At 41.1% G+C, this 125,801-nt stretch overlaps 2 protein-coding genes across 21 annotated transcripts in view; one reads left to right on the forward strand and one right to left on the reverse strand.

The window, feature by feature from the left end:
- Positions 1–3,060, forward strand: part of AMN (amnion associated transmembrane protein) — a 21,526-nt gene extending 18,466 nt beyond the window's left edge. For all 4 annotated transcript variants that reach the window (XM_085580787.1, XM_085580789.1, XM_085580790.1 and 1 more), the window contains 3 exons: positions 164–338; positions 2,415–2,517; positions 2,769–3,060. In XM_085580787.1, the coding sequence (XP_085436913.1) occupies positions 164–338; positions 2,415–2,517; positions 2,769–2,864 (374 nt within the window). In that variant the 3' untranslated portion in view covers positions 2,865–3,060. The remainder of the gene's footprint in view (positions 1–163; positions 339–2,414; positions 2,518–2,768) is intronic.
- Positions 3,061–8,767: 5,707 nt separating this feature from the next.
- Positions 8,768–99,622, reverse strand: CDC42BPB (CDC42 binding protein kinase beta). 17 transcript variants are annotated; one of them, XM_021541356.4, is made up of 39 exons: positions 99,196–99,622; positions 70,803–70,894; positions 58,571–58,654; positions 54,916–55,011; positions 50,453–50,601; positions 48,449–48,542; positions 46,941–47,141; positions 45,818–46,066; positions 44,778–44,857; positions 43,642–43,808; positions 43,429–43,548; positions 41,473–41,606; positions 39,523–39,765; positions 37,846–37,956; positions 37,152–37,396; positions 36,866–36,971; positions 36,227–36,351; positions 35,359–35,464; positions 33,599–33,747; positions 32,859–32,953; positions 32,692–32,771; positions 31,209–31,259; positions 30,040–30,129; positions 29,526–29,600; positions 29,051–29,156; positions 26,529–26,665; positions 25,800–25,939; positions 24,185–24,266; positions 20,812–21,028; positions 20,360–20,422; positions 17,525–18,121; positions 14,538–14,635; positions 14,344–14,428; positions 14,077–14,197; positions 13,868–13,985; positions 12,921–12,959; positions 12,683–12,791; positions 12,521–12,591; positions 8,768–10,500 (listed from the first exon to the last, which is right to left on the reverse strand). In XM_021541356.4, exons 1-39 carry the CDS (start codon positions 99,371–99,373, stop codon positions 10,369–10,371), a joined length of 5,235 nt encoding a protein of 1,744 aa, XP_021397031.3. In that variant the 5' UTR covers positions 99,374–99,622; the 3' UTR covers positions 8,768–10,368. The 17 variants fall into 17 exon arrangements, with proteins under 17 accessions (XP_021397031.3, XP_085436898.1, XP_085436897.1 ...); XM_085580772.1 differs by having other exon boundaries at positions 14,077–14,194; positions 29,526–29,615; XM_085580771.1 differs by having other exon boundaries at positions 29,526–29,615.
- Positions 99,623–125,801: the final 26,179 nt, after the last annotated feature.

Genomic DNA, 125,801 nt, shown 5'->3' on the forward strand with positions numbered 1-125,801 from the left:
GCTTGTCCCCATTGAGTTCATCCATCCAGGTGTGAATCCCATCCTTGTTCCCAGGGAAGGGTGATCAACCAGGCAAGCAGGACCAGACCCAGCTGAAGGCTCCCTCTGCCATGGGTGTGGGGATGAGTTGCCCTGTACAATCCTCATTCCTATTTCTTCCCAGGTGAAGCTCTTGGCATTTCAAGTGGCAAAATGGAAGTAGCCACTGGCAGCACTGCCAGTGGGCAAGTGGGGAGCCACCCAGTGAGCAGGATCACAGCAGGGACAGTCATGGGGCTACTCTTCAGTCTCCTGTTCCTTGGAGGGATCTTCTTTCTCTACAGAAAGGGAAAGCTGAGGTAAGGATGGGCTTCTGCCAGCAGCAGATATTCAGGCTGCCTCTGCTTGGGAGCAGCTGCCAGCCCAGGCTGTCCTTCCAGCCTGGCACACAGGGGCACACGCTGTTGCCCATAGCTCCCACAGAGAGAGGCATGGCCTGGCAGCCTGCTACCCCCAACACTGCTGTTCGTAGAACCACAACATGGTTTGGGTTGCAAGGACTTCAGAGATAATCTAGTTCCAACCCCCTGCCATAGCCACCTTCTACTAGACCAGGTTTCTCAGAGCCCCAGCCACCCTGGCCTTGAACACTTTCAGGGATGGAGCATCCACAGCTTCTCTGGGCAGCCTGTGCCAGTGCCTCACCACCTTCACAGTAAAGAATTTGTTCCCAATATCTAATCTAAACCTGCCCTGTGTCAGTTTAAAACTTGTTCTTGCTCCTCATGGTTTGCTGGAGGTGAGGTGGCTGAAAGGCACTTCTGTACTCTTGGGCTGTTGATTTATTCTCCTCCATGGGCAGGAGGAGCTGCCTTTTGGCAGGGTGCATTGTGCTGGGGTGGGAGCAGGGCTGCTGCAGCCTGGCTGGGGCTCTGCACAGCCTAGTCATAGTGCTTGGTGACATCTCCTGTTCCTTGGCACCATTAGTTTGCAGCCCTGCTGGGGAGGGGAGGACTGAACCTGCCAGCATGTCAATAGAAATGCATCAAAATAATGCAAAATACTTGTCCCACAGTTTCATAACCATTAAAGGGAGAGAGAGCATCCAAGAGCAAGTGCATTGCATTCTGATGCATTGCTTGTTCACACAGCATAGAGTATGGAGTGCAGGTCCCAGGGGAAGGCTGGAGGGTGCACCTGACTACACCACAGCTGGGAAGTAGTCAGAAATACCTCTTCTTCATCACCATTTTCTCTCCCAGCTTGGATATGGGGCCTGGCAGTGATTAGGGCATCCTAGCAGTGCCCATGGGGCACCCACCTCTGCTGCTCCCACATGCACCCACCTTCTCGTGGAGGGTTTTGCAGGGTGTACTGGCTGCCTGCTGAGACACTGTGGGCTGTCTCACTTACCCTGCTGTGGGCAAGTGGAGGTGACTTCACACACTTGATAACCAGGGGCCAGGAATTGCTTCAATTTGCATGTGCAAAGTGCACCTGTGTTTGCCAGGGGTGCTGAGCTCCCGGTGCTGGGCTGCCGTGACACAGGCTCACCAGTCAAGCTGTTTGTTCCCTCCCACCTCTCCCACTGGGATTTTGTCACCATGCAGCAGTGGCCCTGGCCAGGAACACTTGCCCTGCTGCTCGACACGTGCTGACATTATATTTCCTAGCAGTAAACCCATGCCTTCATTTAATTTCTAAATAAAACTCCCAGACCCATAATGCTACTTGATGATTTATCTTTCACTGATGCTTCTTTGGATGCTGGACAGGCCTTTGAAACCAGTTCTGTCAGCAGCAGCAGGGGGGAATTTTGTGAAGCTACAGGAGACAGAACTGACCTCGAGCCCAGGGCCTGTCCCACTCATGCTGCAGGTCTCCCTTATTTCCACTGAAAGGGGCCTGGCACAGCTTCCCTCAGAGCTCCTGAGGTGATGTGCATGGACCTGCTGCTGAGCCCACCTGCAGCATGTGCCCAGTGCAGGGGAGTCCTCAGGGACTGAGACCGTTAGGATAAAAGTAATGAAGAAAATAATGCAAGTAGTGATGGTGAGTAAGATGGAAAAATGATAATGTGATAAAAGTAATGATAAAAGTAATACTTGTTGAGATTACAGTGGGAACAGGTGTCAGCTCTGTTGCAATTCATTTAGGCCACAGGGAAGGAATGATTGCTCCTAAGTGAAGCCTGTGCTAGAGTCCTCTGCAAACTCCTCCCTCAAGAATGCAGGTCCCAGATCTCCAGTCCTAATGATTTCTGCTGGATTCAGCTGCCTTTCCCTGGGAAAGGGTACAAATACACCATTTCAATAACAGCCTGACATTTTCCCCGTGTGTATTTTCCCCATCCACATCTCAAGGACACTGGGTTTCAGCTGGGGGAGCTGCAGGGAGGGGAGGGATGTGGATGGTGATGCCCAGCTCTTCCCCAGGATTCCTGCCCTGCGCCGGCACCAGCCCTGGCAGAGGATGGAGGACCCAGTGTCCCCTGCACCAGCCAGTGACAAAGGCTTTGACAACCCCATGTTCAGCGTGGTGAGTCACCCTGCCAAGGACACTGGGGTGCTCAGGGCATGGGCAGGGGCTGCTGGGTGCTGTGACACTCTTGAAAGCCTCTTAGGGTTACCCTGAGAGGGGCCCTGCTTTCCCCGGGCCAGGAGGGGTCTGTGGGACATTCCCGTTCTCCCTCAGCCTCTCGGCTGCTGCAGGGACTCAGCCCTGGGTGGGTTTTGCCAAGGGTTTTGCTTCTCTTCCCCATTGGTTGTTTTTCCTCCTTGCTGTTGCAGGAACCTCCAGATGCTGACCTTGGAGAGGAGACACCCAAAGATCTCCAGGTTTTCTACCTCAACCCTCTGTACGATGCAAGCGAGACAGAGACCTGATGGTGTGGACTCATGCTGGGGGCAGACACCACTCCCTTGGGGACATCACTGCCTCTCCAGCCCTCACAGCCCCTCACAGTCCTTAACATCACTCCTGGTGGGATTTAAGCCAGAAGCAGATCCCACCTGAATAAAAGTGTCTGTGCAGTGAAGGAAACCATAGCAAACCTTCACTGTTGGGACTCAGTCACATGGACATGGCCTCCCTGGTGTTACTTCTGGGTTTTAAACTGTATTTTGCAGGTGTCAGTTCTTTTTATATAGTTCAGCATTGAGATTTGGGTCTCAGTATCCAAAGAAGTTGGATACTTCTCAGTGCTTTAGCCTGCAGTGTGCTGAATTTTCCCCAGGGCACACAGCAGGTTGAAGGATGCATCCCTGGATGCATGACAGAAATCCAGTGCTCAAACACATTTTAGAATATGACCCAGAGCCTTCAGGGCCTGGACCCATTAGTGGGAAGGTTGTTTTGCTTTCCAGCAGCATGCTCAGTGATGGGGATCTCTGCTCAGGGTCCCCATTCCTCCTCTCACTCCTGCCCACTGGGCGCTGGTGCAATGCAGTCCTGATTAAACAATTCCCTCCCCAGGGAAGCTTCTGGAGCTTGCTCCTTCCTCTGTGCCTGGACTAATAGGTAGGAGACCCTCTTGGACCTTTGGGGATTTATTCTGTTTATTCTCAAGGTGAGAAAGTCTTCTCATGGTAGAAGGGGAAGGAAGCTTGATGCCAGGGTCCCCAGGGAGGGATGCCTGCAGGAACTGAGGGCTGGGGACAGTCACAGCAGCCCATGTCTGATGAGGGTTGGGACAGTGGCACTGAGGGGCCTCGTTAGTGCTGGCCTGTGTCAAACACCATCATCTGCCCACAATGTCAGGCAGTGCATCTTTATGGAGCAGGGCAGATGGGTGAGGTGGAAATTATGGATATGTATGCAAATAGATGCAAATTTACACTCTTCTGAGTATTCAGTAGGGCTTGTTGGCGTATTCCATAAGGAAGCAGCTATTTTAAGTTTATAATATTTTGTTCTAGTCTCTGGAAGACATAATCCCTTCTCAAAGGGCTGGGAATTCATCATTAGGTGCATCAGAGCCCTGACAAAAGTTAAAAGGCAGCATGTGGTGGTGGGACAAGCCCTGTCCTCTGGAAACAGGCAGGACAAAAGCACAAGGCAAGCAGGGAACAAGGCCACTCTGAGCTCCTGGGTGCTGCGGTGAATTTGTAAATGGGGCAGAGCCTGGAGGAGTCCTGTGCTCAGGGCACACACCCCTTGGGATTTCACCTCTCCTGAGGGGGCTCCTCTATCAGTACTGGAATGAAAAGCAGCTTGCCTGGGCAGAGTCTCTGCTGCCTCTGTCAGGCACTTGTTGCTGGGTGAAACAGTCACTGGCCAAAAAGCAGAGGAAGCCATCAGCCTCCAGCAGCTGACATGGGGAATACCCAATCCCCACCATCCCATGGTCCTACAACCAGTTCATCACTGTGGGGAGCAGTGACCCAGGGACAGTTCCCAAAAACTCACCTCACAACACACAGTCACTCCCTGTGGCACGAGCCCAAGGTAGATCCCCAGCCCAAGCCCTCCTGCTGACCCCACCATGGCCAGGGCTCGGTGCAGCTCAGCAGCCCTGGTGTTATCATGGTGCCTGTGAGAGCAGCCACATCCTCCACCTGCTACAGCCCTCCTTTCTGCCCCTGGGGGTCTTTTTGTGTTCTCTTCCCCTTTCACATCAGTTCATTGCAGGTGACTGTGTTTCCTCCAGCCCACAAGCCTTCAATACACACACAGAGGAATTTTCTTTCTGGGGCCAATGCAGTGGTGCACACTGGAGGCCACTGCACCAAGCAGACCATGACACCAGCACTGCCCACACAAGGAAAGGGCTCAAGGGTGACCCCCAGGGAGTCCCCATCTCAGGGTGAATTTTTTCCCTCCCTGGCTATTTTTGGGCCTCACTCATTAAGAGTGTGAATTGTGATGTGAGGACTGGATCTTGATGGCTGCATCCCCACAACACGTGCAGAAGGGGAAAGGCAAGAGAGTCTCGTGGCTGCAGGCTGAGGGAGAGAAGAGACAACCCATTGGCAGCAGGACCATTGCACAGGAGGGTGTCAGGATGGTGCAGCTCCCCTGCAAGCAGCTGAGGACATCAGCTTTGTGTCCTGTCTGGTGACACAGGGATTTGAGGGTGAACCATGGGCAGGCATGTGCTTGTGGAGTCAGACACCATCCTGGGACACATCACTGACACAGAGGGAGGCAGACCACCCCATGGCAGGAATCTCTACCTGGTCACCCCTACGTGTATTAGTTTGCTGTTGGTGAAGCTTCATTTTTAAAATGCATTAGCACCTCGAGGTCACTTACAATAGAGGCTTTAATTAATGCAGAGATCAATTTTTGTCAGTGCACGAGCAGAGCACAGTCTGTACTTTTCCTTCAGGAGCCACGTCCGCTCGCTCGTACAGAACGTGCCGCAGGGATGGGGGAGCTCTGCAGAAACAAAATGAAGCACCAGAGTCAGTTTGTGATGCCGGGGGACCAAGAGCTGCTGGAAAAACAGCTGTATCCGTGATTGTATCCGTGATTGTATCCATGACTGCTGCACACAGACGCACAAAGCCCATGGTGCAGGCAGGGCAGAGCAAAGGCGTTTGGTACGTGTCTCCTGGGATCCTGCCTAAACAAGGAATTTAATTCACAGACATCCTTGGTAAGCAGCACATTAGATGGGTGGTTTATGTCACTGAGGCTGTGCACGCAGGTCTGGGCACCTGATGGCTTTGTTTTGCTTCTGGTCCTGAGTGTCAGGGGTCCCCCACTGTGGCAGACTAATTCAAAATGCATTAGTGTTAATGGCAAGATCTCAGGAGTCGTTGCTTCCTAGGGTGTCAAAAGAAAAAGCAACCTGCACACTATTAATGGACACCAACTCGCAGCACAGTGCCTTCCCTTTGCATGATACAGCCACTCGGAGAAGTTGTGCAAACCCAGATTGTGGCCGAGTCCTCAAAATATCCCTGAGCCTGAGGACAGATTTGGCTCAGTGCATTAATTTTTTTTCTGTCTCTTTCAGCAGGAGGTAGCGTGGCGGGAGGGCTTTGGGCAGCGCCTGGTCTCACCGGGGTGCAGGAGCTGGCCAGGGCGCTGCGGGGCGGCCGCTCTGGCCTGGCCATCAGCACGCAGGGCTCCGCACTGCTCGTCCTCGCGGGACTGCGGAGCAGGGACTGCGCAACAAACAGCAAAGCAGGCGAGGCTGAAAAAAATCGGAGGGTTTTATCCATGAGGAAGCATCAATAAACCTGCATGAACCTGTGCAGTCAGATGACAAAAAAGTGCTGCAGCTTATTGGGGAGCAGGGAAAATATTTGCTGCAAGGACAGGGAAGGGGCTGATTCCTTAGTCCATGTTCCTCCTCTGGCTGGAGCACAGCACTGCAGCTCCCGCTGGCTGAGCACGTCCTGCTGTCTTTGCTCCTGTCCTCAGCTAACCCTGCCGGCAGCGCTGGCCTGAGCATCAGGCACCGCTGGGACCTGCTCTTGCCAGCGTTTGGCTTTCCTGGGCATCCCACACCAGGCCTGCAGCTGATGTCTCGTCATCACCCCCTGTCCCCAAACACACGTTTAGGACATCTTGCAAGCACTGAGATCGTGCTGGCACTGTGCCTTCCCTCCTGACGTGGTCCTGTGCCCATGGAACCCCCTCCCCTCAAGCAGAGCCCCTCCAGCCCCACGTGCTGCCCTGCCAGCACCGAGCCCAGGACAGGAGAGCAGCTCTGTCCCCGCAGGAAGGGGCTGCCCTGCGCTGGGTGAGGGTGGCATGAGCTCCCCCTGTTAAGGGGAAGCTGAGAGCGGAGCCACATTTACAGGGGTGCAAGAAGGCAGAAGGCGGGCCAGAGCTGCTGCCACAGCATTGGAAGGCAAGGGTTGGGCAGCTGAACGCTGATTTTTGGGTTGTCCTCCTCCCCTCTGCCTGCCAGAGCCATTTCATCCAGAGCAGATGGTGCAAACTGGAACACAAGATGCTCCAGTAGCCTGGCATGCAAGAATGCCATGTTCCTATTTGTTTTGAAATAAGTTAAACTCAGCAAGACAAGGGTTTTGGTCATGATACAACACCTTCCATTCACTAACACTTTGCTAACTGCACCTCAAGGTGCAGTTTAGTCCCCACAGTCATCTCTTCCCTCAAACACTTTCCTGCTTCTCAGTGCTTTAGGCTGCCAGTGCCAGCTCTCAAGGTTTTCACACATCTGCTTTCTCTCAGGGACGCCAATCTGGCACTGTGCAGAACAAGGGTGCCTGCAGCACCTCCAGCATTTCCACACTGAAGTGCCCTCCCTGTGGCTTAACTGTGTCAAGCACTTACCCTGCAAAGTTAAAACCAGCTTTTATACACCCCCCCCTCCAATCTCCAGCAGACTGTACCTATTTGGGAAGCTGTTTATCCTCAGCACACCTGTTCTGTAGAAAGAGATGGTGGCAGATAAATTTAGTTCTTGGGTGGCAAGGGATACTATGATGTATTCCAAAATATTCAGCTTTTTGGGGAAAATATCTGTGCTAGAAGTGACTAATTGTTCCAGTGAGTGGTACACCCCACTCCAGCTTCAGGACCTGATGTCATACCTCTGTGAAAATGAAATGAGGAGAGAAACAGGCAGACACCAAATTACCCTCATTCCTTGCACAGCTCAAATCCTCACTTTCAGTCATAGACTGGTAGCCTCCAGGGATAAGAAAGTGCATTGTCAGAGAATCATTTCACCTGAATTTCTGCATTTTTCCTGAGGGCTCAAGAGGACTCTTTAGGTAACTAGTCAAAATCCGTAGGGGGAAAGATGAACTGCAAAGGGCTGCGGTGGATCACTTGGGAAAGAATTCTGCTTGGCCAGACTTAAACAGGAAAAAAAAAAAGAATAATGTATTCATATGAGCAATTAATTAATTTTTCTAGAAACGTTCTCCTGCTTAAATTATAACCAAGCCCTGGAACTGCTGAGTGCTATGATTTAATGCCCATAATTAAAGACTGTTGTCATCCCAAGCCCTCACTGTGCAGAGAAAAATCAGTTCAAGAGCAGGAGAAATGTTTTTTAAAAGTCAAAGGCTGATTAGCATGAATACTTGTGAGAAGGCTTCCAGCACACAGCCCTCAAATCTCCTGTCAGCTATCACCATCCCCAGGGCAGTGTGGGTGCACTTTCCCAAGCCAACTCATCCCAGTCTGCCCAGGTAGGTTTGGTCAGGCAAGGATCAGCAGGGTCCAAAACCCAGCTCAGCCTTTCCTGTGAAGGGCGAGACAAACAAGAAGCAGTTCAGGAATACCTGGCACTCCACAAGGGATGAGGGATGCTGACCTAGGACACCCTAGAGGAGATGTTGGCACTGTCTAGCCACTGTGGGCTCTATGGTGCTCAAATACCAGAGCATGAGGAGAGCTGTAAAAAAAAATACCCCTACATGAGGGACTGCACCATTCACACACCAATCCTTGAAATGTTCCTAAGCCTTTCCTTGGGAGTACTGCTTTGACAAGTGAAATATATTTTATTGTTTTATGATACTTAAGATGCATGAATAGACCCTGCAGCCTTCTTACCATGCTTCAGCTGTAAGTAACGAGTCATATAAATCATTTAAAAAGGAATTAATAGGGCCAGTAAATCAAAACAAACCGAGGGCACAAAATTTCAGTGCTGTATTCCACCAAAAGGACTTCCATGGCTCCTGAATACTCCTTCATGTTCAGAAATACGCACCTCTCTTGCAGTGCTTGGGTATGGAGCTCCAAGATACCTTCAGTTTATGTCAAATGTCCATGTGAACAAAGGGCATTTATCATGAGACTGAAGCAAGTGTCAATGGTAGATTGTTTTCAGATGTCAAGACAGACGACTATAAACTTTAAAACCTCCCTCTTCTGTTTTATTGACATGTAAATTGTTCAAAAATGTTCTCACAATTCAATAATTACAAAGACTTAGACTTACATTAAAAAAGTAAAAACCAGAAAACCCCCAAAGCAGTAGTGTCCAGCTCTAACTGAGCCCCTTTATCAAGAATCTGAGAAAAAGAGCAAGTACTGTCGAACACTTAACGTAACAGGATTAAATGTTGACTAGAACACTCAGTTTAAACTAAAGATAAGTGCACGTCCTATACAGTGTTTCAGAAAAGAACTTAGCCATTGGTATATCATTAGCCCATTTAAACGGAATTTTAAATAAGTGACATCCAACTGTCATAAAATTGGCACAGAAGGCACACTAGTGTGACAATGACAAACTGGATATGCCAGCCACTGAATTAATTACAAGCTTTTAATGAAACATGGTCACAAATCTTTGAGTACTAAATGTATAATACATGGAAGCATGAGATTAAATATACACGCAAAACATCACCGCACATGGGCCATTGCAAAATATACAGGAGTGTGTTGTGCATTTTCTACATGATCAATACTTGATTAATAATCATGGGGTCTTCATGCAGGTGAGGATACAATTAATGAGAAAGCAGCACCCCCAGTTACACATCCTTCACGTTCCACTTTGGTAACCAATGAACAGACTGATGTTTTAGTGCGATACAGTCCCTCGGGTCAAGCAGACTCTGAGGGCAATGTGTCCACAAGAAGGCTTGCTAGCTAAACAGCATAGTGTGTCCTTACACCAAAAACCCAGGAGAAACAACTTCTCAGGAGGAGAAGGGCAGGAATGAGGAGTACAATTTTTTTCACAGCAGTATTTTAAAAGCCCTGACTAATGACTGATGAGGACTAAAAGCAGGGAATGGTAAAGAGATAACTGTCAGTAGTCCTATGTACAAGACTAAAAAGTTGGTAGAAAGATAGAAATACAGTTATGCAGCTGTATATGTAATGGCTAAATGAATTAAAAGGCCACAAAACTATAACCAGCTTTTCTTTGACTTCCTGGTGATTCTACTGATGTTGGAAACTACCTACAGCTTCCTACCATTCTCCTTAAGATTTAGGAAAAAAACAGTTACAGGAAAAAGGGAAAAGTGTATTCATCTGAGGATGTAACTAGGCCTGCTCACATTTCCTATTTAGAAGTCCAAATTCTGTCTAAAAGGATTTCCTGCTAATCAGACATTACATCATTCTATAGAAAAATAATATTCCTGATATTGTAGCAACATTATCAGTAACTCTATTTCTCTTTCACCATAAGAATAAGACTATTTACTGGTGGCCTTAAATGCTCCTATGCAATAAAACTGTATCACAGCTGTGCAGAAAGGAATCAACCGTAACCGAGCAGTGAACAATTCTGCATAAAAAGCTCAACCGCTATTAGTAAAGAATTTTCTTCATTTCCATAGTTTGTATCTACAATCTGGATATATAATTATTCTTGTACAACCCTAGAGAGTCTGTGTCAGTCTTGGCACTAGCATCTGAGACGGCTTTGCCCTGCTGTTGAACACCAAGGAGTAGTGGGTGACAGGAGGTGGAATGGCGAGGGCGGTGGCGTTACGCATCACAAGTCGACTGGTCCAGTCCATCTAGTGTAAGCTGATTCCTATGAGGAGAGTTGGGACTTGGGGGACCACTTGGATTTGAGCTGTTAGATGGAGTAGAGTGTTTGGTGGAGTCTGAATCAGGCTGTTAATGAGAAACATTAAATAATTATGTTTACTTGAAGTGAATTCTTTACACTCAAAAGCTTTCAAAGGCACTCAAAAATGAGGGTGAGCAACATCGACAAAGCAGTGTGCATTAGATTAATTCCATAGTTAAACATTCAAGCAATTACTTCCATTACCATCAACAGGCTCTAGTGCAGTCCCAAAGGTGACCTTCTGACACAACTGGAATTATGGTAAAGTATGTGGAAATTGCTACATCTCTGGCTCCTCTCCTTTAGCCATTGCAAAGCTTTCCTGATGGAATGCATCTATTTGTTCACAATTTATCAGCCTGCAATTTTTATAGTCCAGGAGTAGCTTTATCTGCCCATGTAAACATAAAAACTATGGTCAAATCATCTTCAGTTTGGTGAGGAGGAATGAAACAAGCATTATGAACTGTTTAAAAAACAGCAACAAGCCTGTGATGTGCCTGACAAATGAGTGAAGGCTGCCAAGAATCTGGCTGGAGATCTGGAAACAGAATATACTTAGTGGGTATGTCCTACATCAATATCTAATCAAGACTATCCACAGTTATTTCCCCAGTATGAGATTACTTGTTGGATATTTGCCTTCACAGGCTGGTCTCACTTCCACAGGATGACTGGCCAGTTTCCCACTATTTTGGTGTATTATAATTCTGAACACTGCACAGATTCACAGCTAATGAAATACTGCACAAAAAAAAAAAAAAAAAAAAAAACACCAAACCTGTTACCACTGCAGCAAGTTGTGTTCAAGAAAGGGAAATATATACTTAGCAAATAGATTGAAAGGTAACATCCTTCAAGAATGCTATTCAGAAGATTTTGCATGGCTTGAACAAAAATAAGATAATCTACAACAAGATTATCCTAACATGATCCAGTTAATAAAGTCAAAAGCCATGGGGGAAATAGTATAAAGCCAAAAGGTGTTATTAGACCCTCTTTCCAGTTTCAAACTACTATTTTTTTAAGTTAAGCAAGTCATAAAAAATTGTAAGTGCTACCAAAAAGAGAAAACACTGTAAAAAATGCATTTTGAATCCCTCATTAGTCATGCCTACAAACAATTACTATTAGAGCACGGACTATAATGGAGTTTGGGAAGGGTGAGCAGAATAACTAACATAGTCCACCATAACCACCTTTGAAAACCAAGACTGTTTCAAAAATACTCATGTTTAGAGATCCCCACTTTTATGTGCTTTTAATGGCTAACTGAAGGTTACAAAGGAAATCAGACCACAGGAGCCATCACAACTCTGGACTTGGCATGTGCTAAGGCATCCAGCAAAAGTCTGGCTTCACTAAAACATGCTTTAAAATTCAGAGCATTATCTGGGCCTGCCATTTGGTACCAAAAAGCACTAAAAAATATCTTAATCAGGGACTTTACTTCCCAGGAATAATTTCTAACACTTTCCTTGCACAGACAGTGCTTTAGCAAAGCTTAGAAGAAAACACATGATAAATCACAGATACAAAAATCATGTATCTTCTCCACATTCAGGAACATCAGTTTTGTAGAGCCAGGGCATTTGGTGACTACAGGCACATACTCTTATTCTTGCTAAAAGCAGTTTTATGTATTAGAAATTTGATTCTTTCTCAAGTTACATGACAAAAAGTCTTCCTTAAGACAGCACAGAAAATTATCTAACTAGTCATATTACTTTGCTATTCTATGCTAATATCCCAGAGAACATTTTTAGGAACTTTGAGGACATTTCATCAATTAGTCAAATTTCCGTTGCCTATAAAGCTTAATCGAAGACATTACACTTCTTAAAATATCACCATAAGGAGATCTTCTCACAGCTTTGCTTTTGTGCTGGTATATCTAACTTGCAAGCATGTATTACATGCCGGGAAAAACACTTATGGAAAGAAAACATCTCCATAAACATCTCTAGGAAGTATTTCCTTGGGAATGTAATTTATTGGAAAAAGAAAGAGAACAATCTACGTCAGCAGGATATCGTCGGTCTCCGTGTACAGAAGCTGTTTTACCTCTTTGTCAAACTCCTGGTCAGGGTCGGACATGCTCCGGGAAGGCATGGCTGCTCCCACATCGCTGCCACCTGGAGAGAGAAAAGGACACAAGGCAGTTTACAGCTCCTGCTGGCATCACAGAGTACAGCTCAGAAGTGAGCAGCTTGCTCCCAGCCTTACTTGACGAGGGCCATGAGATGTAGGTTTTGTTTCTCTGCTGCTGCTGCTGCCGTGACAGGTTAGCTGAAGATGGACAGGATTTTTCATCCTGGGCAGGAGGTAGGACACTCTACAGTGTAAATGAAACACCTTGTTAGCCAGCAACAAAAGCTATCCAAGAAGAAGTTGTTACTCATGAAAACTTTACTGTGCTTTTGAAGCTATTACAACCCAGTGTTGGTAGAAAAACTGAACTTACTTGACCACATCCACATATTTTCAGTAACAGACACAAACCCTGAGAAAGACAGAGAAAGAACTAAGCCCCATAGCAGCCACTGAAACCTGTCAGCCAGCAAACCCTCTAAGAAGGGACAGGGACTGCACTAACAGCTCTGCTTTCCTTCTCCTCCTGCTGGAATGACAAATGCCTGACCCACATCTGGGCTATCTGAGAAGGACAAGAGAAAGCCTGACTAACAGCTCTAGCATGGAGGGTACATACAGATCATGTCTTCCTCTTGTAGATTTAACACTAAAATAGCTCATAAAATGCTGTATTAGTTAAATACAAAATAAAATTAATGCTATAAAGCACTGCAAGTCGCATGCATTTTAGTTCCCTCCACAGCATTAGTTTTTTACCCTTGTTATTGCTCTAGAATTGAAGTGCCACAAGCATACCATATTCCAGTTCCTAACAATTTGTAGCTACTCCTACCCTTGCTAGGGAAGCAGAGGAGGGACAGGAAGAGGAATAAAGCAGAAGGGAGCCTTGCAGTGAGGAATGGTCACTCTGGAGAGAGATTGCAGCAGAGACAGGGCTCATGTGATAGACGTGCTCAAAGCCTGTTGGGGGTGATACCAAGAGCAGAATGTTGAGAGGATGAGGGGAAAGGAAATTCATTCTGTTGTTTTAAGACAAACAAGAAAAAGGAAGGAGGAGAAACTGATTATATACAAAACTGCTAACAAGCTCCTGGCAATGATATCTGTCTTTCAGTGTCTCATTCATAAATCAGCTTCCAGTATTTCCTTGCACAGGATTTAGAAGCATTGCACAGCAGGAAGGTTCACCTTTCTCAAAAGGATTTAAAGAATAATTCAGTACAGGGATAATACTTGAGCCCATCCAGCTCATCTTCACAGCTTTCGTGAGCAAGAACAAATGCACATATGTATCCCTCCCTTATAAATGTATTTTACCAGTGGGAGGTCCATGAGGACCTGCATTCCATCTCCTGGTCCCATGTGAGCCACGTGGTTGAAATTTGTTGGGTTAGAAATCATCTTTGACCTTAGCTCAGGGTCTCTAAGCATTTCCCTAAAAAACAAGAGTGATTTTTACTATTAGCATTCCCAGTCTCTGCATGTCATCATGTATATTCAGATATTTTTTATAAATAAATTCTTACCGCCTTTGCTGTAACCGCTCTTCCTCAGGAACCTTAAATACAAATCTTCTTTTGCTCCTGGTTCGAAGCATTTGCTTCTTGCTATTGTCAGAGGTTTCTGGTACACTGAGGCCAGCTCCTGCTGTAACAGCACAAAGTCATTTCACACACAGAGGTACAGGCTGACCCAGACACATTCAACAGAAGTTTAATCTAGTGCAAAGGTAACATGGTGAAAATGAACCAGTTAGAATGAGTTCCACATTTCTACCCTTGTTCAGGACTCACCTGAAAACTTGTTCTTGAAATATATTAACCTTGGCGGCTCACAGTTAAGGAGGTTCAGTGTGCCATCCACGTTTAATGGTCTGATCTGTTTTGAGGAAGGAGACAGAATTACCTCAAGTCTAGCATACACTCTGAAGAAACACCTCATTTGAAAGTAACCCAATTAAGTTCAATATTCAAAGAAAATTACTTACCCTTCGCAGGCCAATAGTCTGGACCCATTCCATAGTGTTAACATCAAACACATCAACACCATACTCGCTATACACTGTTACATATGAAGAATTGCAACCTGCATTGATAGAAAACAAACAGAAAACCCTAATGTCATTTCAGTAGTGCAGAACTGACAAACATTTGAACAGATTTCAACAGTTACAAGTTTTCCACTATGTGCAAGATATATTTTAAAACACATGTTCAAAGCCCGAGTTTCAAATAGATTTTTTTGTGAGAATAGATTTGCTAATGACAACTACCAAAATTATGGAAATGTTTAAATTTGACTCTCAGTATTTTTTTAAACTTCACATTGCCATTTCATGAAATAGCAAAATGGCATCTGAAGTTTTCAGATGCATACAAATGCTAGGTGGTAGGAACTGAGCAGCTAGCTTTGCTATGGACTACTTCACTTCAGAAGAAGCAAACTTAACTACACATCTGCTGAGTACAGAGGAGATGAGAAAGCCACCATCTGTGAGCTGGATCATGAACTCATGATGCAGATCTGCTCTCAATTTCCTTCCTCTTTTGCTTACAATTTTCTACCTTTAGATATTCATGTATGGGTTACTTTCATCAAGTCAACAGAAAAATGTCACAGTGCTTAAAGCCCGTAACTCATTTTCTCTTTTCAACTTTTTTTTTTTTTAAGCATAAAAGGCATCAAGCAGACAAGTTTATTTTAGGTCAAATGAAAAGCAGAGATCTCTAGAGCTTTGTATCAACATGCTTCTGCTCATGTAAAGACTGTCTCCTGATGTAAAAAGCAGTTACTATAAACTTAAGGGACTTAATAGGGAGAAGATGCTTCAATGAACAAAATGAAAATAACCCAATAGGACACTAAACACATCACAGAATCTTCTTAGAAGAACTGAAGTACAGTTGTGGTGCTATTTTTTTAAGTTCATTAAAAGAATGCCTTGGACAGCTATCATAAAAATGTAACACAAAAGTGATTTATGGTCAAGCATCTATCACATGTGGTCTTAGTTGGCTTGGATGTTCAAAACAAGAGGGAGAACCGAACATCAGGCAGCAACACCACCTGTAGCCAAGGCTGGCACTTGCCAGTCAGAGCTGATGAGCTTGACCAGGTCTCAAGTGGTTCCCAGAGTCAGTGCCTGCCCATGCTCCAGCCTCCAGAGCAGCTGGCTCCAAGGCTTTGCAGCAGGCTGCACGGGAGCCACACAGCCCTAGGACAGCCAGGCTGGCTCAGCACAGGGCACAGCACCAGGCTGCTGTAGGGGCAACCCTGACGGGCCAGCCAGGGCTACAGCTGGGCTAGTGCTCACCCTGCCCTCTCCTGGGGCAAGGGCACTGAATGCCCCACACAAATTCTCTGTTTTAGCCCAAAACCTCTCTACAAGATGGTGTTTTACTACAGCAGAATCAGTTCCACTTTGTGGTCTTTCCTACGAAGACTGGCTGAGAGGGCTGGGGCTGTTCTCAGCCTGGAGAAGACTCTGGGGAGACTTCATAGCACCTCCCAGTACCTTTAAGAGGCTACAAGGGAGCTGGAAGGGGATTTTTTACAAGGGCATGGAGTGATACAACAGGAGAAATGACTTCAACCTGAGAATGGGTTTAGACTAGATATTAGAAAGAAATTCCTTATTGTGAGGGTGGTGAGGTACTGGTACAAGTTGCTCATGGAGATGTGGAAGTAGCTGCTCCATCCAGGCTAATGTTCAAGGTCAGGCTGGATGGAGCTTTGAGGAAATTGGTTTAGCAGAAGGTATCCCTGCCCATGGCAGGGGAGTTGGAACTAAGTGATCTTTAAGATCCCTTCCAATCAAACCATTCTGTAACTTTACAACCTCCAGGTGGGATAGTTAAACCCACCATCACTACTGACAGACACTAGGAGTGAGGAGGGAGGACAGGTCTAATGAAAAGGGAAATAATTCCGTTTCCTCTGACAGCAGAAAATGTTTCTGCTTCTACAAAAACAGCCCGAAGCACCACTCAGGACTGCACATACAAGAATGTTACAAAATAGTTTACAGCAAGAACACTTCTAATAATAACAGACAAAACCATTAACTAGCAATTTTAGTTTGCTGAAATGCAAAAAACTGTAAAGCTGATTAAGGAAAAGGAAACATTAGGTGTAGCTAATAATGTTTTAAAGTAAATTTGCCACTACATTGTTTCCTTGGGACTTTGCTTCAGACTTCTGTACAGAATTAGGTCAGAATAAAGTAAGCAAACAATTTCAGTTCAAATCAAATACAATTAAACACATTCCTATTAGGGCCTGGCCTGATCACCAATTCCTTGCTATACTACTTAAACAAAAAGCTATTTATTTTCTTCATTCATTCAAAAAATTTTAATTGCTATTTGAGCTTCAAATAGAAATACCAGATTTATCAACTGCCTTTGACTACTGAATATTGATAAATGCTCTGCATGTGCCTCTATTCTACCAAGGTGATAACCAGTGCTCCTGAAACAGACCTATACTATTTTTGGATACTGTCCCCCTAAAATTAAAACCAAAAGGAGAAATTTTTTATCTCTTATTTCTTTATGAATCTTTAGACTTGCAGTTACATTTCTTCTTCAACTTTCCATTGTACTTTGAGTACAGTACACAGAAGACACCCTACAAGCAACTGGATTTCTGCTCTCTAGGTGAACAAAAATCTTTATAGAATTTCACAGACAGGTAGTCTTGCACTGTCCTGCATCCAGGACTACTCTCTGTAAAAATTATTTTGCATTCCACTATTTATTCTTCTATGTTCTGTAGTAAGACAGAGCATTTCTTTCAGTATCCAGGATCTCCAAGTCCAAACCTATCACCAGGAAGAACCATGTATCTGTTAACTCATCAAAACTTAAACTCGATATTCAGAGACAAACTGAAGCAAAACTGAATACAATGCTGAGTATTTTTTGACAAATAAAGCAGCAACAGGGATATGGCAACAGAAAAACATATACATACTACAGGCAACAGGAGTTGCAGGCCACATTAGTTCCTGCATGCGTGACCTTCGACCTTGCGAATCGACGTAAACTCCCATATGGCTGAAGCAAAGCAGGTATTCCTCATTACTGAGCTCCACAGCACAAAGGGCATCAAAAGACTGCTGTGAGAGGAAGATAAGCGAGGGGTCATTAGGATTTACCAGGTTTATAGATTGTCCATCTCCCTGGATGGTCAACAGAGAGAACCCAGACTGGTAGCCAACACAGAGCTTGTCCTTGAACACTGTCATCCACTGTACAATTCCTGGAGCTAGAATTTCACTGAATTTTTTGTGGAAAGGTTTAGTTCTGTGAATTTCGTAGCAAAAAACCTGTCGTTTGACAGCCACAAACAAACAAGTAGAAGAAGTCTTCTTTAGTGTTCCAGTTGTAATCAATTGGCAGCCTTTAGTTTCTGCAAGCTTAATGTCAAAGTTCCCTTCTGACCCATCCAGAGAGGCCCAGGGGTAAAGGTGGACATGATGGTTCCGACCACAGATGAGGATGATGATTTTTTCTTTGGGAGCAAGCTCTATCTGGTACACCTTCTTGCAGTCAGCAGCTCGGACTATCACTGCAGAGGAAACAAGAGCTGCCATAAGTTAAACAGGAAAATCACCAGGCTCAGAAACACTGCAGTGCTCCATTGTGATGTCTGAAAATTAATCTAAACACAGACATGTACCAGGTGAGGAAGAGCACTTATTACACATGTTTGATTCTCTGCTATTAATTCTCAGAGCAAACAATGAAACAAGGCATTCCTGTAATCTTCTCTATTCATAAAAAAATCTCAACAACACTTTGTGGGAAAATGCTTCTTAACATGTAGGATAAACTGAGATATTCCTTTATATAATTGTATCTGTACCATCTGTACAGTGAAAGATGCTGCATCTTCAGGAGCGGGTTCCACCTCCAGGAAAACATCAGCATCTTCAGTAAATTTTGGAGGAAGACCAAATTAGCAGAATACACAGACAAGAAATAGAAAGTATTTAATCCTGAAAAGTGAGGAGACAAAATGCTGTACTGTTGGCAGATCTCTCAGCCAGGTACAAAAGCAGTACAGTAAGGGGGTGTAAAACACACATATGGAAAGGCAGAAAAATGCTCTCTGTGATGGGGAAAGAATGGAAAGGATGAGTAGGAATGGGCTTAGGCTGCAGGAAGAGAGGCTCAGACAGGCACCAGAAAAATCCTTTCAGAACAAGGACTAGTCAGGCTACCCATGGGGAGTTTTGCTATTTGCATTCTTTTAAAGCAGGGTTAGAGGCAGCTATGGGGGCTGGGTACAATGTGTGCTCTCTGGGGATCTTGGCTATAGAACTTTTAAGAATGTAGTGAGTATTTAATGGGGTACAAAAGAAGAGCAATTATAAACTAGGAAACTTAATAAGCATAAATCAATAAAATTAAATTGCAACTTTCATTTTTCTGCTAGCTGAATGCATTAAAAATATTTGTGAATTGTAGTTAAAAAAAGAGAATGCTTCATTGGAAATTCTTTGCGTTTTTTCAGTAACAGTTGAGTAATGTAGTCAAAGTTATCAAATACTTTAAACTTGGCAATAAGACTTTAGCTGTTTAAATCACAAAGTGCTGTTGTGGTGTATGTGAATAAATAGATGAAATGTCTGAAGAAATGCTCTATGAAATAACTGGCTTTGCCACAGAGAAATGGTTTCCTTCCTAGCTCCAACTCCAGCTTATTTGTCAAGAATTAAGCAATATTCTAACCAAAGACCTTTGCTATAAACAGTTGGCAGTTAATTAACACAAAAAATTACAAGTGCCATAAAATAAAAAACAGATTACGATTTATAAAAATGCTATTAACAAACAGAAGTGGCCACAGAAAACTCCTGCTAAACATCTCTTAACTTAAAACCAAAACTGATAATTAATTTTCACATTTACACATAACATGGTGATGCAGGTAATTGTTCCTTTAGGAAATGACCTTTCAAATTGAATTTACAGCTTTATTTTATGCAAGAATCTGTAATGGAATTCCTGGAATTATTTGCATCTCAAGTTATGTTTATATCTAACTACTTAAAGAATGATGACCACTGGACGTTTACTCAAAGGAATGGCATTCATTACTCCTAAAAAGAATTCAAAATATCTGCTGTCTCCATGTATAAAGCAGTTCCTACTGGAATTGGGCAATGTCTTATTCTAGAAGAATTTTCTTTTGACCCAAAACCACATCCGTGATATAATTCAATTTTGGAAGTCAAGTAAGTCTTTAAAAACCTATACTCACTCTTTATTTTACATTGAAATGCAAGCTTTAGCATGAGTAAAATCCAGCTTTCTAATAGCCACAAACTAATTTACAAAGAAAAAGGAATTGAGAAAATCACTGACTAGACTAACACCCCAAGATACTTTTGCTTTGGACACCATTGGTCTTCAAGAGAATGTGAGTGGCTGTCAAATTTCTGGAAGAAACAGACACAACATGGAGGCTTTAAAGGGAAGTCTACAAACTTTGTGTGTGCTGTGCACGCTCTGTGTACTGAAGCATTTTGATACCTGCTGTGGGAACACAGCTAAGGTGAGAATGTGTCAGAATATGCCCAGTAACTCATCCCTTTAATTTCAGCCAGTCATCTGAATGTAATGATAATGACCAAATTAGTGCTTATATCTCACATTCACTTTTCCTTCTCATCATTTAACTGAGTGCTTAATACTTACTATACAAGAAAGGCCGTTGTGCAACCTATATTACAGCAGCACTAAAAGTTATGGAGCTCATTATTTTGTATGTAATTACTGCATGCATTATGGCCTAACTTACCATCACGGGTCACCTCTATCACATACAGTCCTTCTTCTGAACCAATTGCTATTCTATCTCGATCTAAACCAAGAGGGAAAAAAAGGCCATTAATTCAGCTATGCTTGGTCTTATCTTCAAAACAGGCTGTTTGTTTTGAACAGCTGAAAAAATTTCTGCACTAACAGATTTTCACCAGCAAATCAATTTTGCTTGAGTTCACACAGTCTGTCAAAAGCATATTAAGTACCATATTGCTAAAACAACCTGCTGAACAACTCAACAATATCATTTTCTCCAAGTGGATGAAGAAACCTGAATATGAATGCAAGATTAGCATTTTTCGCCCATTATTAAATTCCTATGAAGGAATTCAGCTGAGGAATTAATTTCAAGATGTCAGTGCTCTCATTATAAAAGCCCATCTAAAAGTTCCAACCTTTATACACTGATAAAAGTTAAAACAAACATACCTACAATAGCAGCAGCTAAACTTGCTTTAATAAGAGGCAGTGTACTGTCATAGGCTTCTTGTGGAATATGCACAACCTGGTTCCTCAGCCTGTTTTTGAGCAGGATAGACTGCAACCCTTCTAGGATTCCAACCCACTTTCTCTTTTCATTCTCATTTTCTGTCAGGATCAGTAGAGAACAAGACTTTGAAGGCAAACCTAAGAGAGAAGCTGTCACCTTTAAAGAGAGAGAGACAGTGAAATTAGTTAGAGTAATAAAAGCTGTTTTTATCACACAGAACTGTGAATATAAACTACACTTTCTCATAACAATGTAATGATGTACTTAAGGGACATACACAACACAGTTAATACAGCCACAGTGCTTCAAAAAAATCGACCAAAAAACAACCACTGCAGAAGCCACAGTGGCTTTGCTTAGAAGTATTCATCCTTGCTTAAATATTCTGAATCCTAAAATATGGGCAGGGAATGCCACAATAATCAATGGATGGCACTAAAAGGCTCCTTCCTGCTCTGAACCATTGTTTGCCCTGATCCCTCCCTCCCACCCAACCACAACTTACTGAGAGTGACACACATGCTTTATGAGCCTGATTTAAACCCACAGGCATTGCTATCATCAGTTCTAGATTTTGATTTTGTTATCTAATTTTCCAAATATTTGTCCAGGGGAAGAGCACATCATATCTGCATTCAAAGCTCTGGAGGAAAGCAGTATTTGAGACTGAAGTACTGCATTCTCTCATGCCCCTGTGTTAAAAGAAAATCACTACGGCTTCACTTAATTTTCAGTTAAATCATCCCATAGATCTCAAAGGAGAATGTGTTCTAAGTAGAAAAACTATCCAGAAACTTCTGTTGCCTAAAGAATGTATGCAGTAATTTTTAATATTTTGGGTTTTTGTACTGCATGAAGAGACTAAAGCATTTATGTATCATGAGAACTATACTTTCAGCCACAAACAGGCCAACAGCTAGGATCAGCCCTTACTACAGACTCAAGCAACAGCAGTTAAACAGAAGAAAAGCAACAAAAGGTGTAAAAGTGCAAATCTGAAGGCTGCAACATGGAATATCAGACTTTAGCCTACATGCCATTATAAGACAATCATTGTAAGGATGGATGTTGTGGTAATGCAGCACACACACACACAATTCCTGGAAGAGTGAATGAAACAGTAACACTCATCTTGAAGATAAAATATATCTGAAAGTAAACTTGGGACAATAGGATGTCAAAGACAGAAGTTCAAAAGTAAGATAAAGGTGGAGGTGAAAGGAGGTAGGGAAAGAACTGAGTAGTCGCAACTGCTTGTAGCTCTTACTACCCTGCATAAAGGTTTGCTCCTGTCTAAACTGTAACTAAGCATTAATATTTTAAAGACAGATGGAGGCATAATGGATAATGTTTAGAAAACAAAACAAAACCAGATTCCAGCAATTATTTTCCCTTTGAAGTATATATTACTCCTCAATCTATTGAAGCAGGCAACTTAGATATAATAAAATGCAAGAAAAAAAACCAAGCAGTTAGTCATAATATACACTGAATTATTCATCATACAAAAATCCATTATCTGCTACAAAACTCAAGGCTTCTTGACTTGGACTGCTAAGCTGTGGGAGCACTCCACTACAGACAACTCTTACACTATTATTAGAAATGTGTATCAATGGTAGAACTTAAGACTGCAGTGTCTGAATGTCAGCATGACCTAACATCCAGCTTTAAAAACTAGTTACCAAGGAGAAATGTTTGAATCTGAGACAAATTCTTACTCTTCTTGAATTCATGGGGGGGGCAGAGGTGGGAACACTTTAGTGTTTGGCAGCATTCTTGTATTGTTTTCTGATGGTAGAATATCCAGAAGAAATGAAAATCTGTCTTTCGTAGGCCATCAATACCACCATGTGTTACGTGCAGTGACACATACAAAAGAAGGACCATATTTTTACACAGATGATATGAATTAACAGTTTAAACTGTTCTGTACAAGCAAGATGCAGATCTAGAACTAAATGAAATTGAGATGAGACTCTCCCAATCAGGTTTAGTGGCTTCCAGTTTTAGAAATTCCTGCTTTTGAAGGAGGACAAAGAACTGAGAAAATAGGTTTAACTCAGCATCTTCTCTGGTCCCCCACCTAAGTGGATATAGTCACACATCATGTTCATTCATAATTCCAGTTAATTCATCACATCTCTTTAGTAGGGGATAATCTGATCAAACCATGGAGGTATATCAAGCCACACAAGTATTTTTACACAGGGTTATTTGACAACAATTATTTTTATTATTTAGATGCCCTTTCAGTTAAAAACTGCAGGCAGAAATTAGAGCAGGAAGTCAGGCAGGCTGAACTGTATGGATCCCTTGTTCTTAAATGAATGAACCATCATTCTGCACAGCATATTTTTTCTCCTCAGAAGTCCTTTCCTGCAGTATTCCATGTTTGCTAATTTAAGAAGCAAGCAGGGAGATAGAAACTAAAAAACCCAAAAGCCAAAATACAAACAAGAGGAAATTTAAGGTAAAGGAGTAGTAAACCAAAGTATGAAAATTCATTGCAGAACATATTTTTACAAAAAAAAAAAAAAAAAAAGAAAAAAAAAAAAAGAAAAGCAGAGACACAGAGGCAGACAAGTAGTAAAGACAATTCCCAAGTAATATCCTGAAGGACCAAATGATAGGGAGTGCAACTGACTGACAGCTCTTTGCTTTCCATGTTTTCCTGACTTGATTCTAAATGGGTAAAGATCAGAGAAGCAGAAAACAGTGAGTTTCTGTATTCAAATGTAAGGGACTATAGATACTGGGTACTCATGTATTCTTTTCTAAATTTTAGAATTCCAGATTTAATATGATTCACACAAAATATAGGAATAAATTCCTTCTTGTTAAAAATGAAACAGAGCATTCATATAGAACATACACTAAAGGGGATATTATAGCTCAGTTAATTATTTTATTTTATTTTATTTTTCTTCTCCTATACTTAAATATGGAATCCAGGAAACTACATCAGTTTCAGAATATCGTGTTACAGCATTGGTTCCTAAAGCAAGAACCAACAGAATCTGGTAATACCAATGGATAAAGAGAGAAAATATACTGAATTATAATCAGGAAGATAAAAAAAATGACAAACTATATATATAATGAAGCAGCTAAAGAAGGAGAACTTCATTCTTTACATTTTAGTTATAAGAGGAGCACCATATTGCTTTTCTACATATATCGGCAGCCCTTGTAAATTCTTACACTTATACGTAACTTAATCAGCATTAGATATGGACAGCATTTGCCATTATCAAAACACAATACTGGTATTTAAGTGGTATTTTCTGGAAGAGTCATAGGTAGCCATACCCTGAATATACAAGGGATGTCTTTCCGAGTTGCGTGTATTACATCTGATGCTAGGACAGAGCTCACACAAAAATCTTCATCTCTAGTGAGAAAAGAGAACAGGAATATCACATACAAGCACATACACAGAATATTCAGCAAAATCTAATTGGTATCACCACTGTTTCAATAGGCTGCATCTCCTAACACCGCACAGAGGTCACAACTGCTTTGTTATGCTCTAACCATCCTTGACCCAAACAACTCACAAGCCTCAGTTATGTCTCTACAGCATCTGGTACGTGTATCTCAGTCCACCTGAAGTTAAGCGGGGTGGCTTTGTGTAGTTTTAGTGTCTAACCACACCTATTCTACAATTAGAAGCAAGAATATTGCTCTTCCAGCCCAGCAGACACATTAGAAATGAATAATTCATACCTCAATGTGTAGCAAGAGAGGGGCCTTTGGAAAAAAAGAAAAATCACATAAAAAGCTCTTGGCAACATAATTATAGTTCGTGGGTTTCAAATAAGGGTTTTCAAAACAGCTAGATTTTATTCTCTATTACAGTAAAATAAACAGACATCAGAACAACTTTTGCATTTTAGAGTGCTCCACCCCAGAGGGCTTGTCTCCACTAGCCTTTTTAAACTGAATTTGACCAAGTTGATCACCATAATTGCCAATTTTAGTGCAAAGATGACACTAATGTCTGAAACTTGCCCATGCTAGAATTCATAGCTGTGATGGTTAACATCTATTAAAAACATCTGAGAACCCTCAGATGACAGCCTCAAAGGGGCAGCCACAATAAGCAGATAAAGCATGGGACAGTTGGTATATGGTATCTGGCTGAGTTGCTTCAAGCAATGTGAATGCTGCTATTTGCAATACTTCACATTCCTGCTCCTGCTGCCAGCATGTCAGAGCTGACACTGACAGCTCCCAGTGAGTGTGAGAACAGCACAGCAGTACTGGTGTAACCCCACGGTACAGCTGTCTGGAAAAAATAAAAATCAAGGTGCTTGTGAATTGAACTTTATATTCAACACAGGTACAAAGGTGCTGTAACATTAAAAGGTATGCTTTCTTGGTATTTCCATAAATTGAAATAAAAGAACTTCCCTGGTTACTCTGATCAACATAAGTCTCTGATATTTGGTTCACTGGTTCAGATGGTTCCCCTTGAAGTAAAAACTCCTGTTCAAAGGCAGGGTCAGAGCCATTGTAGTGGAAATTAGTTGGTGCTTTTCTGCAGACTACTTCAATTTTTCTAACATTCTTGAACTTACTGGGTATGGGATGATCTGTGACTCGATGTTGAGGTCAGAGTGCATGGGAAAAGCAATCTAACTATATATACTTGCTTTTTACAGGTGCATATGGAATTCTAGGAAGAAGCATGCCAATGCTGTGAATACTGGTGATTGCAGTGTGAGTGACTGTAAAGTCACTTAAGTGATTTCTTGTTGAGCCAACTTGATCAGCCTAAACTCAGCTGAAGTTTATGTACTGAATACATGAATCTTCTTAGGCCAGAGCTCTCAAAATCTTAAAATTTCTTGTATACTAGGAACAAACACTCCTGTTAAGAAAAAAGTAGAGAGGATTTCTACTCTGCTGCATCAATACAAACCTGAGATCCAAGACTTGACTTGCCACAACTCCAGGCTGGGTGGATTTTCCTTCAGGCACATCATATAAAAACAGTTTACAGTCACAGACAACTGCATAAGCCCTCTGCCACCCCTTCTTAACTCCTGTAGGCTTTGGGACCTGCAGGTAAATAATTGATTGCTTATTACATATAAGCACATGTAGAAGACATAGAAAGCAGGACATTTAGAAAAGCTTATACTTAGATCAATGGAATTAGAGCACATTCTACTTGTCCTTCAAAACAGGATGAACAATATCAAGTAATCAAGCAATCATTTTTCCTCTTTTAAGTTCAACCATTCCTTGTTACAGCTTAAAAAATATCTTAAGATTTCTATAGAGATACTAGGTTTGGATACTCCACCAATGCCAAAGTAGTAGGATAGTTTAACTTTTGTATTATGCTTACATCAAAAATGACAGAAATTCTTTCTTAAACCATTCGTTTTTTTTCCCTGCTGCTTATGAACATTGTAGCTACTGGTCTACTGACCTTCAGCTCTTGTAGTAAAACCAAGTGTTTCTCCCACATCTAAAGCAACAAAGGTTAAATAAAATAAATAAAAAGTTACATAGATGGCACACAAAGCCTTAAGGCTTTAGCACTATTTAGGAAATGTGTTTAAACATACTTAGAGGTTCCAAGCTGTAGAGATGTAAGTGAGGTTAAGTATTCTTCTCTTGTCCAAGAAGAAAAGACTGTTACCTTGACATAGCCTTTGTAGGCTGTTCCTATTCCTCTTTGCACATCTACTCCAAGGGGCCTTTTGGCTTGTTCAGGGGGTATAGGGCAGACCTGAGGTGCACTATCCTTGCAGGAAACATGGCATGCAAATGAACACACTAAGTACAAAAGAGAAAATTCACAGTGAAATATGTGTATGAGGCAATCATAACAGGTGATTAACATAGTCTACACTCAGCAAGTTAATTAATCACACTGAAACTGGCAGTCAAATATTGCAATAGCTCACTATGCTGAAGGAGTGAACACACACATATTGTAAGAGACTCCCCAAAGTGCCTTTATTTCCTCTTTTTAGCCTATTACATACATAAAGGGCAGGAACTGAGTTCACATTTCAAGGAAAATTAGTTGGGCAGCCTTGCTGGTGTTAAGCACTAACTAACCCAGTCACAGAAGAGAAACAGTATTAATAAAGAAGGAATAAAAATTATAGGGTAGTGCTAATAGATGTTTAATTTGATCCACATATGCAAGAACACTGCAAAGACAAAGTAAAACTAGACTGATCAAAACCCAGAAAGGGTTAAACTATTAAACACAAGATATAGACATAAATAAAGCATAAATAAAGGAGAAACCAGGGACAAGGACTGAAATACTGCATGATGGAAGAGCCATATATACCTATTGCTGGGAGTTCCAGTAAGTTCAAATAAGGAGCAAACTAGCATTGCATGCTTTCTTAACATTTGCACCACTTTGTGCTGCACCAGCAAGGGACAGGCGTCTCTAGGTCTTGTCTACAGAGCACTTCACACAGAAGCAGTACACAGAAAAACCTCATCACACATGCTATTTCACATGAGACAGACTGCAAGAACTGTGGAACGAGTTAATGTGTTATATCAAGACATCTGACCCACAGCTTAGGGGTGAGATCCTTCCACTGAGATTTTGCTTTGTTTGTCCCAGCTATCCTGTTTCTACCAGCAGGCTTGGGAAGGGAGGAAGAGAGGGCCACAACACTCTGATCTGTCCTCTGTTTCCTCCTAACCATATTCTCAGAAGTGAGAATCTGGCAGATATCCTAGGTACATCTTGTTCTGTAATTATGAAGTTTCCAAGGATTCCAAAAAACCTGGAAACAGCTTGCTTCTGCTACAGCCACAGACAGGGCAAAAAACCTCCTCCTCATGATGCCTGAGGGAAGAGACATCAGAGGGGGCAGCCCAGATCAGGTTGCCTGGCTTGTTCTTTGAGCTCCTGTCTGCTCCCAGGAGGGCAGAGGTTATCAAATAGTCATACACACAAAGTACTGTAGGTGCTCCCCAAGATCAGGTAATAAATTCAGCTCTTTGAGGAGGCATCATGATTATTAGGGACTGTGGTTTCAAGGTACACCAGTTACAGAATAGGGAAAATCCACAGGATAGAATCAGTTCCAGTCTTTTGTCAGTGTAGCTGTATCCATAGTCTCCAGGATTAGAATGAGGAGGAACTGGGAAATGCAAGTGATTGAAAGGGGAACGTTTGGTGAAATTTTGGTCTGTTGGAGTCATCTCTATTTTTATATCAATGTGATTTAGTTCTTTTCTGTAGCAGTTAAGAACTGCTGTAGATGGGGCAAAATGGAAAACTAACGATGCAGAGCTTAATCAAAATACACAAGACAAAAGAAGAGTGAAGCCAATAGCTACACTAAAGGAAAAAGACAGTTTCAAGCTTGCAAGAAGAGATGCAAAACAAGAGCTCAGAACTGTCAGCAACAGGAGACAAAAGGCAGCCCCAGGGCAAGTGTTGGCAGTGATAGGTCTTCCTGGGGGAGAACTGCCACCAGAAGATCTGACAGGAAAAAAGCCCTGAAGGGTAGATGAGGCAGTCTATAAGTGATACTGAAGCAGTGGAGAGGCTGCCACTAGCAAGAACTAAGCTGGACACAGAAATAAAGTTATTTATACTGTAGTATGTATACTACATGGATTTGTGGCCTATTTAACTAAGCTCATGTGTCTAATCAATATATATTAAGTGTTTTCAAATGAAAATACCTCCACATACTTGAACATGAATTCAATAGTGATACATGCATCAGAGAAAGCACTTTAAATAAAACTACTGGACAGCAAGACAGGCTACAGGCCAAATAATAGAGCAAACAGTCCTCCCAACATATGGGGTTTATGACCAGAATAGCATAAAACACATAATCAGACTAATGTCACCAGATTATTCCTGCACTTTTCTCTAGTACAACAAAAGAAACCAGTCCTGTCTTCCCTACCTCCTCCCTTGCACTATAACAGCACTAATGGTAGTAGAATTAATTAACAATATGCAAGGAAACCATTATGCACATTCATTATGCATCATCATTCTTCTAAATAAACTTCAAGAATATGCTGTGATGCAATAGAAAGGAAAATCATCCAGTGGCACCCATCCCTCTCATTCCCTCCCCAAATAAATGGTTGTCTTAAAATACATTGGGATGCTTTTTTGAGGGGCTTGCTGAAAATGTACAAAAAGTTTCACCAACTCACCGTCACAGGCATAACCTTGTCGAACCAATCCCACCATAAGAGAGGTGCAATGGCTACACTGAGTGGGGCTTGTGAACGACTTGATACTGAGCTGGTGAGCTTTAGGCTGAAAGATACATTCAGGATAAAAAATAACTTCATTTTCTGGACTTAAGTAATGCAAGGACTTTCCTACACCACCCTCCAGTGTATCAGTGTGTACATCATGAAGCCTGCGCTTCTTCTATGTAAGTGCATCTTGTAGCAGGTGTTGCAAGACAACAGTAACAGTTTTATTTCCAACTCCAAAAGACACTCAAACCCAAAACTAAAACCATGTTTTGTCATACCCTCCAATAAAACAAAACCCACATTTGATTAAAAACAAAAACACACACATGACAAACCCAAACAGGACAAGAAAACACAGAGGGCTAATTTATAAATGATATTTTTTCCTTTGTTCTTTAGAATAAGGTTAGCACAGTCCCCCTACCTTTGGTACAGCTAGAGAAATGGACTGAATGGTGGGGGAAGGAGCAGCAGGCATCCTCTGAAGCCGAATTGGTTCCTGAATCACAAGAAACTGTAATTGAGCAAAATAAGGCTTCAAGAATTTGTTTCAAGATTGGGGCGGCAGAGCTTATTGTTCCGATTTCCTTTTTCCTTTCTTGAAAATTATCAAAAATTTAATCATCATAAACACTGCCATTCTGATTTAACAGAAACAGATTGTGTTTTAAAGCACTCACAGGAAAGCCTGCACACTAACAAACAAGCAGCAATACAGAAAACATGAAAATGAGGTACATCAACATACACACAGCCAGCGAAAAGGTTTCATTTGCAACTGTCCTCAAAGCAGGTGCAATTAACACTGAGACATTGCAAATATCCAGCATTCAATCCTGCTTCTTCATAATGAATGCTGCAGTATGTATTTATCATGAACAAGACAGAGAGGCTTTCTGGTGAATTACTCTTCAGGGTAAAATTAACGGGTCTCTTACTTCTTGTGGTTGCTCTGCAGTTACAACTGAAGTAGATGGTGAAACCTCTGACTTGGGACCCTGCATTTCCTGCTCACTAATAGAGCTGGTCTGCAAAAGGAACAGCAAACATGTTAGATTAGATACCACACATCTGATGAAGTCTCCTCATGTCAACAAAATGGAAACAAGACCTGGTGCTGATTTCTATATGAAGTACACATACATTTAACATCCACTCTGAGAAAAGATCCTTCCCCAAAACAAACCCTGACACCTGATGGAAAAGCTGGAAGTACTGAAATGCAAAATCTCATAGCAGACAGCATAAATGCTCTAACAGTTGTATTCTCCCAGCAAGGCTGTGTCTAATCTCTTGCTTGCAGGTATGGAATTATGTTTGAGTAGCTTGGCAATCATCCCTAAAATAGCTGATTTCTCATGGCAGCTTACTACACTAGGATTTTTCTAGCATACAGAAGCCAGAAAGTCTGCCACAAGAAAAAAATCTTAAAGTAGTAATACTCAATCTTTAAAAAAGTTGTTTAAGAATTATTGGCCTCTGTCATTAAAAGAATCATGTCTAATTAATCACAGTGTCTTATATTTCACTAATATTTAAAGCTAGCATCCATTACAAGCCATCTATTAATTTCACACTTAAATTAGCAACTACTAATTGCCAGCACAAGGGGGAAGTATGCTACAATTGCAGAGCTAAAGCAGCTGGGTGTGGAAGTAGGATTCTGTATTACTGTACTCTCAGGACATCATGAAAACTGTGATTAACGAACATGAGATTAGACTTCACATCAATGATGTAATTAGCACTAAAGGCAACAAGTAATGAATCACCCACTTCCCAGCCAGTTTAGACAGGAAGACTTCTCCAGTTAGCTCACTAAATTTATTCAGATACTTGCTATTTTTGTTTTGTTCAAAACTAATTGGAAGGGCTGGGCCATTTAAGATCAAATTGCATCATTATGTAATATGAACAATTTCAAAATACTGTGTAATTCAGCTTTAGTTATAGATATAGTCAAACTATAAGACAGTAAGCCTTGAAGAGGTTTAGTGGATTAAGTTACGGAGAAATTAAGGAAGAAAAATATCTAGTTTTAGAGGGCCATTCTTACTAAGACAGGTCACAACAAAATAAGGACACAAAACTACCAGCAAAAACTTACTTCTTCCCAAAAGGCTAGCAGAGAAGATGTAGACGAAGAAGAAACAGAATCCTTTGTTGTAACAGATATGAGGGATAAAAACGATCGCTTATCACCCACAGGAAAACTTCAGATAGAATATTAGTTGACTAGCTAAATAAAATTTTATATGGCCAAGTGAAACTCATTCAAACTAAATTAATCCCAAAGCAGATGATACAAAACATCTTTATAAGTAATTGTGGAAAAAAAAAGTTATTAAGCACAGTGTCAGCAATTTTAATGTAATTCATCAGAAAATGCCACCTGCATTTCCATAGAGAATATACATTTATTCCATGATCCATTGAATGGAACCTTATTTAGTTACGGACTTGATATTTTACATGTTACAGTTTTACATCTATCTGGTACTTTTAAAGCAATGTTTTAAAATGTCAAGATTAGTAGATAAAAGCTAGTATTGAGAAAGTAGCACATATCATGCTTCTCTCTCTTCCCTCCTTGTCACCCACAGAGTACATCTTCCTGCTTCACCAAAAAGGCAGCATAGCCATTTTGTGACTGGGAACAGCAAATACACAAACTGTATGAAAATATCACATCATGTCATAGACTTTTTTGTTTTTAGCAAATGTGGCATTTCAAAAACAAACAAAAAAAAATAAAAAAGAAAAATAAAAAAGAGAGTAGACATCTCAGATAGAAAATCTAACCAGACTGATAAGATTTTAAGCTGAGCCCCTTTAACTCCACTTCATAAACAGATTGTTACAGTTCAAGCCTTTGGTTTTATCCTAAACTGTCTATGCTTTGCAAAACAAAATTTTAAAAAACCCCAGAAAAATCTTCAAGGATCAAGAGTTCATGAAGTAAGGAAATGTGATTCAATGTTGCATTTAACAGCTGCTTCCTCGGGTAATGCACAAATCATTTAAAGTGAAACGCCTACTTGGAGCTGTGATTTGAATGATTAGTTTTCTAAGGATCACAGGGTGTGTCACGATAAACTTATTATACCAACATCTGTGAGTCCTCTGATTTTTTTCCCAGCTCCTTCTCCTCTAACCACTCCATTAAGATCTGGAGCCAACCATTTTAGAAATCTGTTTAAGCACTCCTTGAACTGTGTGAACACTTTCTTGTAATAATCAGCATCTTCCAACTGCAAAGCATTTAATTCCTTATTTGTAACAGGGTGTGCCAGCATTTCCAAAACCCTCTGAATATATTTCATTTAGCAAATGTTTGAGATTAATCTAACCAAAGGAGCTAGAATGGGAAATAATTAAAGTGAACTTCTGAGAATATTTGCCAGAGATGCCAGCTTCTCTACAAAATGCCAAGCAAACTGACAGCTAATGGGCATCCAATTCTGTGCCACGCTTATTTGGCTAATATGCAAGTATACCAATCTGCCATACAGTGACTAAGAGTTACTTTTACACTATAAAAATATAATTCAGTTATCTCAATTTTGTAGTTATTTTATGTAATAACTCACTCTGAAAGTCAAATCACGTGCAAGAGGAGAGGTGTTGAAATAGTCAAAAATGGAATCTTGAAAGTCTGGAAGTTTGAGACCTAAAACCAAAAGCAGAATAGGCTTAGCTAAAAGGCAACATCACAAGTTGTGTTAGAACTCTGTTAGAACATGGTAAATTTAATTACCTGAATCTGTTCTGTATTTTTCTTCCAATTTTTTCTTCAAACCTTCCACCTCTTCCAACAGTTCTCTGTTTTTTGCTTCTGATTCCTTTAATTTACTAAAAATAAAAAAATACGATCAAAATGTAATCTGAAATGTCTCAAAGGCAGGAATGCCAGCACACAAGGTTGTTAATTTCTGGTCCTACATCTCAGACTTTCAGAAAAAGCCTTTTCGTTTGTTTGGGATTTTTGGGGGGTTATGCTGGGTTTTTTTGAGGGGCATTAAGAGTTTTTTTAAGTGATTTTTAAAAAGGATTATTAATTTTACTTATCCCCTGAACAGACACCTCATTACTTGACTAGATATCTAAAACTGTACTTAAGAATTCTGCTATCACTGCAGGTATCTGCCAAACAAAATTATTGTAGTAGTACTTTGACTCTTAATTCCCAAGAACATGTCTAACTCTCCAGTTAGTTGAAGAAATGGTAGTGAATTTGCTTTGAATTTGCTCTTGTACCTTTTCTTTTTCTCAGATGCCCCGGATTTGTAACTTACTATAGCAGTGAAGTGTTTACTCGAAGAAATTTTTACAGTTCTCATGTGACTATGTAAGAAATGTGTTGTCTGTAGAATGGAACCCTTCTGACAGAGTCCAATATCCCAGGCACAAGGAGCCATTTTAAGGAAGTTGCTGCTATTCTAATCAGCAGTTTAGCTCTGCACATTAATCCCCAAACAGAACCAAAACCCTCATTACCTTTCAAAAGATATGCTTGCATCTTTAACTTTCCGTAGCTCTTCTTGAACTAGTTGTTTGGCACGAATTTCTGCATCAAGGGCTGACTGTAATTCCAGCCTTGCTGACATATCCAACTTCTGACTGCGTCGCACTTTCCAAAGTGGATCCTGTTGCAGTAAGTTACTGAGTATTATTATCAACTGTCTAAGGATATTTCTGTTCATGCCCAAAGACATAAATTAGCCTTCACACTGGTTCAGAGAATGCTCTTTTAATCAGTTATGGATAGCATACCTGCTGCATGAAAATTAGTCAATAGTCAGTCTTCATTATACAAAAATGAAGTAATGAGTAATTTTAATATTGGTTATACCATTAGCACAATATGCTGGAAATCAAAATGCTGGATCACTGGGCACAGAAGTTAGACAGAACCCACTGGAAATGAGTAGTTTTCACTGTCCAATCTAGAACTGAGTGTAAAACTTGCACAGTGACATAATGGACTTTCAAAGATGAGTTAGATGACATTTAATGTAACCATACCAACATAAAACATACCAAGAGCAGCAAAACCATGAGAAATAAAAAAGGAAGAAAGAATCTGGGTCTGGAGATGCCCAAGATACCTGGAACGTTTGCCTAAGCAAGTCTTATGCTTGCTAAGTAGGATATACTATATATGCTACCATGCATCTAGCATATGCTACCATACATACAACATATGCTATACTTCAGCATACACCATGCAATTCTTCCCTACCACCCCAAAAGCTAACATTCTGAGCTTTTCCAGACATTTTTCAGTGTGGACTACATTTCTGGTATTACCTAATGAATATCTCTCTAGTCATAGATGAACTTGCAAATAATAGTCATGAAAATTGAGAAGCACTTTTTAAGTTGAGAAGTAACTGCCTTAGAGCAGGTTCTGTAGATCTGTAGAAACTAGTTATAATATAAAGAACAGACAGTGTTCTTTATTCTGGCAGTAGCTAAGATAAAAATGCAAACTGCATTTGATCCAATCTTTCTTCCCATTAAACCTCTCAATATTGTAAAATAGTCTCCTGATGATGCAGACAAATGTCAGCTCACAGAAATAAAACTTTCTCTTGTTCTCTCAGATTCATAGGTTTGAAAGGGGTGAGTAATTTCTCATGTGCATAAACCAGCAGCAGATGGATTCTGGATGGCAGACTGGTGATTTGCATTAGTAGGGATGTGGGCTCCCATGCCAAGCTGCAAATGACTCTTCCTTTCCTTATGCAGGTGTTTTTCTCTTTGAAACCATACTCCTTTATGAGAGCTCTTCTATTAAATTTTGGGGAATTCATGTTACTACTGTATGGGAAAATTATGGCACAAAGGTCTCATTGTTCTGCATGTAAATAAAGCCACATGCTCTGTGTGTCCCTAGTTTCTATTGGCATAAGCCATATAGCATTTTTTCACAGATGAAAACTTACTCTGTTGTCTCATTGTAACAGCAATTATTCAATTGTGTGTAATATGGTAAGCTATATTTCTGTACTCCCCTTTGATGGTTTAAGTTATTGTTTCTTTTCTCCTCTATATTGTTTAATATCTGTAATGGCAGATATTAGTATGAAACAACTGCCCCCTGTAATGATCAAATTCTGATCAGATTACCTAGTTGGATTTGCAAGCAGTAGCTAAAAACTATAAAGCAGAGCAGAGGATTAATTATTTTTAAGTACAAAAATGTAGCTTCTCAGACATGCCCAGAACATCCTGAATGTTTCCTATTTCCTTACCAGTGTTCGTGACCCCAGACTGGAACTTCTCAATGATTCTAGTTCTTCTGTCATCTTGGAAGCTAATGCTTGGAGATAGCCACGAGCATCCTTCTCATCACTTACCCTGTTGTGCAATTACAAAAACCCGTAACTTAGCAGTTTCATGGCTCACAGCACCAAATACTGTACCACCAAATTATCAGAGGGTCTGCACTGGGTTTAGAGACATAACAGGAATGAACAGAGCAGGGAAAACTCTCCCAGCAACAGAAAACTGAATAAATCTCAAATTGCCTGCCTTAAATTTTTCTTTTATCTGATTTTCTTGATTGTGGCAGTTGCTACGGTAACTGAAACCTCCCTTTTTCCATTAGCAAGAGTTCTGCAGAGATTCGCTGCTATACAAAAATTATCTGCATATTACTTGCTCAATTTTTGTAAGGGCTACCTTCCAGTCCTTTTTGTTTGCACACTGAAATTCCTGTACACAGCTTGCTAAAACAGTGAATTATATAGCAGAGAAGAGTGGAAGTACTAAGTGCTTGTCTAGTACAGCTAGTTCTGTATATTCTATACGTTAGAGGTTCTGTATGCTAATGCTGACCTTTTAAATCATGACCAACTTCCTGAATGAATTTACCAAAATATTCCAAATTGGATGATTTAACAATCACTTGAGAGACTGAAGAAAGTTGACACCAAGACTCTGCTTTGTACTTGTTTCAGGGGCATCTGACAATTTTAACAAAATCAGCACTCAGAAGTACCATGCTTTTGCTGGACTCGACACAGACAAGGCCTAGCTATATGTTAAAAAAAAAAAAAAAGCCAAGCAGTATTTTAGAAGTTGAAAGTGGCCATATCTGCATCTCTAACCAGCACATACCACTGAATGATTTCTGCAATCTGAGCTTCCCAGTGAGCAACAGACTCCTTCTTTGCTGCTAGATCTTGGAGCTCATCTTCTAGCTGTCTGTTCTGTGCTGTTAGCTTGTCTACGAAGGAGCAGAGCTGAAACAAGAGATTAGTTTCACTTATGACTTAGGGCTCTTTCAGACTTTGTATACATGTGTATGCCCACACACCTTTAGAATCTGAACAAACAAGACCACCCTGGACTATTTGGATGGGCTTTCTTTTTGTGAAACTATCAGCTCACAGAAAATAATCTAAACCAAAGGAAAACAAAAAAGAAAGTGTAGAGGTCAGAGAGGAATAAGGTTTAACTGTAAACCACCAGGAAGGCAGGGAGTGTGTGTCAATGATTCCCTCTCTTTGCAATCCTAATGAAGAATCAAAAAGGGTGATGTCCTCTTAATTGTAGTAATCATTCCCCCAAAGAGCAGAGTAACAAGATGCTAAAGTTACTATGTAGCCAAATCTCTAATATTTATATGGCAAAAATTACGTTTTTAAAATTCAGATAGTGCCTGAGTATTCACAGATCCTGTTCTGATCAGTGAATAGACCACTTCAACATCAGAGACTAATGAAGTAAGAATTGTATGTTTCCTGAAATAATTACCCTCTCATTTTCTGTAGTAAGTTTTTTGTTATCTTCCAAAAGCATAGATCTTTCACGCTCATATTTCTCCTTCATTGTTCCTACTGCTTCCTCCATTTCACTGTGCCTAAAGAGAAGGGAAAGAAATAGAAACACTTAAACTGTCACATTGCTGAAGCCGTAGACTGGGATTTTTAAAAAGGAATAAACAGGGTGAAATACCAGCCTGCACAGGCACCCATGCAATGCAATACATACACACAACAAAAAGAAATCCATAGTGAGGGAAGCATACCCAAAAGCTTACCTCTCTCGCTTTGTTTTCTCTAATTTGTCCTTTAATATCATGATCTCTTTCTGGAGTGCAAGCTGATGGCTCTCTGAATCATGTACTTCCTTTTTTACATTTTTTACTTCCAAAACATGTGATGCTTCTCGTCGGACCAACTCCTCTTCATAAAATAAGATTTTCTTTTCCAGCTCAGACTTAACTTTGGAAAGCTCCTGCTGATGTTCCAGTGTGGCACCAGCTGCCCGGCCTCCCTGCTTCAACTGCAAAACAAGAGGAGAAGCCATCAGGGAGAAGCTATGGTCTTTATATTTTGAGTATGTTCTTAAAAGTCAGAATTGTCCAATTGGTGGCACTTTGGAAAAATTTTTATTTGGGCACTGATTTAAAAGGTGCCTGTCCTCAAGCATTATAAATGACTGCTCTGCTTACATGACCCAAATAAGGAGCTGAAATGGCTTGCAGAGGTAAAAAATTTGGATCACATTGGTTTACTAGCTTCTTAGAAATTATATAAACTGAACATTTTCAAGACATTAGTATCCAGCAATTAAAGGCTTTCAAGCAAAAAAGGCAAATAAATATGGATGGGTTAGGTCAGATTTCTAGTAATGCTGCAGTTTTTAAGTTTCCCACTGATATCAACAGTTGAGTAAGCCAAACTATTGCATCTTCTATGCCATGAGTAAATATTTGTCAAAAACCATGTAACCTTTAGAGCTTCCAGTTCATTTTCCAGTTGTTTGGAGAAAACCTCGCTGTGCTCACGGAGCTTGCGTTCTTTTGATGCTTCTGCTACAACTTCTTCAAGTTGGGCTTCCAGCTGTAACGAGTCATTTTAGGTCATTCAGCACAAGATAACACTATCTGGATCATTCATTTCCTTTCCTCCATACGGCCTAGCAGCAAGTTTTACTTATTTCTATTTTAAGTTGCACCACTATAACAACCATCTCAGAATGTCATGATAATTGTTTTGCCTTCAGTGATTCAGGCATCCATCTGTCACAAGCAGAGAACTATTATTTTATGACTCTTTGTACTGATGTGAACTACATCAAGCTCATTCAAGGATGACTGCACAGCTTCTATTACAGAAAAGAGAAGGAAATGGCACTAGGAAGACACTACAGCTGAGAAAGAGAAAAGCCTCCCACATTTACAGGTCAGCTCCATGCTTTAGTATATAAGTAAGGCAGCTTAAAAATATCAACCTTTAAAACAAATTACTGCAAAACACTTTAAATATGAACACCGAATATTTTTAGTTTGCAATTATGGAACAAAATAGGCTTGATCATCCATTTATTGACTTCAGAAAGCTTATCAGAAAGACCATTTAGATTTAGTGGCAACTAAGGCAACTGCTGGAATTCAAGCAGTACAGCACAGTTTCAAACCCTGACAGGAAAAGTGAGATTTGTTTTTCTGTGTTCAAATTAAACTATCAAAGTTGTTTTCAAAAGGAGTGTACTCAAAACTGTGGGACAAGAAAATGAACTTCTAGACTGTGCTCTGAATAGAATAGTGATAAAACTGTTATGAAAGGGAGCACAGGAATTTTTAAGAACAAAGACAGGAGATTTTTAATGCTCTGCAGGAAAGTATTTAAATGCATTAGCAACAACACTTGAATGCCTGCTGCACTCTGCTCTAGAGATGAGATGCCACAGCAATTCATCAATTTCTAGCTAACTATCACATCTTGTTCATGGAGAAAAGCCTTAGAAACTTCATCATCTACTACATTTTCATAGACTACTCTTCAATTTGCCAGAGGTTTTCTAGCAATGCTTATATGGCTCTTGGAACTTCTCTTCTACACTTCACCCCTCTAGAGAATACAGAAAATGTTGTGATTTTTCAGTGATTAAAACACTCCAGATGAAACACAGTTAATTTTTTCTTATGCTCTCTTCTGGTTATCTACTTAATCTCATGAAAAACTATAAATTTCCTAGAATATTAATTGGAAATTAACTTACTTAAAGATATTACAGATACTCTTCCAATGACATAACTATAGAAGAAGGAAAACCCCATATTTAGTTTTGTATCACTATTCCGCATTTCAGCTGAAGAGAAACATTCAGTTAAAAAAACAGTGAAGTCAGAATACTCCAACCTCAGAGCACATGAAGACATTCACTGAGCTTTATAGGTTTCAAGCTGACTGTGAGTCAAAACTCTACAAGAATCAAAACACCAGAACTAACAACCGGGGCATAGAGCAAGAATACTTTCCTCAAGATTCAAATCAGTCTGAGCACAAATAAAACCCCCACAAAAATCCCCAGAAGACGCTCCCAATTTTTCCATACAATCACATATGAGGTACAGGGTGAGCAGCAGCTGAAACACAGGAGTACAAACTATTTTATCAAGCTACCTCTTTTCTCATCTTCTCTGATTTTCGGACGTCCTGCCGCAGCGCGTCGATTCTCTGCATGCTCACTTCCAACTCCTCCTCTTTGTCGCGAAGCTGCCGGGACAGCTTCTGCTTCTGGGAGCGCAGGTCCCCCATCCTCTCGCTGAGCTCAGAGAACTCCTGCACTGCCAGCTTCCTTTGCTGGTGGGCATCCCTCAGCTCTTTGGACTGCATCTTTAATCTCTCCGAGGCTTCTACAAGTTGCTGGTTTAAAAAAATATATATATAATAAGAAAAGAGTAATTTGAACTCCATATATTCTTTCCAAGAAGAAAGAAACTTGGAAAACATAATAAAGTTGTTTTGACCACCTCATGTAACTACTAAAGATTTCTAATTCTTAATTTACACAATTGTTTAGCTAAGCAGCTGCAGTGACATATGAAGACAGCCATTACTTCTAGTGTGGCAGCTCCAAAGCTACCTTTGGTATCCCAGAAGTCTTTCTTATAAATGTGACTACACAAGGCCACCTCACTTCCAAATAACTTGATTTTAGATTACCACCATGTACCTGCACATTTGTAACCTTGTTTAAAGGAATGCTTCAGAAGAGAGGAGATTCAGGAGCAACATTAAATACATTGTACCAGCACTGAGGGGCTGCAGCAAATTTGAGATTTTTCAGAAGACTGAAAAAGATTCCTTAAAACAAATTATGAAACTCTTAATACTTAATTGAAAGTACGAAAACTATTTCCTTTACGGAAAGTAGTTCACAAAAATTAACAGGATTAAAATACAAATTGAATGTCTGACATAAAATCATTTGAGAGTGGGAGGAAAAAATAAGAAAAGGAGCAGAATGACACAACAAAATAAATATATATTGTACAAGGGAATTCTAAAAATTTCTGCCATTAGTAGGAGCATTGCAGGAAGATTAAATTCCCAAAAAGCATGTGCTCAGACCAGAAGCAGCATAGTCATACACTCTGCTACTCATACACTCTGGCAAATAATCCCTACAGTGGTTAACACACAGAAGAGAGACAGTTAAAGTCTAGTGTATAAACAGCCCAGAAATTCAGACCCAGGTACTACTTTTGGATCCATATGAATGCTCAGGAACAATATGGCTGGTAGACTTTTGCAAAACTAGTTATTCCAATACAGATAGCTTTCTTTACTATTATTGAAAGTGGTAGGTAGTATATGCAAATCCCTATTTACTTTACTACAAAATATATTGCCAACTTAAAACTGAAATACTGCTAAATTTTAGTAAGCAAACAAAGGGAAAATTTACACAGCAAATATATTCAATGATTGCATAAAAGTCATCATTAGCCTTAAGCAATAATTAACCTTTTGGTATAAAAAAGAGTAAGTGGGCTCTTTCAATGAGCCCTGCTAATTTCTGTGCAAACATCCTTTCCCCCTAAATAGACAGGTGTACCCCAAATGTCACCAGCAGGGCCTGGTGTCATGTAAACTGACCCATAGTCAAAAACTCTGTAATTCTGCCAGGGATACCAGCCAGGTATCTGCTGGGTCTGTTTCCTCCCTCATCATTCCCTGAAACTGGAAGAATAGAGGAGAACACTTGTGTTCCTGACCCCTTAACAAGTCATCCCAAGACTCTGAAGTCTCTCTTGATTGCCCTCAGGTTTCTACGGAAATAGTTAAGGATAATTAAACGGATTAATTAAAATCATTCTTTAGGTGTTTGTTTCACCTAGCAGAAAACAGTTGAAATAAGAAGCCCATCAACTTCCAAAAAATAGAAGTGCGATACTTTGGAAAGCTACTGTACTGCTGAACAGGTTCCCTAAGATCTCTACATAGTGTTAAAAAGCAGCATTTAAAACACTAAAATTGCAATCACAATGGAACTGTTCTAGAACTACTCTACACAACCATTTAAAACTACACAACCATTTAAAAAACTACCTATCTTTGGATCAGTACCTTGTGAAGGTCCTCCTTCTCTTGCCTCAGTACTCTGCACTGCTTTTCTAGTCCTTTCAGCTTGTGCATGGAGTCTTCATGTTCTTGTCGAAAAGCCACTGCATCTGCAAGCTGCGCTTCCAATTTGCTTATATCTGTAGATTAATACATATTAAAGGCAACAGGTCCCAAATTAACAACAATAAAACATACCACATCACTCATGCAAACCAGCATCACTTTGCTGGGAAAATCAGCTTCTTTCCTATTCCCACCATTTAAGACTGTTTAAAGTAACTCTGGGACATTGATAACTCAAAATAATTTTATTTTTCTCAGCCCCAAATATTGTGATCCCTAAGTGAAAAAGCCTTAGCACAATGTTTTGTTTTGTTTTTGAGGAACACAACTTCTAGCCCTAGAAAATCATAAAATAAACTTGAAGTGTTCCAATTCCAGTTCTAGTAATGTGTTTCCTAAATAGTTTTCCTTATGCAACAAAAAGGCAACAGTCATTACTGCATCCAGCAAGACAGGCAAGGACCATTCATTTTCTAGGTAAGAACTAATGAACAGCTTGGGAAAGAAATACCATCCTGCACAAGGTGACCCCGAGACCTGATTGACCATACTCCTGGCAGCTTCTTCTCACTTTACTTTCAAAGACAAATAAACAAATCTGATTTGAAATTATTTGTTTTAAGTGCAAAAAAAACAACATAGCCACCTTTATATACTCCTGCTCAGTCTTACCAATTCTAAAAAAATGAACTGCCATTCTCCATTTGGTTTTAATTATCACTTCTATTAAACAAATAAATATGAAATCTCACAGGGAATAACTGTCTCACTCAAATTCCAATGATATCTGTTGCAGAACAGGAAAATAGATCCAAGTATTCAGGATATAAGCAGTTATAATGTTTGAAGTATTGTTCCTTTCCCCACTTCAGAACAAATTTTCTCCCACCCTACATGAACCAATGCCAGTTCTTTTTAAATAAGAACACACTATTAGAATTTATATTTAACAGGACATCACTGGTAGAAGAACTAGATAAACCTGAACCCTTTGCAAAAGCAGAACATTAATCTAACTATTGTGACTCAAACCTAATTTCAGAATACACAAAAATAGCTTTTTTTGGGGAAGATAATCTGTGTAGGAGAACAGAGCTAATTTTTGCAGTACATACACCTACAAAAAGAATATATTGTCAAACGAAATTGGGAAAAGATATTCTAAAAAAATCAGCATCAGCAACTTAGCATCTGAACTCACACTATACAGGCCTCTATAAAATTCTCAGCCAAGTTATTAGGATTCAAAACTACCATTTTGCTTATCACTGATTCCCACTTAAAAATTAGGTGCTAACAGGAGGTTTGCATGGATAAACTAATAGCATTGTCAAGCAACAGATTTTCAGTGATATGGGTGAGTCAGTCTTCCCTCAGGACAGATGCCAGTATTTGTTTTTCTGCAATGCTCAGTGCTTCCTAATTAATGCATCACCAAACACAGAAACACAAAGGGAGCAGAAGCTCAGAAATATTTCAATGTGAACTACTATTACACATCCCCCATCTACTCCTTTATGTTACTAAAGAGCAGACTTCTATCTCCTGTCTCTTACACCTGCTTCCAAGTAAAACGTCTCTAACATAATACTCCTACCCAAATGCAGGAGTAAGACAACAAGATCTCCTGAGATTTTTAGGGAAACAAATGTCACACAAAATATTTAACTGAATCCATCCACACAATTCATCACAATCTGGACTTCTCATGCTAGTATGTGCTATCAAGCCAAGCAAGTGGAAGAATTAGTTAAGCACTCATCTGGAAAAAGCTGAAATGCCTCTTAATATTGAACAAGGCTTTAAAACCCTTTGTTTTTTAAATAGCTCAAGAACATTAATTCTACTTATTGCAAAATAAATTGCATTACTATAATTACCATGCCAGAGGCTTACCTGTTAATTTGTTCTTCAACCGTTCAATTTCTTCATTTAGTTTTTTAATCTCCTTATCACGGCTTGTATTTGCTGTAACACACACTGGACCTTGAAGGTTCTGCACTGTCTGTGTAGATTCTTAAAATCAAAAAAAAAAAAAAGGAAAATATTTTCAATAGAATATATTCCAATGAGCAGAACTAAGAAGCCAAACAAATATAAATCACTAACCTTGCAGTTTTCTGTTCAAATCCTGCTTTTCTTGCTCTAATTTCCGTATTTTCTTTTCATAGCCTTCTATTTGTGAAGTGTTCTTTAACTCTCGCTGTACATCCGTATCTTTGGTTACAGTTTCAGACTGTAGCACACTCTTTAAAGTGCCTCTGTCAGATAAAGAGCTGAAAAGAAACACATAAGTTAGGACATTTTAATAAATACTCACAGCAGTCTATAGCTGGGACATGCTGGGATTCCAGCAAATATGCACCTTAAATTTAGAAGTACAATTATTGCAGTAATTGTTACTGTAGAGACAATTCTCAGGGTAAAGTTATTATTCCCTAGCTACTGTGCATGCTGTAGAATTAAGATACCTGTATGCAGGACTTCAATGATGCAGATATACCTTGGCTTCACAAACTGCCTGAATGACTGAAAATGTTAACTCTCCCATGCCAAAGTTACAGGTACCTGGCAGAAATGGAAGCAGGTAAGTGTACCTGCACTGAGATAGCTGAGGGACAACCCCAAAAGTTTAGCTTAAAGCATGGCAAAGATGGATTTAAGTTAATTTTTCACATGATCTCACTGTGAAAAGGATGACATACATGTTTTGGGTTCATGGGGTAACAAACCCCAGCAAAGAGAAATAATGGAATAACAAACAGGTCAGAATACCCTAAGATCAGAGAAAAGCATTGTTTGAGAGATCTCTGAAGTCAGATGGAGGCCATTTCAAAGACATGCAAAGTGAGCCACTTTGTCCATGCTCAGAACCCTCTATGTTAACTTGGTCTATCAGCAGGACAGTGGAGCAATGAGATAATCCTGAACAGCTCCTGGCAGATGTCCAGTGTGGATAAGACTTGCTCTCAGCCTCTCAATGCAGGAGCTGCAATTGACACATCTAGTCCCTTAATTTTCTTTCATTTCAAATACATAAAGTATTTAATATAAAAGCACCTAATCTTGGCAAACAGGATCAAAATATGTTCAGACATTCGAGAAAAACAAACAAGGAATAAAATATTGTCTGCATGTACACCTATGGACATCAACCTTTCTATATGTTTATAAAAATGAGAATTCCCAGGAACTAGCTGCATTTGGGAAATAAGTTTCCTTTATAAAACATATCCTTTGCTTACCTGTCAGTTGTGTATGTAAACCCAACGAATGGCAAATGCAATCCAGAAAAGCCTGTATGAGAACTTGGTGGCACCACTTCCTGCATGAAAACAATGTGCATGAAAACCCAAGAAAGAACCCATACAGAGTGAAAGGCATTTCATTGAGCCTCAACAGCTAAAAGAGAGACAGCTAATGGAAAGATTTTTCTTAATACACCAACTGACAATTGGCAGTTATGCTCCACTGCCCCTGGACAAGCTTTATTTCAGATTAGGTCGCCTAATAGAATGACTTGAATTTCGGAGCCTCTTGAACTGGCACTTGAAAGGGCAGCATTTCAACAAGTTCAAAGCACAATGCAGCCAGTAAAAGGAAACCCAAAATTTCAAGTTCCTAATTAAAAGTGACCTGGCACCAAAATGCATGCTGTTAGTCTTACTGTTCTAGTTACTGTCAGACGTGTAATCGAAAAACATGCCAAAAGCTCTCCATTTCTTGGAATACAAACTGGTGAAAAAAAATACCACAAAAGCTCTCTACTTATCCTGAACCATTTGTAAACTACAAGAAACACAAATGGAGGAGTGCAACACCAATGTTCCCTACTTCAAGAAACAGCCTCCTGATTCTTAAGTCAGTGGAGAAGTAGCAGGATGAGTCCTCTCACTTGGACAGCTGTGCTTGCAATCTACACAGAGAATATATGTGTATTTGTAAAGACAGGGTTTTTTTTCATCTTTGAAAAAGCATAAATACAAATACCAGCTCCCTGTTAAGGTGAACTGAAAGGGCAACTAAGAGGCCTTTTTCCCTACCTAAGTATGTTTTAACTTTGACCATGTAACAGTAATGCGGTCTGGCAAGTGCTACCACTTAAAAAAGCAGCTCCTGATTTCTGATAACACAAAAAGCCAAGAGATGAAAAACTTGAATTTTTCACATTTGCAGTGACTTATTTTTCATCTCTTTATTTATTTTGAAGTAAGTTCTCACTACTACCTTGCGGTGCAGCAAGGATGCATACTTCCATTAGTAACATCTAAAAACAAAGACTCACTGGATTTCTTAGTACATCATCATCTACATCAAAGTTCGAGGTGTCAGAAGGACTGCTAACTTCTGGAATGTAAGGTGCCTCTAGGTTTCGGATGTTATCCCAATTAAGTCCTTCAAAAAATGCATGAGACTTAAAATCCTCTATTCCATTCTGTCCCAGTCTACGCTCCCTGCTGCAGATCAGTCGCTGAATAAGATCTTTTGCTTCTTCAGATACATCTGTAACATGGGATGGAAACTGAAATCGTTCCTAGAAAAGAAAACAAACAAAGAAATTTTTAGAGAAGGAATTAATTCCAAAACTTAAAACTGTAGTTACAAAAAAGTCATTAAACTACACCACTAAAACTCAAAATGAATAGTTAAATATTGTTCTAGTTACAGTGAGTAATGACAGAGCACAATTCAATACATTCAGTGACATACTTTTTGTCTTAAATTGGATTTCAAGTAAAAAATAATTTTTCAATTTCTTTAAAACATGTCTTTTTGATCTGTGATTACAATAACTGTGTTAGGAAAAACAAACTTTTTTTTTAAAGACATACCACGATTTTTGCACACTACACTATATTAAAGCTCATACAATAAAGATAGACTGGGTATTCTTAGTCAGAGGTCCACTCCTGGAGATGTACTCCTCAAGATTAAATTAATTTCAACTCTTAAAACCCCATGATGTTAGTCAATTCTTTATGTTGTCATATTTAAGAATGTATTTTTCTAATATATAGGTTAAATATCTGTTTTTCTTACCGAAATCTAATCTACATTTAGAAAATATTTCTATTATCATAAACAAAGATCTAAAAATTGTAATTGCCACTAACAACTGAAATGACTGTAGACTGAAGAAACTGGAGCAGATTTTAATTTTGATTTTGTGATGATTGCTTAGATTTTCCAACAAAAAAAACAGCATTTAGAGAAAAATTTCAATTTGTCAAAGAATTACATTTCTGCAGTTCAGAGAAGATAACATTCCTAATACCTGAACCAACATACCATCATGAATATAAAATACTACGAAACAGCAAACAACTACCATCTCTTCAATATCTTTAAGTGATAAGTTTCTCTGTAAACATAAGCTCAGAACACAAGAGATTTAATACAGCTCTTACTTCATGATTCATTATCTTCCCATAGGTTTCCACCAGTGACTCTGCATAGAAGGGTGTTTCACCATACAGCATTTCATACATGCAGACACCCAGTGACCACCAGTCACACTCTGGCCCATATTTTCCCATTCCATCTTCCATTGCTTGCAATATCTCAGGAGAGATGTAGTCAGGAGTACCCACTGCTACTGATGACTGTACCTTAAAAATAAGGCAAACATAATTCTCATAAGTTTCCAGTTTCTCTCAGCAACTGTTTTATTCAAACACTAGTATTTCTGACAGAGACTCCCCAACATGGTTCTGGAGAAGGAAGAGATTCATAAATTCACAGCAACATAACAAAGGAAATATTAAGAAAGTAACAAAGACTGCCAAGATTAAGTTCCATTCTACTGCTACATAAATGCAGTTGATATGTTTTATTCTGAACACAGTAGGAACCCAAAATAATCACAGATACTGTGAAAGCAGAAAGACAAAATATATTTTGCCTTTGTGGCTGTTTATATTTTTAAATTGCAATTTACTGCCCAGAAGTTGAAATGAAAAATGACTAAGTAGGGAGACCAGGTCCTACCCCTGAATTTTACAGTTCCATTTGAGGATTGTAGAACAAATTTCCTGGGTAAGTTTTATTATGTCAGAAATCAGTCAAATGTTTATTGCCTAATGTGCAACTGGATGTACTACAAGAAAAAGGTGAAGAGATTACTCTGTGCACAAGTAGTAGGAAAGCCCTGACCATCAGGGCAGACTAACCTCTAGGAATAGGTTCTCAATGGCTCTTTCATTTTACATTTTTTATGGTAAAGCTTTGACAGGCATTTTATGACTAAAGAACATCAACAAGACATAAGTTTGTGCCAAAACCAGTGAATGATGCTGCATGGCATACTTTGGCAGGACTGGCACCCCTGGAAGTGCCCTAAATGAGGCAAAACAAACAAAACCTGTCACAAGCACTTCAGCTTTTAGAGGTAAATCCAATCTGCTGCACAAGATGGCCAATTACCATCATGTTACTGCTCCATTTGTCAAAGGCATATAAAACAAACTGCTTATTAATTGCAGAATCAAGACAATAATTTAGGTTGGAAAATACCTTTAAGATCATTATGTCCAACTGTTAACTGAGCACTGACAAGTCCACCTGAATTGTGTGCCCAAGCACCACATCTGCACATCTTTTTGATACCTACAGGGATGGTGACTCACCCTAACCCCTTGGACTCAAATGGTCATTAGAAGAAAAAGTGAAAACCAAAAAAATATAGCAAAAGATAACTTAAAAAGTTAGAAGCCTGTAAAATAAGGAGATGAAGATTTCAAAACTGCATTTAAGTATGCTGAGTTATAAAGCACCCTCAATTTTTAGCGTGTCAGAAAGTTCACAGTCTATCACATCCCTGATGCACACACTGATGATGTCTAATCTCTTTAAAACCAGCAACTCACTTAGAATGTCCCACTATCAGCAACCCAAATAAATGTAGCTTCATACATACTGTGCCATCTTCACTCATTTTCAGACAGGACCCAAAGTCTGCCAGTCGTATGTGGCCATTCATATCCAAAAGAACATTATCAGGCTTTATGTCCCTGTTATAATAGATAGAAGTGAAAGGATTTAAACATAATCTCTACCCTGCTTGTACAGATTAATCTTGCATCAAAATAACATAGAATCTTACCCAATGATATAAACACTTTTTGGTACTATTTATGACTCTCTGCCCCTGACCAACCAGTTTTGTTGCACCATAAAATCTGTGTTTCTTTTCAAATGTGAAGTTTTCCAAATATCACTACATGTGTTGAAAAGCTTAAAAACCATACAACACCTTCAGTTTAATCTGAGACTAGAATTACTAGGAGTAAATAAAAATAAGGTGCTCTAATGCACCTTGCTACATAGATGTGGAAGCTGACAATGGCTGATTTTTAAGGTGCTGAATTCCAGTTTCACACTTGACATTTTTGAGAAAAATCATGACAGATTTAAAAAAGGTTCCTCATATGTGTAAAAAGCCTGACAGCTTGATACATTTTTCCAAAACAAACTTGAATTAACCTTTTTTAACCAAGGGCTAATGCTCTGAAATTAATTACTGAAATGTCACTAATACTGCTGCTTGTTAGCAGTATTAATACAAAATAATAAATGCTAATCTATGCCTGTCTACATAAATTGAAATGTGTATTTACTTGTGATAATACACAAAAATATGTGTTGAGAAAATTGGACTATGTCACTATGCTTCCCCAAAAAATAATCAGTAATTCTGCATTGTTAAACTCATTCCATACATTTCAGTTCCAGATATTGTCAACATTCTACAACCACAAGTCAAGCTCAGTAGTTGCAGGGGACTGTAAAAACTAATATACAACTATACACTAATTTGTTTTTTAAAGAGCACTGCTCACAGTGGCACTTGCAGCATGAGCCAATCTCTGCTTGGCATGCAGCTCTCACTTGCCTCAGGGACCAGTACTGTGGTTCAAAAAGGCTTAATGCCTCCTCTCTGAGCTCCACTGTCTCCTATCTGCAGCTAACAGGTCATATAAGCCCTTAAAAGGTCCTTGAAACCCTCTCCAGAGCAATCATGCCTCGTCCTAATCCATTTCACTTGCCAAGCAGTAATTTCTTGGGCATTGGCACACACCCTGTTCAAAGGGCATGTTTTGGCCACAGAGCCATACACTCCTATTGCCACAACAGACCAGCATTCAGCCCTGTGAAAAGATTCAGCTGCCCAGTAAGTCAGGCCACCTTCCTTGGAAATTGATGGTAATGGTGCCTCTGGTGAACTTCTCTGAGGCTGTAACATTTTTAAATCCCCAAATATTGTACACATTTACTCACAGGAGTTTTAGAGAGTTTAAACATCTCTTCAATTTTTAAAACAGCAATCAAAATGCAAGCAGAAGAGTTCAAAGCATCATAGCTGAGAATTCCATATGCTTTTTGACCTTTAACTGTACAGCTACTACCAACCACAAACTAGGTTTACTTGATGATAGCCACTGATTCAGAATACACATCTTGTGTGCAAAAACAATTAGACCAGCACATGCCCACTGATCAGAAAACCTGTCTGAGGATGATCTCAGGTAAGTAGATGACTGATGGGCTTACTGTGCATAAATTTTGCAGAATGTCTAAACATCTGTAGAAAGTTCAAACTATTTTGAACTTCTAGGCTGCTTGGACAAAAGCAGATAAATATTTATTAAGTGAATTGAGAATAAGTCAACAGCCCTGATTAAAAATAGAACAGACCTTAAAAGGTTAGTCAGATAAATGTCACTGCTTCTGATACTAATCCATTAAAACTTGATATTTAAAATAAAGTAGTTTATACAGCTATTATACAGCATAAAGTAAGCATGTATCTATAGTAGTTTGCTTTTGGCTACTGTGTGAATTTGTATACATAGCAGTAAATTTGTGATTTAACTTCAAATAACTATACTTGTATATTCTGCCAAACAAGAAGGTATTTTACCTGTGCACATAATGCAGCTCATGTATGGAATGTATAGCAAGCACCATTTCACCAATGTAGAACCTAGCCATATCTTCAGGAAGCTTGTCTTCAAACTTACTGAGAAGTGTCAGCAAGTCACCACCAACATAGTAGTCCATCACTAGATACTGAAAATAGAGAAATAAAGCAATCAAGTACTGAGAGACAGCTGGCAAGAAAAAGAAAATTAAAGTCCATCAGTTAACCCCTGAAAAAAACCCTTTCACTACTTTTTTCTGTGCCTGTGGAAAGCAGTCAAAATTGGTAGTTTTCTGTTTTACTTTTATTTACTTAGTGTAAAAAGGTATCCTATTCCTTTAATAATCACAGTAAGAATGGCACATCAGCGTAACTATGTGATAATGATCGTTCCTACGATAAAAAAACCCAAATAAAATATGACAACAACAAAGAAGTAAATCAGGAAGAGTTTATTTCTGTCTTAATTAGTATCACAAAGAAAATGATCTAAGATCACCAAAACTGATGTATGGTATTGACTCTTAAACTGAAAATTTCCAGAGGATGATGAAAGAAAAAAGAAGTATAGTTAAAATCAATATTTGATGCAGCTGAGTCTAAAATACACACTTCATTACTACTTTTAATTATGGTACCATTTCAATATTATTCGTTGTTCTTGAAGTGGCACTTATCAACATCTTCAAATACTCATCTTGGTACATTCCACATCATGGATGCATAACACAGCTGGCAGGAGTCTGATGACACTATACATTACTATACTATACAGGGATGCCCATGACAAGCCAAAATCACTGGCAAGCCAGAGGCTCTAAAGTGGGAAATTTAAAAGTCAAATATTGGTGTTCTTCTGAATATATTTCAGTGAAAAAGTAAACAGCCTCCTAGGCCAATCAGGCACCATCCTATCCATGGGAAGGACCAATACTGATAGGCTAATATGAAAGAAAAGGACTCAGGCATGCTATTTGTTTCTCATACTACAAAACAAGGATTATGGTTGAGGTACTTCTTAGCAATATCCACCAAAATCCAGACCATCACTTTAAGTATAATGACTTCATCTAGTACTACCAGTCTTGAGCCAATTTGTTCCATGTTTCCCAAGATGATGTGATATGTGGTTTTAAGACTCACTTTGCTTATTCTGGAATTAAGTTTACAAAGCCATCATGTTATTTTTCTCCTCAAAGTAAAGCGACCTAGAATTCACTGTCCCTGCCACAGATTCATTCCATGAGGGAAACAAATTAAAGAAGACAGAAATGCAAAGAACTGCAATGAAGTGCAATACTAGCCATTTCCTCTCTATATTTTGGATTAAAAGAGTGACTCCAAAAGCCACAAGTTTTGATATTTTTCTCTATTTTATTCAAATTACCACTTAATCTGATAAGCAAATTGTATCATTTATGTTGAAATCAATCTGTGGGTATTGATCCAAGAAACTTTAAACATGTACTGAACTTCTACACACGCAACATTTATGTTTGAAAACAAAATGCTACAGACAGAAACCATCAATCCTCTAAAAGGGATATTAACTTGAAGTATTTTCTCTCAAAATCAAAACAAAGAGACTTTATAGAAGCTTCTGTGGGAAGTGAAATATCCTCCCTGCCAGAGACAAGGTAATGTACTTCTGTCAGCTCCCAAAACATTTATAACTCAACATGAACTCAGGTGACCCATGAAGGAAGGCACTTGGATCATAGAAAGATGGTGAGAGATCTCATCTTTGAGGAAGCAGAACTTTATTAATTTTTCAATTCAAAATTATCTGCTTGCCAGGAGGTGCTTCTCCCTTCTTATGGCATTAAAATAAAAGCTTTTTTGATGCTGAAATCTTGCAGTAGTGCATTTCTTCCAGGGAATTAACTACATGGAATGGTGAGAGTAGTCAGGAATCAAAGGAAAAAAGGCTATCAAAATACTCTCATGAGTACCCAGAAGCCTTTGAGAGGCTGACAGCAGGGAAATACACATATGCCCTTTTCCATTAATGAGACTGGGAAAGAAAATAAAGAGATATGAATCAGTAAGTGGTGGAGAACTTCAAGTTCCATGCAAGTTCTCAATATTCATGGACTATGTTTCACTTACATCATATCTGCTTCAGCTAAAACACCAAAGACTGATTTAACCCATCTTGACATAGGCTGTCTCTTATGCAAGCTGTTTAAGAACTAGAAAAAACTTATGTAGCATTTCCATATAATGTAATTTAAGAATTGTCTGTTTAGAAAACAGTAATGTATGGTGCATTTACTTGGTTTTAAAACTACAAGAGCATAACCAGAAAATGAATTCCAGAACATGTTTCAGAGAATTTTGTATTTCTTGCTTAAATATAAGTTCTGCATTATCAAATGCTCTGTTAATACCAAAGGGAGAGAATAAAACCCTAAGTACTTTTAGATTCTACAAAGGCAGCTACTACTTTTCTACATTAATACTTTACTTTTTCTTTGTCTTGCTCTGAACACTTTATCATACAGCCAGAAGAGGCAGAGCACTAGGTGGGAGAAGACACAAGGCTCTCCCTCTTCTCAAGGTTACCTTATGTGGTTTTGTATTTAAGAATCACTAGATATAATGCATAAACATCACTGGGTGAAAATACTGGAACCTAGAGGTTTCTCTTGCAGAGGATCAGGTTGGAAAACCAAGTTCTGTTGTCTGCTCTTGTTTTATTCTCAGCTTTGTATTCCATTCTGCAAGGACCAGCTAAAAGGACAGCTAAAAGTAAACTAAATTTGCCCAGGCTCTGTAACAAGGCAGCACTCTCCAGGATGAGGAACAATGTAGCTATAAAATTCTTCAAGCTCCAGAGAGAACTGAACAAAGATCTCTTAGCTCCTGGACAAGTACTAGATGGTATGGAAGAGAACCTTCTGTCCAGCTTTTTGTATTAATTGATTTCTTGATGTGTTTCACCTTTTCTTCATGCATCACTTACAACGGTGACTGAGATGCAGATCCACTCCATCTGTGAGCACCAGACATTTACAGGAGATGGTTTCTGAGTAACAGACCAAATTGGAAGGCAGCACCTCAGCACATGCAGAAGCAGACCTCAGGCAAGCTGGGAATCTGCTGACTTTGGCTGCCAGGCAGAACTGTTGTCTTCTTAGATACTGGATCTTAAATTAGATGTCTACATTCTGCTGTCAAGTGAAACTTCAGTGTCTGAACACCTTTGGGAACTTTGGGAAAAGATTTCCCCTCTGTGCTGTCTTTGCTATTGCTTGTTATCTCACACAGCTAACAATTTTTCCTTAGGTAGTTCCATTCTTACAAGCTACTTGGAAATACAAAACAGAATGCTTTTTATGCAAGTCTGAAGGTTGGTTCTGTGGGAATTTGAAACTACAAGCTGATTTGAAATCGCGAGGCAGTGCTAGAGACACTACACTGTGAGAGACTGAAAATCTGGACCTATCACAAACAATTCAATGGAAATAGCCTGTAAATGAGGGTCTAAAGTGACTGGCTATTTTCCTACCATGTGCTTGTTATTCTAAAAATACTCCAAACATGACAAAGTAATGTGTTTTTTCTCAGCATTTGTGGAAATGTTTGAGTATTTACTAACTCTTGCTTATTTCCTGAACTCTTTGGCAGCCTTTTATAAATACAATTTTTTGATTTATATTCATGACTTGCTACCATGCTGCTAAAGTGTTAAGAAGGTGAAAACTTTCACACTACAGCTATGTCAGATGTTACAGAAACAGCAGGTTTGCAAAGCCTGAAGTAGCCGCAGGGAAGCTCTTCAGTACATTGCAGAATATTGGGGCTTTACTGACTTTGCTCCTAACCAGTACTCTGCTGTCTTCTGTGACTAAAGTGAACAGGCTTGTATGTCACAGTTCAAGTGACCAATCATAAAGAAATATCATAGGAGTACAGATTTTCTTTATAAGTGTTTGCTAAAGTCCCTCAAATTATTGAGACCAATCTGCTGATTTAAAAACATATTTTATAGAAATACTTTTAAGAAATAGGCTAATTTTCCCCCAACGATTTTAAAATACAAAGCTTTCAATTACTTTTGGCAGTTTAAAAAAGTTTAAAGTCATGCTTTAAAAGACATTATGAAAATTTTAAATAAAATATTTCTTACTTTCACAGGGTTAACACATCTCAGATTACTTAACTGCAACCTGATCCAAAATACTAAATTTGAACATGGTATTTTTTATGCAAGGGGAGATTAGTTAATTTAAGATGCTTAACTAAATCTCTATATACTACAGTCCTATACAACTTTCTCACTCTCCTGGAGTTACCGTCATTCCCTTTGAAGTTTTTCTTCAAGGAGAAAACAAGAATATTGAAACACTGCTGTGAGGCATGAGGTGGACAGATTTAATGCACTAATATTTTTTAAATATACCAAAAATAAAGTTCTTTCACAAGCCAGAGTTTTTTTTTTACTTATGAATCAAACATACCAAATAATTCTCATCTTGAAAGGCATAGTGCAATGTAGTAATCCACTGACAATCTCCATTCACCAAGACATTTCTCTCCTCTCGGAAGCAAGCTGTCTAAAGGAAGAGAGGGGGAGAAAAGCCATTGTCAACATCAACAAGTAGTTTTCACAGGATGAATATATATGGATGTTTTATGGGATTATTTCAAATTACTGAACAGAGGTCCCTATTCATTGGAATTCAGTCTACACAAGTGACATGCCAGGGAATCTCTGCAGGTTTTACTTAGGCATTCAGTCACTCTAATCCTGACTGCAACTTTATAAAACAAAACCAAACCAAAAAAACCCAAACCAAATGAAAAAAACCAACCTCCACTAAATCCCAAAAAACTCCACACCAACACACAACACCCCCCAACACCAAAAAACCCACAAGTCAATTCAAGTCAAAGCTAAGTCTTTATTTTAGAAAACATTTTTAAAAGTCAGAAAATAATAACTTGTCACTACCATCTGCAGTAGAAAGATAATGGCTCTAGCAAAGTACATCCGATTCTTCTGATAAAGACCTTTATGAAAACAGTTTCATGTATACTTCTATTACATTACAGTCCCAGTCCAGACACTGCTAACACACTATGGGAAATAAGCAGATTTTACTATGACTGTCTTGTCTTTGTCCAGAATAATACATTTTCATTTTCAATAATCTTTCTTCTACTTCAAACAGCACACTGCAACACTTCATAGGAGCGAGGTCTGTGTAACAGGTTTTCGCAGCATCTTTACATAAAACCAACTTTCATAAACTTCAAGCGGGTTCTCCCCAATAAAAATATATAAATGTTTTTATTGGATCAGAACTATCATGAAACAGACCCTGGGACTCTTCTACTACTCTCAATCCAGAGAGGCATTATCAGGATATTTGACAGCTACAGATTGAAGTGTTTGGGTTCTAGAAAAGAACTCAATTTTTTTTGGTCTTTGCAACTTCTTCAGATGTCTGAGAAAATGTACTATGGAAATGTGCCTGGGAAGCCCAAGCCTTACCATATACTGACTGCACCTTACAAATATATCTCCAACTATTTTCCCCTCAAAGGAAGCAAAATTCAATCTACAATTTTACTGAAGAAGACCATGCTGTGGTCACATTGTAAATTAGTAATCACTGGTGCAAAGAGAAGTAAATTGTAATTAAATGCCAGCTGGGTGGTTTAACAGTTTACGAATGCAAGGCCAAAGTAGCAGTCTGCAAAAAAGGCTGGCAGCTACAGCAGCTCCAAGTAATCCTATCCCCTTCCCACAGCACCAGAGTACTGCACTTCTCAGCTCTCCTGGCACCATGATGTGAGCAGGCTGCCAACACAGAAAACTAGTTTGTTTATTTTTGAAGACATCAGTCCCTTGATCCAGTTCACTGTGCAACCTCAAATAGCGAGGGAATGTTATGAAGACTGAAAACCCAGTAATGCTGCTGAACACTGCATCATGAATTCAGAGCATAAGATTCTCCTTCTCTGCTTACACTAGCTTAAAAGGCTTTGAGACGTGGCTTCAGAAAGCATGACAGGCTACCTAATCAGCCAGTCAGGACTTATTTGGAATTGTCAACAGTAATACACTAATGACTATGTATTTTGCTGTGAGAACAATGAATACAAATGGTGCCTATCAACATAAATGGCATGCCTATTTTTGCTTCCAAACCATTTATGGATGTCAGGTGACATTCACTAACCTTTCCTTTATTTTAGCGACTTGCAACCATATGGTTTTTTTTTTCTTGCAGCTAGTACATGAATAAGCAGTATTTTGCTAACTTCTTGCTACATTTTATGTCATGCACAACAAATATAAACCAGTGTAACAACATGCTTTTTAACCCACTAATAATAATAATATTTTTATATAATAATAGGTGATGCGGGTTAATAAAATACTTGCAGTATGCTTTTTCAGTGGAACTCTCCATTAAGAAGCGACTGTACTCTTGCAGGCTTAATTTTAAAAATGAACAGGTTTTACCACATTTGGGAAATTTTTAACACCTAGATGTTGCATGAACTTGATATGCAGGCTGTAATGTCCTACTTATCCAGAAAAGCCAAATCAAGCAAGCAAACTGATCAGGAAAAGACAAAGCAGTCCTGCAGAGAAGACAGCTCCTTTATTGTCCTTTGTAGATGGGGAAAATCAGCAGAGACAAATATTTTTTTCACTGTTACTTTTCCTAAGTTTGTGTTGGGAAAACTATTGCTCATTATACACCCTTCATGCCTGCCTGAGAGGATAAGACAAGTTAGTTGCATGATTAGAATACAATTTGTAAACAGCTGTCTTCTTTGCATGCAAAAGCTGCATCGACTTAGGCCACTTAATGAAATCACTTTAAAAATTACTGAAGTAAGGCAGTATAGCTGTATTTCCATTAGAGTTTAGAAGACCTCTGCAAATATTTGTGTTTAAAATAATTCTATACTGCCCAATGAATTAACACAGCTGAAATCTGCATAGAAAAGGCACCAAATTTCCCTCTTACAGGGAAAGGCTTAATGCAGAACCGCTGATGCAGCACAGCCCAGGGTGTGAAATCTCCTGACAGCTCAAAGGAGAGCAGGGTGGCAGCGGCTGCTGCTGCCTCTAAAGAAGTGCATGGATGGATGGACAGACTGTGACTAAATCAGGCAAAGGCAGTGCTGAAGAGGGGCTTAACAAGAGGGAGGAGATTTTGTCACAGGAAAAGGCCTGGCACTGACTCAGTGAAAGGAAGGGAGGGACTAGGAAGGGCAGGCTGGGGGGAGGAGGTGTCAGGAAGGGGACAGGAGAATGGGACAGGGAAGGGTTAGGAAGCTCGAACCTCAGCAAAACCACTACTGCTTGCCCCTTAACAGAACTGCTACAAGTCCTGATGCAATACATGTCTTTTCTCTTCAAATCTATTGTTCATTTTCTGCTAACTAACATAATATTATGTATGTGCAATAAGGTTTTCCTCTCCCATGGAGGACTATGTATCCTGGAAATACCTACCCTAGAACGCCTCTTCCCACTGTGCATTCTTAGTATTCTTTTCCTAATGTGTGAAGTACTCATTTGCCTTTACATTTACAGAATTTGTTGTGACAGTGTACACCTCCTTTTGCCAAAACACCCCTTCTTAAACAGATTTACCTTCTTAACACATTTTGTTTTATGGTCTGAAGCTGATTCCAAAATATTTAGTTATAGTTTTACTAGCTACATAAATCCTGTTTCAAACGGTAGGATGTAAAGCTCCTTAGTGGATGCTTTCTGAATGGAAGAGAAGAAAGACCTTTTTCATAACATTTTTGTATACAGCTGTGAATGTCATAGTAGCACCAATCTCAGCTTTCGTGTAGTATTTAACTTGCCTTTACTGTAAACAAAAATCTGGCCAATAAATTCAGGGTAAGAACTAGGGCAGACTGTCTGGTAAATGAATACACAGTAATGCTGAGAACAACAGATGCCTGGAAGGGACTGTCAGACTTGATTGCATTAAAACAGCTTAAGGAAAAAAAAAAAGAGAAAAGAACGAAGCTCCTATGCTCATGAAATAATTCTTCTTAGTCTGGAAGAGCTTCAATGTAATCTTCCTAATGTCATTTTAAAAATTCTCTGTGTTAAAAAATCATATTACTTACCTCTGCCCTTTTAAGCATTTCCCATTTATTTAGAATTTTCATTGCATAAATGCGCTCTGTACACTTCATTTTAACAACTGCAACCTGAAAAATTAAGATATTTTTAACAGAAGCATAGTCAGAAAAATACAATATTGCAAGAGATCAATACTCACACAAAAGCATGGTCAGAGAAATACAGTTTTCAAACAGTTTAAGCTTAATTTCACAAATCCATAAAATAAGTTACTAAGGAGTCATCAGTGATCAACTGACACATTGATAAACTGTAGTCTGAGTCTTTGCTCCTTCTGTATTCTCCAACATTACTACTATGTACTTGATGCACCCTGTGTGGTCAAGAGCTCATGATGAAGTACATGGGGGATGATACAGGAGGAGCATGAAGCTTTTCATATGAAGATGTGCAGTAAAGCTGCATTGTTTCCCAAGAACAAGTGGGGCTTGTAGTCATGCCTGCAGCCAGTGGGGCAACATTTAAAAGGGCAGCCTGAGAAAACAAAAAAGGCTGCAGTTAATAGAAATTTGACTAATTTGCTTTCACATTTCAAGTCTCAGAAACTTGAAAGATATTTGCAAATTAGCATGCTTTCGTGTACCTTATGCAGATATTTTAAAATAAAAAAATATTCATTTATTTATTCACCATTTTGCTTACAGCATTTTACTATGCATGCTGTGTATTAGACTTGCTTACACTGATCTATTACAAACAGTAGCCCTGCACACAGCTGTAAATGGAAGAAAAAAACAAGAATACAAAAACTTCAAGGCTTAGGAATGCAAAGACTTTATTTTGACCAAGAAAATGTCAGTCACTGACCAAAGTCAATATATTCTCAAGGACCAAAAATTAATTATTCCTGTAGTAGTGCCATAATTTCCACAAAGTTCTTCCAGTTGGCAAAAAAAAACCAAAAAAACCAACAGGCATCATGACTAACACAGCAACATTTTCACAGGACTATACATGGACTGCTTAAATATTTCTACTGCTATTTCTACTTCTTCTCAGCTCATCTCTATTTTAGAAGCAGAAAACCAACCAGCTTTCACTGCTTCCAACACAGCTCTTGAATAGCTGTGTGAAAAGGAATGACATCACCTCTCCTCTCCTCTTCTGTTGTTCAAAAACTCCTATCTAGGAAGGATTCAGCTACAGCAGCTTTAAGAAGCTGCTGACTATAAAAAAGGTTGGAATAGTTCATGAAGCAGAGCAACATTATAAAAAGTCTTAAGTCTTGAGGAAGGAAGAGGGAAATGTAGTATCACCCTGCACCTTACCAGTAAAGAAGTTCCAAGTGAGAGGCAGGGAAGCTACTGTTTCTCCAGTAACACAAGAACAGGAAATTCACATTTACACACATATCTCAGCCTGCAGGTACAGAGCTCAGCCCTCCACCCATCAGGTCACATAGTGGGTGACAGCACCTTGTACACACCTGCACAGCCATGTAACAGGCACACAGCCCTGAAGAAAGGTACCCACTGCAGGAAAGATATGGGAATCTGACCCTGGACACGGCTGGGAAAGGCAAAGCACTAAGAAGCAGCTTCTCTATGTGAAGTAGAATATCCAGAGCTACATTACAATCCCTGTGTCTCCTGGCCTACAAACACCTCCCAAAGACACTGCTCACGCTGCGGGGGAAGGATGAGCAAGACAAGAAAAGTCTCAAACCAAACACACGAGGTTCCTTGGTACATATGAAACTGTTCAACTGACCTTCTGTAATGGCCTTAAATGTAAACAGCCTTGCTCCTCTTTTCATCACAGCTAAAAGTCATTGTAAAAACCTCTCTCCATGTACTTAATTGGGTCATTACCCTGATGCAGCTGAAGGCACACTCTAAGTCAAACAGTACATTAAAAGCTTTGAGAAACTGCAAGATGCTGACATTACCCACTACACTTTTTAAACATGGTGACTCAGGAAATGCCCACACCTCCGGTGCAGGGACAGGGACAGAGGAGCACCAAGGTTACCTGCTGCAGAGGAATGAACCAACGCTCTGCAGCAAATGCAATTTGCAAGCGTAGCTCTGTGAGCCCTGGTGCAGCAATATTCAAGTTTCATACCACCACAACACTAGAACTGCTCAGTTATTTAAGTACAAATACAGTGCACAAATCAGAACCCAGATAGGCATCTACTGCACTTCATCTAAGGCCATCACTGTCCAAAGGCATTGCAGGATATCACAAATTTGGAGCGTGCTCAACTGTTGAGGAACGATAGAAGCCTGGCATCATGGAGGGCAGGCACAGCTGAGATGTGTAAGTGTTAGAACAAAGTGACAAATTAAACAGGCCTGGAAAAAGAAGAAAGGAAAAGAAGAAAGGATGCCAAGTCTGTAGGACTTATTTAGCAATTCCCCAGTCACTAACTATATTAGTGCTATTTCTTTTCAACTGAAAAGACTGCTTTAAAAAGGCCAATTTAAAATTTCTGGAGGAAGATAATTGTCTTCTGTGGAAGAAAAAGTATAGTTCATAAAAAGAAAGCTGACTCATATTTTCACATTCAGTGGTTATCAAATTATGGCACCAGTAAACACACTGCTGCTGTAGTTATAAGGGTAAGAATGGGACAGCTTCTCATGTCAGCAGAAAAATTCATTGAACCACACAGCAAATTAGGTAATTCCCCATTAATTTTATCTCTGGAAAGAAATCTTAGGACTGCTTAAGATATCTCACAGAACTGACAGAATTTTTGCCTGACTAGACTCGACTCCTCAACCAATTCAAATAATTAGGATTTTTTTTAAAAGAAAACAAATAGAAAAGCATAACCCAAGCTTCATTGATATTTGAACTGAAACAGGGAAGCAGAAATAAAATAATGCCCTGATAAACTCAGTGCTATTATAAGGAAGAATACCATTACAATATTGGAAAAGATCCTTTCTTCCATAAGATACCTCAGTGTTTCCTTGAATTACATTTTTTTACATTCTTCATCAGGTGGCAGCGTTTCTAAGTTTACTTTTGTCATATAATGCTTTGTCTCCTTCTGAGACGTTGCAGTGGAGTTTTTTCTTACTTTTATATTAATTCTTCCTTCTCTGGCATACCTCAAATTCAGTTACAGTAACCACACTGACCACTTTGTGAGATCAGAGGCCTCTTATACTGCAGTTGTGCTAAGCATGCAAGATGTCTGGTTTTAAATATGACGGTTTTTATCCTACATACTGATCCACCACATCTACTAACCAAACTAAAACCATTCAGTTGGTGTTCAGAGATATTCCAAAGGACACAGATTTATACACTGCTACAAATCCCTGCTTTAAGAACAAAAGCATTGATTCTATCTTCAGTTTAAAAGTCTACTGGCTGAACAAATGCTCATGTTATGCACAGACTAGAATTTAATATTCACTCTCTATTTCTAAGACTAATACAATTTACACTGTATTAGAAGTTTAAAAAAAAAATATGCTAAGAATAATGAAAGGAAAAAATGTATAAGCAGAGGTATGATAAAACAGCCCAGGCCTGGAAGAGGTAACAGCTATGACAGACACAGGAAACCATGAATGTCATGGAGAACATGAACAGAGAACAATAATTTGCCATTTCTCATAACACAGATATTGAAAAGCATCAATTTTTTTAAAAAAAAGGTAAGAAGATTAAGGAAGTATTATTGTCACAAAAAAAGTTCTGGAACTCAGCCACAGGCTGCTGTGGCCACCTAAGTATTCAGAAAGTATTTAAATACAGACATGCTTAATACCTGAGTAACACACACTGCAGTGTGGGCCTCAGTGGCTGCTGACCCCCGAGTTAGAGGGGTGGGCTGGGGAGTCCCTGAACCCACAGCCACTGGAACCTGTGAGGATTCAGCTTTGCTCTGTTCTTGAGTTTCTTTCCTGACCTCTCTGCCTCAAAGGGGTGGGACATGAGCTAACCAATTCACACACCTTTGGCCCAGAACTACCACCTTTAATACCTGTGTCAAACTGAGGAAATGACTTATTCCCAATTTGCATCTCATAATGCCAGGCTGGAATGCAGAATCAGGGGGCCAAATGCTCAACAATCACAAAGTAGTCTGGTAGATATTTAGGTGATTCTGTTTTATTAAGTCTTAAAAATGTGACATGAAAAAAATTACAGGTGCAAGGGTTCCCCCACCACTGCAACCCCCCTTCTAGTCTGTATGGATTGATTACCATCTGATTTGATTAGCATCACCATGACTTGTCATGCTCAAGACTGAAGCAACAAGAAAACTGCAATAAATCTCAAGTATATTTCCTCAAGGATTTCAGAAAGCCAAATGAATCCTAGTGCCTTCACTTCAACAAACTTTCAACATATTTATATAAAAAACAATGTATTAAGAGTGGGGCTAAAGCCATCTAGAGTAACTACAAACCACAACACCCCATCAGATTTGTATTGCTTCTGCCACCTATTTCCTTGCCATATTTCGTGTCTCAAAGCTCTGTTTCCCTTGTAGTGCAATAAAATAAAATAAAGAACCAATATGGCTAAAGTAGCTTTCTAGACTTCAGCAAGAGTTAGTATTTTGCCTCTTTATTGTTTTATAGGAGTATTTTGTTATGTTTTGACCTTCAAAACCCACTCAATACTGACATTTAGGGCTGCACTCTGCAAAGCCATCCAAGGCCAAGTTCCACCTTTCCCAGTGTTCCAATGAAATCTACAGGGCACAAATCTGAGCCAAATAATCCTCTACAGACAAGAGAGAACTTCCCAGCACTGTACTGTGCCCTCTGAGTGACATGATCAGCATTAGTAAGCAGCATCAAGTTACAAATTTTATTTTATGTAAATGGTAAGTATGGTGCAATAAAGTGCAGAAATCATTTACATAGAAGACTGGCTTTCCAGAAAACAATTAAGACAGTTAACATATACTTTTTAAAAATCATGCTGGCATCAATTTCAAAGCAATGACCAAAAAAATTCACTAGAACACTATTCATGCTCATGGCACCTTAAGCTTTCAGGTAAAACTTATCTTTAAGGACTGGACTTACAGGAATAAGGCGAAACCCGACTGCAAAATGTTCTCAGCTGAAGAGGAACACAGACATATAGGTGATAATATTGTGCAAACAGCTCATAATGGCAGGTAGTTAAGAAAAAAAGCAAACTGAATCTGGAATTCACAGGCAGATACGCACCACTGAGGATGGGTAAACATTACTGCCTTGCAATACAAACTCACTGGAAACTCCACACACAGCCACACCTCAGAAAAATAAACTTCATCTGGACCAGGTGTGAAAGAGGACGATTGAGGTGATCAAGAAACTAAAGAGCCTCCCATGCTAGTGTGGGAATAGAAAAAGCCTTACTTGCTAAAAAAAGAAAAAATAAAATGTACATTATTTTTATTATTCAAGGCCAGAGTGGATGGGGTTCTGACCAACCTGGTCTAGTGAAAGGTGTCACTGGCCCATGGCAGAGGGGCTGGAACAAGATGATCTTTAAAGACCCTTCAAACTTAAACCATTCTATGATTTTATCTAAAAATAAAATTGGAAGGAAGGGCATCAATAAAAGTGGATGATAAAAAGATCTCTTTAGTCTAATAGACAATAAAATTGCATGGATAAAACAATGTAAAATAGCATGAATTAACCTTTGATGGGAACTTGGAAAGGTTTTAGACATTTGAGGAGAGGTTTTAGTCAAGCCTTTCAACTGGGAGAAGAGACAAAATGTCATTTCAGATGTAAACAATTTACCCATAATGTCTTATTACCAGATTTATAATTTAATATTACATTCATTTCCTTTGGCTAACGCTTGTTTATGCCGCATTTACTCTACTATTTCTGTCTCATGTTATTGATACCCTGCACACCAGCTACTGCAAACACACCGCAGCAACTACTTTATCCTCCTGACACTTTCAGATAGGAAAAAAGGATTTGATATAGAGCTCATTAGTTGATAGTTTTAATACTGCATCTTTGAGGAAAAACTGGTCTGGGCTGCTCTATCAGTTTTTTTAATGTCTATTTTACATATAAATTTAAAAACCAGAGTGTCTTTTGATAGAGTTCATATGCCATGGTGCAGATTTCCAAAGCAAAATCAGATTTTTTTGAGCATGCAGTGTATATCTTCATGCTGCGCAAGTAAGAAATCCCTTACAAGTCCCAGCCAGAAAGACACTGCAGAAGAAGAATAAAGGCCCCAAATAGCACCTAAGCTGTTCCTCAGGACCGGGGGTTTGCAGAGACAAATGTCTGCTCCCACAGCAGCACCACAATGAACTGTGTGTGTCTCCAGCCCCTTGCAACCTGCCTGTCTCCATAGTTACTTGGTGCTGCCACACAAACACACACGGAGCTGGGGAGGACTGAGATAGCAACCAGCTCTTTTGAAGCATTTTCAAAACAAAGCAGCTTCTTTCTTCATCCATTTCCACAGCAGAAAATAGCTTGCTTTGATTTAATTTTCTTTTTTCATGAAGAGCATATTAAAGAAAAGCAGGGCTAATTAAATACTTATTTTGCATCGTATTCTGAATGCTTAGACTCTTTGAATTGTTGAATGAAAAGTGTCACATGTGCTGTACAATACTTTGGAATTCTGTAATCTACAGTGTAGGAAGGTACAGTCCCTGCTGGGCACCTAAGGGCAACCACCAAAGCTTCTGAATAGGTGAGACAGCTTTAATTGCAGTCCATAGGCTCCCTGTGCCCTAGGTTAATTTCTAGAAGTACATCAAAACACTGGACTCGGTACCCTACAGCTGTGATTTCCAGGTGGAAAGGGCACAAAGAGCTCTGCCTCTCACTGCCAAGCACGACTGACCGCAGGAAGCTCAGGTTTTACATATTCACTTCTGACTCACTGCAACCTCAGCCAGTATCTCTCACTAGAAATGACATCAGTGATCAGAACCTGTGGTACACAGGTGATCAGCCTTATTCTCTCTCAGCCATTATTTTCTTCTGGAAACACATTTTTCTGTCTGTTGATCCCAGCTGAGACTGTGACTAAGCATCCTGAGCTGAGGTGACGTATTATCACTGAATACTACACAGATCAAGTCTGTACACAACAGCATTTACATGAGAATCCATTTCTAATCCATCCAGAACAGTAATACTTAGGTGGGGCACATTAAGAGTTTTAGTTATTTTTGTGCTAAGCAAGACCAAGCAGTTCCACCCTTCTGCTGGAACCACAGTAAGTATTGCTCATTCAAGAAATCCTTGCTAACAAACAAGGGAAGGAAGACAATTGTTTCAGTCCCATGCTGCCAAATTTCCAGGAGGTGTCAGCCACGTTATACAATCCAAGCTCCCAAACAAGGTACATTTTGACTCATTCTTCCTCCAACAACTGCTCTTTGACTGGAGTGTGTTGATATACAGCAGTTTGCCTAAATGGTCTTTTACACAAAATGAGGACATGTGACCTTAAACAAGCACATTACTGAGGGCAGATGAAGTTTGCAAAGAAGCACATGCAAATGATTAGAGCTGCAGTTCCCATATACAGTCTCCTCTTCCTATCCCTCTCAGCCTGCTGTAAGCACAATTGCTCCCAGCTTGTGTGGCATGTGCAGCCAAACACTAAGCACACAGAAAGTACTTCTCAGGCTGGCCAGGTTTCCCAGGTAAGCACAATCCCACCAAGCACAGGTTCTTAGGACATCATTTCATTTCAAGTAATGGTCCATGGTGTTTCTAGATGAAAGGAATAGTCAGGCATAGGCAAACTTCAAACCACAGCTTGACTGCTTTTTGGTTTCTTTGTTGTTTTGGTGTGGTTTTCTAAAGGTTGAAAATATGAAAGACTTTTGCATTCTATGCTGATATACCTTAAATCTCCTAAAAACTGTATTTTCACTTCTGTGTAGTTTGCAAAAGTGATTTTCACTCTTATGTACTTTGTGTGTTTTCTGTGCCGTTTCACAAAATACTTCATGCTACACAAGATACTATTTCTTGTCTACAAATACAGACTTCTGCAGTAATTTTATTAATCGAAACCCGAATTAAGATAACAGAAAACCATTTTACTTCTGAATTTATTTCAGGGGGCTTTTCACTTATTATTAGTTTTGCTCCTTGTGGAGGTTGTCCCTCTGTACATGAGTTACCTGCCTGTATGACCTAGAAAATGAAAAACTGAAAGTAACACTAGGGCACTCATGAAAATGTTCCACCCAGCTGGGTTATATATCCAGGCAAATATAGCTTAGGAGATGAGGAAGAACCATGAGTACTTTATCCTCCTTCTAGCATTTCAAATTATAAGCATTTCTAACTATCACACACTCAAAAAACATTTAAAATTTTTCTTCCCAACTATGAAACTTCTGAAAAAAATACATTATGTTCTCAAGCTAGTGACTTCCTGAGTCAGGGCCTTACATGCTGTGGTAAGGAATATTCAGGCATTCAGTACACCCTGATTGCAAAGTGGCTGGCTTCCTTTATGTGAAAGGAGAAGTCCAGGTGGCTACAGAGGAAATCTCCAGGCTCTAAGATAGGCTGTTTCTCTCCTAGAATAATAATGAGAATTTAAGAAACATTTTTCTCTTGCTTTCTCAGACATGCCATGCTACAAGAACCTTCACTCAGGTGGCTTTCCATTCGGCTTTGTTCTCATATTGCTGGAAAAGGTGTAAAGAACAAAGCTGAGTTCTGCAGAGGAGAAAGAAAGAAAAAGGTATTGACATGCCAATACAGATGTATTCTGGTGATTGTATCAATCTGCCTTAGATACTGATTTTGCAGTTGTGTTCACAGGGATAAGCTCACATGTGCTCTCAATCCTCTCTTTGGTCAAATACCACGTTTCCTTCCTTGGCTTACATCTTTTCTGGCAAAAATTGACCACTGATCCTGACTAATAACTAATATCATGCTTTTATTTTGTTTGAACTGTATTTATTCAAAGCTACTGATTTATGCAAAAGTTCTTTGGGAAGAATAAAGCCCCTGGCATTCTCCAAAAAATCCAAAGAAGCTAAACTGAGAAGAACGGAATGTAATTTTCATCCTTTTTGAAGTCTACTTGTTTAGTATTTAAATTAAACTACTTCATTCTAACAGGAATATATTTAGTTTAATTCTGATTAATTTCTTTATACATTTAAACAAATATTTATAGGCATTCTTAAAATGCATTTTTAGCACATAAAGCCTATAAACTAATTTCCAACATAGTTCCCATGTATGTATGAAAGTATTATGAAAAATTAATCACAGCTCCTCCATTCAGTTTTCTTGAGTGTAGTTTTACACAAGATGCCACCACTTCCTTTCAAGAAACTACATTTCATTTTCTTATTATGGAATGTCAACCTTTACATAATTACTATTTTATAATACCTATAAAATCTGGCAGTTATACCAGTGTGGTATATACAAGGGTCAAAGGATTCTTTCATAAGCAAAAAGCACAAAATATTCTGTGGCAAGAGGGATTAAAGTATAATGAACTTAAAATCAATGATTCCTGTATTATCTAAACTGATAAAAAGTTTCAAGCTGCTGCAACTATAAACTAAAACTTTTCTAGGTAAGAGATGAACAAGATGTGATATTGACAGATAACTGACACCACTGACTCTATGAGCACTCACAGCTCACAGAAGGATGAAATTAAGATACTTTCTCATTTCACTTCTGTGAAATTTCATTTCCACTGGAGGGGATGGGATGGGTGAATTGATTTTGTAACATTCCATGCTTCTCCAAATGAAAGAGTATGAAACACATTGTTGATTCTGGCACTCCAAACACTATTAACACAAGTTTCCACTCAGCATTTGTATCTTTCATGCACTTTAAGACTTTGATCCCAAGCTAAGAAAGGTCATCCTAGCAAATATAAACTGAAGTCTCTTGAAATGCATATAAATACTTCATCTACTGTTGTACTGAGATTTCCAGCTGGTCAATTATTTAAGTAGAGAAGAGCATCTTTTGAAAAAGAACAGAACAAGTACTATGGAAAACAAGCCTTCCTTGAATATTATACTGTGGGAAGGCATTCCCAACACTGACTCCATCTGCAAGTCACTATAAAGGGTTCCCATTTTTGATAGCCAAAGCAATCACAAGTCTAGTTCTGAAAAGATCCAGAAACCTTTTCTAATCCTGCCAAAAGACAAAATGCCAAAATGCTAATCTAAAATTCTTTAGATATCAGTGGTCACAGCCACTATAGCAAGTCATTTGGCACAGCAAGAGCAGAACAACATCAAAGTATCCTCTGCTGAGCCTTCCCATCTATACTGTATGCAGCTCAGGAATTTTGTTTCAAACTGTATCTAGCCTGATTTCCTGGACCAAACATGCTTTGAAGCTGTTAGGAGAGTCAAACCCAGTGATTGATTCTTATACACTCCTTGGATCCAAAAGGCCATTTGGTGCACACCTGGAATGGAGGTTCTGCTTAGTTTCCTCCAGAAGAAGCCCAGCTCATGGAGAGTAAAATCCTTACGCAGTAGGTGGGGGCATTGTCTTCAAAACTGTGCCACTGCTTTGAATCAAAACCCTAACAGAGAGGCAGACAGGTACCCACTACTGACTTGGTTCTTTAGCCCTCTTATCTACTTATAAACCTTCCTCCTTAGACTTCTTTTCTGGACGAAGTTTGTAGCATTCAGTCCTCCCTTAGACTAACCAATATTTTTCCAATTATTGCTTTTTCCTGACAAACTTTTTACAGTAACTTTTTTTTCTCAAAAATTCATGTTCAAATAATGCTCAAGTGAATCACTCAAATGAAATAAGTTATTTGCATGCAGTATTTCCATTACTCTTAAATATCACTTCCTCTTTTGCAACAAATATTACACTCATCAAGTTCAAAAGTGAACTTTTGTCTTACAGGGAAAGCCGTTATTGCTAATCTGGACATTTTATTAAAATATTCCACTTCTTTCAGCAGCCGTGTTCATGATGTTTATATGCAAATTACATGTTAGTGCATCATTAGATGATGGTACACATGAAGAGATATTCTTGAGACATTAATTTCTGTCTTAGGTGTCCACTTTACTCAAAACCAATTTCTGAAGTATCTTAAAATTACGTGGATATAAAGTCATTACATCACCCACTACCAAGTGCATATGCACATAGAAACCTCCTTGTTTTCTGAATCCAGGTCAAGTAGGGTCCTGGTGTTCCTCTGGCTGCCCTCTGCTACCCCTGTCCCACATTCAAGCCCTACATGAATGAGTTTGAGGTGTCCAGAGCACACCATGCTTCGAAGGAATGCCTGGCATGGCAGAATCCTGCTCTCTGTGGAGACAACAGGACATGAGGATCAGGAAGCTTCCCCATAGCCACCAGCAGCTGAAGGTGCAGCTGAGTGCTCATGGGCTGAAGTGAGCCACTAATGGCAGTCTCTGTGTTTCACTTTAGTGTGGCACTACTTCAAAAAAGTTTCCTGAAAGAAATAGAAGAGGTTTTTACTTCTAGAAATTCTCTAGTTAATAACCTTTTTTGCTGACAGCTATGACTTTAGTTACCTGTTCTTAAATGCTGAAAAGGTTGTCTTTGAGGTCCTCCAGAAGCCTCGGGCATCCTATGCCTGCTGTCTGTGAATGCTTTTGCCAGTGGCAAGCCCTACCAGGCTTGTGTGATTAATGAGACTTTAATCAAATATATTAAGAAGTTAAGCTTCAGTCCAGGGTCCTGGGACTGGCGAGAGTCCTCAAAACACAAGGCGTTCCTATCATCCCAACATGATTCAACTTGCTGTCCAAAAAACAGATCCAGCAGCCTTTGATCTTCAAAGATGACAGGGAACAGCCTTTGAGGCAGCCAAATGCGTCTTTCTGCATTACCAGATTGCTACAGAGACAGGCAGATGGGTGGAGCAGCCTCCACGCTCCTACCATAGAAGCAGCCCAGCTCTGTGTTAAATTAGAGCAGCAGTGAGCAGGACATATGGCAAGTGGGAGAAGAGATCCCAAATTCAGCTGTGCAGCTGCTAGGTGGGACCATCCCACTCATACTCACATCCAAGAGACACTTGTTTGGCTACACTGAGGTCAGAAAGCCAGTCACAGAAATGGCACACTTGGACACTGAATAACCTGCTTCAAAGGGACCTTGAATTAGGTACCTAGCTATATCCCACATTTGGAAGTATTTCAGCACATCTGTGTGAAACTTTTGTCCTCAGGTCAACTGTAACAAGAAATCAGATGCACAAACTATAAAAGTTTTATTATTTCAACTGAAAGTTAAAATCTCTTACCTCTCCAAATGCACCTCTTCCAATCACTTTTATAATTTCAAAGTCATCTCGATGGAGTTGCATTTCCTTTACTAGTTTTGTAAATGGTTTTGCTGTTTAACAAAAGAAAAAGAAAAGTCAATTACAAAGAGAAACATCACAAACCAACACATAAACTGGAAGTCAAAAGTATTTGTTGCATACCCAGAGCAATAGCATATTTTCAACTATTAAAACTACAGAGAGGAAAAAAGCTAATTATACTATTTAATTAACAATTAAAATTTTTTTAGAAGTTTAATTGCACAAATGGTTCTGCCTTGCTGCTAGTGAGAATATAGAGCAGAGTGATCTTTCAGAAGGATTTCCCTCCCTTTCTTTAGGGTTTTGTGAATCAGTGAAGGACCACGTGAAAGGGAGAGCTCATTCATTACTGCTAAACCCTATGGACAATCTGTCCTACCCTACAGGCACTAGATTAATTCTCTTCTAAGTGGAGTGCAGCTTTACTTTTTATTATATCAGCTAGTATCAGCTGAGGCTTTAACAACCCAATCTCAAGACATTGCTGTCTATACTCAACAGCAGTGAAACCATTTCCCACAAGATCTGTGGCTAATTTAAGGTTTTTACTTTGAACTATCTTTTCTGCTAAGCAACATTCACCAGATCTCAATTAGAGAAAATAGTGAAAGGCTACAGTCTAAAAAGATGTCCAGTGATTAACTTACTTACACTTATTTTGTTCTGGTGGTCCCACATTTCTCAAAATATTTCGTGGATAAATTCCACTATACCTGTAGATCCATCGGTTTTCTCCTCTCCACATCCCATTCAGAATACTTTATTTATTTCTAGCACATCACAGCATGTAGATCACTATTTAGACAGAATGTTAACAAACATTCAAGTTTGTTAACAAGTCACTACTCTGAAGACCAGATCAGTAACAAAAAACAGTGGTGTAAGTGCAAGCAAACTGCACAAAGATGAGTTTGCACAAGCACAGAAACAGTTTACTCTTCAAACTAAGCACAAAAAGATTGCTGCTGTTCACCTCCTCACAAATCCTGTTAGACTAAAAAGACCAAGGTTTTCCAATACATGTATTTTTTCCTATCTGAAACTGAATAAAACATCACAGAACTACTACTTAAAATTCAGCCCAGACGTCTGCTTTACTTCACTTTACATTATAGTTAAGCTAGTAAGTTATAAGCCAAACAGAATTCCTACAAGAGGGGTCACTACCTTAAAGGTGTATTTCAGATGCTAACACAAAGAAATCAAACCTTACAACTACACAGAGATACAGAAGTCTGAGCTGGAGACTGAAAATTTCATTATAAAGTCTAAGCAAGAATGCCTGAAAACCTCTCAGCAAAAAACCATGAACTGCTAAAATGCTGAAGAAATGGCTGTACTGAAGAACAGTCATGCTGCTGCTTAGTATTTAGGAGGGTGTTACTGTAAAGACTTCCTCCAGAAGTAACAGCCCTTTCACTGAGAATTTCTTGTCTATCCAAAGAGAATGAGACACTGCTAGATTTTCTGCTAGACTCCCTATTTTAGCTGGGCAGAAACGCCAACCACACTTTCCTTACCACAAGATCACTGAGACTATTACCTCAAACCAAAATAATTTCCACTGAACCTTCCCAGCACCACCACCTCAAACCAGTTAGAGATCTATACCAGTCCAGTCAGATACCTGTACAAGTACAGTACACAGCTGTCAGCAGTGGTATTATCAACTGTTTTGCAAGGTTCTCTCACCTCCTTCCCATCAAATGAATACAGATGGAGGAAACACAACTGCAGACAAGAAATAAACCTGCAAGTTCCCCTATTAAGGGTTTGCTATTACAGAATGCTGGTCATTGAACTAATTTTGCAAAACAACAGCTTCTGTTACTGAAGTTCATGGGGAAATGAAATCTAGTATTTATTTCTGGAGGACACCAACCCAATAATAACAACTTTTGTTTTAAATAAATATAAAATTTTAGCAATAATTCTACTGAGTAAATAGAATATCAAAACTAGAGAACCACAGAATGATTTGGGTTGGAAGGGACCTTTCAGATAATCTAGTTCCAAGCTCTCTGCCGTGGGCAAGCACACCTTCCACTACACCAGGTTGTTCAGAGTCCAATCCAACTTGGTCTTGAACACTTCCAGGGATGGAGCACCCACAACTCCTCTGGGTAATAAAATAATTGCTTTAAGTATTAGAACCTCTGCTGCTATAAATTGATCACAAACAACTTTCAAAGCCAGGAGACACAAACCTAGTAAGTTCAAGCTGTCTTGCACACTCAAAAAACCCCAAACCCTTTTATCTTACATTTTTGCAGACTGGTGACAAAATATTTTATTATTTTATCTTCAACTTTCCCCACTTAGAAGTGCATCAAACTTCACACCATCAAAACTGGAATTCAGTTTAGAAATGCATAAAGTTGAATAAGAGCAAGTTAATTTGATTAGTTTTGTATTTTAATATTAATAAATATGCATTGAGCAGAGCACATACTTAAGTTTCAGGAAACAGAAGAAAGACGGAAGGGTGTTATTGCCATCTTCCTAGAAACTGTATTCTTGAAGAAGGAAGGATGATCAGCCCTCATTTTCTTGACCAAAATTTCTGATAAAATCTACAAGAGTCCTAGGTTGGTCCTGCTTTTTCCAACTCAACTGGTCAACTAGTTAATAAAACTACTGCTTTAACATATATAAATTAAAAGAAAGATTCACTCCTAGAAGGAAGTTACTGTCTTTACAAGCCATTTGTGTACTGAACTAATGTTTGCTTTTAGTATTTAGCAGGTGTTGGTGTTCAGAAATACTGCCGCTTCAGTGGTCTCTGTCTTAGAAAGCACCAACATGAACATCTAAATGTACAGAAAAATTTTAAACTTGGCAGGACTTCCCCTGAACTGAAAAAATTCAGAGTCTTTGTCAAGGCATCTAAGATTCCTTAAAAGTAAATATAACTCAAAAATAAAACTGAGTGTCAAAAGAATCTAATGATCACAAAGACTGCAACAGCAGTTACAGAACAGATCAGAGCTCAGAGGAGGCAACAGACCAGTAATTTATTTCAACTTACATATACTTTAGTGGCATTTTGAAGTAGAACCCTGTTTACACCAGGATGTGAACTGCTGCATTTAAGTAGTTCACATTCAATTGTGGAATTGGATTCCACAGTTTCTATCTCTTAGTAAGTTAAATCAAAAAATATTTCCAATTTGCATTCCTGAAATTGTCCCAGGAGGCTGCTGTTCCTTAACTGCAAATATGCTGATCGGTAGTATGCACAGAACTGGCAAAATTGAGTGAGGAGAACTTGCAGCAAAAAGCATCAGACAGACTGTGTCCACTGTGCTTGCCAGAAAAATGCCAAGTGATTTATCACTACCTAACTGGTAAAAAGAAATACAGCTTTTCCCTGTGCATGACACTATTTGATAAACAGAGAACTCAAACCAAACTTATCTCCATATACTGGAATGAATAATTACTTTTTGATCCTAATACTGAAGGCAGAACTTATGATCTGGAGTTGATTTAATCCTTAATGAAAATATTTCATCCTGGCAAACAGAAGCTTTAGCTGTACTGGGGGTTTTGTTGGCAGTGATTACTGAATTTTGTTATATATACACACTGTTGTCAGGGTAACATTAGCTGCAAGTAATTGCAAGAGTTTGTTTATTCATGAGGATGTAATAAGAATTCAGGATAGACATTCTATGAGCCGTATCTTTGTATGCACCATTGCCTTTTCTCTCAAGCTGATTTTGCATTACTGTACTTATGCTTGTTTGGAAGAAGGGTGTTTTCTATAATGCCAGGCAAGGAAAAAACACCAAACCCAAACAACCAATTTTCAGAAGCCAATGTATGCTCTCAAGAAAATAATACAAAACAGTAACAGTTGATGTTTTGATTCATAATGAGAAGTGAAATGCCAGCATTGATTTCCTCATTGAAAACCAGGGTACATGTGAAAGACACAATTCTCCACACACCAATTCTATTCTGATCATAGTCTCCTCTTCCATTGATAGATGGGATGAGGATATTTTGTTTATGCAAAAAGAAAACATACATTTTAATAATTTGAAAACATAACTTAAATGTTTTACTCACAGGTAAATAGGTATGTGATTTAGGTTTGAGAGCTGTTGCATCTACACTGCAGTCAAACTGTATTATGCCACCTAATAGAAAATATTTGGAGGCAGTTTCGGAATGACTGAAAGCTGCAAGAAATGCCAGTGGAGATGATCTGACACAGCAGACTGGGCACTCTGCACTGCTACCCCAGGAATGGGTGCATGCTGGCTTCATATGTCAAATTTCCTCTCATTTCTAAAAGCAGGTCAGGGAAGAATGCCAGTGTTGTCAGCATCACCCTCAAAAAATAATATGTCAACTCTTCCCACCTGCAATGTGGTTAAAAATGAGAAGTCCCAAAATATGTTTTGAATTTCTACTTTCCATTCATATTCTGGATCATCCAATTTATGCCAATAATTTCCCATCTGGAATCACAAAACACCCTTACACTGCAATGGGCAAAAGACAACCTTCTGGATTATGATCACTGCAGCTTCAGTGGTGGAGTTACCCCAGGATTCTTATTTGAGGACTCGTCTAAATTTTGCTGGGCAGTACATATTTCCAGAAATTCACAAAAATCACTTGGCTGAAGCAGCCAAATGTTCAAGAACACCTGACGTTTTGTATCATTGGCAGCTACAAGTTTTAAATAAACGTGACAAGGGCAAGAAAATTATACAGACTCACAATTCAGGTTGAAAGGGACTAGCTGGTCTCTAATCCAATCTCCTGCTCAAATCACAGTCAATATTGATTTCAAACCAGGTTACTCATGGTTCTGACTGGTTAGGTTTCAAAAACTTCCAAGGATGGAGATTCCATGGGCTCTGTGGACAACCTATTCATACAACAAACTGCCTACACCAGATAGTTTCACAGTTGATGGTGTAAGTGATTTGGGGTTTAAGTCATTATATAACATGACAACAGCCTTCAGGTGGATCTACCCTGAAGGTATGTCCAAACTGTCTGGTCAGACACAAGTTCATCTGCCACCATGCTCTGCTTTATCTCCTAATTCCCTCTACAAAAAATTGTGGTAGGAAACTATGTGAATTGCAAAATAGTAATGTCAGGGAAAAACAAAATGACGCAGATAACTGTCTGCGGAGCCATACTCCCACCAGGCAGATCCAGTATTTTATTTAAGATGTTTTCTTTGGAGGAAGAACATGAAAGAGCAGCAAATTTTACCATTTCCCTCAGCCATCCATCAACTTACATTCTAGAAATCAAGTAACTTGTGTGCCCTTTGTGCACCCTTTTCAAAGAAACAGCACTCCTATGATATTGCTACTAAAACAGCAGGCTGGCAGGTTTAACAAGTTAGTGCTTGTATACATGTCTTGGGAGATACCCACACCCAGGTAGCCCCAACCTGCTTACTAAGGTGATAAATGCCTCTTACAACCCACACTTGAGTTTTAAAGAAGTACAATCCTCTTGTATCGGATTGTGACATTTCCCCTGTATTTTAGAAATGCAAATTTTTTTTATTCTTCCATCCTATGCTGACTCTAGTTTTAATTTTTCCAAATATAGATCCTTGCTTCCCTTTTCCTGTGCTGCCTGTTTCCTCTTACTGTCTACCTCTGTGAATGCTTTTTTTCAGTCTGGTTTCCTATGGAAATAAGGTATGCGTGATCACACTGTTGGTATTCTGAAGCCATTCCTCTCACCCAGTACCTTTTGATCCCAATGAAGTCCCTTCAGATCCTCTTTACCAAATTCCTCTGAAGTTGTCCAAAGATACAAAGCTGCTACAAGTTTTATTTAAAAAACAGCAGTGAATAGGAGATACCCAGGGTACCACCTCCACTAAGGGAAAGGCAGCAGCAGGAATAAAGCAGTCACCTGCTTAGCTGGCAGCCAGCACACACCCAGGTGTAAAGCAGACATACCTCACTGTCCACAGTCATGCAGGGACACTGGGACAGTGCTGCACAGAAGAGGGAAGAAAGGAAGTGTGCAGCCGAAAAGAGAAGTTCATGCAATGGGAAGGGCAGGTGGTTATTCCACTGAGCCTAGTAAAGTTGAGAAATACAAATTTACAGGAAGACAAACTTCACCAAAGTTCTGCTGTTTACAAGTCACAGTGACACATTCTGTGTTCTGACACATTTGCTGCTGTGCCTTTGACTTTTGTCATGCTCTCCCTCCTGTTTTTACAACATATATAGACACACTTCACTTAATCTGCCTCTTGCCCAGTGATCCAATTCTTCATCACTCATCAACATCCACTGGATCAATGTAGTGGTGCAAGACTCTTGGTTATCACTACAATGAAACTCCACTGGCTTTAAAACCAGAGAAGCACAACCTGGTTACCTCTTACAGTGCCTCCAGACCTTGCAGAACAGCCTGTTGCTACAAAACTGCTTGACATGTCAGAATCCTCTTTATTCCCCAAACAAGGCCAGCTAGTTTTACAGTGGCTGGTACTGCTCTCTTGTAACAGTATCATGGCATTTACTAAAATGCCATAGAAACACATACATGAACACAATAGCAAGAAAGTCTGAGTCTTCTTGAGGTGGATTTTTCAAGACAGAAGGTGGTAAGTAACCAATTATTAAGTTAAATATCATATTGTTAGTCTTTATTTGGTATACAAATACTTTAAAAGCCTTCAAGCTTTTTAAAGAACTGTGGCACAAAGGTATTCATTTGCAGCCAGTTATGGATTTTGCTTCATTTTATGAAAGTTTTCTGACATACGTAAAAGAGCATCTGAGCACCTTCAATCAGATACTTAACAGAACCATGAATTTGGTAACATTTGGATTCAATAATCACATACAAAACCCCTCAAAGGCTTAAAAAGATAAAAACATAATTAATTTTAGGTATAAACCAAATGTTTGTAGCTTCTGCATCTTGCTCCGTAACTGGCTTTATCAGTTACAGAAGAACTGATTCTGGCATTTGGAATTTGTACACTAATCTGAGATAACTGCATGAAAAATTTATCACCAAGCTAAAGGCTAATGGCATTGGGAAATGCTTTCAAGAAAAATATCAAATAGTAGTTCTGATGTTGATCCTATTAGTGTTGCTAAATTTGCCAGCAGAAGAGCAAGGCATTTACCTCAAAACATCACCTGCGTTCACTGTTATTCTTTTTGTGCAGCAAACCCCAAAAGCAAGTGCCACACAGGAGGACTCAATCAGCAGCAATATGCCAGCTCACTGATGAATGTTACCACAAACACTTAATAGCTGGCTATCTGCCTGCCCGGCCCATTCACCCATGCTTTCCATGCTTACAATGAAAGGACGTCCAAGACAATACTCAAGGTTTGTACAGACAAGTACTGAGGAACACACAGATGGTTTCCAGTAGTCCAAGTGACAAAATACATTGCCAGTGTAACTCCTGCCAAGGCCACTGAGTGTCTTTGAGAGCTAAACAGAAACAGAATTCTAGCAGGTGAGAGGAAGTAAGGGTTGGCTCACATACCCAAAGAAACACAGCAAATGACTATTTGCTGTACTCATATATACACAAGACCTTTCTTTGTCAATAATAGGCAAAATAAAAACCACATGCCAATCAGACCATGGTGTCTGCTAGTACTACAAGGGATGCAAGTACAAGGAGAGAAGGCTTGCATCAGTATCAAAGAGTGAAGCTCACTGCCCAATTTCTCATTTTATTCATGTTACTGTCACTGAATGATCCAAATTTAGGGAATTGCTCCTTGGTTTCTAGAAATAATTCAGTCAGGGCTTGTCTTATTTATTAATATTGAAGTTGATCTTGGAAGATAAAACTGTTAGTACTAATACTGAAAAGAATGTGACTGTAAGTAGCATTGACTTCAGGAAAGCCAAAAGTGAATTACTGTGTACACCTGGTGAAGCTTCCCAAAATGTAATATTTCAAGATATTGCTGTCAGGACACAGACTTTTTTAAGCAGGCAGAAAGACTGGATGAGAAGATCTGCACCTCTGTAAGAACTCACAAAGGCATTTCAGAAAACACCCAACAATTTGAGATTAAATTCTAGCTTAACTCATGGGAGAATTAAGAAAGCCCTTAGAGAAACAGTGCTCCTGACTGCACTTGGTAGTCCAGTTTTTCATACCTCTTTCCAACTTGTCAAATTTGTTTGGGAGAGGAAAAGCTACCATGCTTCTCTAACCTTAAGCTTTTCCCTAAGATTCCCAGCTCTTTTATTAGATTACATACCAACCACAGATTCCCTGGTGGTCCATCAGCTCTTCAGCCTTAGAACCATCCCTGACTAAAATACTGAGCAGAAGTCCAACAAAGTCTGCAAGTTGGCACTTTCTGCAGAGACCAAAACAAATGGATGTTTCTTCTACTCAGATTTTGCAAGATTTTCAAAGATGGTACTTTCCTTCCTCTTAAGTCTTGCTAAAAATCTGCAAAGAAAAGCTTACTATTCTACAATAAAGGAACTTCTCTGCTTTTTATAACTGTTGATATCCAATGCCTTCATAAGCTTAATCTTCAGTCTTTTTATTTTCTTCAAGAAGACAGTACCCAGCCTGGAAGACATCAAGCCATATATAGATTTTCCTTGGGACTGTCTGACATCCCAGACATTTGAGACAACTGAAAAGGGAGCTACACAACGACTTCAATCCAGGGAATTCATTCTCTCCTGAAGGAGTTCCTCCTTGTTCCTTCTCACCACGCTCCAGTCCGTTGTTTGGATCACCAGACTCCATGTGGTACGTCAAACAACGAGCATTTCCAGGCAAAAGCTAACTTGTCTATCCCATTCCATCCCCTCCCACCACACCATTCACCCATACAGCTGTGAACTGCAGCCCCAGCCCAAGGCAGGGAGCAGGATGCGGCTGCAGAAGGGCAAAATCGCTTTCAGAAATGAGGTGAATGTCGTGTGGAGCAGAGCAACCATGGAAGTGGCTATACCATAGCCTGTTTCTAGTCAACATACACCACATTAGGATAGACACTTCCAAAACAGATGTTAAAACTTTGTAAGAAACACCACAGAATGCAGTATCTCTTTAATTTAGCTTTATTCATGCCTCAATTTTTCTGTATTCCTAGTTCAGGGCCAGATTTTGCAGGTGTTGGAGAGGCCATTTAAGCCACAGCAAATGGCAATCACATATTGAAGCACATCAGCAATGGAAAAATTGTTTCAGGGGTTTACATGAATCACTAGTTACAAAGAGTAAAATTTCAATTATTCCATTTCTTGTATTCCATAACAACACTGTAAATATTGCTAAAATCCATTTATTTTACTGCATGATGAACAATCTGAACAGGATAGTTAGTAATTATTTGTAGAATAGCCTGAGAATTATGACTGCTGAGAAAAGAATTTTGGTATTTTTCAGATGGTTTAAAGTAGAGCTTAAGAAAATCTCAAATTTGAGCTCACTCCAATTTCAGTAACATAGGATGAAACTAAATTTCATCAGACCCAGCACCTCTTGCACATCCTAAGAAATAAAACAATTCCAATCTGATGACCACATTGTGCTGATATAAGCATACATACACTTACATAAATTAAGCCACCACTTACATCATCAATGTATGAGCAAAGTTCTGACTGCATACTTTATTTCATCTTAGAAGTAAAACTTAACAGGAAAGCGGTATACTTGTTTTACCAATCACTTACAGTAAATGCATGGGTTTTTTTCTCCAGATATACACAAAATTTTCTCTCAAGTTACTATAAACACAATATGTACATTATGTAATAAAACAATTTACACTTTACACAGGTGCTGTATTTACCACATGCCCCCTCCTTTATTTTTAGAGCTTAGAGGTTTCCAGTAAGTTTCTTCTTGCCAAAGCAGCCTACACAAATGTAACAGAAATACAGTAACAGGAGTGAAATCCACCTTACAATGTATGCCTTTCTCTGCTTATAAATTTAAAGTAGTTTAATGGCACAACTGTAGGGATCGCTGCGACCAGAGCAGCAGTTCCACAGATCTGCTCTCTCCCATCAGCTCCAACATACCCAGCTGGTCTCACCTCACTGACCTGATTCTACTCACTAAACCAGCAGGATCCCAAGCTACCAATACACGTAACACATCTATCACTGTGTAGTTGAAGAAATTGAATCATCAAGGCGAGGAGGGTAAAGGAGCAGACACTTCAGTTCCCAACTAGATCAATACCATAAACCAGGAAATACAAGACCAAGGGAGTGGGACAATTAGGTGAGCTTACAGCGCTACAGAACTGCACCTGACTGCAACACTACACATATAAATACCCTGAGCTGTTTTTTCAATTTTAAGAGTTCGGGTAGCAACAACTACTTTAAGAACAGGTGTGGCACATCTTTCTCTTCACTTCTTTCTAAATGGCAGCGGGAAGGAGGACATTTTCTCAGACATTACTCACCCTGTTTCAAAACTTGCCTGGAGCTTGAGATCTAATTAAAAGGTCACTGAAAGTCAGATCTTTGCCGTAGGAAAAGGCCATGAAGACATGCGACAAGCAATTACTGTAACCAGGCACAAGAATCTTTGGAGTAGTTCAAGCTACTCAGAAGCAGAGAAGAGGGGAACTGTCTTTAAATCTGCAGAGAATACTAACAAGTCCCATGCTAAGATTTGCTACACATTATACTGGACAGCTCAGAGTGGCTTTTTTTTATTACAAATACTCTCAGGATTTATAACTCTTGTTCACTTCCCCCTCTAGACCAGGATTCTATAGCCAAAGCTATTCTGTCTCGCTCTACTCATTCCAATACCACTGGCTGGCAGCGAGCAAGAGGAAGACCATTTACAGCAGCACTATTTTCACTGACTTCAAGTGCCAAAGGTCACTACCAAGAAAACTCAGGGCAAGCAGGGCAACAGGAGCATGGCCAGCTGCCTGTAACAGAAAAACCACTGGGGTTTGGGGTACTCAGAAAGTAAGCACATCTCCAGACAGCATATCAGCATGCTTCCTGACAAATTACTTACTCAGACAGGATGAAAAGAAAGTCTAAATGGAAGAGAAATACATTACTCAGCCTTCCAATGCGTGATGAAAACTTCACCCAGATAAGGCAATGTGCTTCTAATTTCACTGTGCAACTTTTCCTTAATGTCTGACACTGCCTCAGCATCTTTTAAAATTTGTCTATATCTATTCCCAGACTATCCACATAATACAGTTAAAATTTTAAATGAATAAGAAAGATCTAAATTTCTACCGAGAGTAGGGGGGAGGAGGGGGGTGGGGAAAATCTACTAAAAAACTGAGAAAATCCTATCCTTGGTCTTAGACACAGTTTTCAAAAAATTGAGTCAAAACTGTATGGTAATGGATTATTAGCAGTAGAGGGTTTTTTTAAGTGCTTATGGCTAAAAAAAAAAAAAAATTAATTACCAATGAAATAAACCAAGAAGCCTACAGAATTCTGTTTTAGAATACTGCCTATTTACCAGCTATCAGTTATCAGCTTGCTAGTATGAGCTAATCATTCTGAAGTTTCAAACTGACCAGGACCATTACATCTACTATTAAATAAAATAAAAAAAAAAAAATCCATTTAAAACAGGGTTTGTTTTTTTAACACACAGTGAATACCCATTAAACAAAACATTTTGGATAAATGATAATCTAGAATTTTAGACATAACTATTTATACAGGTTAAATTTTTTAAACTCTCCATCAAATCAAAAAGTCATTGTTAGGGGAAGCAAATCTTGGAACAGTTAAGAGTGAATTTTTAAAATCTAACTGAATTAGAACATGACTAAAGAGCTTTAACATCACATGTGTATGCAAAGCATACAGAACAGGAAACTAAAAATAGAACCCCAAGCCTCTTCCTAGAGACATTTCCAAGTCTCCAAGCATTATAAATTCAGCTTTCTCTAGTACAGGCAGGATGAAGTTCTTCCTTCTTCTCTCCCCCTCATTCTGTATTTTTATCAATGCTTTCCTATCCGAATTTTTGGTAATTTATGTACAGTACACTGAATAAGCTCTTTCCCTTTATCTCAGTATTTTGTGTATCAAAGAACAGTTTTGGTTTTCTTTAGTATTTATAGCCCATCTTTCCTTAACATCTTTGCCATGATATCTTTCAGAAATTCTTAAATCCAGCTTCTGGATCATGATTTTAAGAAAGCTCTCAACAGACTGCCAGCCCACATGACATGCTCTTTCATGGACACACTTCTAGGCATTCCCAAACCTCTTGTAGGCTCCTGGAATCTTATATCCTCCACACTACCATTCCAATCCAGATCATACCTCCCATTACTGAACACTCCAGCATGATCAGCAGCCAGCCAAGATCCCTGGGTTCTAGCTGCTTCCTCCTTCTTACATATTCTGAAAACCGGAAGGGAACAAAAATCTGTTCAATCACTGTACTCACAATTGCAAATACCACGTCTCACCTCTACGTCTTATTCCTCAGCTTTTCAAGATAGGCATATCAAGTGAGGATCACCACAGAAAGTTCTTATATCAGGTGCAGTATCTCAAATTATTTTGCTTTTAAGCTTGTCATTTTAAACAAAAATTTTCAGTTTTGTACATTCCTCCTTACTTAAAGTGTAACATTATCCATGTGCCATCTATGATTAATAAATACTACATCCATGATCCTTTTGCTTTAAGATTTATTTCCACACATTTAAGCAGAGAATTCCTTTTTTTTCCCTCATTTACAGCCCATCTAGACAGGTGTGTTGATTTCAAAACAGAAAATCAAGTACTAAGACATTCAGAACAAGCTTGTAGTAGGGTGGCAATCTCAAATCTTCATCTATACCTCAGGCTCCATTCTGTTGGCTTCCAACCTTTTCCTTTACTCGTACTTGGAAATAACAGCCAAACATTTGGAAGCTCCTATGCAACACCAGGGTGAGCATCTGCATGCCAGTACAGATGCAGGGTTACACTACGAAACAAAATATAGCCCTGTGTTGTGTAAAAGAGGGAAGAAAAAGAACTAAGAGAGAGAGCATTATTTTCTGGCTCTACCATATATAGTAACTTAAAAGTGACAGTGGATTGGAGGGTGAAATTGTAACTTCTCCAACCACATTGGTCAAACCAACAGTCTAACAATTCTCTCTACCTACAAAGAAGAATGTAAAACAATCATTATTTACATGAATAGCATGAGAAAATTCAGTAGAAATACGTAAAAATTAGAAGGCATAGAAAACTTTTAGAAGAACTTTAAAACTCTCAAAATGCAGCTGGAAAACCCTACTGGTGTAATGTACTTTTACAAGTTCCCATTTCCAGGAATCAGTGAAGATGCATTAACTTATTTCCAGAAATCTTCCAACATAACACACAGCCTCTGAGGAGACCACAAGCATAAGGGGTTACCACAAACAGAAAACCAAGGAATTTCAGTCAATCTACAAAATGTTTTAATCTACTTCAATGCAACTGCAAACTACTATAGACACTGAGCCAATATTTACATAGATAAGTCAAATGGTTGCCCTTGTACTTTCTTATACAACATTTTAGTTATACCCCATTCCTTTTTTTTTCTTCTATATAGAATTTAATATTTTCCTTTACTAATTTGTCTCCAGTGTCATCTAAGTAAACCTTGGGTACTTTACCCATTTCGTGATTGTTTCAGCTCTTCAGTAGTATTTTCCACTTGCATTGACTCACTTTAAAAACACATTCAGTCCCAAACCACAATCTTATAAAGACTATCAAACTCTTCATTGTTGATGCTGCAGTTCAGACAAGCTAGGTTCATTTTTGATACTAGTATTGTGGAGCTGAGGCTATGTAATCCTTCTCTTCCACAAACTTCTTTGGAATTCTCTAATGTAAAAGTCTGGAACAGCTGTATATTTTTTTTCCTTTACATAAAATAATATATATGTCACTTAGGCCTTTTTTTGGTTTTTTTTAGCCTCATGAAAAATGTGCTCAGTAATACATTATTCCATCTTTGGACTGCCACTGTGAATCAAGCAAGGACATGACATTTACCAAAAATATCTCTTGGTAGTTTCATGGTCTTTAACATACAGCTTCACTCTGGTTCTCATGAGCAGGTACACACAAAACACAGGTCTGTGGCAATGGTCTGCAGGACACAAATATCCCACAGCACTGGGGGAAAGATGACTGCTTATGAAACTTGACTTTTTGTTCATCAAATTTTCTGTGAAGGAGTTAAAAAGCCTTGAAGACTATACTTCTGGCAACTGTCTTACTGTTTATATCTTAACAGCCCCAAAATTTCACTTTTGTAATAATTTCTTGATATTTAACTCATTTCCTATATAATTTAAATTTTAAAACAAGTGCACAGAAGCATCATTAAAAAAAAAAAAAAAACCTAGGTCCATAAAATCCTTCAAAACAAGTATCAGTCATGAAAAAAAAAAAAAAAAAAGGAAGAGTCATGTGTTAAACTAGTCCACTGCATTATCTGCATAAGCAGCGAGGGTCACTTTGTCCCAATGTCTGTTACTATGCTCAGACTGCATCAGTCATTACTCTTATTTTGTTACAGAACAAAAATACACCTGATTGTTTAAAGAAATTTTACAATGGCAGAGTAGTTTATGTAGTTGTTGGCAAAAACTCATTCCTGACTGACTATTCAGCTGTATTTTAAAGGAAGGAAAGAAAACAGGAGCACTTATACCTGCATTATATGAAATCAAAATTTAAGGAATTACTCTTCTTAAGAGCCACTCTCTAAGGAATGCATTTTTAAGGAACCAAGAAGTCACTTTGGAGTTTCACCTTTCTTATGTGAACATACTTCAACAACTCAAAATCCCCAAGTCTAGCAATAATCTTTGTAATCTCATGTGAGAAGTTTTTCTTTGAATACCGTCAGTTCCATCTCTCCTTCAAAACTTCTCTTAACAGACATTTTAGTAAAAAATCTCAAAGTTAACTTTAAAGTACAGGAACTTCTGGAAGCACCAGCTAAAGACATCTGGCTTGACCAATGTTTGTAGTATATTGACTAATATTTTGGATTTTAAATAATGTTTTTTCCACTCCTTTCTAATTCACAGAACTGCTTATTTTTTATTTCAATACTATAAATTTTAAAACAAATACTATGACTCTCCAACAACCTATTTCTGGATATGTGTTAAAAGATTACAAGCAGACAGTGTTGATTTCCTCTTCCATGAATTGTTATGCACAGCTAAATTTATTTCCTTGCCAATTAATTTTTTTTATTATATTTTTAAACACAAAAGTGATAACAAGCAATCTCCACCCAAGTCCCTCAGAAAATGGAGAGGACAGGTTCTTAAGTGTTATATGGGACATGAGGGGGGGGAAGAGATGAGGGCAAGGAGATTGATGTAAGAAGTAGGTCTTGCCCATGCTTTCCTCTTGCAGAAAGATAATCCATTATCTTTCACCAGCTGTCACCCACAGAGCTCTGAAGGTGAACTACTGGAGCACACTTTCCAGTGAGGTCTGTATTATTTATTCTGCACTTATCAAGCATATACTTGAAGAATGAGCCATCATTACCAATGTGGACGATGACATATTACAGCCACAAAAGATCACTGCTGCCATGTGTGCACAAGTGTGCACTACTGTTTTAAAGACATCACTGCAAAGTGCCTTCTCTAAATATAAGTAAGACATGAAAAGTGAAGAGTCTGAACAATTAAAGGAAAGAGGAGGAGAATGGCATTTCTCAGCAGTTTTAAGCAGCAAGACTCAGTCCACATAAAACGTTACTGTCATTATTTCACTGTCTTCTTTTTCTCCCAGGGTACCTCCAGAGTGTGCAAGCACCAAAGTATCTGAAACAACTACACAATACTTGAGAAAAGTTTCTTCTAAAAAATGAACACACATTATAAACCGCTCACAGACACAGTCCTTGCCCCAGAAGGGCAGTGCACCATTACATTATATAGTGCTCTCAACGAATGCCTACATGACACAGCTGACGATGTATGTTCTCTGAGAAGGATATCTACCAGACTTTCAGGCATTTAGGAATGTGGGGATTTTGAAGAATGTTATTATTTTCCAAGGGTTTTGCTGTAAGCAAAATACTCAAAGACAACAGATATAAATTCATTGTATGGCAAGTCAAGTGCCTCTGGATACCTTCTAAGTACAAAACAGCACTAAAAAAGGATTACTTTCTTACATTTTGTACCATTTGTACATTATTATACTCATAATTGATAGCACTTCCATATACCAATATGATTTTGAAACACTGAATTTGTTGTACATTTTGGTTAGCTGAGTCTACTATCATCAATCAAGAATATCAGCATTAAAACCATGTTGCAAGTCCAACTCCATGTAAGCCATGAGTTCTCAGTTTACAGAGGAAACAAAAAACCCTAGTTTTTTAAGCTAGTATCTCCCATTACATCTTCTTCTTATGAGGAACATTTGTTTCACCCTGTTGTTAGAAACTGCTTACCCAGACTCCTTATAGTGTCAGATATAAGCATATTAGGAGCCCTATTAGATAAGAGATCCTTTGTGATATGAGAACATATCTAGTACAACAGCTACACCTGTACTTTTCATAAAGGATGATTCAGGCTCACAGTCATGCAGGGAGGGCAGGCTCTTCTGACAGCTCCATGGAGGAATGCTTTAAAATATCCAAGTGCTATCAAGGCTAACTAGACAAAAGGAAACCACACTTGAGAGACAGCACTAAACATAAAATATAGGTTCAAAGTTCTTAAAACCTGTTCTGGCAAATTCACTGCCAGGAACAAGGAAACTGGTGCTTTCTTTAAATACATGGAAGAACAACATGAAAAATATTTAGTTTCCCTTCATTTAACAAGCCTAGTCAATACTTATAGTCAGACTGTGGTAAAACGCCAGCCAACCAAGGTGACCACCTGAGACTATCAAAAAACCAAGTTGTGTTAGCTACTTTATCTACAGCAAGAAGAAGATGCTATTTCACATATTGCTTTTCATTCTGAGAAGTATGAAGAACAACTATTTACTATTAGAGCAGCCATGATGTTAAATAAATTTGTTAACTTGAAAAAAAAAGATATACTGAACTGCAAAGTAAACTTAGATTGGAAGGGACTCCTGGACACCAGAATCCACCCAAATTACTCAAAGCTGAGATAACATCAAAGTTCAATCATGTGACAAAGGCCTTGCCCAGCTGAGGTTTGCTGCCAGGATAATGAGGCTTTCATCTTTCTGGGTGACTCTTCCAGTGCAAGACCACTGTCAGGAGGAGCACTTTTATTTTTCTCTCACAAAGAATCAGAATCCTCCTTGCTATAGCCTGTGTCCACTGTTAGTCCGTCTTGGCAGTGCACCCAGGAAGCATCTGCCTCTCTGCTCTCCCTAAGCACACATGTAGCAGTGGAGGATAATGATGAGATTTCCTTTCTCCAGACATCTAAAGTTTTTGTTGCATCTCATGTACTTCAGGCCCTCAGCCACATAAGTGGTTTATTCCTAGACTCACTTCAGTTTCCCAGTGGTTTCTCTGTACTGGGAAGCCCTGAACTAGACACAGTACAAGAGAAGTGGCCTTGGAAGAGTGGTGTGAAGAGAAAAACAACTTCCTCAGCCTGCTGGCTACACACTTCAGACGCAGTCCTGCACATAGGCAGCTTCCATTTCTACAATGACACATCACTGACTTCTTCAACTGATTGTTTACCAGGATCCACAAATCCTTTTTTGTAAGACTGCTGTCTAGATGGTCATTCCCCAACTTTTACAGCTGTACAGAGCAAGACTTGGCATTTGTCATGCTGAATTTTGTGATGTTTCAGTGTGAAGGAAGTATAATGCTGTATAGAAAAGGTAGAGGATGGAATGTGGTATCTGCTATTCCCACCCTCAAAACATGCCTGAAACATTAAACACAATCTTTTATGATGTTTAACATTACCCACAAGAACAGGAAGTCTGTACCTAGACAACCTACAGCTTTCGTTCTGTCAGGATAAACCAGGGCAACTTCTCCTGGTCTGAGCCACTCAAATGCATGCATACCTTTAACACTGATGAAAATTACTGCAAAGCCCTTTCCTAAGGGCAGTAAAAGCTTTTTCACAGATAGCTTTTAATTTTCTTAATTAAAAATTCCCACTTCCCTCCTTCAGAAAATGTCAGGGCTTTTATCTTCACAATTCACATGAGAGTCAACTTCAGGATGCACAAGGATTGATTATTTCTAACCACAGATGTAAACCTGACTAGGTCATGCCTGCCAGGGTCAAGCCTGCCCAGCACAGCCCTGTAGGTACAGCACTACATCCAATCCAGCAAATCCTGCTGGCCCACAGTAGCAAACACACACTGATAACCACAGTTCACTTGCCTTAATAACCAGTAAATACTTCTAGGGGTAAGATAAAGACAGTTTGTGGGTCTGATACAGCCTCCAGTTAGGCACCCCACACTGTTGTCCCATGTTATCTGAAGTACCAGGCCAGAAGAACCACAGTTTAAAAACAGCTGTGTGTATATTGACATTATTCCACACTTAAATATCAACTGCTCAGGAAACCAAAGGCTGAAGTAACTGGTAATGGAAATCTTCAATTACATACCAGAGTAAGTTAACACAGTCAAACTTAACTCCTCTATGCAGTGATATGATGCCACATCACCCAAGGTGTTTTACTACAACTAGTTAAAGCTGGTCTGGAAGGAAAATGTGTGTGCCTCTTCCCTGTGACACAGCTGACCTGCAAGATCTCAGACAGTCTGCTCTGACAAATGCTGTGAGTTTAAGAAAAATACCTATTATGCAATAAAGGCAGAAATATTAAATACCACAGGCTCCAGCCTTCACTCTACACCTACAATCCAACTTCTATCACTTACTCCACTATGACATTTAGATCACTTTTAGCCTCTCGTACATGTAAAACTTTTCTTCTCACAGCCTCCTCGGGGAAGTCCCATGGTTCCGAATCACAAAAATGTCTTCCTTCAAGATGTGTAACTTGAGAGCATCAAGGCAACAATGTCACCCTAAAAGTAGCCACTGACAGGGAGAACAGAATGTGATTCCCTCCTTGCCTTAAAGAGCATACAAATTAAAAAGAAAGAAACTGTGGTCAGATACTCCATTGCATTCCCATTTTATGCTGACATAATGTAAGCAATTACAGACTAGACACAGAAACCTAAATCCTTTATTTAAGAATTTCAATACAAACATCTTACTCAAGTACACATAACTATAGGAAAAACACCTATCAATAGGAAAAATGTGCTTATTCCCCTTTGGATCAAAAAACTAGAAGCCTATAGAACAAAGCCTGCAGAGCTTGCACACTGGGTGTCCATCTCTCAGGGGTCATAAGAGACAAACCACAACCATGCAGTCATGATACACAGAAATGGGGGTGGAGGGAACAACACCACATGACAACCTAACTAATCCTATCAGAAAAAGAGCTAAATCTAAAGACTAAAAACACGTATTAAAAAGCAAACCTTTGGGAACACTTTTCAAAATTATATAATAGGATCTCCATGCCTGAAGTCACCCTCCTGCTGTTTCTACTCTGCCTTAATTACAGTAAAATAAAAGGCACTCTGAACACTCCAGTTTCTGTATTGATAATCCAAGTCACACGGGCAACAATAAGGCTGGCAGCACAGAGAAAAACTCCATGAAAAAGCCAACTTTTGGGAAAGATGTGCAAATTGAAGATCATAGAAGCCATGTTATAACAACATCAGCAATCCTAAGGTGTGTAAGGCAATGGAGACAATCCCCATCCACTCCCAAGGTACAAGTCAAATCTCTGTAAGTAGTGGGGGAACCAGAGACAGAGGAACTCCTCAAGAGTGGGAAAATGATTCCAGATGTCCATGAGTATTACCATGCAATTACTACAAACCTTGTCCTTCCTCAGATGAGGACAGAAATTTCAAAGGCATACAGTTTAGTTCTTAGGCTAAGGGACCATTACTGGCAGGGAAATCATAATATACAACCCCCTCACAGTGGTTGCTGTGCTTTGGGTGAAGTTATACCTCCTGTAAAAAGAATGAATCCACATCCCACAAACTACACAGTCCCAAATAAAAAGTACAATATTGTCAGAATAGCTGCAACACTTCTTTAAGACTGACTTCCATATACCAACTCAAACAAGTTTAAAACAGGAGTCATTTTACTTGTTACTTCACCTTTCACCAAATCTTTTGATGACAATTAAAACAACATAACTCAGGTTTAAGCCGAATTAAAAGTCCAGACAGAATTTTGTACTGACTTTTCCAAAACCCTGAGCATGCACATCTCACTAAACTGGCATAAACACATTCCAAGCAGGACTTCACAAAGCAATTACCCGTGTTTATTTTTATGTTGGAGGACAATTATAAATTAGGAAAAGAATTTGGGATATATTTGAAATTGGTGCTGCTTCTGATCTTTTCTTGGCATTTTGGTGAAAGGCACATATAGAAATTCACCCCTCAGTGGCATTACACTTAAACAGATTAAGAATTATACTTCAGACTTCACTAATGCACATCTGATTAATAAATTCCACACAGTTTCAATGATTTAATACTTGATAAAGATATCCCCACTATTTTCTAAAGCTCAGATTCCTTTACAGATGTCTTAGGTAGGGTACCCAGAGGTACTAATCACATTTGAAGCTTTAGGCCATGGTTAAGTAATAACACATTTCAGTGTTAAGACCCTGATGACATGAATGATAGAAATTAAGATCTCAGGCACTTCAGGATGCCTAAGGCCTCAGCTGGAAATGATGGATGCACACACTTAATCTGAATGCACTCTTAAGTATATCTCCAGACATGATTACTGAGGTCTATGCAAAATCGGGGCTTAAGAAAACAGTGTGTAGTTTCCTACTGAAGAAAGCTACATTCATTATAGTGAACAAGATCTTTATAAATGAAAGCCTGCATTCTGGCAATCTGCATATGCTGATGAGAAAAATGGGTTGGAAGCTTTTAGTGTTAGAAGACAGCTAAAAAATGAACAGATCACATTGAACCACAGAGCAAATGTACATAAAAATTCTCAGACCTGAAGAATATTTTAAATTAAATCCCTTTTAAAAAAAATTAAAATTTATACAATAAAATGCAAGACCCCCTAGCACTTCAGTGAGATGTAACAGTGAGCATGATACAAGCCCTTTGGTAACATCAAGAATATATTGGAACTCTCAAGTGTACCTTATGAGACTCAGGAAACAAATGTAAACTCTATTTCAAGTATTATCAAAAGCAAAAATACATTAAAAAGCTTTAACAAATCCCTCCTAAGTTTCTAAATGGGTTATTTGTAGTCCATTGTCCTGTTAATTTTTTCAGACTTTGGTAATGAAAACGATGAACACATAAAATTTTTCATAATCCTAGGCACTGCATTCTGTTAGTGGCACAGATAAATTTGCAATTGTTAAATATTATAATTCTTCCATTTTGTAATACCCATCTTAAACCAGCTTGCATGAATTGCCTCAAATTGCATGCAAGGGAAAAAAAAGTAATTTTTTATAAATTTAAAGAATCTGTAGTTTAACATTCCAAACTAATCTCAACTACAGATCAACATTCCTAAAACATTAATATACAACCATAAAGGAGAAGTAACTTGCTAAAAAAAAAGAATGAGAAAAGTATTTTCAATTCCGATTCACACAAGTTAAAATCATTTGTTCTAGTAGGTGTGGAAGAAACTGACTCATTCCCACACATTAATTGTTTGCAAAAATAGATTAGTTCAACTTAATTTGATAAAAAAGTTCATTGTACTAGATCTGTTGACTAAACTGACTTTCAAGCCATTTCCATTGACAATGCATAACTCTGACAACTGTGCAAGTTTTAAGGATGTAAATTGAATATTTTTTTTTGCAAAATATTGTATCTTAATATTATCTGTGAAAAATCAATATAACAATAATTTAGATTTGCAAGTGAAACAAGACAGAAAAAAGATTTATGGATGCTTATGAAATCCTACTTCTGCATTACAATCTTATACTTTATCATGTACCATTAGAGAGAAACTACTAGCTGCACACATATTTTCCTGTACGAAGACAAACTTATCAGTGGCTTATTTACCCCCTTCTGAGTTTTCATAGATAAACAAAATTTAAATGCAAAATATAGATCACAGCCTTCAATATACCACATAATTCCTCAAGCTCTAACTAAAGAGTGGTGCTATTTATTAGCACCATCATCTCCAGGAGAAAAGCAATACCAACTTCCTTCTATGGGACAAAAGACAATCTTCACCCAGGCCATCTGCCACATTAACAGCACATGCCAATGGGCCTCTCAATCTCCAGACCCTGTTACTTTGCCACTACTAAAATTCAACCGTAACCTTCAGTCCCAATGCTGCACAGCATGAAGTTTTACAGAAAAAGTCATTAAAAGATTCTGCCTCATTCTAAAAATAACAGATTGAAACAGATGTCCTGTAAAGAGTCCAGCATCGCACAGCAGCAGGATTTTAACCACACGTCCTCATGTCACTAGCCCTGACTACAGTGCTGTCAAAGCTAACATGGCAGTTTGGGCTCCTTATTAGTCCTACCATACATCTTTGAAAAGAACAAAACCAGCTTCATCAAAGCAGAGAATGCAGGAAACTGGGATTCAGCAGCCAGGGTCACACTATTCTGCCAGATGACCATCATGACCTCGTTACAGAAGGTGATCCAAGCTATGGTTTCCCATCTATGACCACAGGAAAGCTTTTAGGAGCAGGAAGGAGTTCTAGTTGCATTCACGCTGCACAAAAAACCCCATGGTCACTACCACTACTCACCTTTCCAGAACATCTGCAAGGCACCTGTAGCTGTACCCTCCCCCCGTGGGCCCTCAGTGCAAGCCCTCCTGTCACTAGCTCTGGTATAAGGGATCATAAACAGGCTTTGGTGGATAGAAGATGATGTAGAGGAAACTTAGCCAAAGTCTGAAATTCAGTTGTCTTGTTCATCAGCTGTCTTCATTATCCAAGCACTGTCACTTCACACACGCGCCCAACAGGCTTATCACTCACTGCACAGCCTCTGCCTGCACAGAGGACATTATACAAGCTGCCAGAGCCTGAGGCCCCTTCCTGGATTTTTATGTGTATTTCTGCAAGCAGGGGAGGGAGAAGACTGCCAAAGGGAAGGAAGTGAGGAATTTAAGCCCTCAAGACAAGAGATATGACATGTTATCAAGTGACAGTTTTTCCTGGTGTAACCCCAAAAGACCAATGGATTCTCATAAGCAACTCTACAAGTCCACAGTCTATCAGCTCTGAGGTCATCTCAAAAATACTTGAGGATAGTTCTGCCTCCTATGCTAGCAGCACACTTGCCACACGTTGTGCCCCTGCCCTTCCCTAGTACTTTTTTTAGTACAGCAGTACCTATGGCACAGGACTAGGTCAGCCCTGCTGCTAGTTTAGAAGATGCTCTAGTGCAGGCTGGAAACACCCTTTCCTCAGGCTCACATGTACACTTCTGAACACAACTGCTCTCAGGCTGAGAGAACAGGCTCTACACTGTTCTGACAGAAAGGCCACCCTGTAAGGTTATTCCCTCACTAATTAGGTATTTTTTTATCTGAAGGGTTACGGTGTCTCTTTAAGCAGAACTGGAAGGACAAAAGACTAGGCCTCAGAGTCAACTTGCAAAGCTCACCGAGCCCCTCCAAATGGCAAGATCCAAACTAGAAGCACCAGTCCCGACAGTGACCTAAAGCTGTGAATCACTGCATCAGCACAGCAGCCCTTCCTGGCCAATGTTCTGTGCATGGTTTTTTCCATCTATGGTCCAGACGCAAGTGTAACAAATATATACCCAAAAGTGGCAATTCAGGGCTAGGCTAGAGGTTGTTTTGAGCACTCTGTGTGTACATTTTTTATCTCTTCTAGTCCTGACTGGGAATATATTGATGTTACTACAACAGCATCCACGTTTTATTATGCCAGACAGTCTTTAAGAGCTCAGCAGCAGGTGCCAAACTGGCCTACTTGTGCTAATAATCTGCATCTTCTTCATGTTCCCCACAGCTTCAGCATTCTTAGAGTTTCTCTCAGGAAAAAATAAAAACAAAGACAGAGATAAAAAACTCCACCACCACCATCCATTCTCTCAGGAAAAAAGAAAAACAAAGACAGAGATAAAAAACTCCACCACCACCATCCAAAAGCAGAACACCACTCTAGCTGGGTAGCCGACCCTGCACAAACTGAGAGCACAGAAAGTAAGTCAGCATTCAAATACACAGCTCATAACAAATGAGGAGAAACAGTCCACAGAAGTATGTTGTGAGCTTTGTCAAACAAAAACAACAAACATATATCAGTCTAAATTACTCTGACATGGGTTTTGAGGTGCTATCACAGAGAGAACCAGCCAGTATAGAATCTGGAAGTGAGACAACACTAAATGAAGTGTGGGGACACGCGCCACCTCAGCAGTATGAAACAGGGTCAGGGGAAACAAAGGCTGAAGCAAGAGAGGCTGTGCAGCACCTGGATCAGTTTGAATACAAATAAGGCCCATTCCTGAGAATATCCTCTGAACATGCTTGACTACTGGCTGCAAACTGTGATGAGCAGCTGTCCAAAAATTGAGCAGCCGGTTGCACCAGTCCCTGGTGACTGGAAGGAAGGGGCAGCGAGCACCAGCCACAGCCTGCTAAGATAACTCCTGAAAAACAAGGTGATGTCAAACCAGCACAGAAGTGATGCCAGCCAGCAAGGTGCCCTGCAAGCAGCCACTCTAGCACAGGGTTATGCAAGAGTCGGATGCCTCAGTGTGAGAGAACAAGAGGCTCCATGGGGAGGAACACGTTGTACCTGAAAGCTAAAGGACAGGTGGTGCAGACACCTGAGCTGTGACTCTGCTGCTCCAGCACTCTTGTACTTCTCTCCTTGTCAGTACAAGGGACAGCATTTACTGCAGGAAAAGTCTCTTGGGACATCCCTCTGCAGTGTATGGACAATACCACACTGCATACCCATAGTCCATCAGGTAAGTCCAAAGTCCATACAGCCTCCTTGGTGCCTGCTGATAGCTTTAAGTAGTCTCACTTTCAGAGAGGAATGAGCAAAGCCAACTAGAATAAACAGGACTCTTCACTATTTCTCACTCTAGGAGCAGCAGATGCAGCAACAGTTTAACAGACATTAAGCACAGATTTGGGAAATTCTTTCTGAACATGTAGACATGGGTCTGTTAAGTAACAGACTTGGATTCATTTCCCACTAAGAATATTGAGCATTATTTCAATATCTATTATATAAACAATATAACAGTGATAACCAACTGGGTGCAAGCTTATTCAACAGAAGTTATAAATAAAAATAACTAGAAGAAAAGGACTTTGGACTCCTCACTTGCAGTTCAGCTAGCTCTTCCTCCAAAGACACTTGGCATAAAGATATGTGAATTATACATCCAGTATAGGGAAAGAACAGTCTGTTTGAAAGCTCCACTCACCATGGGAAAGCTATAATTGACAAGGTTAAAATGGCAGATTCTTACAAGATTTGTAAAGCAATGGAAGCCACAAGCTGCCCCAAGGCAAAGGACCACACCCTGCGCTCTTCTATGGTTAGCAAATAGGAAGATTTAAGCCTGTGGCAGGACTACCAGGAAGCAGCAGAGGAATTAATAGGACAGAAGCAATGGCATGCACCATTTGGAGTTTATCAGCCTCCACAGGTAAGGTGCACGGCTTCCGCAGATGTTGAATAGAGAGGAGGTAGCTTAAGTTTCACAAGATGAACATGGGACTTTTATTTTCTGGACTCCTCATTTCTCCAGCATCCACCAGCTACAGAGTATGAACAGCACTGTGCTCTGTCAGAAAGCAGAGATATCCATGTCCAGCAACTACACCACACAACTCAGAATCAACCTCCTCTGCATCCCACAGCCAGAAAAAAATCCTGCCTCAACTACCACACCTGAACTCTTATTTTCTCTAGCCAATTATGAAGGCAAGCAAGCCCATCAGCCACATTGAATAATTTCAAGGGAATTTTACATGTGTGATACCTCACACCCAATTTTAAAAAAATGTTTGTTACATAGCTCATCTTAATTCAAATTTAATACCTATGCAGCTCATTTCCATTGCCAGTGGTAAGTCACCATCTTGTCAAAAGGAAATTCCTTCTGTCTCCAATTGATAAAGAAACACTGATCTTCAAAGTATATCCCAAATAGTTAACTACATTCTGATGCTTCTATAGACACATAACAGCACAGAAAACTTGTGCACATTAATCCAGAATATCTCCTAACAGCAAATCAGTCTCTAATTAAGACACATCATGACATAAGGAAGATGAGCATGTTTGGCATGATATTTTCCTTATTAGCTGGAGGCAGAAACAAGTTCCTCGTCAGTGGAAACGCACTGTGAGGGCATTAGGACACAGATAAAAGGTGTCTCCTTGCTGGCACTTAGCTGTTTTTAACAGCTTGGAGGAAAGGAAGCAACACACAGTATCAACTGTAATTGGTTTTAAGGGTATCCCTTGTTGATGGAACACAAATATACAGTCCAGACTTAGGTCCACCCCCTTACCATCAAGAGCCTGGATTATAAACTTTTATCCCCACTCTGCAGCACCAGATGGTAGCTCACATACATTTCAATTATTTATTGAATAGGCACTTTGTTATACCAGAGTAATCCCACACTGCAGTAAAACCTACACAGTTTTTATTGCGAGCTATACTTTTCATCAAGTCAGTAACCTTTTCACATTCAGTGAACACAATAAATAGAATTTAAAAAGCGATTTTATAAACAATTGGATAATCGACCTCTCCATCACACAAAAAATGACAATGCTGGGATCAATCAGTAAGACACAACCACCAGCAGCGCTATAGAAAAAGCATATCATTCTCTGGCCTGCCCCAAATCCTTCCAACTTCAGTTTTCAAAGTATGCTGCAGTCTGATCTATCACACTTAACAATTTGCTGGTGCTCACTCCTTCAAGCCATCAGCTTGAAAACAAAAAACTCTGAATGCTCTTTGCTGAAGACATACAAAGCTTCCATGACAAAACAAATAATCAATGTTCCCCAGGCTGCAGCCTTGCGGGGCAGATGTGATAAAGTGGTTAATTATTCAGTTGGCAATCGCATTACTGACGTCAATAGAAGAGTCCAGGAAGTGAATCCTCTTAGTTTGTTAGTGTATGACAAAGAGTGGTGGTCCCCACAGAAATTAAGGAGAACCAGCTGTCCCTTCATGTTAGTGCTGTCCTCTCTAGTGCTAAAGACACACATTAGCATTTACTGAAGTAAATCTGCCCCTCCCTCTCCCTTAGGAAATCCTTTGTTTTGTTGGTTGGCGTTTTTTTTTGTTGTTCTTTGATTTTTTTGAAGAGTGCTCTTTTAAAGCCTAATTAACTGTACATGCATGGAACAGCTGATAAACGGGGCAACGTTCTCGTGAGCAATGATCACTCTTCCCTCCCCTCCAATTCTTATTCCATGGAGAAGTCACCTTCGTCATACATTATTATTCATAACTTACTCAGCTGAATAAACCAGTCAGCCACCATGGCCGTTTTAACATAAATTCGTTTAGACATGCAGTAGGGAAGGATCTCTGCTCTCCACATACCTCTAGTCAATAGCCTTAACTAACCAACATTGGATGTAAAACTTTTATCCTAAGTGCCATCAAAAGTATCCACATCTTCTTTTGTCAGTATGCTCCGGACTACTGGAGGTCTCTCGTTATCAGCCTGCTTAACAGTAGGGAACCATTAAACAAAGCTCTTAGAAAGGCTGCCTAGAAATACTCTGTCCTTGGGGGGCATGCCCAAATTAAAGAAGACAGCATGATGAACGGGAACTGTTGTTTCTTCGAGCCACACACACACACGCCCTCTGTAAAGCAAGGAGCCGGCACCAGAGCAACATTTCAAAGCCTGAGCCTGGTGCTCTCCCCTCCTCCCCTCCCCCGGGTAGGAAACCCTCCGAGGAGCACTGGATTAGCCTGACGTTTCGGGCTAAGCCGAGCAGGGTTCCAGGCCAAGGACACTCCGCTGTGCTCCTGCTGCCGGCTGCCAAGCGGTTCGCCGGGGACCGAGGGAGGAGACCGGGAGGGTCAAGGCCCGGCCGGCGGCGGGGGTGTTCCCCAGGGAGGCGCCGCATCCAGGGGCGGCGTCTCCGGCCGCACCGGAGCGCGGTGGGATCGCGGTGGGATCGCGGTGGGATCGCGGTGGGATCGCGGTGCGGGGCCGCCCCGCCCCGCCCCGCCGCCTCTCGCCGGGCACCGCGCGCAGCCCCCGCCCGCGGCCGCCCCGGGCTCACCCCACTCGAGGAAGTCGGACACGTATCGGTCGCGGCGGAGCGGCGAGTCGCGGCTGCACTCGGCGTAGACGCCGACCAGGAGGTCGAGCAGGGTCTCCACGCTCAGCACGCTGTCGTTCCGCTGCGGCCCGTCCAGCACCAGCTGCTCCAGCCGCTTCAGCCGCACCTTGGCCGACATGGTGCCGCTCGGGCGGCGGGCGCGGGGCACGCACGGGACGGGGCGAAGCGAAGGCCCCGGGGTTCAGCCGCTCTCGGCCGCCCCGCGCCGCCTCCCGCGGCCGAGCGGCTCCTTCCACGGGCTCCGCGTCGGGCACGGACGGTCCATGGGCCGAACCCGGCCACCCCCCGCCCCGCTCCGCTGCGGCCTCGCCCCGGCGGCGGGGAAGGGCCGATCCCGCTGCCGATCCCGCTCCTCCTCCCCGGGCCCGGCGCGTCCCTCGGAGCGCCTCCGGCCACGCCCCCGCGCGGCGCCCGCGCGCTCCGACGTGGGCAGGGCCGCGCGAAGCCGCGCAGGAAGGTTGGGCCGCGCGGCGCGCCGTAGCGGCAGATTCGCCGCGGAGGGCGAGAGCGGCCGCGTGGGCTGCACGTCCGCGCCGGCACTTTCGTGTTTTTGTGTGGGTGTGTCTGTGGGTCTGTGTGCCTGACCCTGTGTGTGTGTGTATGTATGTGTCTGTGGGTCTGTGTGCCTGACCCTGTGTGTGTGTGTGTGTGTGTGTGTGTGTGTATGTGTGTATGTGTCTGTGTGCCTGACCCTCTCTGTATGTGTGTGTGTGTGTGTGTGTCTGTGTGCCTGACCCTCTCTGTATATGTGTGTGTATGTGTCTGTGTGCCTGACCCTCTCTGTATGTGTGTGTGTGTGTGTGTGTGACCCTCTCTGTATATGTGTGTGTGTGGGTCTGTGCCTGTGCCTCTGTGTGTGTGTTAGCCCCAGTCAGGAGGTTCTTTTGGCTAAGATCTGTGTGTCCTTTCCAGCACGACAAAGGAGCCCTAGTCAGCGGGACAGGCAGCATCCCTCCCGCACGGACCTGCTGGCGCTGAGGAGCTTCAGGCACGCAGCACATGGCGATGCACAGAATCACAGACTCTCGGAGTGGGTCTGGGACACAGCGGGGTCTTGTCCAACCTCCCCACTTGAGCAGTGTCACCCCAGAGGACACAGCACAGGATGGCATCCAGATGGCTCTTGGATGTCTCCAGTGAGGGAGACTCCCAGCCCTCTCTGGGCAACCTGTTCCGTGCATGGTCACTGCACAGTAAAGGTCTTCCTCAAGCTCGGGTGGAACTTCCTCTGCATCAGTTTCTGCCCATTGCCTCTTGTCCTATCGTGCAGAACCACCAAGAAGAGCCTGGCTCCATCCTCTTGCCACCCTCCTTTCAGATACTTGTAGACATTGATGGGGTCCCCTCTCACTTGTGTTTTCTTGAGGCTGAACAGGACCTGCTCCCTCAGCCTTTCTTCATAATAGTGATGCCCCAGTCCCCCAGTCATCCTTCCTATCTTCTGCTGGACCTGCTCCAGGGGCTCCATTGCTAACTTGCAGAAAATACTCCAGGCCCAAGTATCCTATTGCTGAACTATCTTAAGTGTAATACTAAAGATAACACCTACAGGTCAGAAAGATCCCTGCCAAGATGAAGACACTTTCTCTGAGCATGTGTAGAAGTTAGCTGGGGTTATGTAACTTGTATGGAAATAACTAACCAATCTTAGTAGAGGGGCTGAGCTTGGTAAGTTGCTAACTCTGATTTTTGTTTATGAATAATGGTGCAGAAACTCCGGTGGCTTGTGCTTCATTTGTGCAAGACCACTGAGCACCCATGCTTGCACAACCCTGAAATAAATTATCAATGTCTCTCTTGAGTGTGCAATTCTTGGCTTGTTGCACACCAGATATGATTCCCATTTCATGGACAACAGTGTGTGTGCCGTGGCCTTTGCCATCCCTGGCTCCAGGGCAAAGTCCCCTCCTCACTGGTCAGGCAGGTGCCCTGGGGACCGGGCAGCCTGCCCGAGCCACCCAGCCCCACACCTGGCCATGCCAGGCCATGGGTTCCCATGAAGGATGTGGTGACCCCAAGGCCACCATCCCCACAAGTCTTCACCAGATGCTGTGGCCACTGGGAGAATTCTCCTACCATATTTGGAGTGGGACCTTCTCTTTCCCAACATTTGTCATGATTCCCTGCTCTGTGATTTGCCTCAATGGAGCAGGCATGGCTTTGCAGCAGGACATGGTGTCTGGAAGCTGTGGCTTTTTATACCTTTTAGAACCTCCCTGGTGACAGGACTTTATTTCTCAGCAGCAGCTAGCCTGGGCAAAAGAGCCCTGCGTGTTCACAGCTGCTGTCTTGATCCCTTGAAGGAGAAGGGAGCTGGGTGTAAGGCACTCAAACCTTTCCTCAGCACTGCTTTTTTTCCCATCACAGCTTATTCTGAGAACTGTTCTCTCTGGAAGCTGCAGCACCTCAAGGCAAGATGCTGAGTAGCTTGGGATGGGAGTTCACTTCTGCAGGAATGCAGCCAGTCAGGTCCTGATGCAAAGTCGAACTGGCAAGGATGCTGTTTCCTTGCCTGTCTCCCCCGGCAGGTAGTTGAAGTGCTGTGCGTTCAAAACCATGGCACTGGAAAGGAGGCAGCCGAGCGCTGGTTCTGTCTGGGCTGGGAACACCCTGCCCCCAGCAGCAGGAGCCAGACTGGGCTTTGCTCATGGTCAGACGTGACATGTCAGCCACTGCTGAAAGACCTGAACGTTCCCATCTGCCACCTCCAGGGCCAACGGCGAGGCCAAACCCAAGCAGGGCTGCACACGGGAGCTGCCCTTTCCCAAGGGTCCGGAGCACTCCCAGGCGGAGCCATGGATATTTATTGTGGAGCAGACCATGGGACACAGAGGGCCAGCAGCTGATTACAGAAATACCTGTTTCTAGGATCCCTTGGCCCTCAGGCACGTTTGATATCTCTTTGACAGCAGTTCAGTTCATAATAATCCCATCCTGTGCATTTGGACCTAGTACCCGGGTCAAGAAGATACAGGCGTGTAGAGACCTGTTAATTTGAAAAAATGCAAGTTGATAGAAGATCCTATGAATCATACAGAGAACCCAAAATTTTAAAATAATGAAAACCCACAGTAGACTAAAATAGTTTTGTTTTTCCTGAATAACTTCTATCTCTTTGTACTTCCTTCTGCAAACATCCACTTGAAAAAAATATTTTGCAGCAGATCTCGAAGATTTCATTGTTCTCTCGAGGTGTTCCTCCTTGGTTACAGTTCCTTCATCTGACCTCATACTGTGTCGTATCACAGATACATTCATTTAGAGAAGCCTTGGTGTTTCAGCAATCACAATTGTTCTTCTGGTGCTGTCGTTTTATTTAAAAGGAGAGCCTAACATTTTCAGCTTCTTACCACTTTGGAGAGTAATTTTCACGCAGTTGATCAGAGTAATGGCCAGCGAGAACAGAGTTTTAAAGATCTTGTTACAATATCTATCTTAGCCCTTCTTATCTGTTCCCGCAGGTGGTGATTATCATCACCTCCTTCAGCAAGGAAGAGATAAAGGAGACTGGAGCTGGAGAAGAAATCGCCATCTCTACCTACCGATCGCTCTGTTGTTTCCAGTCTCCTCACTCTGTTTTGCATTAGCAGAATTCAGGGGTTTCGGGAGCTATTCCTGACTGGCACCAGTAGCAGGGAAGAACCGGCTCCAGTGCTGGGAACGACAGATGATATTGAATCCAGCTTTAACAGCTATGGAAGCTTTAGTACAGCAGACCAGCACGTGCAGGATTATTTATGGGTGATGCTATAGGTATTCCACAATTAGTTGAAATTTTGTTTAAAAAAAACCTTGCGAAGAGTTGAAAGCCGTGTGCATTGTAAATAATTCTGGGTTTTCACAGCAAGGGTTTCAGCTACAGAAAACTACTGAGCTCAAAGGTGGCATTTGATATTCCTACTAGGAGTTGTATATAAACTTGGAAATGTAGCTGAAGGTATTCTGCTTCTGTTACTCATCTGTGCCAATTCCATAGGCTAAAAATAAATGTGATCTGGCTAAAATGAATTAAATTATCCATCTTACCAGTTCCTTTTTCCTGTGGCATATTTAAGTGGAAAAATACAGCCCATTTTTTCTGGAACAGATCTGATTTTAAATTTTTTAAGGGTTTTGTTTGTTTGTTTAGTTTTTTGGGTTTTTTTGGCAAGTGAACAGGTTCTCAGTTTTCTGGAATCATTGTAGATCTGCAGAACTGAAGACACAAGGTCCATGTAGCTACTGAAAGGTTTTTATGAATCCAATTAACTCAATCAACTTAGGTCTGGAGTTTGGTGTGGGTTTTTTGTTTTGGGGTGGGTTTTTTTGCCTTTTTTTTTTCTTTTAATTTGTGGCTGTACTCCAAGTAACTTAGTACCTTGTAGAGGGAGAAATTCTGTTACAGAATTTTGATGGCAACAGGAAACAGCCGTGTCACTGCCTTATGACTTCAGGAAAATCCACCCACAGATCATTTAGGAATTAAGGAAAATGAAGAAATATAGAGTATGGGCAGAAATTGCAAACATAGCTCATTAGCAAGGGAAACACTATGCTAAAAATAAAAAATGAAGAAGTTGCAACTATCTCCTTTGTTACATTCAGACAGATAATTCTAGAAAAAGAGAAAAAACAGCATCAAGTTGCAATATTTTATTTGGGTTTTGCCTAAATTGTTTTTATAGTAATAGACAAAGGGAAATCTAAATAGCTAGAAAACCTAGCTAGAAGACCTAAAAATATTCTATTCATTAAAGAAATCAGATAAAAATTTTAACTGAGAGAGACAATGGCTAATGTGCAGCAAGGGAGGAGCTTTCTAAGGATCCAGAATGCAAAATATAATTAAATTGGAATCAGAGAAAGCTCATAGTAATGAGTTCCAAAGGTAGAATATAAAAAAGAGTTAAACATGCCTAAAAGTCACATGACTGCTTTGTATCTTGTTGTTATCATGGACTTTCCTTCCTGGAATTATTTTTTAGGAAACTGTCACCTTTCCAGATCTGTTTGTATTTGGCAATATTCTAAAAACCCCCTTCTTGCCAAATGTAGTGTAAATATACAGCTGTCATCTATATTGGGAGCCAAAAATAATCTATCAGTGGGGGCTGTCTTTTATGACATTGCACCATGTAAGCCTGAACATTGAGCTAATGCAGTCAATATTGAAAACAGCAGCAAAGTCTGTTTTTAACAAACCACTGGTTTGTTAGCCATGATGGCAAGTACATAGGAAATTTCTCAAAGAAGACAAAGTCTCTGCTCTTTTGTTGGTGAATGCTAGAACTGTGCTTCAGCTTGCAGGGAGCTCTGTCTGCTTCAGCTCTCTGGTAATGCAATATCTGAGCAAGGGAGTTTCACTAATGCTCTTCCCTTTGCTCATGATGATGAGTGAAGTGGGAGGAAAGAACGGGCAGTTGTTCACAGGAAGGTGCTGGGAAAGGCTGAGTCTGGTCATTTCCAATTCTCACTAAAATGTTTTCCCATAACATAAATTAGAAAAAAAAAAAAAAAAGAGAGAACAACAAAACTTTGGCAAGCTACATTCTGTTAATTGTGTTGTGTCATTGGGTGCATTTGTTTTGGCAGTACTTCTGTTTTGCTCTTGTAAGCATCTAGATTTTAGTGATGGTATAACCCAACATTTTGACTGAAGGTGAAGCAAACTAGGATGTGAAAAGGTTTTGTACTTGCTGCATGCTTCCTTAAAGAGAACAAAAAAACAAAGAAGTAAAAATTTATTAGGTGTATTAGTAGAGACTTTTAGGGACACTGTCACTTTTGACTGGTTTTCTTTGCAGGACTTAGGGAGCAGAGTGCCTTGATAAGCAAAGGAACCATGCTAACCCCTCACTTCCCCCAGTCTAACTGCAGCAAGTTCCCAAACACATTATTTTATCTATTTTTTCATGCTCATGTAGATGTCTTTCTCAATAATTTATGCTCATATAAGTTCACCTGAAAGAAGGGATCTTGCCTGTCTGGTGGTGTTTCAGGAAGCATTGGTCTTACTGGTCTACATGTTTCCTCCTTACAGGCAGTTTAATTTGAGGAGCCTGAAATGGATCCCATCAAATTAAAAGGCTTCCCATTCCATTCACACTTTTGAGTGCAGCATTAACTGAAGTAGGCAGCTGCTTTCATCAAAATCATTATGAGATCACTTGTTCTTTTCTTTCTTGTTTTTTCCCCACTCCCAGTATTTGTCTGAAAAAGACTGAAGTGTTGAGAACTATGGGTTTAGATGAGGTCATTGTCGTGGACATCTGGAACGAATGTCATCACCATGTTTAGGCAAGACAACAGCTCATTTTCATTTCAGTTCTGATTTCAAGTCCACAGTATCCTAAGGAAAACACTGCCTCAATGATCCAATCTGTTTAGGCACATGGCAGTGTTGAAAGAATGACAAAACAAAACATAAAACCCTCCTTAGGCTCATACTTCTCCATGGATCTCACAAGAAGGTGGAAGCAGTGGTACAGAGGTAATGTTAAAACCCCCTAATCTTGTCAACAATTATGATGTCTTGCAAGTCACAGCACCATGTCTTGCTCTCTGTACAGCTGCCATTTTGTCATACAATAGTGTTTGTTATTGCAACTTCACATCTGCCAGACTTGGTCAGATCAATCTTTGTACAAAGTGTGAAAAGCATCATTGCTGGAGGCGAGTTTTTGTGCCTGGGTTGACGCTAGACTAAGATTATCTGATTTTGTTTTGTGGGATTTTTGGTTTTTTTGCTAGATGCTCTGGCACCGTGGTTCAGCCAAGCTGACAGTTGTACAGTTCGTTGTAGAGAATAAGGGGAATTTTAGGTGATATGTGCAATAAATATACAGGAAATGTATTCCTTTTTCTTAGTTAAACTCTAGGATTAGTTCTCCTGGGTTGCTGAGATTAGCAGTGTTATTCATACCACATTTTAAATTAATACTGCTTTTTATTAATTTTTTAATGTCTTGAGAGGAATGATAGGAGATGAAAAATAAAACTTCTTCTGTCTTCTCTCTTGAACCTTTAAAAATCTGTCACTGACTTTAATAGTAGTGTTCCCATGGAGATAAGCACAACTAAGTCTCTCTAAAAGGAATAGAAGTAATCTGATTTGAATGAAATATTTTTGCATTTTAAGTAATGTTACTTTAATACATACTTCATTCTTCTCTGACAAAGTGCTCTTTGATTTTTCAGAAAATGTGTAATCAAAATAAAGATCAAGTTCTATTGTACTCTCTTCCCTGGTTCCCACTCCACAATGGACAATTCATAGATAATAATTTTGTGGTAATGAGAAGTTGAAATCAGAAAATATTCCAATCTCTTTCTAAGATACAGGCAGAACCTAAATAGCATGCAGAAAAAATGCTGTTGTACACTGCCTTAAAAGCAGCAGGAGACACTGTGCAGAAAAATGCTTTTACTTCTTCAGTAACGATAACCTGGCAAGCCATTCCCAGCTGATGGTTCTTTATTATAAATTGCTGAGCACTGTTCGAAAAGACATAGGTGGGAACAAAATGGCTTCAATTCACAGTATCCTGGGACAGTAAAAAAATAACTGTACCAGCATCAGCATCAAATATCCTGAAAGACTGCTCCTGATAATTCTCACTTTTCTGTTTGATAAAACCTCTTCTAAAAACAAAGTGATTTTTCTGACAATGTGCAAAGAAGACATTTTGCTCCTGTTCATTTGCTCTGAATAAGGATTTCAGCCAAGCTTCAGGCTGATCTTGACTGCACCATTGCACATCCAGAGTCACTCAGTGTGGATCTGCAGTTACCCCGCCACAGCACGGAGCTGTGCCAAAGGCTTTCGTCTCCTCTCACATGTTAGCAATTACAAAGATTTGTAACAACATTGACAGCACTTCAGAAGAGACCTAGATTTCACAGCACTGCAGGCAAGGGTAAATGCTACTCCTGCCTGGCTCCCATGCTCCCAGACACCGCCAGTCCACCACCCACCAGAAATATTTGATTTACCCACATCCCACCTCTCTGCTGAGGGCTGGCTCTCTGTCATTTCTCATGTTGATGCCCTTCTTTTTGAGAAGAGTGATGAGTTACTCATCCTCCAGTAGCACACACCTGGACTTTTCAGAAGTCTGTGGAGGTCATGTGGAAGTCTTTGTCTGCAGGAATCAAGGAGAAGGGCAGACAAAAAGTCAGGGAGGATCCTGAGGAGCTGGACATGCACCAGAGAATTTGGGGATGGGGGCTGTATGGTGACTGACAATGCCCCAAGTAGGGTATTCACCTGTCTTCAGAAAGAGTAGCAGCAAGGCTGGCTCTCCAGCTTCAGTGAAGAAGGAGAGGACAACTGCTGGTTCTACACAGGTCTCCAGCCAGCTCTGTAATTGCCAGCCCTCAACCACGCCTGGCAATATAAAGTTATCTGCAGCCCCAGCTCTTTAATCATGTTCTCTTTTTAGCTGTCTCCATATAGTGTTGAAATGCTCCCCATGTTTTAGAGCAACCTGAAGTTCTAAAAATTAAATCTGTGATGAGCTGCTTCAGTTGGGATTTCAGCTTCCCAGACAAGACCAAACACCATGTTGCAGGTGTGGGTGCAATTCCTACACTGGGGGTAGAGGCTGCATCTGCTAGTGTGTGACAGTGTCAAAAATCCATTTTATGGCATCAGAAATCTCTTATCAAAGCCCTGTTTTCAGAGGTAAAAAAACAGGCAGTGATAACCACATGGTGCTACGAGTTTATAGCCCCGTGTGAGGAGGTCTTCTGACCAGAAAACACTGGGAGAAACAGCAAAGAAGGATTCCCCGAGGAGCCTCGGGTTTGAGAGCTGCTTCTCTGACATATAAGAACAGATGTATGGTGTATGAGGAGGTAGCTGCTGTGGTTATCACTTGTTCTGAGTCTTAGCTCTGATGGAGAAATGGGGACATTTCTAAAATTGAAGTGGCCATTGTCACAGGCTGAAGGGCTCAGGCTAGGCAATGCATAAGAGCATGAAGTTGTGACGTCTCTTTCTGAGAGGATCTTCTTGAATATTGTGTGCCATCGTGGTCCCCACAATGTAAGAACGGTATGAGGAACTTGAATGCATCCAGAGAAGGGCAACAAAGCTGGTGAAAGGGCTGGAAGGAGTGTGCTGTGAGGAGTGGCTAGGAATTTTGGACCTGTCTAGTTTGCAGAAAAGGAGGCCATGGGGTGATCTCATTGCTTTCTACAGTTTCTTGAGAAGGGAAAGTGGAGAGGGAGATACTCGTCTCTTCTCTTTGACATCCAATGACATAACGTGGTTCAAGCTACATCAGGGAGGTTTAGACTGGAGATTAGGAAGCATTTCTTTACTGAGAGAGTGGTCTAACACTAGAAAGGGCTTGGACTGCATGATCCTAACAGACTGAAACTATTCTATTCTATTCTATTCTATTCTATTCTATTCTATTCTATTCTATTCTATTCCATTCCATTCCATTCCATTCCATTCCATTCCATTCCATTCCATTCCAAAAGGATACTGCTTTTGTTCTTGATATTAAGCATGAGGTGGGGATGGCAGCTACAGTAAATTGTCATGACTTCATTGGAGTCAATAGCAAATTGCAGAGACTCACTCTGTCAATAACTAAACTCCCCAGGGCTGATAGAATCAGTCATAACTTCATTGAAATCCACTGACATCCATCTGATCCTGAGGTTTTGTTATTGATTATGTTAGGAGTAGGACAAGGCCTAAATTTAATGTTGTGATGGTCCAGGAACAGAATACATTATTTCAAAACATTCTATTGAAGTTAATTGGGGCCTGTCCCGGACAAGGCTGTCTCTTTCAATCGTTAAAATGCTGCTTGCCAATCTATGATTTGCCCTGCAGATGTGAAAATCTGCACTGACGTATGTAAAGCAGAAGGGCTTTGACTATTTCAGGTTTCGTTTAGGTGTGTAGTCTATGGTTGCCTCAGGTAACGCTGAGGTACTACTTAATCATGATAACATGATTAAGATGCAAATCCACATGCCTAATTTAAATACATTTGTTCTCTGAACCATCCACCTGGGTGTAGTTTCTAAGAGCAAATGCAAAGTACTCACAGCAGGCTTCAGCTCAAGCAGAAGCTTAGGGACAGCTTCCAAATGTAATCAGTCATTGTCATAGTAGGAAGTTGAAGTCGCCTTTTTTAAAAGTCCAGGTGTTACACATGCTCTTCACTGTTTCTGTTACAGAATCACAGAGTGGTTGGGGTTGGAAGGGGCCTCTGGAAGTCATCTGATCCCACTCCCCCTGCTCAAGCAGGGCTACATAGAACCCCAGGGCAGTGGGCAGTATCTATAGGAGTGAGAGAATATTTCCAGGGGTGAAGACTCCTCAATCTCCCTGGTCAACTTGTGCCAGTTCTCAGTCACCCTCAGGGAGAATAAGTGTTTCTGGATGTTCAGATGGAAAGTCCCAGGTTTCTCACTGCCCACTGCCTCTTATCCTGTCAGAGGCACCACTGAAAACAGTCTGGCTCCATTCTCTTTACACTCTCACTTCAGGTGTTTATTTTATTACACATTGGTAAGATCCCCTTGAGCATTCTCTTTTCCAGGTTGAACAGGCTTTCAGCCTTTCCCCATAAGAGAGAAGGTCTAGTCTCTTAATCATCATAGGGTTCCCTCCCTGGACTCTCTCCACTATATCCATGTCTGCCTTGTACAGAGGAGCCCAGAGCTAGACAAATGCTCCAGCTGGGCTTCACCAGGGCTGAGCAGAGGGGATCACCTCCTTCTCCCTGTTGGCAACATTCTTCCCAACACAGCCCAGGATACCTTCAGCCTGCTGTGCCACAGGGAAGCATTGCTGATTTATGGAATTGCCTTTTTTTCTGGGGCAAATGGCCTTTGGGCAGAAGGGAGGTGATATCAGCCCTGGAGCCAGGCCTCACAGTTGGGGAACCTGCAGAGACACTGCTCAGCAGGGCTGACAGGTCTCTCCTCTGTGTGACAAAGACTATACTAAGCTAATTGATGGATTTACCTTTCCAGGTCCTCACCAGTCATGTCCCATTTATCTTGCCCCAAAACCATCTGGTGTGTTACTACTGCAAAAACCTCCTCGAGAAGCAGCCACCACTGAGCAAGGTGCAGCTCCTGTTGTGAGGTCCTGCTGGACCCCTAGCAAAGCATGAGGATAGCACTAGCTGGAGGCACACACCAGATGGAGGAATTTGGGGCAGCAACCCAAGGTCTGAGCCACTCTGAGCCCTGGATGGACAGCTATTCCAGGATTTTGTCCCTGATGGCAAGTGGGCAGGCTCATGTATCTAAAGTGCCTGGTCAGAGTGGCCATCACCCTCCCAGCTGTGAGTAGCTGTCCTGTCTGTGTGGGACAGGCCATGACATTGGTGGTGGACTTGGTCATGGTAGGTTTACAGCTGGACTTGATGAACTGAAAGATCTTTTCCAGCCTAAATCCTTCTATGATTTTAATGCAGTTGGCATGCAGCCACTGGGCTGCAGCTCAGGTTAGACCCAGATGCACTGCAAGCTTACAGCTTGTCCTGTTCTGCCTGCACCTCCCTCTGCCTGCTGCCTTTCCCCTTGAGAAAACTCCTGAGGCTCCTGTGAAGGTTTGCTTCATTTTCACTACCCTGAGGCAGGGCTGTGGGCCTCATTTAGCACAAAGTATGAGTTCTAATGGTGTTTTAATGGCTCTTTTTAGCTAGTGTATGACTCTGCAGGACTTTAGCATTCCCATGAGCACACAGATAATCCTTCAGTAGTTTTTGTTTGCAGGCTCCTTTCCTCATCATATTGAATGAGGGTGGTCAGGTGAAGAAGCCTGGTTCTTTAGACTGCAGGCTGGGCACATGCTGAATATTTCTCCTATAAAAGCCCTGATTTGTATTAAACTCAAATACACATTGGGAAATCACCTAACAACAATATGTTCAAGTGGATCTTGGAATGTGGAGTGTTTTGATCCTATATAGTAAGACCATCCCCCGAAATACAACATTGCAACCAGAGAATTATCACTGCCATGCAAAAGCTGAGAGAGCTGGAACACTCTCATATAAAAATGAGCAAAGCCTCTGTTTTGTAGGAGAAGCAAGCCAGCTGGATATGCAGCATGAGCGTGTATTATGATGAGCCTGGGTCATTAGCAGTCACCAGTTTTGAAGCCCTCAGTGAATAAATTTGCTGTTCCAGGAGAAAAAAGGGAGCATGGTATCTGCTTTGTCAGTAGTCACCACAGAAGTGAATGATGAAAAACAGGAACAGTCCATGAAGAACTGCCCAGATACATGCTGGTTTTCTCAAGCTGTCATAAGAAATGTACAAGAGAATTAAGTGCTAAAATAGAGGAAGAAATCAATCATATGTTAAAAGAGTCCTGGGGCTGTGAATAGTTACAAGGGATGAGATCTGCTAAGTGTGCCACACCTAGAGATATTATGCAGAACTCCAGAGATCAGGTCACTGTTTATCATGTCAATGCATTTGTCAGTAGTGACCCAGGATAGAGTGTGCTTATGAGCTGCAGAACTAAGGAACCTTTTTCCAGTGGATCTGTGTGCTGTGCACTAACCATCATTCTTCTACTCATTCTCTGTGTTGTTTCCATAGCAGCACCCCAGAATTGCTCTGTGTCCAGCACTCAGACCTGTACCTGCCTTTCCCACCCATGCTTCTCATGCCTCTGTCCTCCAGCCCTCTGTAGTATGCCAAAGTGTTTTCCACTTCCTTCTGATTCATGTCAGTATTTCCAGTTCCCTTTCTGTTTCCCACCTACCTCCTGTGGGTTCTCAACAGAGTGCCACAAGGATCCTGGCTGTGCTGGTTGCCAGACCCAGTAGGTGAGGCCTGGAGTCAGTCTTGCCTTTCTCTCTGGAAGGGTAAAAGTGCAGCTTCTCATCCTCCTCTGTTAAATCACCCATTTACACAGAATTTTCAGGATGACAGTATCTTTGCCATTTCTGTGCTTTTGCCAAATTTGGGAGAAATCAGGTTCCATAGGTGCTGGTGCAGGGAGAGCACCAGACACATAGCAGGAGACAGTTGCTAAGGAAATCAGAAACCCAGAACACCAGACTCGTGAGGAGTTCTCACTGTGACTCGTAAGAATGCTGATAACATAAATACCTGCATGATGAAGAAGTAGATGAAGAACAGCCACAGAAATACCCCAGAGGCTTTGAGAAACACAAATCTAGAAAGGGACATCACAGAATGCTAAGAATTTGAGCGTTTGATAGAGTGCTGTATGAGGATTGTGCAAGATCCTGGTATCTACAAGATACACCCAACATGGGGAGGATGACACAAAAGCATCTGAGGATTAATGTGCTGTGTGACTGATTCTTTGCATTCAAAATCCAGCTCAACCTCTTGCAGAGCCATAAGATATTGCTGAAAGTGCGTATAAAAATCTGACAGGATGAAGCAAAAGATATTTCTTTTGTGGCTTTCTGGACATGATGGGGCAGAGTAGGAGTCCTAACAGCATGTGAGCATTTTACAAAAGTGGCAGTGAAGAGAAGATAGGAAGTGGGAGTGAGTCTGATAAAGAAGAAAAATTGAAGCTTTTAGTTCTAAAGAATTCAACTGCAGGAAGGCAGAGGAGCACTTTAATGAGGTTCTTAACAGAGAAGTGGGCAAAGGTGAAGAGTAAGTGGCCATTTTCCAGATAGCTAAGCTGTTTGCAGCAGGATTTTGAAAAAAAAAAAAAAAGAAAAAAAAAAGAAAAAAGAAAAGATGCAAAAGACACTTGCTTAGAAGGCTCAGGCTCAACAAGGGAGCAGGGCACAGTGTTCCTGCAGAATGACTAAAAAATGGGTGGTAGAGATAACGTGAAAGCCTTTACAAGCTATTTTTACTGGCTTGGGGGATTGAAACAATAATAGAAAGGTTGACTGGGACCTGAGTTGCATTCCCAGTTTGGAGAAGGGAGGAAAACAAGAGTGTGGGAACATCAGAAGCTTCTCTTTAAGGATTGTAAAATGTAACTGGCTAGCTGTTGACATCCCTGAAGGCCCTTCAGTCAGTGCCCTGATCCAAATGAGCAGCTCTCTGGATTTAGGCTGGACAGACACAGGGACACACAAGGTAGGTACTCTCTTCCTGACTGCTGAGGCTATGCTATTAATATATCTTCTTGTGTCTGTTTCTGAGCAGCCTGTGAGTTTCTTCTATGTCTCTCAACACTTGTCACTCAGCCTCAAACACTACCCATGTACAAAACCACACTACCCAGAACAGCTGAATTCCTGAGCAGCCTCCCCTCTATGAAGCATATGTTTACTTCATCTTAAAGATTCCTTATATGGAAAAGAAAAATTGAAACCTGCCACAGCTTTAACACAAGTCCTAAACTAACATTTGTGGAACTACTGCATTTGGTTTGTGCTGTAGTCTCAGCAAAATGCATCTACCACAGGCCATATGGCAGAGATTCTGCATTCTGTACCCCCAGCAACAGTGTTATTTCTCCCAGTTTTATTGCAGTGACACACAACGCTGATGAGCTCAAAACTTTTCTGAATAGGACGCAGAAATACTTGGCAGTGTATTGCATGACAGTGCTATTTGCAACTTGGCACTTCTCCCTGATGTATTGTTTCTCATTAGTCATCAACTTTAAAACCCATCTCTCCTTTATTGGCTTCAGGTCAGAGACTGATGCTCTGATTCACTTTGAGAAGCACCCAACTCTGCAAATATCCCTACTGATGTTCAAGGATGTCCTGTTCAGTTTGCAGAACAGGTGGTTATGAAACTATCATTTACTTTTCCATGAAATATAACCATGTTAAAAAAATTCCTGTATGTAATTTTCAGTCACCTTTCAGAGCAGAGTTGTATTGCACACATACCAGCCCCTTTCCTGCTTATTAAATCTGACTGTTGTCTTAACCTGCAAATTTTGTAACTAATATTTCAATATCACAACCTAGCCATTTAAAAATACAAGACATTACAGATAATTAGAGTCTTAAAATCAAATGCTTGCTGGTGCTCATGTCCTAGCCTCCCATCATGAGCTGCTTTTAAGCCAGTTGCCTAACTCAATGCTTTACTGCATTATCATACCATAGCCAGTAGTCAATTAATCTTTAACTTTTCTCTTTATGAAGTGCTTTTAAAAATCTTGGCACAAAATGTCTTCTCTATTTTCTCTTACTATCATCCCACTAACAGCTCTGAAATATTGCAGTGAATTAGTTATGCAAGACTTCTTATCATTTCACATCATCTGTCTCATCATTGCAAATAAGGCACTGAAGCGCTGATTTACCAAGACCTGTATCAAATAGATTACTGCATCCTTCAGAAATAACAGTATTTTCTTCCTAATACATGTTTATGTTGGGTTTCCCCACCTCAGCTCTCTTTGACTGCATTTTTTTTTTTTTAACTGCAATTTATGTAATATTGTCTCACTGACAGGATTGGTTCAAGTATTTTTGAACTCTGCAAGTTCTACACTGACTTGCCTTTTATTGCCTCTGATACCTTTCACCTTTTTTGCTGGGCTGGTTGGCAAGTTCAACCAGCTCCACATTCCCAAAATAAAGAAAATCTAACATATTCTGCAGGTTCTGTAATCATTTCTCTCAGCAGAGCTGCTGAAAGGCTGAGGAACACCAGCCTTCATCTTGGCAGCATATCATTGCTTAAGCACACTCTGTAGGTACTTGAACTGCTGGGACATATGGTGCAAAATATGAGCCAGCAAATCATTCCCAACTCTCATGGTCTTTAAGGCCCTGAGATACCTTGTTCAGCAGCCTGCACTGCAGCAAGCACATCACCACATTATGTGGCATCTTCCTTTTCCCTGACTTATATCCACTTCAACAGTAGGAAAACAGTAGCAGCAGATTGATTGGAACACAGTTCCCACCTTTCAACACAGAAGGCTTTATTTCAAATTTACATTTACCCTTTATCTTGTACCTTGCTTGTACTTGTCATGTCAATAGTTACTAGGTAGGCAAAGGAAAGGAATGCAACCCCAGATAACCTAGCTAACAAATGTCATGGGCTAATTTTTAGTGAAGGAGTTTTTACACTTTGAAATGACTCAGCAGGAGCTGCCATAAAATCTCTGCATATTTTAATATTTTTTTAAATAATGGTGGAATAAATAACAAGTCATTAATGCTCAGCAGAAAAATATAAACCAAACCTCAGAGATTTTCTTCAGCTTGCTAGTAAACCTGGCAGTTTGCTGTTCCAACAAAAGCAATATATCTAAGAAAGCAGCAAGTACAATTTATTCACGCTTGACCTGATGTGAGAATCCAAGGACGCAGAGTGATCTGAGTCACTTGAAGGCTCAAGCAACTTATTTCTTGCTTTTAGAATGCTACAAAGTGCAGGGAGTACCCTGAAATGGCTTTTACTGGCAGGACACAGCCAGGCCTGCCCAGCAGCTGCCCGTAGCACTCAAGAACTTAACCTTTGCTTTAGTGCAAGTGCTCCCACTTAGTTCCCTCAAAGCTGGCCAGGCTCCATCATACCTGGTAAATTGTCAATCTCCTTATCTCCAGGCATCTGGCACAGCAAGCCACAGCAGAGTGCTGGCAGACAGCAATTTTGGTGTGTGTGGCTGCCACACTTTTCTGGCACACGGGGGTGGGCTGCAGCCCACTGCTTACCTGGCTGAGCCCAGACTGGCCCGGCCACCAGAGCCTCTCCTGGCTCCCAATGGACTGAGTTGGCTGGAAGAGCCTTATGGTCCTGTTTTGGAGAAGTCTTTGAGCACAAGCAGGAGATACCAGCCCAGCCTCTGTTCCTCACTGCTGGCTGTCACTTTGCCACACTGCAGCACCAAACTTGCTGCTGCAGGAATCCCCTGAGCCCTGGAGAGCTGGGGGCAATGCCCTCTGTGGTGCAGACCAGTGCATCTTCCCTCCCAGGGCCATGCTTTCTACACAGGTGTCTTCTACTTCAGCCTGAGGAGAGCTGCAAAGGAAACCAAAGCTTAAAGCAAGCCCCTGGGAAGGGAGAGAGTTGAGGTCCCTGTAACACAGTGACCATTGCACCCAGCAAGGGCAATGCCCACAGCTCTGCTCCTTCCTAGGAGACACTGCTGAGAGCTGGCATGGTCATATGAGCTCATGACCCCATTCCAGTGGAGATCCTTGAGGGCAAGGATGTAACCCAGCAGGCACTATAGCCTGGTTTTTCAGTCTGAGGTAAGATGTGCAGATGTGGAGAAGGGAGATGGGAGGATTCATGCCTGTGCACACAAATGGATGATGGTCGGTGGCTGTAGAAATGGGGGAGGCAGGAGAGCTGTGCCTGGTGGGGCTTAGGAGCAGCCTCAGTCTCCTGAGACTCTCTCTGCTCGACTAGGGCTCAGTCAGAGCAGAAATTCAATCTGAGTGGCCAGATGTGCCCCCTACTTCTCCTCCTCTTTGGGCACGGAGAAGTCCTGTAATATGTGCATGTGTATTTGTGTGTGACATGGACAAGCCAGATTCCTGGAAATATTTCAAACATGAATCCAAACAGTCAAAATCTGGAAGTAGACACAAAAACACATAGAAGAAAATATACAGAAATACACAGAAAATACCTAGTCAAGAGATACAGAGGGGAGTAGTTTCCCATGAAATACCACTTAAATTGTGATGATTACTTCAATTACAAAAGGGCCAGCAATTTGGTCTTACACTACAACAGTCACAGTGTTAGAGCACAGGAAGCATGCTGGGAGTGAGGATTTACATGTAGCTGAGTCATGGTAGTAAGAAAGAAAGATAAAAATGGAAAGGTGGGCTAGATCCTCAGGCTGTGGTTGGACAGTGCCAGACCTCCAGCAGCAAGATTTCCTCCTGCTGCTTGCTCCTGTGCAAGCTGGGTGCTGGTTGCTCTGTCTGCACTCCTGCTAGCGCTGTTCTTTGTAGCTCCTCCTCCACCCATTTTATGGTAAGAGGATGCAGGGACAGGAGTGGAGGGGACAGAAACAGCTGTCGTGTCTCAGGGCCATGTGGGAAGCAAAGAGGGGCAGGGAGGGAACTGTAAAAGCACCACTGCTGTGGCAACGTGTCCTCCATTCTCAGGGTTGGAGGGATGGTTTTGTAGAGAGGTGAGGCACAAGGTGTTGGAAAATATCTGGGTTTTCTCCCCCTGGGAGACAGAGAACCATTTGAGATTAAACTGCAAGAATTGTTTTGTAACAATTGGAGTGACAATTAGTGACAATGGCAGGCAGCTGCTGTACTGTGACCGTGGGTTATTAAGCTAATCATAATTGTCTCCCTGTTACCTTGTGCTCCTCCCTGTCTGTATGGGGCATCCATCTGTTGTCGCTCATTCTGTAATTAAACCGGAAGCTCTTTGGGGCAGGGACCATCTTTTCATTATGTCTTGCACGAGGGGGTCCCAATCAGAGCCTCTAGCTGCTACTCCACCACAAATAAAGTGGCAGTAAATAAAGGAAAATACTATTTGAATGCCAGCTACAGCTTAGAAAGAATTACTGTTAATGAGATGTGGTTTGTGAGAGAGAAATCTGCTTCATCAGAGGCAAGGCATGTGCTTCGCTGCTGGGGAAGGCTCAAGGATCACAGTGAGACCCATCCTCCTGTGACAGCAGTGTGCCAGCTCTAGCACCCGGTGGGAAGGCAAAAGCTTTGTTTCCAGCCGTTGGTGGAGGAGGCACCTGGGAATTTGCCACAGGTTGTGTATCACTGAGTTGGGAAGAATCTGGTCAGCTGGTGGAACCCAGGAGCTGTGACCTCCATGGCCCTCTCTCATAGCCCTGATCCCTGGAGCTGTGCCCCATGCCCGTGTGTGAGCTGTGGCTGCGTCCTCTGCTCTGCTGGGGACACCAGAGTCAGGGTAGGACTTCAGGAGCCTTCGTGTCAGGTCAAAATACGTGAAAAAAGCCCATCCAAATATGGCACACAGTGCAACCCCTTGATCCAGGCAGATCACCACTTACATCTCTTTCTGAAGGATCCTTTCTAGGCTCCTACAGAAGTATATTCACTGCTGCATTAGCAATCTGCTGCAGAGGCTGAAAACAAAAGCCCATGATGCCAGTTCATCCTCCACCGGGCATCTAGCTTCAGATGTGTCAGACGTGCTCTTATTTTATTTGGAGCTCCGGAAGGCTGGGAGCACACACTTTATGGAACACTCTACGGGGCCACCTCTCACCCAGCAGCACCTGGCAGTGCAGCAGGACGCAGTCCCAGGACATGTCTCGCCCAGCAGCACCTGGCAGGGCAGCAGGACACAGTCCCAGGACATGTCTCGCCCAGCAGCACCTGGAAGGACAGCGGGACACAGTCCCAGGACATGTCTCGCCCAGCAGCACCTGGCAGGGCAGCAGGACACGGTCCCAGGACATGTCTCGCCCAGCAGCACCTGGCAGGGCAGCAGGACGCGGTTCCACGCGTGGCGGCCGCAGCAGCCCACGCCGCGCACGCCCCATCCCGGCGCTGCCGGCAGCCCCTGTGGCATCCCCTCGGAAAACAGGAACTGCCTTTGTGATCGCTCCCACTCCCTGCAAAACAGCTGAAAACAACCCTCTGCTGCCGTAGGAGAACATTGCCAACCCGCCCCGAGAGCGCGGCGCATGTTATGAATATTGATAGTCGAGGCTTGGTGTAAAAAATAACCCGAGTGCCCTCTAGTGACACGGGACCGGAGCCGTGCCGGGCTGCGGGGCACGGGGCTGCCGGAGGAAGCTGCTGGGAGCCCACAGGGGGATCTGAGAGAGACCCTGGCAAGGCTGAGGATTTATGAAAATACCTCGTGGCCTTGTCATTGTAGCCTGCTGGAAGCCCTGTTTGCTGTGGCAGCCGTGCAGCCTGAGGTACGAGCGTACAAGCACGCTGACCATGTGCACAGCCCGCTGGTAAAGGTACAGGCACAGTCCCTGACCTGCCTTTTCCAAGTCCTGTTACCCAGGTTCTCTGGTTCTTCAGCTTTTTCCTGCCTTGAATTCATAAACTCCCCTGTGACACAATATTTTCCATGGAAACCAGTGATAGAGTCGCTTGCAGTTCTATCATCCGCTGCCCTTTCAAAGCAATGAGGCAAGCGAGGGGATGGTGACATCTTACCTAAGCTGTCTCCCCTTGCCCCTACAGCAGCAGGGCTGTGAGCCAAAGCTCGCTGCCCTGAGCCAGGCTTCTCTCCTCTTCCTCCTTCCTTTCAGCCTTGCACCCAGCCAGGGTGAAGAAATCTCTGTTCCTCCAGCTCTCCCCTGCCTGGGGGTTGTATCTGTCCCAGACAACTCCCTGTTTTTTTTCTTGGCTTTGCTGTATCTATCCATTCACATCTGTGCAGCTGCAGCAGGCTCAGGTGGGAGCTTACCTTTCCCTTGGCTTCCTGGTGAAAATCCATTTACTGGGTAAGTGAAGTGAGGAAATGCACAGCTGAGGAAATTGCTGGTGTCTTCAGCAGGAAGGCAGCTGGACTGGCACTGCCATTGCTAGGAAGAGGGAGTTGGTTCAAATGGGCAGCCTGATTGCCAATATATCTTCCTGATCCAATGAGGCTGCTTGGAAGAGAAAGAATCTCTCATGCAATAATGCCAATTATCATTGCAAATCAAATAACAGTAATAAATAACTAGGGTGATAACGCTGATTGTAATGATTGTGTTTATTGTGGCAAAGCAAGACAAGATCAAAATGCCACTGATCTGATCCCATAAGCTGTCCTTGACCCATGCAGGCTGCAATCCCAACACACAGCCCTGCACACTGGCAGGAGGTAGGGAATGTTCACATCAGCCACACACAGGGCCTTAGGTAAGTTTGCAGGTTGTGACCAGTTCAGTCAGAGGTACTGGACTGTCTAATGCCTCCAAATATTCTGATGATTTTGTTTTAAAAGCAATGGAAGCTTGAAATAAGTGAGAGCTGAGTGGATTATTACTTGGCTTTAGCCTGCTGAAGGATGAGGCTTTTAATATGCATGGCCAGTTTGCAGAGCTTTTCTCTTCCATTGCTCTTTTGCAAAGCATTTAAAGATATTGACTTAGAACTATAAAGCAAACTCTCAAACATTAATTTCAGACAAAAAGCCTTTTTTTCCCTGGGAACCCTGATTGGGAAGATGTAGCTAGTAGCTGCACTTGATTTATAAAAGAACAGTTCTGACCCCTTGAATATTGCAGATGCCTTGTGAATATGATTTTTTCAAGCCCTGACTATCTGTGTGAAGCCAGGGTATGACTGCTGTGCCTGCTGGGCTGGATGTTATCCTGGAGGAGGACCCCAGGGTGGGTCTCTTGGGGGTCAGGAGTGGGGGCCTGTCTCTTTCCAGCTGTGGGGACTGCACAGTAGTGCTTTAGCTGATGCTGGCTGCAGCCTGCATTGCACTTCAGAGGAACAGGCAATCACTCCTGCATGTCTCAGTCCATAAACCAGCTCATAAATCACCCCTGCAGCAGCAGCCCAGGGAGGGGACAGGAGCTTGTGATAGTATTTCTCCATCATTTCCAGCCAGAACCCTCTTTACGAAGTGCCATTTTCCCCTCCCTTAAATCCAGATTCAGTGCTGGAGAGCCTGCTTGCTGCAGCAGAAGACCATAACCATGCCCTCTAACCGTGATGGGGATGTTAACCACAGCCCTGCGCTGTAACTGCAGCAGCAGGAACTGTGTTGGCAGGGCTTCTGGCTGCTCCCTGCCTGTCAGAAGCTATGTCCTTCCAGGATCTTTCTCCCTCTGTAAGAGTTAACAAACAGGATGAATTAATTAAGCAATAAGATGCTACATTGCTGCCTGTGACTGGACTTCTCCAATCAGACTAACAGCAAAACTCTAAGTCAGCAGCCCTGAGTCCCTGGGGAGTGTCAGAGCACTCAGGTTTGCTGCAGACCAAGTCATGGTGCCACTCCTGGTTTCATGCAAGCTGACGTGTGAGCACAAGCCAGGCTGTGGGGATGAGCAGGGCACTGAGCTTGAGCCACTGGCTCCCCTAAGTAGCCTGTGTTTATAGATTTAATGGTTCAGCTTTGCAGCTTGCCAGATGTAGGCCAAAAACTGTTTACTTTCCCTACCTTCCCCTTGCAAATAATTAAGAAAAAGTAAGTTTTAAAAGGAAGGAAAGGTAACTTTTGTGTTGCATCATAAGATTGGCATAACACCAAGGTCATGCCATATTCCCTCTTGGTTCAGAAACCTTCCTCCAACAAGACCCCAGGCTCTGCCTTGAAGTCATTCACCCTGCCTTGTCCTCCCTGGCTACTTTGCTTCCCCTGGGTAGGCAATATTGATGGCTGATTTGCAGTCTCCTGCTGCTTGTGGTTACACTTGTGTTTTCCTCACTCAACAGCTACTAGGAATCCCTTCCCAAATCTGCCTACTGAATGCAGAGTCTTTCTTGAGTCATTGTAAAAATGTTCTAACAGAGGTTCTATGGTGAAGAGGATAAATGGAGAGGAGTTTAGCCATGGGCAGCAAAAGGGATTGTTTTATTGCTGCCCTCTGCTTTGTTGCATATTGAAGTCTTCTGTCCCAAAGCACCTGGGGTGGGAGGGGACTGTCCCTTGGAGGGTTTTTGCACAGCTCTTTACTCCCATGACCCACCAGGGAGCCTCCAAGGAGCCCCCAAGGTGAAGGTGGCATGCACTCCAGTAGGTTCAGAGGTGCCACCAAGGGGGTCTCAGTGCACAGCCAAAGTCCTGCAGCTGCAGGGCAAGGAAAGCATGTGCACGTGTCTCCCTGAAGTACAGTTGGTTTCCTCTCCAGGGTACTGGCAAGATAGGACTTTGTTCAGCCATTTTACATAATATTAAATTGAAAAATGAAGAGAAAAAAACTAAAAGTAAGCTGTCTTTGAACCAGGATCAGTGCTAGAGTGGAAAATAAAAGTGAGCACTTTACCCTGCCTGGGGCTCCAGGCACCTGGTGGAGAATGAGTAAATTTACTGCCCAAATTAGAAGTGAATTTAATTTACTTGCCTTCACCTTTGATGAGCAGAATCAAAATCCCTGCCCTTCCTGTGCTGATGGAAACAGCACAAAGATGGGTGGGTTTCCTCAGCACCCTTATGGTCCTGTGGTGTCCCCTTCTTCACCTCCTGTCTGCCCCTTCATCTGCTGATCAAAAACCTTAATTCATAGAGACTGATCCTAGGGTAAGAACGATGTCTTCACTCATTTCTATTATACATCAAGAGAATACTTGCTCATCTGGAATAAAAACAGATCCAACAGCTAAGGAATCAGAAGGCAGAGCTAGGCAGCAGCCTTTCTCCATCTGTGAAAACAACACCCAGCCCCTCATTGCTGCTCCTGGGCAGTAAATAATTCCTATTGAAGACAAAGGAGATGGGGAGTGGCAGACAGAGAGCACATGCTGCTTCATTTAGCAGCACATCCCAAATTTTAACTGCACTGACCATCATTTAACCTTCTGATAAAAGAATGTGTCAGGAAGGGCCTCACAAGCTGCCAGGATGGAGGTGGCAGCCACATGAGTAGCTGCTGTCTCTGGAAAATGCTGGCAAACAAATGTCAGACACCTTCTGTTATGTCTGAGCCACACAGGGCTCTGAGGGGATGGTCAGCATCAGGAACAAGGGCAAGGAAAGGGCTTTGGCAGCTGCTGGCCTTGCAAGGGGCTGTGCCTCAGTGCATTTGTTCCAGCAAGGGTCAAATCCAGTGCCTGCAGACTGCAGTGGGAATCTGGCAGCTGGACTCCATGGGAACCAAGCTACTCCATGGGAGCCAAGCCTGAGCCCCCTGACATGGCCAGCTCTGTGCTGGACCCCATGCCATCAGCACTGAGAATGTGGCTCACACAGGTGGTCTGCTTTCCCACCTCATGATGGCATCTCATGAGAGATGGGAGGCATCCCAACTCTGCTTCAAGTGGAAAGGGTTTGCACATGGCAGTGGCTGGGCAGTGGCTGGTGTTGTGCTGCCTGAGGTCAGCTATTCTCCGTGGTATCAGTGGTTCTTTGGAAGGATCTGCTGGAGAAAAAGGCCTAGCACCAAGGGACTATAAAAGAAAGCTGAGTGTTTGTGTTCACCTCTCTTACCTCCTGCACTTCTTTGGTAGTTCATTGAGGTGGTTGGAAAGGCATGCTTATGCTGCCCTCTGTCCAGCACCTTGTATTGCCTCCTTTTTTACAGTGAGGTTGGTGAAACTATTGAACAGGTTGCCCAGAGAGGTGAGCGATCCCTGGAAACATTCAAGGTCAGGCTAGACAGGGCTCTGAGCAGCCTGATCTAGTTGAAGGTGTCCCTGCTTATTGCAGGGGCTTGGACTGGATGACCTTTAACAGTCCCAAATGCTGAATGATACTAGGACAACTCAGGTACAGTTGATGTTACTGAGACCTGGATGACCAAAGGGACACTAAACTTTATTTTCTCTGTCAGCTGTGAACTATCTTGCTATCTAGTAGTGATGTTCCATCATGATGAAAGAGAAACCCTCCAGTCTGAATGATACCATTTCAAAATAGCTTTGCTTTGTTTTCCAAAGCCTTCAGACATTTCTAACACATGCAATCCTTGCAAAATTTTCTGAGAAAGTGACAAGAAAACAGTGATTCTCACAGAGAATGAACATGTGCTTTCCACTTCACTTACACCCTTTGTAGCATGAGGCAGAGGAGCTCTTGGATCTATTGGCAGGGCATGCTCCTCCTTGCTAAATGCTCCAGTAAGCCCAAAGGAACCCAACCAGTGAGAAGGGAAAGGCAGACATATTACCAAAAGGTATAATTCTCCATAGATTTTCAACACCTAGTGACATGTCTCTGAATAAAGCACATCAAGCATATTGGATGGCCCGGTGGCTGTTCTTCACCAAAACATTTTCTAGCTCTTTTGTCACATACTGTCACTAAATCTCATGGAGTATCTCACAGGAAAATGAGGTGGAATTGAAATAAATTGGCCTGGAGGCAGCTGCAGGTTTGTGGGTGTTTAATGCTTAAAAGACTAGAAAGCATCCTTTCATTCCACAATATCCATTTGGTAAAGAACTGTTTCAGAAGTGCTATATGGCTTCAGATTCAAATTTTATCAGGCCTTAGATTTCAATTTTACAAAAATAGGACTTCTTTGAATCTGACACCAAGAGATTAAGAAATTGTCCTGCACTGTGCAGCTTGTTTGAAATACAGAGAACAGATGAAAGGGCGGGGGGGGGGGGGGGGGGAAGGCACGAGAAGGTTCAGTTACCTGCCTGAGATCATGCAGCAAAGCATCAGACCCTAATTCACAGCCCTGGAGCTGCAGGGACATCCTGATCCTCACCCATGCTTTGGGTGGCATGGCTTGTCACTCTTTGTGTCTCCGAATGAGTTATGGAGTAAGTGATACAGCTGGGGCTGAAACATGAAAACACAAGGGGAAAGAATAAAAGAGAAGAGGCAACGACAATGAGCACATTTTCGGGTGATTTGGCTTCACAGGGATGAAAGAAAAAAGTCAGCTGGCAGAAGCAGACAGCAGTGCTGACAGTGCCCCGGCAGAGAACAGTTTGGAAGGTGTCTAGAAAGAAGCAAGAGAGGGAAAAGGGCTGCCAAGCAGGCTAGGGTCATGGCTGGTGAAAAGGGAGGTGAAAGCTGGGGTGAAGTGGGTGAAGAAGGGGCAGAGGAGCTTGCAGACAAGCTGGGAACAAGGAGGAAGGTGACAGCTCTCTGAAAGTGCTGCAAGCTGAAGACTTAGATGAAGATTTAAACCAGGTTGCAGGGTAGATGGAGGATGCCACAGGGACAAGCAGGCTCAATCCCATGGGTAGCAGCAGTGAAAGGAATTGCAGCAACACATCCAGCAATACAGCTACTGCAGGCTTCAGCTTGAGGAAATGCTGCAAAGGATAGAGAATGAACGATCTTTTTGCTTGGGAGAAAGCACATCTGTCCCTAAAACTGGTGCTAAGTCATGAAGGCAGGAGCATTAAACCCGTCTTGCTGGGGACATGAACACAGCTGTGAAGCCAACACACCCTGGAAAATTCACACTACTGCCTTTTGCCTGGCAGCCGGGTGCCGCAGCCCAAACTGCGGTTGTGTGCCGACCCACCCGGGGCTGCAGGGCGAGGGAGGGCAGCGGGGTCTGGGGGCTCCCGAGGCGGGCAGCGAGCGTTGTGCTGCTGGGGAAGGCCCACGAGAGGGAGCCAGGAGAAAAGCAAAGGCGGCTCCTCCGCCGCGGAGCCCCGTGCGCGCCCGGCCGGGCGGGGACCCGCGCCCTCACAGCCGCGACCTCCAAGGGTTAACAACACCCTTACCCGCGTGCATAGCCCAGCCGGAGATGCTGTAGGTAACCTTTGCCGTCAAGGGTTAACCTGACATAAGGGGCACGGGTGGATGGATGCCTCTGTGGGCTCACCTCAGCCCCATGCAGGGCCAAAGGGTCGGGGGTGGTCCCGCCAGCCGCCCCAAAGCCGGCATCTTCCCAGGCACCATGGAGGGAGCGTGAGGAGAGGATGGGAAACGCTGCACTGATGGTGGGGATGAAAACTGCTTTCTCAGCCTCATAACTTCACTGGGAAATAAATAGGGCGTGGAATTGCCCAGGGGTGATCCTTTGGGCTCTAAGCTCCCAAGGAAGGTGAGCACATGCTTGTGTTAAGCCTCTGCTTAAGCCCTTTTCTGAGTGGTCCAGAGCTGAGCAC

The sequence above is a fragment of the Lonchura striata genome, chromosome 5 (assembly GCF_050655825.1).
Source record: "Lonchura striata isolate lonStrDom1 chromosome 5, ASM5065582v1, whole genome shotgun sequence".
Taxonomy (NCBI): Eukaryota; Metazoa; Chordata; class Aves; order Passeriformes; family Estrildidae; genus Lonchura; species Lonchura striata.

Coding starts and splice junctions, on each gene's coding strand:
- CDC42BPB (XM_085580771.1), bottom strand. CDS start 99,373: ATGTCGGCCAAGGTGCGGCTGAAGCGGCTGGAGCAGCTGGTGCTGGAC. Junction 37,397..37,845: donor ATGAACTGGAAGCTCTAAAG/GTTACATGGTTT, acceptor CTTGTTTTGCAG/TTGAAGCAGGGAGGCCGGGC. Junction 29,616..30,039: donor CTGCAGAGCAACCACAAGAA/GTAAGAGACCCG, acceptor GCTCAATTACAG/TTTCTTGTGATTCAGGAACC.